General features: G+C 40.9%; 1 protein-coding gene across 4 annotated transcripts; it reads left to right on the top strand.

Moving 5' to 3' along the window:
• Positions 1-81,844: 81,844 nt before the first annotated feature.
• On the top strand, positions 81,845-139,886 carry CACNB4 (calcium voltage-gated channel auxiliary subunit beta 4). Of its 4 annotated transcripts, XM_086353424.1 has the most exons (12): positions 81,853-81,966; positions 84,273-84,395; positions 89,096-89,226; positions 90,868-90,944; positions 92,453-92,472; positions 92,698-92,778; positions 94,064-94,122; positions 106,014-106,123; positions 111,763-111,914; positions 113,936-114,031; positions 135,455-135,640; positions 138,399-139,886. In XM_086353424.1, the coding sequence occupies exons 4-12, from the start codon at positions 90,905-90,907 to the stop codon at positions 138,657-138,659; spliced, it is 1,005 nt and encodes a 334-aa protein (XP_086209550.1). In that variant the 5' UTR covers positions 81,853-81,966; positions 84,273-84,395; positions 89,096-89,226; positions 90,868-90,904; the 3' UTR covers positions 138,660-139,886. The 4 variants fall into 4 exon arrangements, with proteins under 4 accessions (XP_086209558.1, XP_086209550.1, XP_086209577.1 ...); XM_086353432.1 differs by lacking the exon at positions 92,453-92,472 and having other exon boundaries at positions 81,845-81,966; XM_086353451.1 differs by lacking the exons at positions 81,853-81,966; positions 84,273-84,395; positions 89,096-89,226; positions 92,453-92,472; positions 94,064-94,122.
• Positions 139,887-144,179: the final 4,293 nt, after the last annotated feature.

Genomic DNA, 144,179 nt, shown 5'->3' with positions numbered 1-144,179 from the left:
TGATTTAGGTGCCTGTGGTGTGTTTGTATCGGGTCATGCGGACTGTGAACTCAGCAACAACTGCTACAGAAAGTGAGGCCATGTTGAGCAGATGCCTAGGATCTCGTTTATTGAGGATGGGGCACTAGTAGTGTGTAAACTTGAGGGAGTTTACAGTTCACATAAAATAATGGCAAGCAGATGGGAGCTGTAGATTTTTATGCCTTGGACTTTGAACTTTTAGGACTTTGAAGAGTCTAAGATAAAACAGTGTGGCCCAATCAAAAGGAAAGTGGCCCAGATAGTTCACATGACAGTTTTTAAGATCGAAATAGACCAATCCTTATTTTTATTCTACATCTATATAATTTTTTTAAAGCACAAATGTGTGGTTTGGGCAATAAATATTTTTCTCTCTCTTAAATGGTGATGCAGTATCAGTACTTCCTATATCTTATTTTTTTCTCGTGCATCTGTTGTCAGAAATATTGAAAAGTCTTCCATTTAAAGCAGGATGTTTTGAATTTGCTTTAATTCCTTTTTGTTCAAGGGTATTGATCTGAGTACATCTTAATGGGAATACTGGCAGCTGTCAATCATTTAGGAGCTTGATCATATAGTTTGTGAATAACTTAGTCCTCTTATTTTACCTTTTTTGTTTATATAATTCTGTAATCCCTCTTTTCTTTTCAGCTTGAGCATCCTACAGGAAAAAGAATCTGATTGTCATTGTTATGACTGTATTAATCGATTTGTTGAAAAGTTCAGTGAGTGATCAGGTTGTAATTAAAAGTATCTCTCAGTCTTTTTTAACCTCCATAAAACTTAAAAAAAATTTTATCTTCTACTGAACATGTCTATGAGACGGACAATGTCAAGTTTACTTTTTGTATTTTGTGTAATGATTCATGTGTATGTGATGTATTAGTGTGATGTAAAACAGACTCAGTCAGAATTGTCAGGGATTAATTAAGTCCTGGTCCTCTACTTTCTGGCTTGTGGCCCTGGGTACATAAATTTTCTGGGCATCAGTTTCCACATCCCTGAAGTGTCAATGATAATGGAACCTGCATCTGGGGTGGTTTCAAAAATTATGTATAAAGCCCTTGAAACATATACTGTGGTCTTTGTTATTATTATTAAACATATAATGAATATACTTATGCTTTTTGGAACAAAACATATTCATTCCTCGGCAGGTTTTGATATCCCCACCAAATCCTGTGGTCTATTTTCAGAGTGATGGTGTGGCTTTTGACAGTGATTTCCAAAAGTATTGTAGTAGTTGACAGGTGAAAGTACACACTGGTCTCCTAAGGCCTTACAGTTGGTCAACTGGTTTATTGTCTTTTCAGAAGAGTGGGTGAAGGAATGTAATTGAAAAAGTGCTGGAGTTGGAGGTCTTGGACTAGCAGTGACCTTGGACAAGTCATGTAATCACTCTAATCCTCAATATTTCCCCCTGTAAAACAAAGAGGTTTGACTAGATAATTTCTAAGTTTTCTTCAAATCCAAAATCCTGTTCTATTTGCTGATAAGCAGTTTCTTTAGTTGGGATACAGATGCCACCATATGACATTTGCTTTTTGAAATGATCAATTCCTGCAGTGTTTTGTGATAAGGGATTGGGATTTGGACCTTGAGTTTTTTTCAGAATCTTTGAAGGAGAAAGGTGTGTGTGGCACACATCTTTGAAAGGACTAGATATTTTAAAAGGGAGATTTTTTTAAATTTTAGAATTTTAACATTATAAGCCAAAAAAGGATGCTTTTCCTATTGCTCATTTGCTTGCCAAAACCCACATGCACTTCTAGCTCATAGCAATTCGAGCTGGAAACACTTGAGTCTCAGCTCTAAGGTAAAATAAATCAAAGGCAAAAGCTTTCTGAGAAGTAAGTTTCTCCTATCTCTTATTGATGATTGAGGAGAAGTATATTTCTTCTTTAAATTATGTCTGTCTCGGGCTTTCCTGATAGCTCAGTCAGTAAAGAATCTGCCCGCAGTACAGGAGATCCAGGTTCAACCCCTGGGTCAGGAATATCCCCTGGAGAAGGAAATGGCAAACAAATCCAGTATCCTTACCTGGAAAATCCCATGGACAGAGAATCCTGGTGGGCTCCAGGCCATGGATGGAGTCACAAAGAGTCAGGCAGGACTGGGCGACTAACACTTTCACTTTCCTTCTTACTTGTATACTAGGAGAGTATTGACAAAAAAAAAGTTTCAATAATTGTTTTGTGATTTAGTTATCAAGAATGTTTACTGTTTGGTGTTTTCTTGCTTTACAAACTTCTTCAGCTCAGCACTATTATCCTTTGGGGTATACTGAAAACAATAATTGGTCAGTAGGAAAACCCCAGGAATAGAATAAATTCTAGGAGACATTCATTATTTTTTAAAACTTTTTGATTCAATCTGTATGATTTTCCTCTATGATAAAGCAAAAGGCCACTAAGATGAAAGAGTAAAGAATATTTACCTCAGCCCCAAAGCAAATATTCCCTTAAATATTCTTTGAAGTAAGAGTTGGAGGCAAATATTTATCATCAAGCAAGTAAAGTATGATGACCATCATGCTGAAATAGTTAGTGAATAAACAAATTAGTTCCCCAGTTTATTTCCAGAGAGTCATTGCTGCTGCTGCTGCTAAGTTGCTTCAGTCATGTCCGACTCTGAGTGACCCCATGGACGGCAGCCCACCAGGCTCCTGTGTCCCTGAAATTCTCTAGGCAAGAATACTGGAGTGGGTTGCCATTTCCCTCTCCAGAAAGTCATTATTGATAGCTTAATATGCAATTTCAACAGATGTCCCAGAGATTAATGTCTTGGAGTTTATTTGATTCAATGACTTTATTGATCCAAGAGGTAGAATTAACTTATTATTAGATTTTCAAATAATCTCACATTTAATCTCATATTGTTGATGCTTAGAATGTAGGGATGGAATTATATATTTATATTATGTAGGTGACATTGATAAGGTAGAGAAGTGCAGAACATTTCATAGTTACCATGATGATCTGGGCCTGTTGAGAAGTATGAGAATGCTGTGGAGTAAGAGGTAAAACCACACAGGTCCAGAAAGGCTAGGTAGATACTTGATTTTAGAAAGAGAAGATTCTCTTGATGGTCACATTTTATTATTAGCTAACTGAAGACTAAAAATTTGGTATATAAATATGATGTATCTTCCTTGAGTACCAATGTTAGTTTTCTTCTGTATTGTAAATTTCTGAGGTTATATATTGTATTTTATTGACCCTAAGGCCTACCCCCCCCACACACATTTTAATACGTCTGAAAAGGGGCTGCCTCTTAAATTAATGACATCTCATAGTTTTTTAAAGATTATTTATTTATTTTTTGTGTGCTGGGTCTTTGTTGCTGTGTGTGGGCTTTCTCTCATTGTGGTGAGTGGGGGCCGTTCTTCGCTGCAGCGCACAGGCTTCTCATTGCGGGCCCTTTCTTGCTGTGCAGCGTGGGCTCTCGGCACGCGAACTTCAGTAGTCGCGGCACGTGGGCTCTGTAGCTGTGGCTCTCAGGCCCTAGACTCGCAGGTCTAGTAGTTGTGGTGCTCAGGCTTTAGTTGCCCGAAGCATGTGGAATCTTCCCGGACCAGGGATTGAACCTGTGTCCGCTGCATTGGCAGGTGGAGTCCTATCCACTGTTCCACCAAGGAAGTCTGACATCTCATAGTTTTATCAGTAGTTTTTCCCTAAGTGACACATAATCTGATGTTGAGTCTTAAAATCCTTGTCATCTTAAATTCAGTGGAGTGGAGTATTTAGGAAAAAATATTTAAGCAATACAAAGCCATAGAGTGTGAAAAATTTGTCTTCCTTGACTATATCCCACCTAATCCCTTCCTCAAAGGTTGCTGTTCTTAACAGTTTAATGGGTATATCTTCAGACCTTCTTTTCCTATGAAAAGTGAAAGTGAAAGTCATTCAGTCATGTCTGACTCTTTGTGACCCCATGGACTATACAGTCCATGGAATTCTCCAGGCCAGAATACTGGACTGGGTATTCTTTCCTTTCTCCAGGGGATCTTCCCAACCCAGGGAACAAACCCAGGTCTCCCGCATTGCAGGCGAATTCTTTACCAGCTAACACAATACATTGACATTTAGAAAAACATACTTACAACACACACATCCTATTTGTAATTTTAAAAATATAAATGAGACCATAATAAATATTATTCTGTGATTTGCTTTCTTTACCTAAAAATATCCCATGGGTATTTTTCCCTATCAATCTATTCTTTTTAATAACTGAATGACATAATGAGTGTGTAGGGTGGAATTACCATAATGAATTTAGTCCACTGATAGATTTAGTAAGGATGTATTCCATTTTCAATCCTGAATATAAGTGTTATAATAGTTAATTTTCTTACATATGAATCTTTGTTTATACATGGGGCGTTTCCCCAAAATAGTTTCCTAGAACTGCAATCGCTGGGGTTAGTACATTTCAAGATTTATAGATATTGGTGAGTATTGTAAAACATTTTTATATTAAAATAAAATATAAACATTCTTTTCTGATTGAGAATAAGCCAAATTAGCTCAAGGTGTTAATGTGAAATATAAGACTTCAAAGAACTTTCTTGATCAAGGGAAGCAGCTTTGAGCTGTAGCCTCCAGATTTCATAGGAAGAATTTATTTACTCTCTGTTGTAATATTTTTATTTGAAAAATCCCACAGAGATTTGCATTCCCCCCCCCACTGTTTATTTTATTAAAGGAAAAAAAAAACAAAACTGAGGTTCAAAGGGGTGGGGCAACTTGTGCAGAATGACCCAGACAATTTGTGGTGGAATTGTCCCTAGAACCTCCTCATAGTGCTTTCTAGAGCAGTATTCTTTCTACAATGCCAAATTCCAGCATTAATAATATTTTAAAAAATGGAATAAACCAGTGAAGAATGGTATAAGCAAATTATTTTGTATGGTGCTTGCTTGACAGCTAACAAAGCAATTGGGAGTTGGGAGAACCTCCACGATAGAGAATAGATTGCTCTCTGACCCAAATGGTGAGCTCTTTATCTAGGATTGAAATCCAGATTAAAATTGTCATTTCTTTCAAGCTTTTTTTTTTTTTGCTATTGCTTTCTGATATGGTTTGCAATCCCCAGTCATTGATGGATTAAAGTGATAATGCATCCATAAAACTTAAATGAACATTAAAAGCTCGATACTCGAGAATATCAGAAAGAGATCCTGTGTTTTAGGAAAATGTTAGCGTTTTTGTTATTTGTATGCAGGTCTTGATGACATCTGCATGTTGATGGTACATTTGACTCTAACCAAGAGTGACCCAAGTTCCATTTTCATTCTTTCTTATTTTTGAGTCATCTCCATGAGCTTCCTATCCAGGAAAATACTTGAATAATTCAGTAGTGATATTTTTAAAAGGTAAAAGAAAAGGGACAGCAATATTTGTAAAAGGTAAAAGGAAATGACATGTTCTGGGGGGACAGCTTGTATCACTCAGAATCTCCACCAAAAACACTGATAGCATCCTCAAATTAGGACAATTTGAGATGGTTTAATAAATTGAGGAGTTGTTAGGGTGAAAAGAAACCACAGGGCATAGCAGAGTACCCCCATGACTGTAACTGCAGAGTTGTTACCACCCTGAGATTCAGTGGGGCCAGAGAAGGGCATGATTATGGAAACCTAGGAGGACTGAGTCCTGTCAAGAAGGCTAATCAAGAAGGATCCAGCTTTACCTTTGGAGGGATGCAGCCAGTCTAAGGGAGGAAGCTAGGGAATAAATACCCCAGTCTCCTTCTGCCCCCTCACTCTGAACTCTGCTGGGGCTCCCACTGGCCAAACCCAACCAGAAGCCAACAAGTAGGGCTTATAGGCCACTCATGCAGTGTAAGAGCAGAGTGGGAAAGAGTGGAGGCTCATCTGGAGGGGGAAACTGCTTTTATTCGCACTACTAATGGTCCTTGTTTGAATATAGTTGTGTCAACTAAGCATGCATTCTGAAGGCTTTTCTAAAACAACCTCTGAAGATGCCAGCAAAGCTCCAGAGGTGCTGCTGTTGGTCACTGTTCACTGGAGATGTGAGTCGGCTTTCACATGTGTCACTGTTTTCATAGTTCTACTAAAAATGGAGACCTGGATTTTAATACTTTTCTTAAAAATTAAGATTTGGATTACTTCAGCAAGGTCTAGCAATGGAGGAAAATAAGAGATTTACATACTAGTTTAGTGGAGAAAGCTCGAGAAACTAAGCTGTGTGGGCTTCCATGACAATCCACTAAGATCTCTGTAGATAATGAGCAGATATAGAAAAGCAGGGATGAGACCAGTTTGTGGCTCAGCTCTGTTCCACTGTTGTGACCGGACCAGAATTAATTCTTAGGAGCCCTCCTAATGTCATCACATTGTGATTCCTAGCACATAAAACCGTGGGAGGGTTGGTGGGAGTAAGGATTAGCATTGGGAGATTTTACCATTTTGATGACAGGCTCCTTATTAAAAGATGTATTGACTTAGTGGGGTGGGGGTGGGAATGCTGAGAGGAGTGTTCCCTTTATAGTGTTAAAGCACAATTGTGTTTAGCAAGGTTTATAGGAAGCCAATGGAAACTACTAAGTTGGAGGCCAGGCTTTGCCATTTTCAGTAAAGTTAAATAGATCTTCTGTGTCTCTATTAAAAAGTCCATTTTGACTGCTTAGTGGTTATGCTGTGTAAAATTTGTGAAAATCCATTGAGTTGCTTATGTATATGGCATGTTTCAGGGTGTGCATTATACTTAAATTCGAAGTTTTGGAAGTCTCTTTGGGGGAAGCAAGTGAAACTGTTGGGATTCTGGAAGCTGGTAAAGGGATTAGGATAGGATGGGCATAGTGAAGGCCCTTGTTTCCCATCATTAGAGAAATGTACAGGGAGGAGAGTTCTTATACTGATGATGTGCTGGAAGTCCTGAGATCAAAAGAGCACTAATCCTGACTGGTGGACCAGTTGGCCAAGGATGGGACACATGAATTCTTCACTGGGAGATGGTAAGACCATGTCCTTCCAGTGTCTGGAGCTTCAGAAGGGTCTCCTGTTGCTTGGTGCTCATCTTGATCTCTTGCTTCACCACTCTCACTAGAACAGATTAGTTATTACAGTGGTGGTTACCTGCCATGTATGGCAGATGCCTCACCTCTCTAAAAATTATGACTCCTAATGTAAGGAGGACTCTGGGGAGTAGATTTTTCTCTTTGCCTCCAGCAGTGTCTGCAGGGTCAGAGTCAGGCTGTTTTCACTGGTGAGAGCTGGTCCTTATTGCTACAGAACAGTGCCAGTGCATCAGCAGAGAGCCAGTTCAGATGATAAAGAATAAAATGACTGCCCTGTCTCAGCTGAGGTTTATTTGAATAAAATTCTAAGGATCAGAGGCTTCCCTGGTGGCTCAGATGGTAAAGCATCTGTCTGCAAAGCAGGAGACCCAGGTTCAATTCCTGGGTTGGGAAGATCCCCTGGAGAAGGAAATGTCAGCACACTCCAGTACTCTTGCCTGGAAAATCCCATGGACAGAGGAGCCTGGTAGGCTACAGTCCATGGAGTTGCAAAGAGTCAGACACGACTGAGCAACTTCACTTTCACTTTCTAAGGATCAGATGTTTATTCTTGGAAGAGTATGTGCTTGGTCCATGGGTATACTCAGCAGAAAGGTGCTGATTAAGTCTTTAAATACTAAAGCTAAGCTGGGAAACATATTAAATGAACACAATGTTTTCATTTTCAAAATTTGTGTACTTATAAAATAATATATATTATTTTTAGATATTAGTTTCTCATATTAATTTTATAGATCTAATTCTTTAATTATTGCTAGTGCAGAGTGCAGTGTTGAGGCAAGATGAGGTAGGTCTTATAATTGAAGTATACTATTACCTTTTGTTATTATAGATGCTTTCATCAGCTATGTTATTCTGAATTGTGTGTGCGTGTGTGTGTGTGCGTGTGTGTGCATATGTTTGTGTATGTGTTTCAAACCCCTTGGATCAAAGCTACAAAATAAAGAACTATGCAAACTATGCAAGATATTATAACTATCAGGATTTTATTAGGACTGAGTAGTGCATTGATTAGTATGATAGTTTCGCCTAGTTTTGAAATACACACTGGTATAAAAGTAGCTAAAGGAAGTTCTTCATGCCACGTGCCAAACTTAGTGCGGGTGGACCTCTCCAAAAATTTTTAAGAGAAAGGAAAAGAGAGAATACAAAAAAGAAAAATAAAAGAAAATGCATAGCCTAGTTTCTGTGAATGTTTTGATTCATATTCCTTGTAAGTAAAATATGTTCTGACTGTAAGATGTGCAACTGGTTGTTAGACTTTTCGTTTGAGTGTTGCATTTACATAGAGAAGCTGGCTTTCAAAATGCCAGCCAGCAGCCAACTCAAATGCTTAAGATTTGTCTAACTTACTGACTAGTTTAGTAAGAAGATTTCCTGACGATGTTTCAAGGAAACACATATCAGAGATCTTGTTCTGGAAAACTCAACCAGAATTTTGTCAGTTATGATCTATCAGATTCTTAGGGTATTTGATTTTCACTTCCTAATTTAGGGCTTGCCAAGATTCTGTGAACATAAAACCTCATCTCCACATATTCAATTGAAGAGGATACTTTTGAAGTTCAAGATTGCCTTCCTGGAGAAAACTTGGGGATATTCATCAGGCTCTGGCTGTAAACTATACCATTTCTTTTATTAAAAAAATTAAAAATGTTTTTTAGTTGAAGTATAGTTGATTTGCAACGATTCAGGTGTACAGCAAAGTGTTGCAATTATCTACCATTTCTTTATAAGTGTAAGAAGTGTCCTTCATCCCCTACGCATTTTTGTTAAAATAACTTCCGAGATCCCCCAGCCAAGCACATGGATAGATTCTGGAAGCATGTCCTGATTTATTGATTGGGGCTTCTTCTGTGTCCTGACTCTCCAAAAAAATTATTGGACCTTTTGGCAATACTGGGGGACAGATCAGACTCTGATGGGTAGTGCTCTTTATTGTACCAACAGGTAATGACACTGACCTTCAATTTCAAAAGGGCCTTTTGAATGAAGCCCAGATATTACATTAATGTTCTGTAGAACACTCTTTGGGAAAGATTCTTTGCAGCAGGTAATTGGGAGGTATTGAAGTGTTTTTAAATGGAAAGTGGTGTGATCCGATGTGCATAGGTCAGGGTAGAAGATGGATTTGAGGAGAGAGAATTCAGGCAGAGTTCAATTAGGAAGCTCTTGAAATAGTCCAGGTGTGAGATCATGGAGGCCTCAAGTAGGGCAGTAGCAGTGGGAATAGAAGAGGAGGCGGACTGAGAAATATTTAAGTCATAAATGCAGCAGGTTTAATAACTCATTAGCTTAGGAAGGGAGCAGAGTCTGGGATGAACCATTCCACTCTGGCTTGGGTGACTGACTGGTTAGTTGTATGCTACTGAGATTGGAAAACTAGGCCGTTTCTTCTGATGCCTTTTGAATTAACCCCAAGGAGCTCAAGTTAAAAACAGTGTCCAGATTCTGAGGGCTTCAGTCTTCCAGCGCTTGATCTTGATTCCTGGCTAAGAAAATTACTTGGCTTCATCCCAAGGTTGTGAAATAGTTTTGTTCCGGAGATCCAGGATGCCCGGAGACCAGGAGCTGGCTGCACAGTAATTATGTTCTAGCCGTCTCCATCTCGAGCCCAGGAAACACGCCATAGTCTGCTAGCTTTGGTCTTGAGGACCTCCTTAGCAAAGAAATCTTCAAATTGATTTTTAAACATCCTCTTCCTCAGTAAATGAGTATTTTTCCTGGTGACAACCAGACTACCAAGAAGGGCATTTGGGATATTGCTTAAATAGTCATCAGAAGGAAAAACCATTTTTAAAATCTTATTCTGTTATATATGCTTCTTTTTCTGTTAAGCAGTAGAAGATCATAATTTTTTTTTTCCCAGCATATCTCCCTCTCTTAATTTTGTCAGGAGTTTTTACCTATTCATTTAGTATGTCCATTGATATAGAAAGAAAAAGGGGTTGGTCTCTAGTTATCAAGTAAGTTTGGTAATGACCACATTCAGTGCCCTTTCACAGCACACAGTAGGCCTTTCAAATCTCTTGCATTCTGTGATAAATAAACCAGTTACAGCTTATTTAACCCAAAGATATCCCTAAGTCATTTGACCTCAGAACCCATTTTTTGCTCCCCCAGTGAATGCCTGTTAACTATTTGAAGAACTGGTATTCTGCAGAATGTAGCTGGGGAAAGGCTCATCTAGTTATTTACACAGAGTCACATATTTTCTGGGAACAATCTCAGCATCTTAAATTGGTTGCGTTTTGCAGGGTGGGATGCAGTTAACACTAGATGGGTATATATGTTTCCCAGCCTTCCTCTCAGAAACTTCAATTCACTAGTTTGGGATGGGGCTTAGGATTTGTGTTGTTGACATACACTTCCAAGGTAATTTTTTTTTTAATTAAAAAAATTAGTTTGAATTTGTTTACAGTGTTGTGTTTGTTTCTGCTGTGCAGCAATGTGAATCAACTTTAAGTATACGTATATTCCCTCTCTCTTGAGCCTTCCTCCCACCCACCCCCTATCCCACCCCTCTAGGTCATCACAGAGTAGCAAGGTGATTTTTATGTAGCTACTTTGAGAAATAATAGGTGAAATTATTGCCCTGATCAGCCAGTGTTTGTAACAGGGCACCATTTCCCTTTATTAAGTCTCTGTCTTAAAAGAGAGCTTCCCTGGTGGCTCAGACGGTAAAGAATCCACCTGCAATACGGGAGACCTGGGTTCGATCCCTGGGTTGGGAAGATCTCTGGGAGCAGGGCATGGCAACTCACTCCATTATTCTTGCTTGGAGAATCCCCAAGGCCAGAGGAGAAAAGAAAGGTGTACTATCTCTCTCAGGGTGGCAAGTCCTTTGAAGTGGGAATGCCTTTCTTATTCCTCTCCCCACCCTTGCCTAGCCTTTGTAACCTGTGTACTTGCCCCAAGACAGACACTCAATAAACGGTTGCTGGGTGAATTGAAATTCAATAACCCCAGTTCCTCCAGAAATCAAGAGGGACCTGGGGAGTGGTCAGAAATGATTGAACATGGTGTATGTGTCACGGATTCCCCAGGACATGTATACATATATCCATGACCAACCTCACAATTATTTTTTCTTTGAAAAATCAAAGTAAATTTAAAATTAGAGGTTAGCAGGTTTAGGAAATTAAAAGGCCTATATTTGTAAAAAGAGCCAGAGTGTGCTAAGGGAAATTCAGTCTTCTGCCTTTATAGTTCCAACTAGGCTGTATTGATTGTAAACATACTGGTGACACTGTAAGTTTCCCTCCACACCAGACTCTTCGAGCCTACTCCCTGGAGCCTACCTTATTTAATAGTTATTTTTTTTAACTAGAAACTTTATTGAGATATAATTCATGTATCTACCATACAATTTGCAGAGTGGGACACGACTTAGTGAGTAAACAACAACAAATTATACAGTTCACCCATTTACAGTATGTAGTTCTGTGGTTTGAACTATAACTGTCAAACCACAGAGTCGTATAACTGTCACATCACCCCAGGAAGAAATCTCATGCCCATTAGCAGTCTCTCCTCCCTGCACCCAATTTCCCCAGTCTTGTCTCTGTGGATTTACCGGTTCTGGACTTTTCATACCTATGGAACCAGTCTTACAATATGTGGTCTTTTGTGATTGGCTTCTTTCTTTTATTTTTAAAATTATTTTATTTAAAAAGATTTTATTGAAGTGTGGTTGCTTTACAATGTCTTGTTAGTCTCTACTGTACAGCAAAGTGGATCAGCTATATGTATGCACATATCCTTTCTTTTGGGGATTTCTTTCCCATTTAGGTCACCACAAAGCACCGGGCATAGTTTCCTGTGCTATACAGTAGCTTCTCGTTAGTTATCCATTTTATACATGATGTCAGTAGTGAATTTATGTCATTCCCAGCCTCCCAATTCATCCCAACCCTCCTTCCCCCTTGGCATCCATACATTTGTTCTCTCTGTCTGTGTCTCTATTTCTGCTTTGTAAATAAGATTGTCTATACCAGTTTTGTTTTTTTTTCAGATTCCACACATATGCATTAAAATACAGTGTTTGTTTTTCTCTTTCTGACTTACTTTACTCTGTATGACAGTCTCTAGGTCCATCCATGTTTTTCCAGATGACCTAATTTTGTTCCTTTTAATGGCTGAGTAATACTCTGCTGTGTATATGTACAATATCTTCATTCACTGAACATAATGTTTTCAGCCTTCGTATATTTTGCAGCATCTGTCAGCTTTTCATTTTTTCTATTGCCAAATAATATTCCATTGTGTGGATATAAACTGTCCGTTCATCTGTTGATGGACATTTGCATTGTTTCACTGTGTGGCTGTTATAAATAAATGTTGTACAAGTTTTTGGTGTATGTGGAACTTAATCGTTTCTTGACCAGTTACTTTAAAATGTAAGCCGTTTTTAATAATTTGAGATGTACTAAAGATACATATTGAAGATTCAAGGTATTTTAGGATCCTACTCTACTGACCTATGGGCGTACCTCAGCTATTTCCACGTAACCCTGCTCTAGGCAGTGTGGTTCCCTCTCAGCTGCATGAGTAGGCAGTGTTCACTCTTAAATACAAGAGTTGTGAACACCATTCCCTTTCTGGGGGGAAGCCCCACCCCCTTTACAGGTTTCACATTGCACAAGCTCCAACTCTTACTCTTTTTCTTCTATGAGGCTCTTTCCAGAGTTTCCAAACTCCTCTGAACTCGCAGGGTGGCATCTGCCCCACTCATTTAGGTGCTGACCACCTGCAGCTCCATATGGCTTTGTCACCGTTTCACACGTCTCTGTGTTATCTCTGCAAATGAGATGCTGGAGGGTAAGGATCAAATCTTACCATTCTTTTGTGCCTCCCAACCACCACTACACAAGGGTTAGAGAGAAACTGATACTGAATAAATGAATGGATGCTATAGCTCAAAGTCTCCGTGCCATCAGTGTTCTCTGTGCGTAGTGAAATGGGACTGGTTTGCACCAGCCAGTGAGGAAATGACAAGAGTCATCGATTAAACCAGGTGCAGCTCTGAAATTGCGAGGGGCTCATTTAAAGAGCTGCTGACTTGTCACAGAAAATGCTGAAAGGCGTTCTGTTTAGAAATAATCTTGTCTGAACATCGTATATTCTCTTCATTTCTTCTTACTTGTTCTCATTTGCAAGGACATGTTCAGGGACATTGTCTTGAAAATAGGATCCTTGCAACTTCCTCTCTTTTATTTCCAAGTTCAGATCATAATTTAGCAGCTCTATCATTATCAGACCCATTATGTCTGTGATGGCCATAAACTGAATGTCTCGTCCCTTCCGTGACTTCGCAAACAAGGTCAGTTCTTTGAAAGAGCCCCCGTAAACGGTCCTCATGTTTATCTCTAAAGCAAATGGGAACTATAAAGAAAAAAAATATTTAAAAATCAGATAGAAAAGTATAATAATTTGAAACAGAACAAAGATACTTGTTTTTCTGGTATTTGGCAATGAAAATCTGAGCCGTTTTCCTGTAAAACCTTCTCCCCAGATATTTCTCTGTGAATGAAAAGTATAAAACAAATCATCCCAGTTCTTTCTTTATGGTCGAGTTATGAGAAGGTCCTTGGAAATAATTCTTCCTAAATATAATTACTGATTCATAGCCTGAATTTTTGTGTCATGTTGAAAAGAACTACAGACTAGGACAGAGGGCCTTGGTCACTGCTACCCTGGTTTATAATGAGGGGCTGGCTGAGGGCTCTAGAGACAGACTGTACAGACTGTACATTATAATGAAGCTGCAGCTGTTAGTTATTATGTTAGGGCCACGCTGATTTGCTTGCTCACAGCTGTAATGGGTAGAACAGTGGTGGATCCCTTCAGCAGGAATGTGTCTTTAGATCCTCGAGGCCATTCACATAAAGACGGGGTCATCTGGGCGACTTCTTAAGTCCCTACTGTGCAAATACGGTGACATATCTGTTCAACAAACAGGTGGAATTTGTTGTGAGGCATGAGCTTTGTAAATTAATCCTAGGCCTATTTATTGGTTGCAGGGCAAGTTAAAAAATCAGAATGTTACCAAAGAACTGTTTATGGATGTGTTTATTTCTGAGCATCCAGACAAACACTTAGTGAGTACTATGGCATATCCAACACTGTACTAGGGCTGGTAGCCCTTATAAGAGTAGCAGAGATAGAAAGTGTATGAAGATGCTCAGAGTTCCATCGAGAGATACTAGATCTATGAACATGGAACAACTCGGAGGGACCACAGAATTATGAGATGGGGCTTTATTTTTGCAGAAAGACTTGGAGTCACAAACTGCTTGCCATTTACTAACTCTTTGGATTTGGACAAATTATTTATCTCCCCGAGTCTATTTTCTTGTCAGTAAAGTGGGATAATAATATCCTTACAAGTTTATTGAGGTGATGAAATCAAATTAGATATTGTACATAATGAAATAAAGTTCTGACACATTGTTTAATAAAATTTAGATACTATTATTAATTGAAAGGCACATTAGGGTGACTGAAATCAGGTTCAGGAGGTTTGGTATGGAGGACACATAGGCACAAAAGAATTTGGGAATCAAAAAAAGACTTTGGAGATATGGAATTAATCTGTATAATTTTATAAAGGTAATAATATCTAAGCCAGACTACTATAACTGTAGTAATAGTTACCACATGTTATGGGCCAGAGTTGTTGTGATTGCTCTATGTGAATCTTTCCTCAAATTTTCACAATAATCTTATGATGTAGATACTCCTATCTTTCATTTCCTAGGCATAGAAAAATGTTAAATGATTTGTCCAGTGTTACACAACTAGTAAATGATGGAAGCAGGGTTTCAGTCTGCGTGTCTGACTCAGAGCCACTTCCAAAAACAGGGAAGCAAGGGGTTAGAGTAAATAGAAAGGCAGAGATGGTGGATCAGATAAAGAAACAGAACCATGAGAGAAAGACTGGGCAAAGTATTAGCCAACTGGGAAAGATGGAGATCTGCTGGTGACAGGCGTGGCTGTGGAGTGTTTGGACTGATCTGTGGGCAGAGTGGAGCCACTTCCTCTCAAGGGGGAACTTCTTGCATCTGGAGGAATCCTGGAAACGTGGTGGTCTCATCTAAATGCACTTGCTCCATTTTTGAGTTTTCTTGATGATGACTGAGCCACTTCATGTACATTTCCTGTGTCAGGGCAGAATCTTTTATTGCATCCAAGTTGTTCCTTAGAGCAGAGTTGCATTCCAGAACCCCACCTGATATGCACTTTCTTCTTTAAACATACCCTGTCCTCTCTTTTCCATAAGCCATCCATGCAGTCATCCATCTGTTCATTTACTCAGGCCCGAACACTTGAACGCTGTGCTAGCAGAGTGATGAACAAAGTCAGAGATCGGTTTCTGCCTTCTCACACAGTTCCAGGAAGTGTACCCTCTATTATGGGGAATATAAATCTTTCATATATTTTTGAAAACAATGCCAAAACGTGACTCAACTACGTTACTAAACATGCTGTTAGCTTAGCTGACGTCCTTCCCCTGCCCCCACCTCCCCCCATAGCAATCCTATTTTGATGAAAGAATCAGGGCATTGATCTTCATTCCTGTTCATGCTCTTCTTTTTTGAGGTGGGTAGCTCTTTAAGTCCTAGACGTGGTGCTTCTGTAGTCCCTTTATTCAGGGCTTTGTCAGGTTTGTTTTTTTAATAATTTTTTAAAAAGTCTTTATTGAATTTGTTTCAATATTGCTCCTGTTTTCTGTTTTGATTTTTTGGCAACGAGGCATGTGGGATCTTAGCTCTCTGAGCAGGGATCAAACCCATACCCCCTGCATTGGAAGGTGAAATCTTAGCCTACGGACCATCAGGGAAGTCCCTATTAGCCAGTTTCAAATGTACCTTGTGCCTATTTATACTTCCGTCATGCTTTCTTTTTAAGCATCTGGGAAACAGGATCCATTTTGCCACTTTCCTTGGAGATCGCCTGTCTACAGAGGTGGGGATAGGAGAAAGAGGGGGTTTCCAGGCAAGAGGGGCTTTCAGACATCTTTTCCAGCTTGTGCTCACCCTTGTCTGTCATACCCAGAGCTATGTAAGAGTGGTGATCTGTGTTTATAGAAACAAGACACCACCCCCCCCCCAATTCTGTTTCTAGTTGCCTCTTCCAAGCAATAGTTGCTCTCCATTGAAGGCTTCCTGTGAACCATGAGCTATTTCAGGGCAGATCCACGTGGTACTTGTGCACATGAACATGGGTGGGACATGACTGGTGTCCGTCCTGACTGGACTGTTTATTTTGGTCTTTACTCTGATTAGTTGGTAGTGGTATCAGAGCACTTCTCAAACAATTTGAATATTACCTAGCACTTCCTGAATACTCTAATGACATGTATCATTTCTGTCTCATGAGAGCAGATGAGGTAGAGGTAGGTGTAATTATTCCTATTTTATAGATGAGAAAACTGAGGGATAGAGAGGGTACGTGACTTCTCAAGGTCACACAGTTAGTCCATGGCAGTATCCATGTTCATACCCAGAGCCTCCAGGTCTTTCTAGTGTGCGGTGCTACTTTCCAAGCCCTAGAAAGCCCTTGTTCAGTTCTCAGAGCACCTAAGTAATGTCTTGCTGCTTTGTTTACTAGATGTAGGCTCTCAGGATGCCTCCTTCTTGGAGACCAGAGGAGGGAGGTTTAATCAGCATCCTTGTGTACAGTACTCCAGCCTCCTCATTAGTCTTTTCTATTAGGAAGAAACAGAGGCGCAGCCACGGCAGAAGCCAAACACTGCAGTCTACAAGCATCTCTCAAGCTACTTCCCCAGAAGCTTGCTGTGTGTGTTTCTGCGGTGGGACCTAAATGTTCCTCCCAGGCATGGACTTACATTTATGATATATCACATCCTCTTAAACTATCAGATTCCACAACTCAGAGGAGCAAACTGAAATCTGTTCTCGCTGCCCTCCCTGGTTCTGCTGGCGCCTCTACACTGTCAGCATCCTTCAGGGAAACTGAAAAATGAAATGTGGTCATCTGTGGCTGTGTGCCGAAACTGGAGGTCTTGCTCTGGTCCTTAAAACACTTATAACATCCTTATAACACTTCAGTTAATCACATGTTCTGATTATAGGGGGAAGAGGATTGGAGAAAGAGGAGAGTAAAATTGGGTCATAGGCTTTCAGAATTTTTTAATTGAGGTGAAATTTATATACCATAAAATTAACCATAGTACATTCATAATGCTGTACAACTACCACCTCTCTCTTGTTCCAAAGCATCTCATCACTCCAAAATAAAACCCAGCATGCATTAAGCACTCCCAACCCAGGTATCCACTGGTTTGCTTTTTATTTCTGTGGATTGATTAATATTTTTTCAAATATTTCATCCAAATAGAGTCATACAACATGACTTTTTGACTGGCTTCTTTCACTTAGCAGAATGGAGATTCATCCACATGGTAATACGTATCAGTACTTCATTGTTTTTATGGCCGAATAATGTTCTGTTACATGGATATACCCTATTCATCCATTGACAGACATTTGGGCTGTTTTCATCCTTTGCCGTTAGAAACATTTTTAGATAAGTATTTGTTTGAGTACTTGTTTTCATTTCTTTGGGGTATGTACCAAGGAGTGGAATTGCTGGGTCATATGGTAATTCCATGTTTAACTGTTTGAGGAACTGCCAAACTCTTTTCTGCAGGGGCTGAAGCTTGAGTCACTGGTTTTGACAGCAGACATGGTGAGGACAGGAAAGAACATGACTCTTTCTCTGTAGAAGGTCTGCACATTTTAGAACGAGACTGAAAATGTACAGGAGCGTGTCTTCAAGGAACCAATCAGTTCAGTTCAGTCGCTCAGTCATGTCCGACTCTTTGCGACCCCATGAACTGCAGCATGCTGGGCCTCCCTGTCCATCACCAACTCCTGGAGTCCACCTAAACCCATGTCCGTTGAGTCAGTGATGCCATCCAACCATCTCATCCTCTGTCGTCCCCTTCTCCTTCTGCCCTCAATCTTTCCCAACATCAAGGTCTTTTCAAATGAGTCAGCTCTTTGCATCAGGTGGCCAAAGTATTGGAATTTCAGCTTCAAACATTAGTCCTACCAACGAACACCCAGGACTGATCTCCTTTAGAATGGACTGTTGGATCTCCTTGCAGTCCAAGGGACTCTCAAGAGTCTTCTCCAACACCACAGTGCAAAAGCATCAATTCTTCGGCACTCAGCTTTCTTTACAGTCCAACTCTCACATCCATACATGACCACTGGAAAAACCATAGCCTTGACTAGACGGACCTTTGTTGACAAAGTAATATCTCTGCTTTTTAATATGCTGTCTAGCTTGGTCATAACTTTCCTTCCAAGGAGTAAGTGTCTTTTAATTTCATGGCTACAATCACCATTTGCAGTGATTTTGGAGCCCAGAAAAATAAAGTCAGCCACTGTTTCCACTGTTTACTGAGCAATAAAAAATAGAGCTGTCTGTGTACATATAGAAGCAGAAAATTTCTCTCTTTTTTTGCCACTTTATTTTTTAATGAGAGATAATTGCTTTATAGAATCTTGTGGTTTTCTGTCAAACATCAACAAGAATCAGCCATAGGTACACCCATGTCCCCTCTCTCCTGAACCTCCCTCCCATCTCCCTCCCCATCCCACCCTTCTAGATTGTCATAGAGCCCCTGTTTGAGTTTCCTGTGTCATACAGCAAATTCCCATTGGCTATCTGTTTTACATTTGGTAATGTAAGTTTCCATGTTACTCTTAGGAGCAGAGACTTTCTTATGTCTCCCCCAGTCCATCTCCCACTGGGATTATTGAGATCACCTCCTCGCTGGTCACTCTCCTTCAGCCACTGTCCCTTTCCAGTCTTTCCCTTGCAGTGGTTTGCTCTCAGAATTATCTTTTTAAAGACCAAATCTCATCTTGTTACTCTCCTATTGAAAATCCTTAAATGCTTCCCCATGGCCTTCAGAATACATTGCATCCCTCTGCTTGGTACGTCAGAACCTTCATACCTTGGTCTTTGCTGAAGTCTTTAGCTCCAGCTTCTGCTGCTCCCACAGGAATCATCACCTTTGGACCACTTCAGTTCAGTTCAGTTCAGTCGCTCAGTCGTGTCCGACTCTTTGCGACCCCATGAATTGCAGCACGCCAGGCCTCCCTGTCCAACACCAACTCCCGGAGTTCACTGAGACTCAACGTCCATCGAGTCAGTGATGCCATCCAGCCATCTCATCCTCTGTCGTCCCCTTCTCCTCCTGCCTCCAATCCCTCCCAGCATCAGAGTCTTTTCCAATGAGTCAACTCTTCGCATGAGGTGGCCAAAGTACTGGAGTTTCAGCTTTAGCATCATTCCTTCCAAAGAAATCCCAGGGCTGATCTCCTTTAGAATGGACTGTTTGGATCTCCTTGCAGTCCAAGGGACTCTCAAGGGTCTTCTCCAACACCACAGTTCAAAAGCATCAATTCTTTGGTGCTTAGCCTTCTTCACAGTCCAACTCTCACATTCATACATGACCACAGGAAAAACCATAGCCTTGACTAGATGGACCTTCGTTGGACCACTTACCTACCTGTAGATCCCAAAAGGCCCAAGCTTTTATACATTCTTGCCTTTGACAGGTTCCCTCCTCTGCCCACAGAGCTAACTGTTACACTTCCTTCCAGGCTCTGCTGGACTCCCTGGTCTGAACTCTGGTATGCCTCAATGTATTTTCATGGCTTCTTTCCAGCTCTTACTAGGCTCTACAAGGATGGGGACCTGTTTGGTTCATTGTGTGTCTCAAACACCCACAACAGTGTTGGCACACAGGAATTTTCAAAATAGATCCTGAATGAATGGGGTCAGAATGGCATTTTTCATTTTGTTGTCTTACCATCTGATTGGTAGTAGGCATCAAATAATTGGTATTTGAATGAAAGGATGGAAGAAAAGAGGAAGGGGCAAGCGAGGGAGAGTGGGAGCAAGACATTGGAGAGAGATAGAAGAAGAGAGCAGGAGAGGCAAAGAAACGAAAAAAACAGATTAACAAGAGAGTGTATAAAAGAGTGAGAGAATAATTGGAACTGTGGGAGGCAGAGAGGAGCTAGGCCAGTGATGCCTGGATTAAAAAAAACGTAGCCATTTATTCTACAAATGTCAAACATCACATTCAAACACGTGCTTGGGTATTAGAAGGATGGAGAGTTTCAAGTCTTGGGATGAATGTCCCCTGATCTCACCTCATTCCATGTCCATTCTGCATGGGGCCAAATCCCTGAGGGTATAAGACACTTGGCAGGAATAGCTGCTTTCATTAGACCATCATTATTAGTTTTTTGGAGCACCCGCTGGGTCAGAGCACATCAAGGGATGTTTGAGATCAAAGCGGGAGTGGCTGTCTTCTGCTCCGCCAAGGTGGCCAGCCTTTGCTTACATAGCACAGGTTATATAATTTGCACTTTGCAAACAGCTGCTCAGTGATGCTGCTATCTTCTGACTCTGCAGTGACACAGGAAAGGCTCACTTAGGAGATGCTAGCGTGGGGTTAGTCAGGCTTTTTAAATTCACGTCTCTGCCAACACCAGCTTCCTGCCTAGTTTCTCATAAGTGATTTTTAAGCAGCTAATCCAAATGCAATAAGTGCCCTGGTGACTCTATCCTCCCTACCCACATTGCTTCATGCATGCCAAAAAGTGGGGGAGCTCGGAGTGAGTCACTGGTCTCCGAGGGGCCTGAGCTCCTACCTGGAGTGTGAGAATGCTCTCACCTTAATCTGGCAGCCCTAGCCAGGAAAATATACCCTGCAGTGTCCCCCTTCTGCCCTCTTTCATTGGCCCGGCCCCGTTTTAAGGCTACTGCTGCTTGTTTCCATAAACCAAGCACTAGTCAGCCAACAGACTGACATGCTCATAACGGTGATTAAACTCTGATCTCATGTTTCTCCCTACTGGGCTCTGTGGTGGGGCAAGTGTCTGTAGACCGTGCTGGGCTGGTTCAGAGAGTTGAGTGGAGTTGGCAGTACTCACCCCCAACTAGAAGCGTCTGCTGTGAGAGCCAGAAGACCTGATGGCTTTTTCTGCAAAGCAAAGAACCTTTTCCTTACCAAGGGAGCCCTGAAGGAAATGCTTCCAGAAGCACCTTTGGAAAGCACACAGACATTTTCTGGCCACTCAGGCATTGCTCCTAAAGTTGTTTAGTCTCAATGTGATCCTTAACCCCTGCAGGTGGTGGAGGTGGTGGTGGTGGTTTAGTCGCTAAGCCGTGTCCGACTCTTGCGATCCTGTGGACTGTAGCCTGTCAGGCTCCTCTGTCTCGGTTCTCAAAGCTCTGCGGTGGAGTCCTCTGGGAAGCTGGTTAACAATGCAGTTTCTGGAATTCCACTTAGCCTCCACTAGGGGCAGCAAGGAGCCCTATTTTTAAAGCACCACGGATGATTACTTGCGTGCTGGGCGCCAGAACCAGTTTAGCAGGTTTACTGAGCAGCACGTCTTAAAGGCAAGCCCCAGACGTCTCCTGTTGACACAGCTGAAGAGTTTCTTCTCTGTGTCTCACCTGGGTGACCCCCTGGTCCAGGATGACACGACCAAGCACAGCACCTGCTGCTCGCTGTGGAGGGCGCGTCTGGAGCTCTGACTGAAGCCATTCTTTTCAGCTGGGTTGCTTTTACTGACAACTGCTTTTCTTCATATCGGCTGCATACAGAATGTTTTTCATCCGGTGTTTCTCCTTGGGGGACTGAACTGAAATCAGATCTCAGACTGTGAGCACGTGTCACACCAGGATTTGTAGCCCAGGGCACCAGGATTTACTCAGATTTTGATTTTCTAAAGGACTCAGCATCACGACAGTCCTTCAGAGTCCTAATATTCCTTCTCTAAGGATCTATAGAAAAGATCCTTATGGCTGTGGTAGAATACCCTCCACCTAAGGATGGTTTCTGATCAAACGGAGAGGGAGAAACAGCATTTCTCTGGGACTCTCGTTTTCTTTTTCTCTGCTCCTTGTTGGGTGTGCTCAACCCCTTTCCACCTTATTCTACCTGATGCAAAATGCTCAGTGGCAGTGCTTAGCTGGTCAGAACGTACCCTGAAGCTCTGATTTTTTTTTCCTGACTGCCCTCCAGAACTTATCTTGTCAGTTAATGATGTAATTGCAATGTATTAAGGAATATTAATGGTTTAAGCCATCCAAACAACTGTCTGGTAACACCTGCATCTCGGTAACACCTGCATCTCATTAACACCTCAGTGAAGTGAGTGAGGTAGGAATTTGAGGCCCTTAGGGGGACCCCATGGCTTCCCAGGTGGCTCAGTGGTCAAGAATCTGCCAGCCAAGCAGGATACTCAAGGTCCATTCCTTTGGTTGAGAAGATCCCTTGGAGAAGGAAATGGCAACCCACTCCAGTATTCGTGCTTGGAAAATCCCATGGACAGAGGAGTCTGGCCGGCTATAGTCCATGGGCTCGCAGAGTCAGACACGCCTTAGCGACTAAACAGCGACAACAGGGTGACCCCATCCTGACTTGCCAATCTGGGAAGCACCTCCATCCCAGGTAAACCAGGAAGGTTAGTCTCTGAAGTCTCATTGGAGAGCTATTTTATAATAGCAACAACAGCAATAGCATTAACAGCTAATATTTATATGGTGCTTTGTGCCAGATGCTGTTCTCACTTCTTTACACATATTAACTCAAATATTTCTCTCAACAGTCCTATGTCTGTGTACTATCATTAGCCACTGTTTGTAGATGGGAGACACATATGCCCAGGTTCACGCAGGAAAGGAGACTTTCTGAGATTCCTAAGTTACCAGCCATGTTTTTGCCTGTTCTTCATATAAGGCCATCCTGCAAGAGCTGGTCCTAGGATAAAATAGTCTTCAAAACCTGAGTATTTTTCCATATTGCTTGTGACTTTCCTTTCAATGAACTTTTGGTTTAGTGGAAAAGTTGAGAAATTGTTCTAACCAACAAATTCACTGAGGCATCTGCAGAAAATTACTTGGTGCTCAAAGTGTGGGTTTCTCTATTAGTAGAACTTCCAATCAGAGAAGGCAATGGCACCCAAGTCCAGTACTCTGGCCTGGAAAATCCCATGGATGGAGGAGCCTGGTGGGCTGCAGTCCATGGGGTCGCTGAGGGTCGGACACGACTGAGTGACTTCACTTTTACTTTTCACTTTCATGCATTGGAGAAGGAAATGGCAGCCCACTCCAGTGTTCTTGCTTGGAGAATCCCAGGGACGGGGAGCCTGGTGGGCTGCTGTCTATGGGGTCGCACAGAGTTGGACACGACTGAAGTGACTTAGCAGCAGCAGCAGCAGCAGCAGAACTTCCAATAAATATTAAACTTAGTTCCAGTTAGTAATGGAAGTACTGGGTGAAAATATTAAACAGGGCCCAGGTTATTGACCCTGGAGCAGTAGCAAGATCTAAAGGAGGCCCATTGTTTGCATGTTAATCTGCCTCTCATGCCACAGCAAAACATCAGTTAAACAACAGAAAATAAACAGCTATTTTCTCATGGTTCCAGAGGCTGGAAGCGCAGGATCAGAGTGCCAGCAGGCTTGGTTTCTGGTGAGGCCTCTCCTCCTGGGTTATAGATGGCACCGTGTCACGGTGGCCTCACGTGCATTTCCTTTGTGTAGCTGTATCCATGGCGTTTCTTCCTCTTCTTCTAAGAACACCAGTCCTATTGGATTAGGGCTCCTAATGACCCCAGTTAACCTTAATTACCTTGTTATTAACCAAATACGTTAGGCATTAGGGCATCCACATATGAGTTCTGGGGGACACAGTTCAGTCCATAACAATCTGGAAGGCAGAACTTCCTACTTCAGGGCTGGGTTCTGTCACTGGTTTCCCTCATGAATGTAATTCTGAGCCTTGTTAAATGTATCCTTCTGTACAGCAACCTGATACAGTGATTCCACTCGTTGAAGAATGCAGTGTAATCTAACGTGGCTTACTTATGCTTAGGTTTCCTGAATCCATAACTCCAGACTGTTGTTGAGTGTATCTGTGTGTGTCTAACTGGAATTTACAACCGTATAACATAAAGTGTTTGTAGAGGAGGAAAATTCTGTGGGGAGCAGAGCTATTGTAGAGTGACAAAACAGGTGTCTCCTCCACTGTCAACTGTTTGTTCCACTGTTGCTGATCTTAGAATGTTAGATCTTGGACCCTGAGGTCTTTTTTCCATTCTTTCTGCCTAAAAGCTTCCCCTTTTCATCTTTTACTTATATTCATGATGCTCTTTCATGGTGAAGAAACCGGCACTCCCCTCCTCTCCGTTAATTCCAAACATTTTAGTTTTGCTGTCATTTAGTCTCTAACCTTAGGGTGCTTTGCATTGTTTATATACATTGCTTGGTGTTACATTTCTGTTCGGAAAGAAACACAGGTTAAGGAAATATTTGTTGGATGAGTACAAGTAGGCTTGTTATCTTGATCAGATCATAACCATAAACTTCTTGATGGGAGGTGCTAGTCTTACATTTTTTTCCCAATTTTTTAATTCTGGAAAAATTCACATAACAATAATCATTTTGAAGTTAACAATTCACTGTTCTTTGGGGCAGTCAAAATGGACTTCCTAGGAAGGCAGCTGCAGGAGTCTTTCTTTCCCTCGTGGTCTGGCTTGGTTCATTTCTGTGGAGGTACTAAATGGAAATCTACTTTCTAAGTGCTACTTGCTCATCCAGAAGGATTCTTTGTCTCTAAAATAATAGCATGAGAGAATCTAATACTTTCAGAATAAAGCTTCCTTTAGCCCACAACTGAGAGTTTCCAAAAATAAAACACTGGCTATGTTTACAAATTCATTTCAAAGGATCTGGGTAATTAGTCATTAGTCACAGCACGCTTACGGAGGGAACCTATAGATTATTACATCAGGTTATTGTTAGCAAATGCCTATTTGAGAATTTCTGTGCTGAAAGAAGACTGCCGCAGCTATACCTTCACATGTCTCTCAGGATCCTTTAGAATCAGGCCACTGTTAGAAATGCAAGCATTTAACAAAGGCATATTGTCCCACTTGAAACAGCTCATAGCATGTAACTCTCTCTTGTCTTCTTTAATGCTTTCTAGTTGGCAAAGGATTTCTACTTCCAGGAGCCAGTGAGCCAGGTGGTAGTAGTATCGTGCCCATTGAGGTGAATAAGACAAACCCGGATATGACAGATATCTTGCCTGAAGCCCAACAGTTAGTAAATGCTGAATTTGAGACTTCAAATCCAGCCTGCTCTCCCAAGTCTTTGGCTGCCCTCAAGACATTTGCAATTCTCAGATTTGTCCCAAGTCACAGGGAATCAGAGATAAAAAATCTGGCCTTCTCTTCTGGAATCCTGTTTTTTTTTTAATCAAAACCGTATTGGTAACTATGAATTTTACTGTATGGTACTTTCTTGTGGTGTTCACCTGTACAAACCTTTCAGGCAGTGGGCCACAGCTGGGTTATGAATAAAAAGGCGTACGTTTTTCTCTCATTTTATTAAGAAGAAGTTTAACAGTACAGAAAAGTCACATGACCTTGGTGGATCTAGAATCCTGTTTTGGAGAAGCATTTTAGCTGAAAGTTTCCATTCCCTCAACACATCCCTTTCCTGCTTTTTTTTTTACCTTTTTGAAGCCCTTTCTCTCTTCCAGTAACACTTGCACGTTTGCTATCTAAACCCTACTCAATTTCAGAGTTTTCTCTTTGGGAACTCTCTTGAAATTCTAGAAGAGTTCTGGGTCCTGCTGTGTGGGTCAAGGTCAGTACCAAATGCTTCTCTCACGTGTTCAGTGAGGACTCAGAACACTATTTGTTTATAAATGTCACATTAACTAGAAGGAACCGTTCCTCTTAGGAAAAAGTCTGGATTACACTGCTTATTAATTTGCTTTTTACTTGTTCATATATGTATATACATATATACATGTTAACACTGCCAGTCATGTAAATAAACTAGAAATTGTTATTTGGGCAAATTTTATTAGGGTGGAACTTTTTTTTTCTGCATCAATTTCATAACTAACAGGAGTATGATTTATGAGTATCTTTATACAGATTATTTTATATGAAATTTGATATAGTTTATAGCCAATCTTATTTAAGATGCTAGGCTCTTTTACTTTAAGAAATGAAAGGAATGAGACAAATGAAACCATTGTTTTTCTTTGTTTCATAAGTCCTTACATTTGTGTACTGTATTTTTGCTTTTCCAAAAAGCTTTCATATTGTCACAGAATGAGTTTCATCATGTCCAGGTCCATCAGTTTTTCTTTGGTCGTGGAGGGTGCTGGTCGGTGCCCATGGTCATTGAGAAGCATGGTACTCAGATGCAGCAGTTGGAAGTGGGTCAGCAACGTGTTGGGTCATAGAGAGTCACTTTGGTTGGCTGACTCCCCAGTGAGGTGCCCACAGCTGTGAATGGAAAGTTTTCATCTGCCAGAGAGAAGTTGTTCAGCCTAAGGGACCCATAGTGATGATATAAACGATAACTAACCAAGCTTTGTCTGGAGGCTTCCAGACTTTGTCATTTGTTCAGGGAAAGTCCTGGGCCACTTCCACCTATTTCCAGTGGATTCTCAGACCTGTTCCCCTTGTTTGAAACCCTCTGCAAAACCTGCTTTAAGGTCAGGGCCCTGCACCCTCTCTCCATCCCCTCCACCCTCTCTCCATCCCCTCCACCCTCAAAATCCAGGTGACTGTCATCTGGTTTCCCCTGGCTTACAGTTTGAAGATCTTTTCCTTCTCAAAGGCACTTTCTTTTCTCAATACAACCTACTTCAAAATAAGCATTTTTGCTTATTTTATTATTTTGCATGTTTCTTTTGTAAGTATCGCAAAAGGATTAATAGCTTGAGACAATATATACTAGCCTTTTTTGATTCTCTCAGGAGCAGCCTTGGAACATATGTAGAGAAAGCATTATGTCTATTTTTAAGAGAAAGAAATGAGACGTGAGGTGATTTGATGAAGGTCTCAAAGTTAGTACACGGAGCTGAGAAAGCATGTTTAATTTCCTGGCTCCCGATCCAGCTTTTCTGTCACCAGCAAACATTGCCAGTTCTGGTCCCTGACTCCTACTATTGCGTTTACCACATTTTTGGACATCTGAGGCTGTGTTTGCAACTATGTTACCATCCATCCCCCTTGATTCTCCAAACTCTAGAAATTCCAGATTATTCTCATTTTTGTGTGTGGGAGAGAAAGATGGACAGTTTAAGCCCACTCATATTTCATATTGTCTTTTTATAAAAAGTATCTTTTAATCTCACTGACATCCAGATCAAACTCTGAAAGGATAGGAAAGGTCTTGCTTATGGAATTCAACCTAAGGGGAAAGTAAAAATGGGTGAATTGCTGAGCACCAGTGATATCCATCTATACCCAAGAAAGAGGGTCCCATCCCTCTCTAGCGCCACCTCTGCACTCAGCCACAGTGCCACTCTGCGAAGACACAGATGAGAAATACAAACTTTGGTTGCAAAGGGTTTCATATAACCAGTGACAGGCTAGTTGATTAAGTTGGGTCCAGAATTTCGAAATGCTGTATCTCATAGTCCTTCGAAAAAGAAGATGCAAATGTACAGCTATAAAAGAAGAAACAGTTCAGAATGGTTGGAATAACCTCCTGAAACTTTTCATATGGGCAGGTACCTTCTGTGTGTGCATGTCTACTGACAGTCTGCTGACATGGTTTTCCAGGAGGCCATGTTTACACATTAGGAGCCCTCGGAGAAGACTTTTATTCTTCTTATTCACTATTATTTGCTGAAAATATGCTAGGATTATTTTAAATCAAAGGCAGTGTGTTTGTTACTCACCATTTCTGGTACATAAAGGACTCAAAGTATGAGACAACTGTCTTAAGATTTTTCAGTGACTGTCATGCTTGTCTAGCTTATTTTGTGGGAACTCAGGGTACTGGATTAGAACTCCTGGATAGAAGACTCAGGCAGGTGGATTTTTATAAAACATAAGAATAAAATTTGAGAACTTTCTGAAGATTGGATGCTTGAGTTCCCAAGCTCAGCAGGTGTTCAAACAGAGACTGGAAGACCTTTTGGCATTTGTTATCATGATGGAATTCAATTCTTAAACTGGCAAACGAACCACATACTCTCTAAGACGTCCTCCAGCTTTGAAGTGAGGTGATCCTGTGTGTCAGTTGGAAGTTAGACTTTGGAATTTGACCATTGCATCAGTGACCATTTAGCAGCCATCAAATAGGGCACCATGATGTAAGATTCCACTGCAGAGTTACAGGTCACCATATATCCATTGTCTACAGGAAAGGGGACCATGGACAACCCCGGGCATAGCGCTCCTCAGTCTAATAGAGGCAGAGATGGTGCATGGATTCCTTAGAAGACCTTCAGGTTTTTTTCTCTAATTTCTTTGCTGGTACCATTCAGAGTTTCCATTCAGAATATACTGTTCAGAGTATCTTCTCCATACTATACAAAAGCACATTGCAAATAGAAATCAATTGAGAAAGGTTTCCTTCCTTTTGCAGGGCTCTGGCATCTTAGATCCCTCTCTTTACCCTCCTCTTTCACCTCCAGGCTCTGAACTAACTCTTGGGCAGCTGAGAAATGAATTGATAGCTGAAAAAGGCTTAATTTAGTACCCCTTGAGAGGTCTTTGCATTTTCATAGTGAGTTCTGGATGATCAAGGCAAAATGAAACAAACCTCTAACACTTAGTAGAAATTGACCTTGGGACTGGCAGAAAGGTTTTTGGTGGAGGGAGTGGAAGGGAGAAGAGCCTTCCTGGCATATAGATCATGATCCAACCTATCCACTTACAAGGCCTGCTCTGATAGGAATTCACTGAAATGTGTTAATTGGAATGGAATTTACTCACTACTGAAATTGGGTCGAAAGGTAATTTGTGCCTTTTCCATGACTGCCACGTCTCCTCTGACAAAACCTTCTCTGATCCCTACAAAGAAAACCTTATTCAATGAGACATATAAAGATACCAAATTCACTCTCATGAAATGACCTCCATAAATCAACTGAAGCATCTTCAGTGATTTATACTTTGAGAGGCCAGAGAACATTTATAATCTGGAAACACAGGAGGGCTTTTAGAGGGTTTTAGTGGCAGTTCTTCTGGTGCATATTAGACTAAAGCATACTAGTCTTTAGGGGAATTGGCTTTATACCTGATGATTCAGTAGGCATCTTATTTCCCTAATGAAAGGTGGGCCAGGCCCCAAGGTCTTCACAGCCGTATATTACTAAGAGAGGAAGAGGAAAGGGGAAGGGGACTTGTACTTTTGAATGTTGGACCTGCTCCCAAGAAGGCTGCTTTTCATCCCTGAAGGGGGCAGTTGATACACAAATGACCAAGGAATCAAATACCACAGGACATCCCAAGTGTAGTGCACTTGAATTCACAGAGTCTGAGATTACGCAACATGATTCAGTTTCAGCAGTTGTTTTCACAACAGGACCCGGAGCCTTTTACTCTTCTTTGTGGAATGGGAACCACTTAGGCACAACATTTCTTTGGAGGTCTGGCTGCCATTTCATGCTTCTTTGACTGAAATTTTTGGCTCAATTCCCTGAAGAAGTGGGCAGAACCAGAACACATTATGATCTATGAATGTCCATTAGAACCAAAATACAGCTTTTCATTGCAAGAAAGCCACAGTCCTCTGTGTAATAAACAGAGTTGGCTGCTTCCCAGAGTGCTTTAATCAAGGATAACTAACTGCACATTGTCTGAACTTTCACTCCTTGGAAAATTAACGTAGGCTTTCTGGCTCTCTGCAAAAGCTGTTTACATGTCTGTTTCAAATAGTACTAAAAAATTCATGAATTGTACTTTATTCCACAACTTCAATTTATTATGGATCAGATTATATAATTGACCAAATCTTGGGAGTCTTAAGGTAAAGTTGATCTAGTTTTGTTTGTTTTGTCTTTCGGAGCTGGTTTATGAGTTCCTTCATGCATTCGCACTTGTAAATTTGATCCAGTAATAGTTTGGGGGAAAATGAGTAAATTCATTTGCATAAAAATTGTACCAAAAATAATAACAAATCTTTCAGAAAGCAATCCAGGGACTTCCTGGCAATTCAGTGGTTAAGGCTCCATCTGTACTTCAAGTATAGGGGGTACGGCTTTGATCCCTGGTTGAGGAATTAAGACTGCAAGGAGCAGTCAAATAAATAAATAAGAAGCAATCCACATCTCCCTTTTTTAAGCACTTCAAATTCTTTAAAGGGATATCTTTTTGAAAAGTTGATATTTTAGTTGAATAAAAGAACATATTCTACCATGAAGACTAATAGCCTGTTTCTTGAAATAACAATTTTCATGTCCATTTTAACATCACATATTTTGATAATTTGTAATGAAATGTAATGAATACAAGATAATTTGAATTTTCTTCAGTGAGTTCTGCATCTGCAATCAAGTAAAATGGATTTATATCTGCATATGGATTCATCTATAGGGATTGCTGCTGCTGCTAAGTCACTTCAGTCGTGTCCGACTCTGTGCAACCCCATAGATGGCAGCCCACCAGGCTCCCCCATCCCTGGGATTCTCCAGGCAAGAACACTGGAGTGGGTTGCCATTTCCTTCTCCAATGCATGAAAGTGAAAAGTGAAAGTGGGGTCGCTGAGGGTCGGACACTACCTTCTAGGCTCCTCTGTCCATGGGATGTTCCAGGCAAGAGTACTGGAGTGGGGTGCCATTGCCTTCTCCAATAGGGATTGCTACAATTACTGTAATGGTTGTTTCCAAAAGTTTATTGGTATGAACAAAGCCTGCTTCACGAGGTTCTAATAAACAAGTCTTACTTAAGGCATTCTTACATTACAATAGGAAAGTTCATAAAGAAGGAAATGGCAACCCACTTCAGTATTCTTGCATGGAGAATCCTGTGGACAGAGGAGCCTGTCAGGCTACAGTCCATGGGGTTTCAAGAGGCGGACACAACTTAGCGACTAAAGAGGGAGAAGAAAGTTCACATAAACACAAAATCTAAGCACACATTTCAGATGTGCAGAGCTGTTGCTTTAGACTGTGTGATAATTTCCATTGATTCAGCCACAAGCTAAGTCTTACGTTTACTCCAGGAACCCTTTGTGGTATATATAATAGTAGTATAATTACAAATGATGAAACAGAGGCTTTGAAAATTAGTCACCTACCCAAAGGCACAGCTAGTAAGTAGCAGAGCCAAAGATTTAAATCAAGGTCTCTGGTTCTAAAACCTCTCACTTCAATCTCTTCGGTTTAAGAACTTTCTTTCCATCTTCACAAGAAAGTCTTGATTCAAACTGTAAAATACTATGCAAATGAAGGCAATATTTTAAAGTTCTAATGGTTCTAAGAGCTTTACTTTAGTTAATAAGCCCACCAACAGATTTTATTTTTCACCCGTTTGTGATGTTCCAGGTGAGTTCTGGCAAGGTACAGGGATTGCTATTAACTACACAAAGGAGAGTGTGATTGGTATATTTATATCCACATCTGGATTCATCTTTAGGAATATACTCAGTTCAGTTCAGTTCAGCCTCTCAGTCGTGTCCCACTCTTTGCAACCCCATGGACTGCAGCATGCCGTGCTTTCCCTGTCCATCACCAACTCCAAGAGATTACTCAATCTCATGAACTGTGGTGTTGGAGAACATTCTTGAGAGTCCCTTGGACTGCAAGGAGATCCAACCAGTCCACTCTAAAGGAGATCGGTCCTGGGTGTTCTTTGGAAGGAATGATACTAAAGCTGAAACTCCAGTACTTTGGCCACCTCATGCGAAGAGTTGACTCATTGGAAAAGACTCTGATGCTGGGAGGGATTGGGGGCAGGAGGAGAAGGGGACGACAGAGGATGAGATGGCTGGATGGCATCACTGACTCGATGGACGTGAGTCTGGATGAACTCCGGGAGTTGGTGATGGACAGGGAGGCCTGACGTGCTGCGACTCATGGGGTCCCAAAGAGTTGGACACGACTGAGCAACTGAACTGAACTGAACTGATGTTCATCGAGTCAGTGATGTCATCCAACCATCTCATACTCTGTCATTCCCTTCTCCTGCCTTCAATCTTCCCAGAATCAGGGTCTTTTCCAGTGAGTCAGTCAGTTCTGCATATCAGGTACCAAAGTATTGTAGTTTCAGCTTCAGCATCACTCCATCCAGTGAATATTCAGAACTGATTTCCTTTAGGATAGACTGGTTGGATCTCCTTGCAGGGATATGTTACAACTACTATAATAGTTGTTTCCAAAAGTTTATTAATACTAACACAGGTTGCTTCATGAGGTACTAATAATTAGGTTTTCCTTAAGACATTCTTATGCTTAAATAAGAAAGACTATGCAAACACCAAATCAAAGCATAAGTTTCAGATTTGATGCTCTGAAAACATGGAGCAAATATGGGTATATTTGGTATATTCATAGTAGATATGTGTGTTTAGTCATAGCATATTTTCGTCAGTACTCAATCAAATATTATTGAATTCCTATATGTAGTGTGGTATCTTGGGTAAATATGGATTTTGATTGAGTCTTAGATCTACCACTCTGTTACTTATGTCTTTTTACTTTTCGTCAGTCCAAAATTGGGGGATATATTTGGGGATAATAATCCCAGCACATCGTATGAAATGAGACAATGCCTGTTAAGCACCTAACACAGTATCTGGTACATGGTAGACTAAAAAATGAAGCCCTGTGTAATTTGCTCATTTCAGCCTTCCAGAAACCTGTGTATCCAAGTGAATGCATATCTGTGCATACACATAGCCTCTACTGAGCTCTCTCTGGCCCCTAAATCTAACCATGTCCACACTCACTTCCTTGACCATTTTTATGTTCCCCAAATTTAAAAAGTTGACAGGATGGAGGAAGAGAGCAGATGGGTACTGGCCCACATACTGAACATTATTTTTTCTTATGGCCCTATGAATGCACTGGCTGCGGACAATGACCTCTAGTTCCAGTTGTTCAACTCACAAAGCTGCTGCTCTTCCCCTTTCCCTAGAAAGCCGAAGACGTGTTTTTTTTTTCTTTCTACATTTTACAAAATTCATATCGTTTAGCTGTTCCTTCCTTTTCAGTCATATTATAACTCTGTTGAGAGTAAGAGTAGGAAAATCTATACCTCTCAGAGTCTTGCTCTCCTTGGGGTGAAAGTCCCAGATTCACATTCTGTAGCTGTGAGACTATGGGTTTCATATTCCAAATCAATTCCTACTTTATCAGGTTCAGTAACTGAAGTTTCATATATTTGGTACATATCCCTATTAGAGACAACTATCTTAGGCAATCTCCTCCATAAATTAAAAAAATTCATCAATATAGTTATTTTAATGGTGACCCTATTATTTTTAAAAAATCTAAAAATACACAGAACTGGATTTCAAGTCTCACTACAACTTAATCAAAGATTCCAATGTCACAAGCCTGTCCTTTTCTCATCACAGTGCCACACACTGTGGGGGTTCTGAGTAGAGGCCTGGGTTTTAGCAGTTCAAAGTATGGACTTGATGCTGCTCAGATCATGATGTGATGTTTTAATTTTTAACTATGTGATCTTGAGTATGTTGCTCAGTCTTTTTGAGCTGCAGTTTCCTTATCTGTCAAAAGGGGATGGTGATAACAATAAAGGGATTGCCAGGTGGCACTAGTGGTAAAGAACCCACCTGCCAGTGCAGGAGACATATGAGTCAGGAAAATCCCCTTGAGGAGGGCATGGTAACCCACTCCAGTGTTCTTGCCTGGAGAATCGCATGGGCAGAGGAGCCTGGTGGGCTACGGTCCATAGCGTCACAAAGTGTCAGACACGACTGAAGCGACTTTAGCACACACACACGCAATAACAATAAGACTGACAACCTCAAGGGTTGTGGTGGGGTTTATATAAAATAGTGTATGCAGAGCATGATGTTTAATATTTAGAAAGTAACCCAAAGTATCATTACTATCACTATAGAATAAGATATGGTCAAGGTGCTTTCCTGTCTTGTTAAGGAGACAACATGTGTCCACAGGGCAACCTGAGGCTGTAATCCTGTCAAGAGCTTACTGAATTGTGTTAAATATATATGAAGGCTAGCACTGAGACACTAACATTTCTGGTTTACCTTGTTGGATATGATATTAATTTCCTGGGCCTGCCATAGCAAAGTACCACACACGGGGTGGCTTAGAACAACAGAAATTTATTGTGTTTATAGTTCTGCGGGCTGGAAGTTGGTGGAGCTTTTGTGCCAACATTGGTGAGATTTGTAATATCTAGGGCCTGAGAGCGATAGGAAAAAGACAAGGTATATATATTTTCCTCTTACAAAATGACCTCATTTAAACATTGATCACTTCTATAAAGACCATATTGCTGAGAAAGGCCACATTCTGATCTACAAGGGGTTAGGAGCTCAGCATGTCTTTTGGGGAGGACGCAGTTCACCCCATATCCAGACACCTGTTCTCTAGTGTTGTCTGTAACCCTGGGCTCCTCCAGTGAGCAACCTCCCTTGTGATGTTTGTTGACTGCCATGCATTGGCTTTTTCAGAATTTGGGGCTCGTGCCTCGTCCATAACTTTAGATGCGGTAGAAATCTGTCCTTCTTGCACAGATTCTTTCAGGAGATGTAGTTCACCAGTGGCCTACTGCACCTTGTTCTAAATTGTTTTTCCCCCTTTAAAATTACAAAAGTTATGTGTGCTTATTGTAACAATTCAGTGAAATGTAAAAGCACAAGTTAGCCGTCTCCCTAGCTTTCTTTCATTTTTACCTTCTCTAGTATTAACATCAGTCTTAGCAATCTAGTGTCTGTCTTTCCATCATTTATTCATGTTCAATGTTGTGCAAATATACCTTTTCATTCTTTTTCATAACTTATTTTTGCTGAAAGTGGAATTGTACCATATTCGTTATTTTGCTTTCATCCACATCAGAGCTTTTGCTTTTTGATAGTTGCATGGTTTATGGGTATATTGCAATTTTTTTTCTATTTTTAAAACTTACTGATGGAAATTTAGATATCCATTTTCCCATTTGAACTGTAGGAAATGTTAAGGAGGGGTGGAAATCATTTGTTTTTCTACTCTGCAACTTGAAAATTTACTATTTTTAAAGAAAAGCCTCTAAATCTCAGTTCTTACCAATATAGGGATGTCTGGAAGGGTTTCATAGAGGAATTAAACCCTTTGCCACTTCATTGCCCTGTGCCTTCATTCAGGAAAATGGCAAAGGGAGAGCCTGGGACTAAGGGGAGTGTGAAATGTGGTTTGGAACCATTGTTGACCATAACTTAATGATGCTTGAGCTTCTCCAATTCGGTATTGCTGTGTTCCGTTTGTGCCTGAAAATAAACCTTCATGTGTTATGTAGTACATATGTCTTTGCCAGCTAGACTGCACAAGCAGGCTCTTTAGGAGAAAACAATTAGAATACACTAAACGTAATTCGGCTTTTATAGGTAAGCTTAAGTTGACGTCACCCTCCACTTTCAGGTCATTTCAGAACTTAGTTTTTCATAGAAATATCAGTAACAGGCTCTTAGGGATTGTGTTGTAGTCACTAGCTAGCTAACATAAACTGGTTCTGTGCTCAGAGCAAGCACAGTGTACAGGTTCCTTAGCAACTTCTGGTCAGTAGTCAGTTAGTATAGTACAGTGACATAGGATAACCTGAGAATTTACTGCAGGAAGTCAGTTTATGGGCTTATATATATTTAACTGCAGGAACTGAGTTTATAGGCTTATATAGTTTAGCAGAGTATAGCTACAGTGAGGGAGGAGGCAGCATGGCATAGTGGGATGTGGCAGTCATGTGTTCATTCTCTGCTCTTTAAAAGCTCGTGATAAAACAAACTTCAAATAGCACTGAGGGGTATAAAGTGATACGTAAAAAAATCTGGGGTCCCCTAATTCTAATCTCCAGAATTAGCTGCTAACATTTTCTTGCATAATATGTATATTTTCAAGATATATTAAGTGAAAAGAGCAAATTACAGAAGATTATATATAGTATTTTCTGCATATATTACACAATAAACTATAAGTATTACCCACATATGTACTACATGTAAAGATACACACATGTATACCTATGTATGTTTATGTTATATGTATAGAATGTTCTGGAATTTTCCCTTTCACTGAATAAATGCCTTCAACATATTTCCAGGTCAGTACTTCTAGATCCACCCCATTCCTCTCAGTTGTATCAAAATTAGTGTCATTTGTTTTCTAATTCACATCGGTTAATATTTTTAAACTGCAGGTCACAGCCCATTCATGAGTCATTAAATCCATTTAGTAAATTATGACCAGCATTTTTAAAACCTTAAATAAAATAGAATAAAAATAGAATAGAAACTATCAGAGAGTATTACATATAACTAGAGTTATGAATCTGAGATTTCAGGTGTGTGTGTGTGTGCACACACGTGTGTGCATGCACGCATGTGTCTTCACTGGGTCACAAGGTAAAATTAGTGTCTTACTCTCAGTTGTGGTAAAAAAAATCTTTAAAATGCACTCATATAAGTGATATCATTTCTGGAACTTACAGGTGCTTTTTTTCCTTTTCCTCTGGCAGTTAGAGGATACCCTCCTTCCTCGTGGCGCCATTTACCCTTTGCCTCCCCATCAGAAACACTAAGTGGAATTATGTAACCATTGTGGTCTTGACAGCCTCTTGGTGGAACGGCAGTGGGGGCAGAGGCTCTGGGTTGGAAGGTGCTACCTTCAGCAGAATATCCACGATGTGGAGAGTGAGGCCAGGTTGCTTAAAGAAAATGGTGAACAGTGAAAACACTATTTGTTGAATTTAGACAGAATAGTGAATCCATCTGTATTACCTTATTTTGGTTAATTTTTAATTATTTGCCAAATGAAATACAAGAATTGCATACCCATGCTTGATTTTTCAGCTGCCTTTCTGACCACTTAGGCAACTCTGTTTCTCAAGGAGGCAGAAGTAGGAGACAGATAGTGATGGTGTAATTAATCCTTTAAGAGACATCACACCTGTGTGTGGACTGCCTCTCAAGCACATGGGGATGTCCTAAGAGGATGGGACTAGACCAGGTGAGGTCCCAGTTTCACAGAGCTGCTTGGGCTTCTGTTACATTGTATTGATTCAGATACTTACATTTGAATGTCTGCAATTTATGTAGAAAATGCTGTCAAAGGGAGCATTAAGCAGGTCAAAGACTTCCATTTTTAAGTTAAAATAGGAATTTAAAAATTAGGCAATAAATGGCTCCCATTTGCTTTTATACCCTCTTATACAGGTAGTTGTATGTGCTGGAAAGTCCAGAGTAGCTCCAGGGACCAGTTCTGAGCAGGTCCTGCTCTGAGCAGCAGACACTGATGGATCTTCACTCTGACAGTCAACCACTCTCCTGACCAAGTACTCTCCTTGTCCTTGAGGATGCTGCCTCATATTCAATGCTGGTTTCTGCTTACTTAAGGCTTCAGCTTTCTCACAGCCCACCCATGCCTCTCCACCATTCAGCCTTTGCTTCTGCTCCTGCTGCCACCTGCCTGATGATTTTCCTTATTCTCATGTTTGACTCTCAGAAAAGCAGGAGACAGGAAAAGAGAGAAAGAGAAAATGACTCTGGTTGGGCACATGTATCCACGCTCTTCCTTTTCAAGCCTTGGCCACTCTCAGCAGTCTTGCCATTCTCTTGCTTTGTCTTTATTCACACAACCCTAGTTGTGCACAACTCTCCACACACTCAGCATCTGCACCGCTGCAGCTGATTGAGACTAGAGGAAAGCACACAGTCACGTTGACTCACTTGAAATTCATGATCATGAACCTCAAGAGAGTACTCGGTCTTATTCTCCAGTCACTCTGTATTTCACTAGTCCATTCACTCTCCTGCCCTTCAAGATGACCATTTCCTTCATGCCTTCTGCTCTCTTCTCAGACCTCTAGCATTTCCTTCCTATTCCTACTCTCAATGGATGACTTTGCTTTTTGTTTTAATGAGAAGATAGGAGCAATCAGGAGAGAACTCCCATAGGGTCTCATCAGCATCTCTTTTCTCCCTACCTGCTCTTCTGTCCATATTCTCTGCCTTGTCTTCTGTAAGTGCACAAATGACCTAGGTTCATGTCCTAAGCCAACCCCTCCATTTATCCATCCATTCAGTTCAGTTCAGTTCAGTCGCTCAGTTGTGTCCGACTCTGTGACCCCATGAATCGCAGCACGCCAGGCCTCCCTGTCCATCACCAGCTCCCAGAGTTCATTCAGATTCACGTCCATCAAGCCAGTGATGCCATCCAGCCATCTCATCCTCTGTTGTCCCCTTCTCCTCCTGCCCCCAATCCCTCCCAACATCAGAGTCTTTTCCAATGAGTCAACTCCTCGCATGAGGTGGCCAAAGTACTAGAGTTTCAGCTTTAGCATCATTCCTTCCAAAGAACACCCAGGACTTCTCTGCTTTAGGATGGACTGGTTGGATCTCCTTGCAATTCAAGGGACTCTCAAGAGGCTTCATGGATCTAATGGTCCATCTCCTCTTGCCTACTCAATAACATCTCTTTCGTAATTCTCACTATTCTTACATCATCATTTCTTCCCTGTGTAGTGACTCATTCTTATCTGCAATACAGATGCCTTTTTATTTCTCCCATGTTGGGACATTCTTTGTTGCTACTTCCTCCTCCTTCTGTCATCCATTTCTCCCTTCGATTTTCAGCAGGCACTCTTGAATTGTTTGTGTCATGAATACCTTGAACGGTCTGGGAAAGTCTATGGATTCCTCAGAATATTGCTTTTAGATGCCTAAAATAAAATACAGGATTGCAAAAGAAATAAATTACATTGGAATATAGTTATCAAAATGACTTCCCATGGCTGTGATGTGGTAACATGTTTTTCTTCATTAACGTACTAGATAAGACATGGAAAATATAGGCAAGGTGAGTTAAATTTTATTTTTCAAAAGAGAACTGCTACAGAGGTTCTCTTCAATCATGGCTTTTGCATCTTGTAACCTTTGTGTTACAAAAAGTTGTGCTATCTTATGAGGATTAAGAATTCTTATTTGATCTGTCAAGTTCTGTAAAATTTAAGGCATGAAAACCATTCATCTTCTTCCATGTATTGACCCAGCAAGCAATTATGAATAACAAAGGAATATCGATAAGCAACAAAGGCCTAGTTCCCACTGTGAGAATATGTACTCTCACTGTTGGGGGGCTGAACGGCTTTTGGGTACATTTGCCAAGTGTTGGCCAGCCATGTTTGTCTCAGCGCTTGAACAGCATGGGGCCAGTAGTTACTGTACGTTTGAAAGAGTGATGATCATGATGTTTTGAGAGATCTGTAAAAATTATAATGTGATGTGAAAATATCCACAATTTCTAGATTTGGCAGCAGAGAAACAGACATCACTGATTTTACTTTCATAATTGAAGAAAATGGTAGATTAGTTAGAGAGTAGTGTAAATAGAGGTGTAATCCTTTCCCCATCTAAATCCATGAGCTCTCTGAATTCTATCCTTAGATTTTGGGGGGACCCTGATTTAAGAGGCCCTGCTTTTGATAGCAGAATTCACTTCAAGAACTGTCATATCCTCTGCTTTCTATTCTTGTTCCCCTTTCTCAGTTGGAGTCCATGCCGATCAAACATTTGCCCCCATAATCCACTGAAACTGTTTTTCAATCAAGGTCACCAATGACTTCCATATCTTTGTAACCAATGATCTTGCTTGCCTTATTGGCAGTATTTGAGACAATTGATTGTTCTTTCTTTCTGATTTAATTCACTTGGCTTCAAGGATATACACTCTCAATTTTCCTCCTGCCTTTCCGGCCACTAATTCTCAAGTCTCTTTGCTGGTTTCTCACCTCCTGTATGCTGAATCTTGGAGTGGCCCAAGTGGGCTTCGGCATCTTTTTCTTTTATTTGCGTCTATGCATTCTCTTCAGAGAAGGCAATGGCACCCCACTCCAGTACTCTTGCCTGGAAAATCCCATGGATGGTGGAGCCTGGTAGGCTGCAGTCCATGGGGTCACTAAGAGTCGAACACGACTGAGCGACTTCACTTTCACTTTTCACTTTCATGCATTGGAGAAGGAAATGGCAACCCACTCCAGTGTTCTTGCCTGGAGAATCCCAGGGATGGGGGAGCCTGGTGGGCTGCCGTCTATGAGGTCGCACAGAGTCGGACACGACTGAAGTGACTTAGCAGCAGCACCAGCAGCAGCATGCATGCATTCTCTTATTCTCCTTGAGGTTTCACTCATTGTATTCTGATATTCCCACCCAGTATTTATAACTCCAGTCATGACCTATGGGCTGAATTCCACTCTTTTGTATCCAACTGCCTACTCAATATCTCCACCTGGTTGCCCAATGGGCACATTTGTCATGTCCAAATCCAGGCCCCTGATATTCTCCCCAAACCTGCTTTTCTTGCAGGTCTTTCTCAGCAAGTGGCAGCTGTTCTTCTAGATGTTTCAGTCGATCACCTTGGAGTCAGGTTTCATTCTTCTTTCTCTCACATCGTACATCCAACCCATCAACAAATCTTGTCAGTTCTGGCTTCAGAGAGTATCCCAGTGCTGTTGCTTCCCACCTCACTGTGGGCACCTGACACAAGTCTCCAGGGGCTTTTCTCTAGTACATCATAACCCTCTCACCACTCTCCTCACTCCTTTTTTTGTGTCCTTAAAGCTGGAAATTCACAAATCTTATAAGCAACCCATTCACTGAGCTCATCTGTCTTCAGAAGAAATATACACAGATGCCTAAATATATTCAGGTTCTTCTAAGTGCCAGATATTTATTGCTAATGCACACAATTCCAAATGATGGATATTTTCCCATGCATGAGTCATGGAATTCATTCAGCAGCCACATTATTAACCTGATAGGATTTTACATGTATCTCTACAGGTTTGATACCCATATTAAGACAGTTTTAAAAGCTTGGTACCTCAACCCTAGGAGCTTATTTTGAAAGGATGTTCAGAAGTGGTTTCAAATGTTCAAATGTCCCCCAAATATTGGGTTATTACTGTCATGTGACTGCCAAACACACAAAATGTGTTAGCTAATAGCACATTCTTCTACTGTTCATTCTCTGCTCTTGCATCAGAAAAGAATAGAAATGCCTCAAGTACCTTAGAGTGCTGGTAACCTTCTTTAGCTATTAATGTCATTCATTAAGTAAACACTTTGGCTTTTAGGCACCAGGTATTTCAATAGGTGCTAAGCATTCAAAGATGAATAAAATCCAGTGAATATCCTCTAAGAGCTCACAGGCAAATGGGGGAAGCAGAGGAGGAAAGAATTAGGTACAATACAACCTGACATGAGCCATAATAGAGACTGTATGCATTTGATTTAACACTAGGACAAAGAAGAGAATACTCAGTGCTCCTTAAATTGATCTAGAAGTTTAACTCTTAGACATTATCTGAGATTCCTTGAAAAATGATAAGCTCTTGTCACTATGTATACAGAGTCCCTGTCCCTACCATACCTTAACTCTGTACTGGGGCTTGGAATTCTAAAGGATAAAAACAGATATCATAGGTATCTTAACCACCCTAAGTTGGAAAAGTGCCAGTCTGAAAGGTTCAAAGTGTGATCTGTTCTAAAAACCTCCTAAAGTAAATATATTGCAGAACCTTTCTTATTCAGAGACTAAGAAAGCTTCTAGACATTCTTATCTTATAAATAATTTACCTTCATCATGTTATGACTTTTCTCCATAGTGATGTTTTACATATAGGAATGTATACATACATACATAAACATGCAAATACTTTAGGAGGATTTAAATTTTATATAATATATATTTACACAGGCATATATGTTTGTAAATATATATAATATAAGTGTATTTATATAAATAAATGTAAGTATATATTAATTTATAAATATATCAGAACTGCTGCTAAGTCGCTTCAGTCATGTCCGACTCTGTGCGACCCCATAGACGGCAGCCCACCAGGCTCCCCTGTCCCTGGGACTCTCCAGGCAAGAATACTGGAGTGGGTTGCCATTTCCTTCTCCAATGCATGAAAGTGAAAAGTGAAAGTGAAGTCGCTCAGTCGTGTCCGACTCTTAGCGACCCCATGGACTGCAGCCTACCAGGCTCCGCCGTCCATGGGATTTTCCAGGCAAGAGTACCTGGAGTGGGGTGCCATTGCCTTCTCTGTATATCAGAACAGACATATTTTAAAACCAGCCCTGCTTAGTGGAGATGGAAACTCATGGAAAATTATTAGAAATTTTAGAATTGTAAGAGACTGATTGAGTATGTTAAAGTGTCAGTGTTCCCATCTTATTTTCCTAATAATAGGGTGCGTGGAGCCAGGAAGCAATCTTTCAATTCTCTTCATAATACTTATGAGAAAACTGAGACTAATTTGGGGATGAGGAACTTTCCTAGAGTTATCCTATGGGAATAGAAGCCAAGTTTCCTGCCCCAGGCTTGTACTGCTTCTTCCACTCTCTTGATGTGATTTCACTGGCTGGCACACAGAAACTTTTCCATCAGGATTCTGTCAGCCAGTCTGAGCTTATTTAGGCAAGAATAAATAAGCACGCTGTATTTGAAGAATGGAATATCAGCTAGATGCCCACCTTTGGTCTCTGATCAGGTTCTGTCCCACCTAAAAGGCCACAGGAATAGCTCCAGCAGTCCACAAGTGAGGGGCCCCTCTGGACCATGGTTCTGATGCCAACATGGAAGCAAAGCACAGGAGAGGGTCAACATCTGGACAGCAATGCACTGAAAACCAAGCGAGCACATGAGGGATCTCAGTCACAGTCTTTTTAAAAAATTTTATTATTTATTTATTTTTTGGTTGCTCTGGGTCTTCATTGCTACGCGTGGGCTTTCTTTAGTTGAGGCGAGCCGGGGCTACTCTCTGGCTGCGGTACACCAGCTTCTCATTGTGGTAGCCTCTCTTGTTGCAGAGCACAGGCTGTGGGCATGAGGGCTTCAGTAGTTGCAGCTCCTGGGCTCTAGAGCACAGACTCAATTGTTGTGGCTGGTGCTTGGGCTTAGTTGCTCCGAGGCATGTGGAATCTTCCCAGACCAGGGATTGAACTTGTGTCCCTTGCCTTGGCAGGCAGATTCCTATCCACTGTACTGAAGTCCAGGACATCACAGGCTTTAAGGACAGAGTGGAACTGAGAGGGCAAAGTGAGGTGAAGCTCTAATGGCAAAGTAGTTATCTTGGGTCCTCTGGAACTATAGAAATTGGAGCCAGGTTCAGAATGGAAGCAGCTTCCAGTAGGAGTAGCAGACTTACAGCCTGAGGACCAAATCTGACCTGCAGTTGTGTTTGGCTGGGAACAGTTATTATTTTAAAAATTAAACACTTTAGATGGGTCACATGCTCTCCATCTTGTGGCAGTCTTACCTGCTGTCTCACACTGACTCAGACAGTACTTAATGAGCCCAGGCTCAGGGTCCAAGTATTGCACAACAGGTTAGGAGGCAAGCACCATTCCTTAATACAATCTGCCAGTCCTCAGAGATTCACAAATGTGGATAAATTCCAACCTGAAATTATTTCATAGTTGTTCAGTTGCTCAGTTGTGCCTGACTCTTTGTGACACCATGGAATGCAGCATGCCAGGCTTCCCTGTCCTTCACTATCTCCCAGAGTTTGCACAAACTCATGTCCATTTATTCAGTGAAGCCATCCAGCCATCTTGTCCTCTGTCGTCCCTTTCTCCTCCTGCCTTCAATCTTTCCAAGCATCAGGATTTTTTCCAAGGAGTCAGTTCTTCACATCAGGTGGCCAAAGTATTGGAGTTTCAGCTTCAGCATCAGTCCATTCAGTGAATATTCAGGGTTGATTTCCTTTAGGATTGACCAGTTTGATCTCCTTGCAGTCCAGGGGACTCTCAAGAGTCTTCTCCAACACCACAGTTGAAAAACATCATTCTTCGGCGCTCAGCTTTCTTCACAGTCCAACTCTCACATTCATACATGACTACTGGAAAAGCCATAGCTTTGACTAAGTGGATTTTTGTCGGCAAAGTAATGCTTCTGCTTTTTAATGTGCTGTCTAGATTTGTCATAGCTTTTCTTTCAAGGAGTAAGCGTCTTTTATAATTTCATGCTGCAGTCACCATCTGCAGTGATTTTGGAGCCCAAGAAAAGAAAGTCTATCACTATTTCCATTGTTTCTCCATCTGTTTGCCATGAAGTGGTGGGACCAGAGGCCATGATCTTAGTTTTTTGAATGTTGAGTTTTAAGCCAGCTTTTTCACTCTCCTCTTTCACCTTCATCAAGAGTCTCTTTAGTTCCTCTTCACTTTCTGCCATAACGGTGATGTCATCTGCATATCTCAGTGATGCTGTCTAACCATCTCATCCTCTGTGGCCCCTTCTCCTCCTGCTCTCAATCTTTCCCAGCATCAGAATCTTTTCCAGTGAGTCTTCTCTTTGCCTCAGGTGGCCATTGGAGTGTGAAGTCAAGTGGACCGTAGGAAACAATTCATTGTAGGCAAACCCTACTTGGAAATTGTCTAGACCTGGTCCTTTGCAATCAAGTCAGTACTTTATAAAACTGACTTATGAAGTTCAAAAAGTTTAAAAATAATGGTATGAAAATACCGTTTGTGATTAACAACTGCCTTGTAAAATACTTTTTTTAAAAAAATGTTTTGGATGTCAGTAAACTCCAGAATCGGAGAAGGCAATGGCACCCCACTCCAGTACTCTTGCCTGGAAAATCCCATGGATGGAGGAGCCTGGTGGGCCGCAGTCCATGGGGTCTCGAAGAGTTGGACATGACTGAGCGACTTCACTTTCACTTTTCACTTTCATGCATTGGAGAAAGAAATGGCAACCCACTCCAGTGTTCTTGCCTGGAGAGTCCCAGGGATGGGGGGGCCTGGTGGGCTGCCGTCTATGAGGTCGCACAGAGTCAGACACGACTGAAGCGGCTTAGCAGCAGCAGCAGCAAACTCCAGAATGTACATGCCAAAGATCAGACCCTTGAGATGTCATGAATCTTATAAACTTGTGCCTCACACAGAGCAAATTTTATATAAACTCCTTAAGGCAGGCAAAATAATGATCTCCCAAAGATGTCCCCTGGGCTTCTCTGGTGGCTCAAGATGGTAGAAAGTCCGCCTGCAATGCAGGAGACCTGGGTTCAATCCCTGGATTGGGAAGATCCCCTGGAGAAGGGAACAGCTACCCACTCCAGTTTTCTGGCCTGAAGAATTCCATGGACAGAAGAGCTTGGCAGAATACAGTCCACGGGATCACAAAGAGTTGGACACAACTAAATGGCATTCACTGCCCCCAGAGATGTCCACATACTAAGCCCCAGAAGCTGTGAGTATTTTAGGGTACCTGGCAAAGAAGAATAACAGTTGCTTATTAGCTAACTTGGAAATGAGAAGACTATCCTGGATTATCCCTGCAGACTCAGTGTAATCACTGAGGTCTTTAAAAGTAGGAAGGGAAGGCAGAAGAGACAAAACCAGAGTTGACAGCATGAGAAGGACTCAACCAGGCGTTACTTGCTTTGAATATGGAGGAAGGAATCTATGAGACAAGGAATACAAGTGGCCTTTAAAAGCTGGAAAAGGCAAGGGAATGGACTCTCTGCTAAACCCTCTAGAAGGAACACAGCACTGCCAATACCTTGATTTTAGGCCAGTAAGACCCGTTTTGTAATTCTGACCTTACAACTGTAAGATAATAAATTTGTATTGGCTCCAGACACTGTTTTTGTGGCCGTTTGTTACAGCAGGCTTATGAAACTAATACACTCCCAGGTGAGGAGACTGTGAATGAGGCATGTCTGGATCAAGGTGGCTCATCTGCTTCATTCATGTTGTTTTAAACCAAGACTCACCATCTGATATTTGTAATTTGCATTTGCAACCACATCATGAAACTGAGACTTGTTCACAAAGGATGTTTGTGATGCTCTTTGAATTACTAAACCAATCAAGTGAGTTTTAAATGGAAAAAGCCAAAGATTCTCAGGCCAGCTCTCAAAATCTTGAAAACACTTTTATAACTAGTCACTTGGGGACTTCCTTGGTGGTCAGTGGCTAAGACTCTATGCTTCCTAGGCAGGGGATCGAAGTTTGATCCCTGGTCAGGGAACTAGATCTCACATACTGCAACTTAGAGTTGAGCATGCCACAGTGAAGATCCCAAGTGCCATAACTGTGACCTGGTGTGGCTGAATAAATAAATATTAAAAAACAAAGCAAAACAAAACTAGCCACCTAGCACTGTTTACTTTTCAATTGTGATCATAAAACATAAGTTACATGTTTAGATGGAAGTTTTTGTTGGTAAGTGGAGACGCAAATTAGGTTAGACTGATGAATGTCTGAGATTACTGCAAAAACTCTAGTAAAGTAAAAGAGGAATATAAAACAAAGTCTCTTTATAGTTGTTATATTTCTGTTAATTACTATTCACATCATAAAGACATATTCTGACACCTAATAGTTTCTAAATTAGTGTGACACTTAGTGGGTTGTCACAATAGGATTACCAAACATATAGGAGGAGCTAATTACAAGGCATTTAATTTGGAAATCACAACCCTTGCGAAATGGCTTTATCGCTTGGTTTTTTTGTGTGTGTTTGTTATGGTGGGAGGAAAAACGAGTCAGTTGGGAGATTCAGTCTTGTCTTATCTGAACTTTCCAAGGTATATCCTGGTTTTCAGTTGCATGAGGTAAAAATTCCATCTGGGTAGTTCTTTTTTAGACTTTCACTTAAGACGTGCCTCTTTGGTGGTGAATCTGATCTTAATGTTTCCTTTTGGTGTTGCTAGATGCTGGGTCTTCAAAGTGTGCATTAAGGACTGATATACAGATTAAGAGGGCACCAAATTGGAGGAAAGGAGAAGGGAGGAAGTGAGCCGGTGAGGAGCCTAGGGTACAAAGTTTAAGGAGGTGCTCTGTCTCTGGCCTGTGCACATGCCAGTTTACCCTTGTTTGACTCTAACAGTTGATGCCTCCTTAAGAGAGTGGTGCCTCCTTAAGAGGGTGACATCTCCTTAAGAGAGTGGTGCCCAGGGCACAAATGTAACCAGGCACTCATTCTCAGGGTCATGCATGTGCCCATTTGGCACTTGCTCCATCCTGAGGGTGAGTGCCTGTTTAACACTTTGCACCCAAGACACCTCAGTTGCCTCAGTGGTCTTGACCTCAAGATGAGGGCATGGCCAGCAATGGCTGCGAGGATGGCTGTAAGCCTGTTCTAGGTTGGAAAGTCAGGTGTTGTTCTGGAACCCCTTGTGCATCCCAGACCACCTCCTTTAGCCAGAAAATAAATAACTACAGAAGGCCTACCTTAGAATGGCCCCAGATCAATCCAAAACTGAGCACAATCCCTCCTGTGAATCATACCCCCTGAGCCTACCCTGGTCAAGGATCTCCACCTACCCCTCAAGAGAGCTCAATCCTACTGTTGGCTCTGGTCTAAACCACACTTTCCATGTGTTACAGAACTTCAGGGAACAGATTCATTCAGCTCTCCGGTATGCCTTTTGATTTCAGGAAACTCTTTCTAGTCACTGATTATCTGAATCTATTTTGTACAAATAGAAGCAAATCTGTTTTGTACAAAGTTGGAATGGTAAAGTATAGTCATAATTAACATGATATTTCCATCTCTGGGCATGCTTTCATTGCCAGTTCAGCCTTTTTAATGCAAGGGATCACTCTCATGGACTGCTAATGCTACACAGTGCAGTTATAATACGAGTTTTACTTGGGGAGCAATTAATAAGCGGACACGTAGAAGCATGCACACAATCCTTTGAACTCTCCTCCCGTGGCTTAGGCCAAGCATGGAGGTCCATGTCCACTGTAGCCTCAGCTCTAGGAGAGAACGCTCCATGCATTCATAGGGTCACTGGCCTGGGCACATCTATGTGGTTGCACAACAGTAGAAGCTCCCTGGTCATGGAAGTGGCCTTACTAGAAAGGGAAAGCCTCTGAAGCCCAGCGGTTGGTATCAGCTTATTTTCCATTGAGCTCAACCAGCTTTCTTCTCAGCTGGTAAAAGAGGGAAGGAAATGAGTCTCCCACACTGTCCATATTCGTGTGTTGCTAACCACAGCTTTGGCTTCCCTGGTGGCTCAGTGGTAGAGAATCCTCCTGCCAAGCAGGAGATGCGAGTGTGACCCCTGGGTCGGGAAGAATAGGAAATGGCAGCCCTCTCCAGTATTCTTGCCTGGGAAATCCCATGGACAGTCCATGGGGTCACAAACGAGTCAGACATGATGTAGCAACTAAACAAAACAACAACAAATCATAGGTTTACTGTTCCCTTTGCCGGATTGGGGGCAGACGGAGAAGAAAGACAAAGTCATGTGGATCTTTGTACCTCCTGTGATGCTCTGCCTGTGACTGAGTGCTTAATACATACTAGTTTTTTTTCTTTTTTTTAAAAAATTTATTTATTTATTTTTACTTTACAATATTGTATTTGTTTTGCCATACATCAACATGTATCTGCCATGGGTGTACATGTGTTCCCCATCCTGAACCCCCTCCCACCTCCCTCCCCATACCATCCCTCTGGGTCATCCCAGTGCACCAGCCCCAAGCTTCCTGTATCCTGCATCGAACCTGGACTGGCGATTCGTTTCTTATATGATATTATACATGTTTTAATGCCATTCTCCCAAATCATCCCCCCCTCCCTCTCCCACAGAGTCCAAAAGACTGTACTATACATCTGTGTCTCTTTTGCTGTCTCGCATACATGGTTGTCGTTACCATCTTTCTAAATTCCATATATATGCGTTAGTATACTGTATTGGTGTTTTTCTTTCTGGCTTACTTCACTCTGTATAATAGGCTCCAGTTTCACCCACCTTATTAGAACTGATTCAAATGTATTCTTTTTAATGGCTGAGTAATACTCCATTGTATATATGTACCAAAGCTTTCTTATCCATTCATCTGCTGATGGACATCTAGGTTGCTTCCATGTCCTGGCTATTATAAACAGTGCTGCAAGGAACATTGGGGTACACATGTCTCTTTCAATTCTGGTTTCCTCGGTGTGTATGCCCAGCAGTGGGATTGATGGGTTATAAGGCAGTTCTATTTCCAGTTTTTTAAGGAATCTCCACACTGTTCTCCATAGTGGCTGTACTAGTTTGCATTCCCACCAACAGTGTAAGAGGGTTCCCTTTTCTCCACACCCTCTCCAGCATTTATTGCTTGTGGACTTTTGGATCACAGCCATTCTGACTGGCATGAAATGGTACCTCATAGTGGTTTTGATTTGCATTTCTCTGATTGATAGTATGAATGAAATATGATAGACTCCAATCAATGCTAAATGAATCCTATATTTAAAAGTTGCCACTTTGTGGCAACTTGAAAACATGGGCTATGCCTCCATAATGGCAAACCACATATTTTGGCAGGGAGCAAACCAGTACATATGGTTGAGGGTGACTACTGTATGTTCTTAATGTGCAAATTGGCAGCAGTCTTTCTCTGCCTCACCACCTCCCCCCACCACCCTTTGCAATTTTATTTCAAAACATTTGTCTCTGCCATGTTGAGAGGAGGAGTTAAGACAAAAGATTTCCTTTAGTTGTCAATGCATGGAGTTTTCCAGCCAGCTTTCTCTTTAACGCCTTTCTAGGTGTGCATCTACAAAGCATATGAAGGGGAGAAGTTTGGGTAAACAGTAGTGCTCATTTCAGAAATATTCTTCATGTGTTGACTTGGTATTCATGATAAGAATGACAATCATCGCCATTATCTTTATTCTAGCGAATATATTTTTGGACATTTACTCTGTGTTCTGCGATATACTGAGTTCTTTATGTCATGTAGTCCTCAATCCTGTGTGGCAGTCACTCTTTATTAAACACATTATCAGCACATTCCCAGACCTGAGCTCACCTCGGAGTCCTTCCAGGTGTTTGTTTTATAGCTCATATTCCTCATAAACCAGCAGCTGTCTTGTATAGGGATCCAGCTGAGATGCAGGCAAGCAGGTTTTGCTGGGTCTTCCCAAAGCCTTGCAGGTTGGTAGTTCTCTTTTCATCCATGATGGTTCCCTAGCAGGGAGCTCTATCCTACTCTGCTTATTCAAGGGGTGTGAGATCAAAACACCAGCTTGATAAATATTGGCTGATGTATTAGAGTCCCTATATGCTGGATGTCATCTTATTGAAATATTTAAAGTAAAGCTGTGGTTGACTGATAGTGTTCCCGTTCATCAGAAAAAGCACAAATATATTTCTAAACATATTCACTTAATTAAAAATGTATTGAAAGTAGAAAGAAAGTAGCTCAATCGTGTCGGACTCTTTGCAACCCCATGAACTATATAGTCCGTGGAATTCTCCAGGCCAGAATACTGGAGTAGGTATCCTTTCCCTTCTCCAGGGGATCTTCCCAACCCAGGGATCTAACCCAGGTCTCCCGCACTGCAGGTGAACTCTTTACCAGCTGAGCCACAAGGGAAGCCCAGGAATGCTGGAGTGGGTAGCCTATCCCTTCTCCAGAGGATCTTCTGGACCCAGGAGTCGAACCAGGGTCTCCTGCATTGCCGGCGGGTTCTTTACCAACTGAGCTATCAGGGAAGCTCATTACTGGCCCAGTAATGACCAGTAAAAAATATATTAATGGTCATTAATGAGAGCAGATGATTCTAAGCCCGAGTTTCTTCTTTTCCCCTAACGTGTGCAGTTTGTTGAGTTTGGACATAAGCTTGTAACTGTAAAACAATTACCACAATCAAGGCAGTAGACACACCCATCACCTCCAAGTTTCCTGTGTTCTTTTTTGTCACCTTCCCCACCCCTATGGTAAAAACCACTTAACGTATGATCTACCTCTTAACAAAATTTTAAGTGTGCAATACAATATTATTTTAATTATAGGCACTATGTAATTCAGCAGATCTCTGTAACTTATCCATTTAACCTAACTGAAGCTTTACTTACACCCATTGAACAACAACTCCCATTTACCCCTAGCCCCTACACCCACCATTTAATTCTCTGCTTCTTTGAGTTTGACTCTTTTTTAGATACCTCACAAAAGTGGAATCACAGTATTTGCCCTCCTGTGACTGGCTTATTTCACTTAACAAATGTCCTCTAGGTTTATCCATGTTGTTGCAAATAGCAGGATTTCCTTCTTTTTAAAAGGATGAATACTATTCCACTGTGCATACATGACATTTTCTTTATCTGCTTATCTGTTGGTGGACACTTCGGGTTGTTTCTATAGCTTTTTCTTTTAGTTGAGGTATGTAGTCAACGTACAATGTTATGTCGGTGTCACGTGTACAGTATAGTGATTCACAGTTTATAAAGGTTATACTCCATCTGTAGTTAACTATAAAATATTGGTTATATTCCTTATGTTGTACAATATATCCTTGTAGCTTATTTATTTTATATGTAGTAGTTAGTATCTATTAATCCCTTACCTTATCTTGCCTTTCCCCTTTCCCTCTTCCCACTGGTAACCACTAGTTTGTTCTTTGATTCTGAGAGTCTGCTTCTTTTTTGTTATTTTCACTATTTTATTTTTTAGATTCCACACAGAAGATCCCATGCAGTATTTGTCTTTCTCTGTCTGATTTATTTCACTTAGCATAATACCAAGTCCATCCATGTTGTTGCAGATAGCAATTTTCATTCTTTTTTATGGCTGAGTAGTATTCCATTCTGGGTATATCTATCTATGTTGTTGTTCAGTCACTAAGTCATGTCCGATCTTTCAGGCCCCATGAACTGCAGCACATCAAGCTTCCCTGTCCTTCACTATCTCCCAGAGTGTGCACAAAGTCATGTCTACTGAGTCAGTGATGCTATTCAACCATCTCATCCTGTCACCCTGTTCTCCTCTTGCCCTCAATCTTTCCTGGAATCAGGGTCTTTTCCAATGAGTCAGCTGTTCACATTAGGTGGCCAAAGGATTGGAGCTTCAGCTTTAGCACTAGTCCTTCCAATGAATATTCAGGGTTGATTTCCTTTAGGATGGACTGGTTTGATCTCCTTGTAGTCCAAGGGACTCTCAAGAGTCTTCTCCTTCATCATAGTTTGAAAGCATCAATTCTTTGGCACTCAGCCTTCTTTATGGTCCAACTCTCACATCCATACATGACCACTGGAAAAACCGTAGCTTTGACTATAAGGACCTTTGTTGGCAAAGTGATGTCTCTGCCTTTTAATATGCTGTCTAGGTTTGTCATAATTATTCTTCCAAGGAACCAGTGTCATATCTATCTATCTATATAAGTTATATATATATATCTATATTTCACATCTTTATCCATTCATCTATTGATGAACACTTAATTTGCTTTCAGATCTTGGCAATTGTAAATAATGGTGCTATGAATATTGAGGTGCATGTATTTTTTTCAAATTAGTGTTTTGGTTTTTTTTTCCAGATATATACCCAGGAGTGAAATTGGTGGGTCATACAGTAGATCTGTTTTTAGTTTTTTGAGAAACTCCATACTGTTTTTCACAGTGACTGCATCAATGTATATTCCTATCAATGGTTGTATGAGGGTTTCTTTTTCTCCACATTCTCACTATCCTTTGTTATTTGTGATATTTTTGAGGATAACCATTCTGACAGGTGTGAAGTGATATCACATTGTAGTTTTAATTTGCATTTCTCTGATGATTAATGATGTTGAGTATCTTTTCATGTGTCTGTTGACCCTCTGTATGTCTTCTTTGGAGAAATGTCTATTGGAGTCTTATGCCCATTTTTCAGCTGAGTTGTTTGCTTTTTGATGTTGAGGTGTATGAGCTGTTTATATCTTTGGATATTAACTCCTTATTGGTCATATCATTTGGTAATATTTTTTTCCCATTCAGCAGGTTGTCGTTTTGTTTTGTACCCTGGGGGACCTGTTAAGGTGTCTTCATTGGCCTTAAGCTACTGTTCTAACAAAAATATTAATAGAATCCCCTATTTATCATGAAGCAGAACTTCTACTTCCTTTCAGCTTAAAATAGTTCCTGCATAGTCTCTGCTTTCAAACTTTCCAAAGTGCTTCAAGTTCACCATCTATACCTAAATATACTTCTCTCTTATCATATAAAGCCTGGGAACATGGAAATTAGCAGCAAATGAGCTCCTTATTTTCTGCTGTTCCTGGCATATAGACCTTGAAAGGCTCCTTTGCTGAAGACAGGCTCTCCCTGGTGCCTTTGTCCCTTCTCCCACTGTGCCCTTCCTCTCCAGCCTCCCTGACTGGTTTTTGACAGCAGCAAAGGCTCATCCCATCCATATATTCTCCTCTTGCATCTCTTTTTTCTAACCCATCGCACCAAGCTAAGCTTCTGGACAAAAGCCTCTTGAAGAATATTTGAGAACTTTTGATCCATGTGTGATCCCTTTGAAAAACCAACTCCGCATGCTCTTTATTACGAGTTGTCTTCATTGCTATCATCTTTACTCTACCTAAGTTTCTTTTATTTAGAAACTGTGTGCTGACCTGACTGAAACATTCTTAGCCCACATGACCAAACAGCTGTGCCTGGCGTTTGAAGCAGGAGGGCACCTGGTGAGCACTTCCTGGCTGAGACCAGGAAAGGAGGCTGCTGGCCTGTCCATTACACTTGAGATGGAGGAAATGAGGGGCATGGTTGAGATGTCACTCTTTGAAGCAGTTTTTCTTACTGGAAATCAATTAATATTTGATTTAGAAAATCATATTGTCTTTGTTGTTTAGTCACTAAGTCATGTCTGACTCTTTTGCAACCTGATGCACTGTAGCCCACCAGGCTTCTCTGTCCATGGGATTTTCCAGGCAAGAATACTGGAGTAGGTTGCCATTTCCTTCTCCAGGGGATTTTCCTGACACAGGGATCAAGCCCATGTCTCTTGCATTGATTGGCAGGTGGATTCTTTACCACTGAGCCCAGAAAAGTATATACTAAAGATAATGCTGTGAAAGTGCTGCACTCAATATGTCAGCAAATTTGAAAAACTCAGCAGTGGCCACAGGACTGGAAAAGGTCAGTTTTCATTCTAATCCCAAAGAAAGGCAATGCCAAAGAATGCTCAAACTACCGCACAATTGCACTCATCTCACACACTAGTAAAGTAATGCTCAAAATTCTCCAAGCCAGGCTTCAGCAATATGTGAACCGTGAATTTCCAGATGTTCAAACTGGTTTTAGAAAAGGCAGAGGAACCAGAGATCAAATTGCCAACATCCGCTGGATCATTGAAAAAGCAAGAGAGTTCCAGAAAAACATCAATTTCTGCTTTATTGACTATGCCAAAGCCTTTGACTGTGTGGATCACAATAAACTGTGGAAAATTCTGAAAGAGATGGGAATACCAGACCACCTGACCTGCCTCTTGAGAAACCTGTATGCAGGTCAGGAAGCAACAGTGAGAACTGGACATGGAATAACAGACTGGTTCCAAATAGGAAAAGGAGTACGTCAGTCTGTATATTGACACCCTGCTTATTTAACTTATATGCAGAGTACATCATAAGAAATGCTGGGCTGGAAGAAGCACAAGCTGGAAGAAGCACAAGCTGGGCTGGAAGAATCAAGATTGCCGGGAGAAATATCAATAACGTCAGATATGCAGATGACACCACTCTTATGGCAGAAAGCGAAGAAGAACTTAAGAGCCTCTTGAAAAGTGAAAGACTAGAGTGAAAAAGTTGGCTTAAAGCTCAACATTCAGAAAACTAGGATCATGGCATCCAGTCCCATCACTTCATGGGAAATAGATGGGGAAAAAGTGGAAACAGTGTCAGACTTTATTTTTTTTGGCTCCAAAGTCACTGCAGATGGTGATTGCAGCCAATAAATTAAAAGACACTTACTCCTTGGAAGGAAAGTTATGACCAACCTAGATAGCATATTCAAAAGCAGAGACATTACTTTCCCACAAAGGTCCGTCTAGTCAAGGTTATGGTTTTTCCAGCGGTCATGTATGGATGTGAGAGTTGAACTTTAAAGAAAGCTGAATGCCGAAGAATTGAGGCTTTTGAACTGTGGTGTTGGAGAAGACTGTTGAGAGTCCCTTGGACTGCAAGGAGATCCAGCCAGTCCATCCTAAAGGAGATCAGTCCTGGGTGTTCATTGGAAGGACTGATGTTGAAGCTGAAACTCCAATCCTTTGGCAACCTGATGCAAAGAGCTGACTGATTTGAAAAGACCCTGATGCTGGATTGAAGGTGGGAGGAGAAGGGGACGACAGAGGACGAGATGGTTGGATGGCATCACCGACTCAATGGACATGAGTTTGGGTAAACTCTGGGAGCTGGTGATGGACAGGAGGCCTGGTGTGCTGCGAGTTCATGGGGTGGCAAAGAGTCAGCCACGACTGAGCAACTGAACTGAACTGAAATGTAATAAGATATCCTAAGATGAATACTGAAACAGAAAAAAGGGCATAAATGGGAAACTGGTAAAATCTGATCCTGTCTGGAGTTTCTTTAATGGTAATGTACCAATGTTAATTTTTCAGTTTTCACACGTGACTGTGTCTATGTAAGATGCTAACATGAAGGGAAACTGGGTGAGGGCTATGTGGGAACTCTGTACTATTTTTGCAACTTTTCCATAAATCTAAAATTTTTCCAAAATAAAAAGTTTGTTTTAGAGGGCCCCAGCTCACCGTCAGACCCCACTCATCCTGCACAGACATTTGCATACATTCTGGATAGAGTTGGATAAACTGTGGGCAAATAGCCACACTGAACTTGGAATCACAACCATTTCCCTTGGCTTCTGGACATTCCTTCCTTGCCAAGGCCAATTCTATATTTTGAGGCTCCCCATGAGTTAAAAATAAAGAAGTGAAACATGAATGTTTAAAAAGGCTCATTTTTAAAGACAGGATATTTTTCTCTAGAATAATTTGGGCTGCTCACTTCTATTTCTTTAGTGGTCAGTATATTAAGGACCTGATTCAAGGAGAAAATATTAATATAACATACAGCTTTAGCAGGCAGCAAAGGATGGCTAAGGCTGTAGCACATCCACGTCTGTAACGAGAGTGTCTGATCATGTATTAGTGCCCTTGCTTGTGCTGTTGCTTCTACCTTCGGTTCTCTGCTTCTATATAATAATTATTTACTTATTTACATGTTCCCTCATTCAATAAACATTTGTAAAACTCTCTATGAGTTTAACCCTAATGGAATAATACATGGCTCCACCTGTGTAGAGCACACGAGCTAGTGGGAAAGGAACATGCAGAGGGTTGATGAGTAAATAATGTGAGTGCGGTGATAACAATGTACATAGAAGATTTTGTGGAAACTAAGCAAGGATGATGGATTTTTTTATTTTTTTAATCCCAGAAAGCATCCTGAAGGGGACACAGCTTCTTCTTTCAGGATGAGTAGGAATGATGATGAAAGTACTGAAGAGACATAAGGTAGGAGTCTGCATGATGCATTCAGGGAACTAGAGAACTCCATGCTTTCAGCAGAGCAGGAAGGAGGCCACAGGGAAGCGTGGGAGATGAAGCTGGGGAAGTACACTGGAGCCTGGAGCCTGTCTTAGGGCCTACAACATTGAGTGGACCTTCTGTTGTTGGACAAGACTGCAGTTTTCACCCCTTAAATAATAATCAGATGAAAATAATAAGACAACAAAAGATAAAGACCAGAGAATTTCTTCTTCCCTTTATTCCCCATCCATGACAATGGCTCTACCTTTTCCAGAAAATAAGGCTAATCTGAAGGAACTGTTCTTGCCTTAAATGAGTTGATGACTTTATAGATGCAATAGTTAATCTTAGGCTCTTACTCTCTGCCCTAGTAGCTGAAAGCTGGTTTATCTGTAATGTTCATACAGGGTTGATGCAATTATGATTACCACTTAAACAAACAGTAAAACATCAGACAATTGTTTTTACCCCTGCAAAAAGCGGGAAAATAAATCTCCTTTTATTCATTTTTCACCCAATGTATTCAATTAATCCTCTTTTTAAAAACTTATATGATGAAATATGAGACATTCTTATTTAAAGAGGCTGATAAGTCACTTCTTTTTAAGTATTCTCACACTTCTTTTTAAGTGATCATGTTTGAGTTAAGGATTTCTAAAAATAAAAATTCATCTGAGTACTTTTTTGGTACAGGGTCACTAAACTATTTGAGGGGGGGGAGTCAGTTTTTATATTCTGGATCTGCTGCAATTCCTGGAGGCTATTGAGTAGGTAGATGATTGTGTGTGTGTGTGTGTGTGTGTGTGTGTGTGTGTAGAAAGATACCATTCTGTAGCTGGTTATGCAAAGCTGAAAGGAAACCAAGATAGGGTTTGTCTAAATACCCTTTTTTACTTAAAGATATCTGGCTATATCTGGGTTTGCTCCCACTGAGATGAATATGAGCTTGATGTAAGAGGTTTAGTACTATTACTTCAGTTTGTAAACAGTTTCATTAGGAAATTACTTTAGACAATAAGTGGTGTGTTTCTATTTCTAGCCAATGAATGTTTCTTGAGTGCGAGAAAATCCTTTCTGGTTAGTTTCTTCAGATCCCAGTTCTACTTGGTTCTCTTGTCCTTGATGAGCCTTCTGTCAGTGATGTTTCCCTGAGATGTGAAGAAGAATCATTTATTAACTAAAGACCCTACCCTGATATAAGGCAACTGATACTTGAAGGGGGAAGGTGAGCCTGATCCCCATTCTATATTGTCAGATCTAATATACATATCTGTGGCCATTCTGTCATATTTTATTTTCTTTAGGACACTGAATTAAAGAGAGCAAGTCATCTACCCGACACCTGCAAACACTTGGTCTTGACAATCAAACTATCCATTTCTTAAGCCTATGAATTATTCCTCTCTGCTGCAGAGTTGAATTTTTTAGTTTCAAAGTCAAGTGCACATACAGAAAACGTGTTAGGTAGAAGTAAGACACATTTTGCATTATCCGCAGCATATGCAAAACTGTTAATCGATACAGTAGCTAATGGACTGACAATTGGTGACAAGCAATGCCTCACCAATGGCTGGTGAGAACTTCAGTTCAGGAGAAGGAAATGGCTAGGCATGGAGGCTGAGCTTTGGAGACTAGATTGGCTATTTTGGGTTCATCTGCAGGCCTTGATTATATCTAATAGCACAGGATCCTGGCACACACTCAAATGACGCTGAGAGGCTGACAGCCAAAATGAGCTGGATCATGTTTGCACTTCATTATTTGATTGCAGACTGTGAGGGGAAATGAGAGCATTCTAGTTCGTTTTGGAAAAGATTGCAGTACCTTTCAGAATGTTTTCTTGTCAGATGCTGCACAGGCTTCAAGTGTAGTTTCCCTCTTCCCACCCAGCTAATAAACCTGGAAGCCAGGGACTTGTATTTACTTCAATTTCAGTCCTTAGTATGTTGTTAATTGTTGCCTTCTTTATGTTGAATGTTTCAGGGTTTCCCAATTTAAGGAATATAGCTGGATTTTTTGTACCCAGTTAGTGGAAGAAAACAGGAAGATTAAATGGCATCACATTTATTATGACACTAACCCAAGGGGCAACTGGAGGTCACATAGTTACAACCTTTGTAAATTATTCAGTTGTTTGTCAATAATAGAGTTTGTTACTCAATTTTGATTGGCTGAGGAGTAACAGGGGCTCCGTTTTAGCAGATAAATACTGGGGATTTGAATCTTTAGCAAAATTAATGATAGTTGGAAGAATTCCCAGCTGCGCATGTAACTAGACATGCTTAACTACCCAATTAATCATGAATGGATGGATTCAGTGAAACACAAAATTCAATCGACTTTTGCAGGAGTGCTTTTGAAAAATTGGAGGCAAGCATTTTTTTCCATTGAATGCAACTCTGAGTAGCTAGTAAAATGCCATACATTCTTTTCTAAGAGCGATGCAAAGAACTGTTTCTCCCTCCCTCCCTTCCTTCCTACAAATATTAGACACCTACCATGTGCCAAGCTCATGTTGGAGGCACAAAGGTGAAGAAGTGTAGTGCCTGCTCTGAGTAGTTATTGTCAGGAAGGAAAACAGGTACATATACAATTATAACTCAGTGGTTAGATGAAAGAGGGCTTGCCAGATGGGCAAGGAGAAAAGGAGCTTTTCAAACAAGAGTCAACAGCCTATATGAGGGCAGGAAGGTATCAGAGCATCCCCTCTCCTTATTCAATAAGTATGTTTTATTTGCCTACTATGCACCACGCACTGTGAATGAAGCAGATTTGGAAAAATGTGAGCAGCCTATTATGGCCAGAGCATGTTGGAGGAGAAAGATGAAAGATGAGTATAGCTATTGGCAAACACAAACTATCACTTTCATAGTGTTGCTCCAAGTTCTGCTGTTCTTTTCAAAGCAAATGAACAGACATTTTCTTTTTGTTCTAGCTTGATATTGATGAAATAAAGAGTAGTGGGACAAAGATTTTTTTGTCTTGCTTCAGTACATGTTTGTAATCAATCTTAGTAGATATACAAAGAAACATACTGAATTAGTCACAGACTGAGCATTGAAGAGCAGAACTAGGCCAGCCCATGGCATAGTAAACTACTGAATTTATTTGGAAACTTTCAAATGGCTAGTGGAACCCTGGACAGACAGCAGGAGAGAGATTGCAAAACCTCCTGTCTGGAAAGAGAATCTGTTGTTGTTTTTGTTCAGTCGCTCCGTCACGTCTGGCTCTTTGTGACCCCATAGACTGCAGCATGCCACGCTTCCCTGTCCTTCACCATCTCCTGGAGCTTGCTCAAACTCATGTCCATTGCGTGGGTGATGCCATACCACCATCTCATCCTCTGTTGTCTCCTTATCCTCCTGCCTTCTACTTTCACAGCATCAGGGTCTTTTCAAATGAGTCAGCTCTTCACATCAGGTGGCCAAAGGATTGGAGTTTCAGCTTCAGCGTCAGTCCTTCCAATGACCGTTATGGGTTGATGTCCTTTAGGATTGACTGGCTTGATCTCTTTGCAGTCCAAGGGACTCTCAAGAGTCTTCTCCAACACTGTAGTTCAAAAACATCAATTCTTCAATGTTCAGCCTTCTTTATGGTCCAACTCTTACATCCATACATGACTACTGGAAAAACCACAGCTTTGATTAGATGAATCTTTGTCGGTAAAGTAATGTCTCTGTATTTTAACGTGCTGTCTAGTACTCTTGCCTGGAAAATCCCATGGACGGAGGAGCCTGGAAGGCTGCAGTCCATGGGGTTGCTGAGGGTCAGACACGACTGAGCGACTTCACTCTCACTTTTCCCTTTCATGCATTGGAGAAGAAAATAGCAACCCACTCCAGTGTTCTTGCCTGGAGAATCCCAGGGACGGGGGAGCCTGGTGGGCTGCCGTCCATTGGGTCGCACAGAGTCGGACACGACTGAAGCGACTTAGCAGCAGCAGCAGCAGGTTTGTCATAGCTTTTCTTCCAAGGAGCAAGCTTCTTTTAATTTCATGGCTGCAATCACCATTTGCAGTGATTTTGAAGCCCAAGAAAAGAAAGTCTGTCACTATTTCCATTGTTTCCCCATTTCCCATGAAGCGATGGGACCAGATGCCATGATCTTAGTTTTTTGAATGGTGAGTTTTAAGCCAGTTTTTTCTCTCTCCTCTTTTACCTTCATCAAGAGATGTTTAATTCTGCTTCACTTTCTGCCATAAGGGTGGTATCATCTGCATATATAAGGTTATTTATATTTTTCCCAGCAATCTTGATTCCAGCTTATGCTTCATCCAGCCTGGCATTTCAGATGATGTACTCTGCATACAAGTTAAGTAACCAAGGTGACAATATACAGCCTTGACATATTCATTTTCCAATTTTGAACCAGTCCATTGTTCCATGTGCAATTCTAACTTGCTTCTTGACCTGCATATAGGTTTCTCAGGAGACAGGTAAGGTGGTCTGGTACTTCCATCTCTTTGAGAATTTTCCAGTTTGTTGTGATCCACCCTGTCAAAGTGGATCAAAGTGTCAAAGGCTTTAGCGTAGTCAATTAGAGTGTAGTCAAAAAGAGTCTATTAATGGTTGGTTTAATAGTTGTTTGTGGATAGCAGCAACCAAGGGCTCAAAAGAACTATGTGCATACTTCTATAAAGAAAATGGAAAAAAAACTGCACTTACCACAAATAGTAGTTTAAAATTTGGTAAAAACTATTGTGTTTGTTTGTTTGCTTTTAATTCTAGTTGTACCTCATCTACCAGAGAATTTGAGGTGACTAAAAAAACCATATAAAGCCCACCTCCCAAATTAGTAACAAGCAAAAGATTAAGGTCATGGAAAATGTAAATTCGGATTGGAGATGTTCACCAAGAGAAAAGTTAGAAGTTAGCTCTGAGCTTCCTGGTGGCTGAAGTGAAAAAACCAAAATATAATCAATTAAAGGCTTATTATCCATGCAGGCGTGTGTGCTAAGTCACTTCAGTCATGTCTGACTCTTTGCAACTCTATGGACTGTAGCCTGCCAGGCTCCTCTGTCCATGGGATTCTTCAGGCAGGAATACTGGAGTGGATTGCCATGACCTCCTCCAGGGCAATCTTCCCCACCCTGGTATCAAACTCACCTCTCTTGTGTCTCCTGCATTGGCAGGCGGATTGTTTACAACTAGCATCACTTGAGAAGCCCCTATTGTCCACAGGGAGGACGGACATATCTCAGGACAGATGATTGCTTAGTTTTTTGGGGTTTTTTTCTCTTTTGGTGTAGAGCATAAGGGTCTAATATTTGTGAAGAGCCTTTCTTCATATAGTCATTTGAGGCAGAAGGTGATTGTAGACAGCTTGCCATGTTTTGAACAGCCCTTTGCCAGGGCATTTGGGGGCATTTTTGCTGCAGAGGTTTCATGTGAATTTAAATTGGTGTTTTGGTAAAAGACAAGGGATAATGTTATCCACCAAGAAGAGTGTTGCCAACTTCACGACAGCCACTTTGTTCTCATGAGGAGTGCTTTTTGACAAAATGTGTAGAGATTTATTTTCTGGTAAGGTTTGGGTATTCTGCCAACGTGAGCTTCATTTTTTCTTCATATTCAGCATGTTTACAGCCTTTCATGCTAGACCGTGATAGGTTCTATTGTAGTTCCAATTTTGTAAGGGAGTAATACAATTTGCAGTAAAACCAAGCTTCCCTGGGATTTGTTCAGTAAAGCAGTGATTGCTTAAAATGAAAAGGCTTGTTTCTCAAATTCTTACTCTTGAAATTAGTGTAAGCCCCAGCCTCCATGCATTTTGCTTGTCCCTCATGGCTAGTTTTTATGCTCTCTTTGGTTATAAATAACTTCTGCAACAGGTACCAGACCATATTTCAATAGCAACTTTCAAAACTCAATCCACTTTCCTTTTTAAATCCTCTGTGACCTTTTCTTGGAGGAAGGATTATTTACAAATTCTAATTTTGTAGTCTTGTAGATAGTATTGCCTTGAACCTACAGAGTTTAAGTTGCTGAAGAATGTTTTTATAAAATATGAAGTTAATAATGAGGATTTATTGGATTTCTTAGATAAAGGGCATACTTTTACTTTCCCACCTTTACTACATTTTCTTTCTTAGCTTTGATTTTTGTTTCTCCTTGTTTCTGCTGAACAGGAAATAGATTAAATGCTGATAGCTTGTTGATGGATTTAGCACAGTTTTAATAAAAACCAAAACCATGAAAACTCTTGGTCTTCAAGTTGAAAAATGTGAGTTGTTTTCCACCTCCAGTCACCTTTGGCCAGCAGCCCATCCAGTGCCCAGCAGACGCTAAGCAGTCAGTGAAGGGTACATTGTTGTTCAGTTGCTAAGTTGTGTCCCATGGCCTGCAGCACGCCAGGCTTCCCTGTCCTTCACTGTCTCCTGGAGTTTCCTCAAAATCATGTCCATTGAGTCGGTGATGCCATCCAACCATCTCATCCTCTGTCATCCCCTTCTCCTTCTGCCTTCTATCTTTCCCAGCATCAGGGTCTTTTCCAATAAGTTGGTTCTTCGCATTAGGTGGCCAAAGGATTAGAGCTTCAGCTTCAGCATCAGTCCTTCCAATGAATATTCAGGGTTGATTTTCTCTGGATTGACTGATTTGATCACCTTGTAGTCCAAGGGACTCTCAAGAGTCATCTCCAGCACCGTAATTCAAAAGCATTAATTCTTCAGTGCTCAGCTTTCTTTATGGTCCAGTTCTCACATCCATACATGGCTATCCCACATAACCTGTCAATTCATTTTTTATTTTTCAGATTATTTATTTATTTATTGGTTTTGTTTTGGCCTCACTGCATGGCATGGCATGTGGGTCCTTCTTTCCCTAACCAGGGATTGAACCCACGCCCCCTGCAGTGGAAGTTCGGACTCTTAACCACTGGACCACCAGGGAAGTCCCTGTCAACCATTTTTACAATCTGTCCTTTGACATTTGGGTTTGCCTTTGGCTCCTCCCTCGTCCCAGTCCATTTTCCTGTCTGTCTCCCCATCTGTCATTCTGTCTTCTTTCCCACTTCCGGACTAAGCTTCCTAGTGCCCCTGTCCATCTGAAACTCTCCTGCTCAAGTGCAGAGTCAGCCATCGACTTCCCAGCAGAGGGCTGCAAACGCCTCTTCTTGATCTGCGTTTACTCCCCTCTACGACTTCAGGTTTTATTTTCAACCACTCCTCAGCATGAACTTCCAAGGGAGCTGCTTCCTGCCTTTGTTCACATTTTCTTTGCCTTTTTTTTTTGAAATGTCTCAGCTACAGTTTTCTAACCTCAGCCTTCTTTCAGTTCCAAACTAGTAGCTCTCATTGCTTTTCCCCTGCTCTCTCTTCTCTCTTTTATCTTTTATTTTTATTATTTTTATCAAACTATAGTTGATTTTCAATGTTGTGTTAGTTTCAGGTGTACAGCAAAGTGATTCAGTTATACATGTATGTATATATATTCTCTTTCAGATTCTTTTCCCTTGTAGATGATTATAAAATATTGACTATAGTTCCCTATGCTATACAGTTGGTCCTTGTGGGTTATCTATTTTATATACAATAGTGTATGTATATTAATCCCACTACTATATATTAATCCCACTACTATATATTAATCCGAAACTCCTCATTGCTTTTGTTAGATCAGATCAGATCAGTCACTCAGTCGTGTCTGACTCTTTGCGACCCCATGAATTGCAGCACGCCAGGCCTCCCTGTCCATCACCAACTCCCGGAGTTCACTCAGACTCACGTCCATCGAGTCAGTGATGCCATCCAGCCATCTCATCCTTTGTCGTCCCCTTCTCCTCCTGCCCCCAATCCCTCCCAGCATCAGAGTCTTTTCCAATGAGTCAACTCTTCACATGAGGTGACCAAAGTACTGGAGTTTCAGCTTTAGCATCACTCCTTCCAAAGAAATCCCAGGGCTGATCTCCTTCAGAATGGACTGGTTGGATCTCCTTGCAGTCCAAGGGACTCTCAAGAGTCTTCTCCAACACCACAGTTCAAAAGCATCAATTCTTCGGTGCTCAGCCTTCTTCACAGTCCAACTCTCACATCCATACATGACCACAGGAAAAACCATAGCCTCGACTAGACGAACCTTTGTTGGCAAAGTAATGTCTCTGCTTTTGAATATGCTATCTAGGTTGGTCAAAACTTTTCTTCCAAGGAGTAAGCGTCTTTTAATTTCATGGCTGCAGTCACCATCTGTAGTAATCTTGGAGCCCAGAAAAATAAAGTCTGACACTGTTTCCACTGTTTCCCCATCTATTTCCCATGAAGTGGTGGGACCGGATGCCATGATCTTAGTTTTCTGAATGTTGAGCTTTAAGCCAACTTTTTCACTCTCCACTTTCACTTTCATCAAGAGGCTTTTGGGTTCCTCTTCACTTTCTGCCATAAGGGTGGTGTCATCTGCATATCTGAGGTTATTGATATTTCTCCCAGCAATCTTGATTCCAGCTTGTGTTTCTTCCAGTCCAGCGTTTCTCATGATGTACTCTGCATATAAGTTAAATAAACAGGGTGACAATATACAGCCTTGATGAACTCCTTTTCCTATTTGGAACCAGTCTGTTGTTCCATGTCCAGTTCTAACTGTAGTTCTAGCACTGGGTTGCTATGTTTCATGAACGTATCTCTCATCTCCTCAACTTGATTATATACAGCTTAATATCTTTGGTATCTACCACAACTCCCACTTGATACAAAACTCATCATTCTGTAAACATTTCCTTTCTTTTCCTGTTCTTTGGCTTTGCTTTCCTCCCTGCCTGGAACTTTGTATCCTGGTGACACGCTATACTGTCCATTCCTGGCAGCCCTCCTTATTTCAACAGCCTTCATGTTCTCCCAAAGATCTTCTATTCCCACAAACAGAATTAATCTGTGTTCCCTGTATGTGTATTTCTGTTACAGCACTTCTCATGCTCTCCTTCATAATGTAGTTGTTTACAGACCTGTCTGCTCTAGCAGACTATGAGCTCCTGTTATGTAAGGACCGTATCTTATTCACCTTCTTGCTACCATTGCACTTAGCACGGATCTCGTACTTACCAATTTTTCAGCAAGTATGTGTCAGTTTAAGTCTTATACTGGATGGTAGACAACTAGACGTGAACTAGTTGTTAGTTGTTAGTTGTGTCTAACTAGTTGTTAGACACCTACAAATGTGGTTGGTATGTAGAGAGCTACTTACCTGCTCTGTGCTCTTGGGATACCTGGACCCTGGGAATAGTTATCAGTTAGAATCACCTGGTTCACATATAAAACTGTGTCTGTGTTGGGTATGGTTTCACTACTGTGCAGGCAGTAAATGGCACAGGCTCTGCGAGGCTATCCTCATTGAAATGACAGGTCACTCTGTGACCAGTGAGCCCATATTCTGCTTTGGGAAAAGAAAAGAATGTCTTATCTGTTCAAACCAGTTTAGGATTGTAAAAGTTTCTGATGAATTGGCTTATTTTGTTGACAGGCCTGGCCCTGACACCTGGGTCTGGGTGGGTTAGTAGAGGGACATGCCTGTCCTCTGTGACTGGGGACTGCCCCAGCCCTGGGCATCTTGATGAAGGCTCTGGAGACCTAGAGAGGAAGCTCACCACATCAGCCCTGGCTGGCAGGCACATCACTTAGAGCTGCCACATGGTTCAGAGGGGAGAGTGGGTCAAGGACATCATCCCATCCCCCTGTGCAAAGGACAGCAGTGTTCTTTGTGCTGCTGTCTGACCAAAAACCAAAACTGATTGTCTTCAGGTTATTCTCAAAGAAGGAGTGCCTCCTGAGTGAACTCAGCTTTTGCAGGCAGAAAAAAATGTGGAAGGATAAGGCCAACCTGATTCCTCAATTTCATTTTAGCCCATACCTTTAATTGTCCCAATCAAAGTTCTTATTAGACCCTTTAATTCTTCTTCACCTCGACTAATATAAACTTTACATCTCTATCCATTTGGGGGAGAAGCGGGACTTAAGCAACATCAATTTATCTTCTCACGCTTCTGGACATGGAAAAGACAAAGTTAAGTGCTGGTAGTGTTGGTTTCTGGCAAGACCTCTCTTCCCGGCTTGCAGGCAGCTGCCTTCTTGCTGAGTCCTCTTATGGCCTTTCTTCTGTGTTGAGACACTCTTGGGTCTTTTTCTCTTGTAAGGACACCAGTCCTGTTTGATTAAGGTCTCACTATCCACTTTCTTTTCCACTATCCACTCCTTTTAACAGAGGAGTTAAAATAGCAAACATGGGCTCAGTCAAGAAACAAAGGACCAGGATAAATCCGTCAACAGAAGTGTCCTTGCTAACCAGTCCAGAGTGCTAACTCAACTGAGTGCTTGCCTTGGAGGGCATCATCTTCACAGTGGTTCCTTGAGTTAGGTTAATATGTTCCGCTTCAGAAAGGAGACAGCAGAAAAAGATTAGGTGTCTTGTCCAAAGCAAATATCTAGTAAATGGCAGTCTTAGGATTCCAACCTGTCTAGTTTCAAAGCCCAACTCTGAACTGCTTATTTTTCCCAGCTTTCATGAGTAAGCACGGCCTGTCCTTATGTTTCCTGATGAAAAATAAAGGTGATCTGAATAAATTAAATCATAGTATCTCTCCCAAAGTCATTCTAATCCATAATTTTATCTCAAATTTTTGGGGGGTTTGGTCCAAAAGTTTCCAACTAAAAAAAAAAAAAAGCAGACATGAATTTCTTCCCTGACCACTTTGAATATAATAATGCGCTAGTGGATAGGCCTGAAGCAAGGGGGGGAAGCCTGCAAGGTTGGTAGTCCCATCCCATCCATGGGAATAGTTGAGTGCATGTATTTTGATGTCAGTTCAAATGAATATTCTATCACCAAGTGAGTACTTGAAGACCGAATTCCTGGCACTTTGAGAAACAGGCCTAAAGAACATCTTTAAGAACAGAGCTCAGAAGAATCTTAGAGATCATTCAAGAGATGCTTTGACCTGAAATGTAAGTCTTGGCTTCATTATTGATGATGGAGTGACTTAGAGCATGCAGCTTGAGCTCTCTGTGAGGGCTCAAAGTGCTTTGAAGAGAAATCAAGATTGTGTACTGGAGGAAACATAGCATACTTGGTAATTGTTGGTTTGTTCTGAAAGGAGAGAGAGAAAGAGAAAGAGAAAGAGAGGGATTCTACATTTTTTTAAAGCCTCAAGCTTTGGCGACCTCTCATCCAGCAGCACCTGCCAACGCCTCTACTGGGCTTGGTGATTAGCTATTTATTAGAAAGGGCTTCTGAGTCAGTCAGATCAGAGTTCACCACACTTCGCGCACTGCGTGACCTTGGGAATATTCAGTTTCTCTTCAGTCTTGGTTACTTCAGTGTGGATAATGTGCTCCACGTCTCAAAGTTTTTATGGTGACTAATTAGATAACATCTGTTAAAGTGCTGTTTTACTGTGATTAAGGCCTCATTTCTTAGTTCCAAAGGTTGAACCAAGAATTTCCTCTAACCTAATGAGCTCTGACGTACTTATCAGATGGCAGTCAAAAAACAAGACTTGTTTTCATTCCCAACTTCTGAACCCACTGGGGAGGAAGGGCATGGCTCTTGCCATCCCACATACCAAGTGAAGTTGATCGGGGCTTATGGGGGAGGGTGGGCATTGTCTAATCACAATTAAGGCCCCAAAGAGCAAAGGGTGGGTAGCAAGTGTGTGAGGAATAAAGCAGCTTGGAGGACAAGTCCCATGACAGTAAGATGCTGGAGGACTTCTTCTGTAGAGGTAACTAGACGTGGGCGTGGCTCCTGTGCAGAGCAGCATGCATTCTACATATGCATAAGGGACCCACCAGACCACTCACATACCCTCAAACCATCAGTCTTATAATTCAAAAATAGCATTGATACCTATATTTAAACTACTGCACTACGTTGCATCATCTTATTTTTAACATAAGACCTACAGGCTTTGCCAATTTAGGAGACTGGTGGCCAAAGAGAAAAACTCACACTCAGCTACCATTTGTGGGGACCCCAAGCCCTTTCAGAGGGGATAGTCCTTTCCAAAGACCACAGTCAATAAAAGTGCTTAACAGTAAGTGGGACGTAGTAAGTTCTCAATAAATATTGTGGTTATTATAGATTTTTATATTATAATGATTATTAATATTTAATGTTGCCCATCAAAATCATCATTTGAGGTTAACATAGAAAAATTTCAAGCTACATAATTCTATTAAATAAGTACATACTCATTTATATTATATATACAAATGTGAATATCTATATATATAATATTAGCTTAAAGTTCTCAAGGTAAAACTTTCAACTGTACAGAAAGGTATAAAATAACAATAAACAAAAGTTTGTTTTCCTCTTCTTCTGTGTTTGTGTGTGTGTGTGTGGAGAGAGAGACTCTTAAAATATTTATTTTAACACAATTTTAAAACAACATGCCAGATTATTTTGTAGTTTGATCTTATGACTTAATTTTACATATAATTACTTACAGGTCTATATCATGCTTTTTAACATCTACATACTATTCTATGTGTGAATGCACCATACTTTTAAAAACATAGCTTCTATGCCTAACATCTAGGTTTTTATGATTCTTTTGCTATCATATGCAGTGTTATAGTGAAGATTGTTGTTGTTCAGTCACTCAGTCATGTCCAACTCTTTGCAATCCCATGGAGTGCAGCACACCAGGTTTCCCTGTCCTTCACCATATCCCTGAGTTTGCTCACACTCTTGTTCATTGAGTCAATGATGCCATCCAACCATCTTATCATCTGTCACCCCCTTCTCCTGTGCTCAATCTTCCCCAGCATCAGAGTCTTTTCCAGTGAGTCAGCTCTTCCCATCAGGTGGCCAAAGAACTGGAACTTCAGCTTCAGCATCCGTCCTTCTGATGAACATTCAGGGCTGATTTCCTTTAGGATTGATGGTTTGATCTGCTTGCTGTCCAAGGGACTCTGAAGAGTCTTGTCCAGCATCACAGTGTGAAAACATCAAATCTTCAGCGCTCAGCCTTCTTTATGGTCCAACTCTCACATCTGTACATGACTACTGGAAAAACCATAGTTTTGACTAGATGGACCTTTGTTGGCAAAGGGACATCTCTGCTTTTTAATATGCTGTCTATGTTTGTCATAGCTTTTCTTACAAGGAGCAAGCATCTTTTAATTTCATGGCTGCAGTCACCGTCTGCAGTGATTTAGGAGCCTAAGAAAATAAAATCTGTCACTGTTTTCATTGTTTCCCCAATCTATTTGCCATGAAATGATGGGACCAGATGCCATGATCTTAGTTTTTTGAAAGTTGAGTTTTAAGCCAGTGTTTTCACTCTACTCTTTCACCTTTATCAAGAGGCTCTTTAGTTCCTCTTCACTTTCTACCATAAGGGTGGTGTCATCTGCATCTAAGGTTATTGATATTTCTCCCAGCAATCTTGATTCTAGCTTGTGCTTCATCTAACCCAGCATTTTGCATTATGTACTCTGCATAGAAGTTAAATACATAGGGTGACAGTATACAGCCTTTTCCCAGTTTTGAGCCAGTCCATTGTTCTGTGTCCAGTTAGAACTGTTGCTTCTTGATCTGCATATAGGTTTCTCAGGAGATGAGTAAGGTGGTCTGGTAATACAGGAATAGTCTTATATGTACGTTTATACATACATATCTGATATAGGTATATTTCTAGGGTAAATTTCTTCAGATAGAATGGTTTGGTTAAAATTTTTGTCTGTTTTAGTTTTGATTGTTTTTGCCTCATTACCTCCAAAAATATAATGTCAACTTACATTCTTACTAAAGTATATGTCACTTTTACTGCTCCCTCACTAGTAGTGGGTATTATCAAATAGTTTGATCTAATAAGTGAAAATAGTAGCATATTTTAAGTTATATTTCATTATGTAGGAAAGAAGCCAAAGCCCTTTTCAGTGTACATTCTTGTTCGTTTTTCTGTTTCTTAATTTTATTTGCCATGTTGGTGGGTGAAGAGGCAGGTTGTTTATCTCTTTCTTGTTACTTTGTTAGTGCTCTTTGAGTATGAAGAACATTAAGCCCAGGTCACTTATGTGACCATTTTTTTCTATTTTTGTCATTCTCAATTTTGTATTTCTTTCCCAGATAAGTATTTAAAATTTCTATATAGTCAAGTTAATAAATCTTTTCATAGCTTCTGAACATTTTTGCATGCTACATTAAAACTGTAGCCATAGTTTTTGTTAGTGCTAGTATAAATATGTGTGTATATGTAATAAATATGTAACTACGTATCCATAATTTTGCCTTGAAATTTCTTCATCTGCAATTTATTTTTATACAAGAAATCCAGTAGAGATCTACCTTTTTTTCCCTCCAATTGGCCATCTACATTTCCCAACATTACTTATGGAATAATCACTCTCTCCCCATTGATTTGAAATGTTTCCTGTGTTTATATTAATTATCAATATACAGTGGTTGATTTGCAGACTCTTATTTCTTTGTTCTGCACCAATACCAAATTTAAGTTCTGTAGTTTTATAATGTTTTAATATTTATTAAAAAGGTTAATTCGTGTTGGTCTTTTAAAAATATTTTTTTCTGAGAGTTTTTGAATATTAATTTTTCCAAATCAACTTTCATATCATTTTGTCAGGCTGACATCAGTGCTGTTTCCTGTTCTCTCCAACGTGGCTTTCAGCAGCATCTGTAGGCCAGAAGTGTCTGTTCCCTTTGGGTGAAGCCTGGGCCTTACCGAGTGCTCCTTTTACATTTCTCTTCCTCCTCCTGAAACCTCCTCTTTTGGTTTTTCATTCAGTAAATAGTTTTGAGCTCTCCTGTGCGATGCAAAGCTCTGTGCTGGGGGCTCTGAGGACAACAGAAGCTGAGAAGACATGATTCTGCCTGAAGTATTGATAGATGCTCCACTCTGGCTTCTGTCACATCTGTAGGCGTCTCTGAGGAGGCAAATTTCTGTTCTGTTCTTGATGACACACCTGGATTCTTTTAGCAGTCAACATGCATTCCTTTAATGAGAGACGTTGTGAATATTTTCACAGAACTGAAGAGAATTTTTCATCAAACAGTTTCTGAGGCTACAGAATGGTAAGGAGAGGTTCAAATCCTTTTCCTATTTTCTTCTAAACCAACCTATATTATTCTTCCCTTTACATACTAGAAGGAAAAGATTAAAAAAAATTTTTTTTTAAGACACAAGTGATTGCCTATAGCCACTTTTAGGAGAAACATACTTACTGTTGTTAGGTCTCTAATATGACTCTTGAGAAAATAGACCACAGCATAAAAGTAGTGTTTTGCGGGCCACTTTGTAAATCACTGTGGGGGAATGTGAAGTGTCAGTCACTTTTCCAGAAGGGTCGTGTGCATGTGTGTGCTCTGTTGTGTCCAACTCTTTCGACCCCATGAACTGTAGCCCACCAAGCTCCTCTGTCCCTGGAATTTTCCAGGCAAGAATCCTGGAGTGGATTGTCATTTCCTACTCCAGGGCATCTTCCCAATCCAGGGATCGAACCTGTGTCTCCTGCATTGGCAGGTGGATTCTTTACCACCAGCACCACCTGGGCAGCCCCAGGAGGATCATAGATGGCCACATTTATAAGTAGTTGCCTCATCACTATGCAGCTCAGCAGTTACTAGCAGCACATTCAAGATTTTCTGAGCAAATACTGTCATTTCCTTTTGAATATCTCTCCTGAAACTAAATTAGTGCAGCTTGAGCCACTGCCCTTGATTGAAGACTTCATGCTGTGGCTACTGCTTGCAGCCAGTGCTGAGGTCAGCCAGGTGAGCCACCTAGGCACTCACCTGCATCATGTGGATTGGTCAGGTGCTCTCAGTTCTGACCAGGTACGGCTGGTCCCTGGGGTGGCTGCTCAGTGTCCCATGATGTTGTTCTGTGACCTGTACTACGTAAAGCTTGACTGCTTGAGGCCACCTTCTCCAAGCAGGCAGTCCACTTTGCCTTTCCCAGGAGACTGAGCTCCATAATCTCATCATCCATACCATTAAAATAACATTCTTATTGGAAGCAAAGTGTGATCATGACTCTTTTTCAATTTCTGTCACCCTTTAGTCTCACAGAGAGTTTCAATTTATTACTGTGTTCATTGGTGTAGCACTTTTTACATACTTGTATGATGTTATGCATGCATGCATACATGACCAGTCACTCAGTCATGTCTGACTCCTTGTGACTGTAGCCCACCAGGCTCCTCTGTCCATGGGATTTTCCAGGCAAGAATACTTGAGTGGGTTGCCATTTCCTTCTCCAAGTGATCTTCCTGACCCAGGGATTGAACCCAGGTCTCCTGCATTGACAGGTGTGTTCTTTACCAGTGACCCACCAGGAAAGCCCATGATATTATGCACTGATAGTCAAAGCAGTTTTGCCAAGTAGCATTCATGTAAAGTAATCTCTGTCTCTTGTTCTCCCCCCAGTGTATTAGGCTGAACCATATGAAATTGCAGTCTTCCTAATAACCCGAGATAAGAGGAATCTGTCCCCTGTCACCACCATCACCATTGATTTACCTTTCAAATCTATTAGCCCACATTTCAGCTTCTCCTTTCCCACAATCTCCTAAATGGCCATGGCTGATACAGATTTCCTTTTTATCTCTATTGGGGCCTTTTTGTCACCTCCCTCTTTATACTTATGAGGCCAAAAGAAATTTTTCTGCTGTTATTGTTTCATCATTGATGGGTTTCCTTGGACTAGCAATCAAAAGAGATACCTATCAATCATGACATATGTGAGTCAAATCGTTATGCTATATATCCTAAATTTATACAGAACTGTGTATCAGTTATATCTCAATAAAAGTCAAAGAATAAATGCAAAAAAGAGAGAAAAATACCTATCTGAAATCAGGCAATTACAGCAGTTGCCAAATGAGTCAACATAACAAGAAAGATACAGTTGGCTAAGCTTTCTGAATGAATATTATTTACTTTAACTGAAGTTATGTAAAAACAGTTATAGTAGAACCTATTAATTTGGATTCCACTAATCAGATAATTCAGACTAATTATTATATATAATTAATTATGTAATTATAATTCAGTTTTTAACTATATATTGATATGTAATTTTAATTTAGCTACAAGAAATAATTTAAATACATAGTATAAACACAGTTGGAGAAGTTAGCACTTAAGAAAAGAAAACTCTCAAGGGGGCCTTAATATCCTCTACCAATCACTAAAATTCTGAGTAAAAGTCCCATCATTAAAGAGAAACTCAAAGAAATCCACACACTAGAATCTTGATAATCTAGAGATACTACGTGAAGTGAGAAATAGCAAACATGCCTTTTGAAAAAGCAGTCTGAAATTCCCTTTCCATGATCTAAGAGTGTCATTTTTTTACCTGCATCCATCAGTCCTAATTAGTGAGATTTTGGTGTACAGTCTACATTAACAAAATATTTTGCATCAGGTTTTTGTGATAGCTCAGTTGGTAAAGAATCAACCTGCAATGCAGGAGACCCTGGTTTGATTCCTGGGTCGGGAAGGTCCCCTGGAGAAGGGATAGACTACCCACTCCCGTATTCTTGGGCTTCCCTTGTAGCTCAGCTGGTAAAAAATCCATCTGCAATGCAGGAGACCTAGGTTCAATCCCCCGATTCGGAAGGTCCCCTGGAGAAGGGAAAGGCTACCCACTCCAGTACTCTGGCCTGGGGAATCCCATGGACTGTATAGTCCTTGGGGTCACAAAGAGTCGAACACTACTGAGCAATATTCACTTTTGTAGAGGAAATTTAAAAAGAGATTCTGCCCATACTCCTGCACCACGCCCTGTGACAGTGGCATGAAGGGAAGCTCTTTTTGCCTTTCTGAGCCTCAGATGCTTCATCTATAAAGTGGGGATAATCATAACCTATCTTAGGGTTGATGGGCTGATATAAAGTTCATAAGTTAGTGAATCACATAAAGTAAGGGTTGAGTAAGCATTCATTCTCTTCCGTTTCCCTTTATGACCTTTTCTGATCATACTCCTTTGCTGCCCTTGACCAACTGCCCTTTGAAACCTAAAATTGAAGCTTAGTCAGATTAATTGCTGGGCTTCTGTCCAATAAAAGTGGGCTGCAGAGTTTGCCTTATTCTTTCAACCAACATATTCAAAGACCTCTTTACAAGATACAGAGCAAGGTGAAAGTGAAGTGAAAGTGAAGTCACTTCAGTCGTGTCCGACCCTTAGCGACCCCATGGACTGCAGCCTACCAGGCTCCTGCATCCATGGGATTTTCCAGGCAAGAGTACTGGAGTGGGTTGCCATTTCCTTCTCCAATGCATGAAAGTGAAAAGTGAAAGTGAAGTTGCTCAGTCGTCTCCGACTCTTAGTGACCCCATGGACTGCACCCTACAAGGCTCCTCCGTCTGTGGGATTTTCCAGGCAAGAGTACTGGAGTGGGGTGCCATTGAAAGTGCAAGGTACCTAACTCCAAAATTAAGCAGTCATCTCTAAGGAATTTCAAAAGTTAGTTGTTCTGCCAAAGTTCTGGTAATGTACATATTATCCAGTGCTCTGGATTAGGGCACTGAAAACCATAATTCTAAAAAAAAGAAAAAAATATTATGCTCTTGAGGGGTGGGACAGCTAATAATTAACATCACACCCAGTTAGCATAAACCTTGGTCAGTAAACCAACCACCTATCGTGGAACAAAGAAATAGATTCTGATGGGAAGCAGAGTGTCTTTCTTTCAATAAATCTGAGGTTCTACTATGTGGCAGACACTGCCCAGGTGTATCTACTTGGAGATCCAGACTAGACCCTGCTAGGCTGGGTGGGTGCCCTTGCAAAAGGCTCTGGACATGTTTGATGAAGGGGTGGAGAAGAAGAAAGCAGCTGCAACAAAATGAGGGGCTATCCTGTAAAGATAAATGTTACCTAAGAGACATTTTTGCCTAGGGCAGCCTCATGAGGGGATCTTTACCCATCCACCCTGGGAAACCTGGGAAAGTAATCAAGAAAGAGCTCCGTTTCTTCTGAAGTGTGGAAAAGTGCATTGTTAAGTCATTGCAAACTCAGTGGGAAGAAACAAGCTCAAATCCATTGGGATATGCGTCTCTGGACATTTACTATCACTTAGTCCACTTAATGCAACTATTAAAATACCAAATCAACATCAAGTTTATGTAAATTCACTTGTCTCATCTGGAAGGGAAACTGCACAGTCCAGTGTGGTTGCCACTAGTTATATGTGGGTTCAGTTCAGTTCAGTTCACTTGCTCAGTCATGTCCGACTCTTTGCAACCCCATGGACTGCAGCATGCTAGGCCTCCCTGTTCACCACCAACTCCCGGAGTTTACTCAAACTCATGTCCATTGAGTAGGTGATGCCATCCAACCATCTCATCCTCTATCGTCCCCTTCTCCTCCCACCTTCAATCTTTCCCAGCATCAGGGTCTTTTCAATGAATATTCAGGACTGATTTCCTTTAGGATGGACTGGTTTGATCTCCTTGCAGTCCAAGGGACTCTCAAGAGTCTTCTCCAACACCACAGTTCAAAAGCATCAATTCTTCGGCACTCAGCTTTCTTTATAGTCCAACTCTCACATCCATACATGACTACTGGAAAAACCATAGCTTTGATTAGATGGACCTTTGTTGGCAAAGTAATGTCTCTGCTTTTTAATATGCTGTCTAGGTTGGTCATAACTTTTCTTCCAAGGAGCCAGCATCTTTTAATTTCATGGCTGCAGTCACCATCTGCAGTGATTTTGGAGCCCCCCAAAATAAAGTCTGTCACTGTTTCCACCGTCTCCCCATCTACTTGCCATGAAGTGATGGGACCAGATGCCATGATCTTAGTTTTCTGAATGTTGAGTTTTACATGTGGGTATCTACATTTAAATTAATTGAAGTGAAACAAAATTTTTAACCCTTAAAAATTAAATGAACAATGCAGTTCTTCAGTCTTGCTAGGCAGATTTCAAATGTTCCATAACCACATGTAGTTGGTGGCCACCGTAGTGGACAGTGCCCACGCGGAGAATAGCCAGCATTGCAGAAAGTTCTCTTGGACCACACTGGTCTTGTTTGTGCCATTATTATGCTTGTACTCTATGCTGTACTATGGCATCTTAGTAATACTCTAAAATAAGCCTGAAGGGGTCGTTCCTATTTTGCAGATGAAGAAAGAATCTCAGAAAAGATAAGTAGCTCCTCTCACATGGCTCTCACAACAGAACCTGACAGATGGTCAATGTCCAGTGAATGGTAGGAAGTGAGAGGCCCAGGACTGACCACAACGCTCAAAAGTTCCAACAATAACCAGATTCTGGTCCAGTGTTAGTGCATTTTAAAATCAAACATTAATAAACTCTCCCTCTCCTTGCTCTAATTTAATGACGTATTTAAATACTAAAACTACTCAGAAGAAGAAGTATATATTTCAGTTTTAAAAGGACAAGACAAGTAAGTGGATCCCTGGGTCTTGTGGTGGGTTTGGAGAGTGACTGCAAATGGATAGAAGGGTTTTGTTTTGTTTGTTTGTGTGTTTTTTGAGGTGGTAGAAATATTCAAATGTTAGATTTCTGTGTCTGTAAATACTAAAAATGTATGGAGTTGTATATTTAAAACTATGAATTTTGTGGTATGTAAAAATTGATGCTTTTGAACTGTGGTGTTGGAGAAGACTCTTGAGAGTCCCTTGGACTGCAAGGAGATCCAACCAGTCCATTCTAAAGGAGATCAGCCCTGGGTGTTTTTTGGAAGGAATGATGCTAAAGCTGAAACTCCAGTACTTTGGCCACCTCATACGAAGAGTTGACTCATTGGAAAAGACTCTGATGCTGGGAGGGATTGGGGGCAGGAGAAGGGGATGACAGAGGATGAGATGGCTGGATGGCATCACTGACTCAATGGATGTGAGTTTGAGTGATCTCCAGGAGTTGGTGATGGACAGGGAGGCCTGGCGTGCTGCGATTCATGGGGTCACAAAGAGTTGGACACGACTGAGCGACTGAACTGAATTAAACTGAACTGAAAGCAAAAAAGAACAAGATATGAATCCTAAAACTCTAGGCAGCCAAAAATTGAATTTGAAAAGCTGCCAGAAAGTTTAATTAGTGAGTCAAAGATTATTTGTTGGCATTTCAGGAATCATCCTCATGATGGTAAAAGAAATGCTGTTCCATCTCAAATCAAACACTGGGAAACTCTGCGAGGTCTGTGTTATTATTTCCATTCCACAAGGGAGGAAATTGAGACTCAGAAAGTTAAAATAAGTTCCCCAGGACCCAAGGCCAGTAAGAATGGATAGCAGTGTCAAGCCCAATATGGCCTGGCCCAGAGTCCACGGCCACTCTCCCATCTCGCTCATGGCCTCTTTCTCTGAGCAGGAGGAGCCCTTCCACTATTTGACTTGACGTCACTTTCCTTCTTCCAGGACAATAGTAAACTGACTTTTCAGTGCTTCTATAGGGCTTGTGTTTTGTACTCAAGAAGATTTATGAAAGGTGTGAGTCTGTAATCTGTTTTCAATATTGAATAAAAGGGGAAAAAATCTGGGCCTTGTGTTAATAGGAAGATATATGTTTCTTTCTTTTGATATTTACTAGGATGCATTATTTTATGGCTTTTACAATGACTTTTATATATACACATGTACAGAATATTATATATATATTTTTTATTTATATATAGAGAGATACTTGTTTCTTTTCCTCCCAGGTTAGTTGATTCTTTGAGGTTAAAGATGTGACTTGCAATGGTGTCTGCATAGGAACTTTTGAGGTGCTAGCCTCCATCGTGCCTCTTACACATGGGTTAACACCCTAGGTTAGACTTACTCGATAATTTGCATAGCTTGCTCTTTGCCCATTTTATAGAGCAGAATTCTGGAAAATAAAAAGCTGATGGGGCTTCAATTTCTAGCTTTGTCCAGAGCTAGTAACCTGTATATCATTAGTTCTGTTCTCTTAGCATCTAGCATTATTTTCTTCTTGCATTTTGCCTGTTCCAGATCATAAAGATTTAAGTAGACCTCTGGGCAGTTCCTGAGAAGGCAATGGCACCCCACTCCAGTTCTCTTGCCTGGAAAATCCTATGGATGGAGGAGCCTGGAAGGCTGCAGTCCATGGGGTCGCTGAGGGTCGGACACGACTGAGCGACTTCACTTTCACCTTTCACTTTCATGCATCGGAGAAGGAAATGGCAACCCACTCCAGTGTTCTTGCCTGGAGAATCCCAGGGATGGGGGAGCCTGGTGGGCTGCCATCTATGGGGTCGCACAGAGTCGGACATGACTGAAGCGATTTAGCAGCAGCAGCTGGGCAGTTCACCCCACCCTCCGAACCCTCATCCTGACCCTCCAGTCCTACCAAACCCGCTACAGCCCCGTTTTCCTTTCCCACCCTTGATCTAGTCCAGCCAAGGCAGTCTCCTCTTGCTTCTCCGTGGCTCTCTGCTTCTCTCCATGCCATTGTGAACAACCTAGGTTCTTTTTATTTTTCCTTTTTTTCTCTCATCTATACTTTGATAGAAAATCGAGCAGTTGAAACAAAACAAAATAAAACAAGAATAAATAGACGCAAGAAACTAGTCCCCTGCCAAATCAGCAGAACATGTCCATGGGCCAAATTTGGGCTCTTGACATTGGACCTCTGCTATCTCTAGGACCTTGAGAGTCAGCAGCAATGATTTCCACCTTCAAAGAAATGTGGATATCAATGAAGGAAAAAACAAAATCCAGAGTAAATGCTATGAATTGTTGTCACTGTTGTTCAGTTGTGTCTGACTCTTTGTGACCCCATGGACTGCAGCATGCCAGGCTCCTCTGTCCTTCACCGTCTCCTGGAGTTTGCTCAGATTCATGTCCATTTAGCCGGTGATACTATCTAACCATCTCATCCTCTGCCGCCCCGTTCTCCTTCTGCCTTCAATCTTTCCCAGCATCGGGGTCTTTTCCAATGAGTCATCTCTTCACATCAGGTGGCCAAAGTAATGGAGATTCAGCTTTAGCATCAGTCCTTCCATGACACTGTAATTATGAAAGTAAATATCACAGTGCTTTATTTTTCCTTCTACCAATATTCTTAGAATACTATACGCTTTTACATTTTTTGGCAGTAGTAGAATTTATTAAGTAATTTTGAAATTCTTGTTCACATTTCAAAATAAAGTGGACTTGCAGGAGTCTTTGAGTCACTTCTTGTGTGTGCAGATGATTGAATGCCAGGATTTGAAAAGTCATTAACGCAGTTTCAGGAAATTAGCCATTTCCTAGTGTCAACAGTGGATTGTGTATTTTAGCTGTTTGACTCATTGCTCCAGTGGGCAGCCTGCTTTCTTGTGAACTATAATCATTAGCCTTCTCCACAACGTGTTTTCAGAACAAGTGCCTCCTCCCTGACTTCCCACATCGTAATCACTTTATAGTCCAGACATCTAACACCTTAAATTGGTCTACCGCAGACATCACACTTCAGCAAAGCATTGCCTGGAACTAACACAAAACTGGTTACATATATTCTTTAGAAACATTGTTTCCTTTCTCTCTTACTCTGGATTTTGTGCAGGTATACCTAAATTTGGACAAAAGCTTTGTTCTGAGAAACTCTCATTTTAAAGGATTTCAAGGTAGCTCCTTTTAAAGCAATGAATGTATATATAAAATTGTCATCCTGTATTTATTTATTTTGAAGGTCCAGATTTTCCCCCAGTAGATTTGCACAGAGGAATTTGACTATTATTTGGTTAGCAAATGCATTTTCTCTGGAAAGGGCACTTTTAAGTAGCATCAACATATATGTACTACCATGTGTAGGGTGAATGGTTGATGAGAGGTTGCTGTATAGCACAGGGAGTCCACCTTGGCGCTCCTACCTGCGTGGGATGGGGTAGGGGTGCTCAGGAGGGAGGGGATATATATATATATAGTTATGGCTGATTCACATTGTTGTACGGCAGAAACCAGCACAGTATGGTAAAAATTAAAAAGCAAAAAACAAAGCAGTACATAGAGTGCACAGATTTGGACTCACTGCAGTTATCAAACTTACAGTATAATCATTTTCAGTATATAAATGTATCAAATCAACACATTGCACACCTTAAACTTCCACAGTGTTATATGTCAATTATATCTCAATAAAACTGGAGGGAAAACTATGTCTTCTATACAGTAAATACAATAAAACAGATACATTTCAAGATGGGCTATTGTGCATATATATTATAAGTGAATTGAAAATGATTAGAGTCTCTTAACTTTTTTCTTAAGTCATAGTAGAAATATCAGCACTAGGAAACAGGAATGATAATGTCTATTTATTGTGTGACTACTATTTTACAGATGAGAAGACTGAGTCTTGGAGTGGTTTAGTAACTTGCATAAAGTTTTCAAAAGTGGGTTGCAGAGTTAGAATTTAGAACTGGGATTTTCCTCAGCATTCTAATAAAACTCTAAGCAGGAGTTATTGTTCTTGGCTACTGGAAAAATCTGTGCTGGGATTGTTTTTATGGTGGAACAGACTACCCCAGCTAAAATGATACCCCCTGCTGAGACAAAGCTGCCTTTATGGGCAGCAAATTCACAAATAATGTATTAAAAAAACAAACACTAACATTTCTAAGTTTAGAAAAAACTTTTAAAGGGCCCATTTCAGCAGTCAACCATCCTTAGCGTTATTTTTTTGCAGTGGGTAGCAAATTCTCAGCTATATGGATGGATATATGCTTCTGTGCCTGGTTTATGAAACATGCCAAATACACCAGTCCTGTCAATACCTCCTCTGTGTAAATGTCATCATCTACACAAATACCAACTTCTCATGCCAGCTTAAGGAGATTGTAAGGATGGTGTTCTTTTAGCAAGCAGAAGGCAAACTTCTGGGGTGTTTGGTTTTTGTTTTTAGCTGATGTGGTTTTCATTGCCTCCTATGGCACGAGCACCAGGTGACGTTTGCAGGCCCCAATTCCTTGACCATATGAATCAGGCTGGATTTCATCATTGTTCAAACAGCCCTTCTAGGCATGGGCTTCAGTTGAGGACATCCTTATTCAACAGTGTTGATGTTGGAACTGGAAAGTCATTTTACTAATTCAGGTTTCTGCTTTATTGTGTTGAAATCTTAGACAAATTGATCATCTGTAATTTAAGATATGGGCAGGATTTAGCTCTTGCAATAGGCTGAGTCTCTTTTTCTTTCAAATCTATATATAAAAGAGAGAATGGAATGAAACTTCAGTTCCACAAGTAGTATGGGTTTAATATAAAGATAGTACAGAACCAGAAGAACTGGGGCTGGATATCACATAATTTTCATTGCCATTTACTTTCTAGCACTTAATCCAGTCAAAATACTTCCCTTTACAACATTGCTACCTTCCGAATTACTCAGATGCTTAACTGTATTCTGCATCTACATTAATGCAATAAGGCACAGAGCATATGCATCAGATTCTGTGCAAATGAGAAGAACTCATTCCAGGAGGCCGTTATGGAATTGATGACGTAAGACACCCCACATCATCTCATTCAGGCTACTCCGGGTTTTCCTTTCCAGGGTTCAGCGGACTCCTACACAAGCAGGCCGTCTGACTCCGATGTCTCTTTGGAAGAGGATCGGGAAGCGATTCGGCAGGAGAGGGAGCAGCAGGCGGCCATCCAGCTTGAGAGAGCAAAGGTGACGTTCTTGCCCCTCTTGGGTTCCAAAGTGGCATGTTGCTCAGCAGGTATCAGCTGCTCTTCCCCTGCCTCACATTTCTCTGGAATAATCGCTTTATGATTGTCCCGATAAGGCACCAGATTGCCAGGCCCTCGTCTGTTCACCCCTGATAGTAACACTCTCAGGGAGTGGTATCCTGAGACCTGGACCCTTTCAGTTTCCTTTTGCATTTGGTTGGGTGGTGAAAACTCTTGGTCATCTTCGATCTTGGTGATTGTGGACCATACCCAGCTTGCCCTTCCGGGAGTTGGCAGAGAGCCTCTCAAGGGACCAGCTTGCCCGCCCCGTTCTCCATGACAGTAGCCTTCATCACTGGCCGCAGGCGCACAGCTGGTCTCTGCACTGTTGATGTCTCTATCCTTCCCCCCTGGTTTCAGTCTCCCACCTCAAGTTCCTTCCCTGTTCAGAACTTTGAGCAACGATTAGCATTTCAGCAAAATTGAGCAATAAAAGGCTTTGCTTTTATTAAATTATTGATTATTGAATGATTGTTGAATAAGCTTTCAGATTATTGAATATCTGAAAGAGACCTTCAGATATTCCAGAGGAAGAAGACCCCATTAGTTCAGTTCATTCAGTCGCTCAGTCATGTCCGACTCTTTGCGACCCCATGAATTGCAGCACGTCAGGCCTCCCTATAGGAGGCAACAAAGAACAAATTGCATTTTTGAATGCTAGAACTGAATGAGTCACTAGAGATCTCCCGTGCTATGTCTTTCACACATTTTTTTTTTAAGCACAGACCCTTTTTTTGAAATGAAATTTTATTCACAGTAATGGACATAACAGATTGCTGGTCAGCCTCTCCTCTTTGCCCTTCGTGATAGACTCCTAAGGCATATTGATCCAGTCTTTCCAAGTTTTAGGAGGAAAAAAAAAATGGAAGCTCAAATAAAGTGAACTCCTTCCCTTTTCTATTTTGACAGTAAAATATTTAAAAGAGTGGGAAGAGGAGTGTGAGGCAGTCTCAGGAAGTGTCTTCCTTTGCTTTGACACCTGTGATATCTGTGCCAGGTGGTGGAAGCAGGTTGGAGGCAGTGTGGTGTCAGCGGGACCCAAATTCAGGTCCTGCTTCGATCCTCTTGCTCCCCAGGTGTGTTCCCAGCTTGAAGAAATGAGCCCATAGCAGAGCAGCCTGCCAGTGGTACAGAATTCGCCTGCCAGTGCAGGAGACCCAAGCCCGGTCTCTGGAGCTGGGAACTGCAATCCACTCCAGTATTCTTGCCTGGAGAATTCCATGGACAGAGGAGCCTGGTGGGCTGCAGTCCATGGGTTCACGACACGACTGAGAGACTAAGCACCTCTAGAATAGAGCAGCCCAGGATTGCAGGAACCTGGTGTGTTCTCGCGTGGCTAATTCCTGTTTTAGTCTTCTCTCAGGGTCTATCCTGTGGCTGCTGTGGTCACCCGGATGTCAGCAGCAGTGCTGTCAGCTGAAGCTGGAGGTTGGCTGAGCCTCTGCCAAGCTGCAGCCGCCCAGGAGCACTTTGCTGCAGGGCAATTTGTCTAAAAAGAGTTTCAGAAGCAGTTTTGTTAACTAGGGAGAAGGTGACGTGATGAGTAAACGGCTCCGCCCTCCCTGTCTGCCCTGGCCAGGCTGGCCTTTTTTTTCCCTGCCGGGACAAGATATTCTATTGAATGGGATCCTGCAGGTTTTCAGATCTGAGGCTATTTCAACAATATTTATTTTACCCCTCCACCTCTTTTTCCTTTAAGACCCAGCATACATTTCCTGTACCCCAAGATGTGGGTATCTGTTATCATTTAAAATAATAAACATGGGAATTCCTTGGTGGTTCAGGAGTCAGGACTCCATCCTCTCACTGCTGAGGGCCCAGGTTCAATCCCTGGTTGGGGAGCTGGGATCCCTCAGGCCTCATGGTGCAGCCAAAGAGAGGTAAAAAGAATAAAAGGACGCTCATACTTCAGAAAATAAAATAACAAACTTAAGTTTTATGACTAAAGGACAAAGCAGACTGCCCCTTCTGCCTTCTCTCCCCAAGACTCTGGGGCACAATTCTTTGGAATGTTGGAAAGTATGACAGTAGGGGAACAGGGTTGAGTGAGTAGGACAGAATCCTTTTCAGAGTCCTTTCTGCAGATTTCTTAGTGCTGCCTGGAAATGCGAAACCCAATTGAGATCCCTCTTTGGAAAGCGATTTCTCTTACTGCCTGGTACTCTCCGTGATCTGATTCTACATTTCAGTTAGAAAAACCTTCCACGTCTTCCTCCCTTCATCCTTCTTCTATGGTTCTGTTCCTAGTCTAAACCCGTAGCATTTGCTGTGAAGACGAATGTGAGCTACTGTGGTGCCTTGGACGAGGATGTGCCTGTTCCAAGCACGGCCATCTCCTTTGACGCGAAGGATTTTCTACACATAAAAGAGGTAAATGTAGGATGCATGCCTTAACCTGCCACACAATCAAGGGCAGGAATCAGCTCTGAGCCAAACTAAACGGAGAGGAGCCCTGAGGAGCTGCCAGTGTTTTGCCTCATTTAATTGGAAAGGCTTCCAAATCCATCCCTTCTCACTGAGATTTAGAAGACTGAGGTTGTTGCTTGCATTATCACGCATTTAAAATAAAACTAGCTGTTGGAGAGACAGTGGATTGGAGTGGGAGAAGTCTGGAATCAGGGAGACCGTTAGAGCTGTTCTAGATGAGGGATAATGGGATTGAGCCATCCTGGTGCTACTGAGATGGAGAAAACTATTTCTCTCCACATTTGAGGTATACTGTGGGAATTCAATGAAGAGTGCTGGTGATGGACCTTGTGTAGGAGCTAAGATTGAGGGAGACATCAAAGATGATCAAGGAAATCAAGGTTTATGAATTGAGCAGCTGGGATGGATATGACTAGGGTGGGGTGAGGACAGATGGGAAGGGAATTTGGGAGTGGACATATCAAAGGAGAAATGAAGTAGGAAGTTAGATGTGAGAATCTGGAGCTCAAAGGAAGGGGTTGGGCCAAAGATATACATTTGGATCGTTAGTTTATCCAGGTGGCATGTAAAGCTGTGGTAATGAATGAAGTCATCTAAAGACAGAGGGGAAGGAGGAGAGAAGGCAGCCCTGGATCAAATCCAAAGGAATTCCATCCTGCAAAGGTGGGGTGCATGAAAAGACTCAGCAAATAAGGAAGCTGAAAAGGAGAAGCCTGAGATATGGGAGGAGAACTAGGGCAGAGCAATTCATGGACATCAACAGAGAAGAGTGTGTTCAAAAGGAGGAAGCAACCAGCTGCAGCCAATGTTGTGACATGTCACCTAAGGTGAGGAGAAAGGAATGGACGTTGGGTTGGCAACACAGTGGTCAGCAGCGTGGACGTCGCTGGGACCATTGTCTGGAGTTTTGGAGATGAAAGCTGGATGCAGTGTGATAAGGAGAGAAGGGGAGTTAGGAAGTATATTTAGCAAGCACAGACCATGCTTCCAAGGGAGTTGACACTGACCAGGCAGTAGACTGAAGAGGGTATGAAGTCAAAAGAGGTTTTCTTTCAAGATGGGAGCTATCAGAATATGTGTCCATGCCTGTTAACAGAGAGAAAAGGAGAGAGATTGATGGGAAAGGTGGGAAGTTTTTGGTAGTCAGGAAGCCTGGGATCCAGACCCCAAGTGATGGGGCAGACCTTTGATAGGAAGGGGAACACTTAGTCATTATAACAGATAGGGAAAAAGATGAGTTTAGGTACTCATAGCTTTAGTCATGAGAAACTGAGGAAGCATCAAGATGACCTCTTCTGCTTTTTTGATCATGTATAACATGAGGATATTCATATTTGCCCTAAAGACAAGGACTCTCAACCCAAAACATGTGCCCTAACACCTGAGTGGTTAGGTTGACTTTGTGTCATCATTCTCATCAAAAACGACCAAACCATATTCATTAGTTGCTCATTCCCATTGTTTCCAAGGAGAAGCAGCACTTGAAACAGTAAAAGAAGTCCTCAGATATTCCAAGCATACTACTCACACCTGCATCCCCACCTTGATGCATTTTATTGTTTTTCCTCCATTCCATCAATCATCTCCATTTGTCCTGTTGGTTGCTTTTTTGATCTATATGCTCCTCGACCAGTGACTTTCCCTTGCCTTGGCAGTTTGATGTATGATGTTGAGCTTGTAATCCTATATGGATTAGAGCCACTTGTTTTCAGATTTTGAGATCTCAAATAAGGAAACATCTTAGGAAGAGAAAGTGCTCATCATTTTCAGGAAAGCAAAATGAGAAGAATTGGAATAGCACTAACGTGACCTTGCCAGGAAGCTGGCATGTACTCCCAGAACATCAACGCACGTGAACATATTTCTATAATCGAGTTGTAGCCTTTCCTCTCATCCATAACCTCGAAGGCCATTTGGTATGCTCTATTTTCTGTACTTTATCAGTAATGAAAAGCTTAAAAGTAGAGAAAAGCTACAGCAGTCCTTATCACATACACCAAATGACCAGTGATTTAAGCCCTTGAATGTACAATGTAACTTTCCTCTAAGTGGCTCAAAGGACTTTCATTAACATTGAGTCAGATTTTCACTGTGCTTTAGCTATTTCCTAGAAGAAAGTAAATGGCACCCCACTCCAGTATTCTTGCCTGGAAAATCCCATGGACAGAGGAGCCTGGAAGGCTGCAGTCCATGGGGTTGCTAAGAGTCGGACACGACTGAGCGACTTCCCTTTCACTTTTCGCTTTCACGCATTGGAGAAGGAAATGGCAACCCACCCAGTGTTCTTGCCTGGAGAATCCCAGGGACTGGGGAGCCTGGTGGGCTGCCGTCTATGGGGTCGCACAGAGTCGGACACGACTGAAGCAACTCAGCAGCAGCAGCAGCAGCAGAAGAAAGTAAAACATCTTGGGAAGTTACATCAACTATTTCAGGAACCCCTTTAAGATCATTTGGGTAGCAGTTAGTAAGTTAGTGTTCCGGTGGGTTAATTTGATTTCAGGAGGTAACTTAAGCTGTGGGAAACTATGACTCACTGTCTGTTTTGTCCCCACCACAGTAAAACTTAAATTTCAAATCCATGCACCAAACATTCTAACGGGGTCCCATTGCCTTTTGTTAATTCCAAAATAAATAGACCTGTTATTTCAGGAGTGTTATCCTTAAATAAAAGATGGAAAGATGGGAGAAATTGAGGCCTAGACTGTTCAAGATTTTATATTAGGTTGACTCACATTTCTTCAGTGCCAGCTCAGACTGCTTACCATGTGTGCTTTGTGTAGGAGCTGTGTGCAAAACAAAGGCCAAATCTCTAACTTATATCTTTTTGCTTTTGAGTATATAACTGTTACTCAGAATTACTCAGAGCCACCCGAAATTTCGTGCTTTGATGATTCAGTGGAAATATCCATTTCTCCTTCCCAGCATGTCAATGTCATATACAAATTCTACTGTCCTGTGAGCTAAGCAAAATATACCATATAGAGTTACGCTTTGAAAAAATGAGATGCTTCCTGGATCAAAGAGAGAGAGAGTTACCTTGTCCGACATTAATAAAGACAATAAAGAAAGTTTTTGAAATTATCTCTGGAGGATGTAAACAGTAGGACTAATGTCTGTTTTCTGGAAATCACCTAGCTGAAACCTTCCCTTGAGGCAGGTAGCTTGGATTAAACATGCCTTCTGCCCTAAGATTTGTTAACTACAAACTGGTACTTGCCATGGGTACTTTACTGACTGAGCCGCCAGGGAAGCCCAAAAGAGTCGGACACGACTTAGCGACTGAACAACAACAACAACACGGGCGCTTGCCATCTGCCTCTGTCTGGATTAAGTCATGTGCTGCTGCAGCTGCTGATTTTCAACACCCTCTGAAAGTGGAGAGCAGAAATGAGGCACTCTGTGCTCTGGGAAAAACTGCCATAACTGGTCTTCAGATAGTTAAGTATTTTTCAGGAGCCAATTTTATGAGCCCCATTCTTATATCTCCTCATATTTAGAAAAGCACTAAATTCCTTCTTAATGATGACTGCTCCTTATGACTAGCAGAAAGCTTCTGTTTGTGCTTGATTGAATGTATTCTTTCTGACCTTACTCCACTGCCTCTAGGAGCAGTTTCTCAGAACTATCTGAAATGCTGTCTCCTGGGCTATAGTCCTCATTTTGCCCCCAAATAAAACTTAACTTGCAGCTGTCATATTGTGCATTTTTTTTAAAAGTCAGCAAACTCAGCAAATCTGTCATTACAAATGCAGTTGTGCTGGCCCATCAAATAGGACCATGTTCACCCCATATTGACTGAAGCCTTTGTGTGGGTTTGTTTTCCAAAGTTACATGTCTTGGAACTTTATTTAAATGGAAATTCCTTCATTCCTATTGGATTTCAGGTCACTTGGAGATTACTTCAAAAATTCCACTTATGTAAAATATGCTTAGTCTTTGTGAGAGTAGGCTTATTTTTCTTCAGGTAATAAGATGGACCTTGATTTGCAAATCTGTATTTGGAAGATTATATTGTTTTTCCCCAGAGAGAGTAAAATACAGATACTACGGTGGAATTTTTACCTCAAAGCTTTTGATAAATAACAGACTGTTCAGTGTATTTCATCTTAGACTTGTCTGTCTTGTCTTCCAGAGTTCTAATTACAGTGGTGCATTTTTATCCTTATAAAATCTATTCCTGAAGATGTGGCAAGAGCTTCTTGACAAGGACCAAAGGAATCGGAACGTTAAGACCTGACTTTAGCCCAGGGATTAGCAAATGGTGTCCCATGGGCTGAAACCCAGCCTGCTGTCTTTCAGAAAGAAAAGGTTTCTTGAAGCACAGCCATGCTTACATGTTTACATACTGTCTGTGGCTGCTTCCACACTACAGCAGAAGGTTACAGTGGTTGCATCAGAGTCCATATGGCCTGCAGACCCTCAAGTATTAATTATCTTGGCTTTTGGACTAGAAAGCTTGCTTTATTCTTTGGACACCACCCCCCAGATATATATAATATGGTATAATATACTATAAATAGTGTTTGTATATATAACATGGTACAGTATAATGTTATATAACATAGTGCCTCCTCTTTTGGCCCCCTGAAATGAATAAATGTGAAGATAAGTGAATTGATAGCATCGTTGTTTCTGTGTTCCAGAAATATAACAATGATTGGTGGATAGGAAGGCTGGTGAAAGAAGGCTGTGAGATTGGCTTCATCCCAAGTCCGCTGAGATTGGAGAACATACGGATTCAGCAGGAACAGAAAAGGGGCCGTTTTCACGGAGGGTGAGGCTCCTTCTTTTCTCCACATTTTGTTTGCAGGGAGCAGGGAAATTAGGCGATGTTTTCAAGTTTCCTTATTAAGTTAAACTCGTATGCTTTTGAAGTAAAAGCTATTTTTCTATGTGCAAGGCGTTTCTGAAATTGACACAAGGGGGTTTCAGGTAGTTCATGCCCCCTGTTGTGTACTGAACGAAGCCGGGCACTCCTGAAATCAGCATGAATTCCACAGTGGAGACTGTTTTCTGTGACCTCAACAAACCCTCTTGGGAACCTGAGCTTCCCTCTGTGAGAGTTGTATAGGGCATCCTTTTACAGTACTGTAAGTGGGGGCCTGGTCTGACCTGGCATCGTAGCTCTTCTTGGTTATCTTTCAAAGAAGCTCTTTCAAGTGAGTACAGAATGCCGTAGTACATGCAATACCATCCCAGGACTAGTAGCAGCTTCTCCAGGGTTTTCTGTGGCCACTGCTTGGTAATAAAGGGAAGACTCTGTCCAGCTTCAGATGAATTAACCTCTAGTGAACAATGAAGTATCCACAAAGATCAGAGTGCAGGTGTTTAAACGCCCAGGGATACAAGCAAAGCCTGAGAGGACAAATCAACATCATATTAAGCCTGCATGTATTGTGAGCCTACACTGAAGCACTGATTTGCTATGTGTTACTGTTTTTTGAAAGTCCTAAAATAGAATGAGTTCTTTCTCTTAACTCTCAACCTCCTTTTTCTATTAGATCCTTTTCTGTTTCAAAAATGCCTCTGTTCTTCAGGAGCCCTTTTGCCTTTGTCATAATGGGAAGTTCTTAAACAGTGATAGGAGATCACAACAGTACAGTGTGAGCCCCACTTTTAATTATCGACCTTTGTTAGAATATAACATGCCTGTGATGTTATTAATGATTCATCCCTCTTATTACTTCTCTAGACTTTTTGTCTCTCTTGCTGCTCCATGTGAAAGCCTATCTTCCTTTGCAATTGCTCTTTTTTTCTTACCAGACCCTTTCCTTCACTTTTCCACTGAATCACTCCTTCATCTGCTTCAGATCTGTGTTAAATATCATCTTTTCAATGATCCAGTTCCTGCCACCATATCTAAAGTTGAATCCGTTTCTCTCCCCTTGCTTGTCTCTCTCCCATCTCAGTTTTCTTTATTGCACTTACTATCAAACATACTACATTTTTACCTATTCATCTGACTGAAACTGATACCACTAGAATTTGTCTGTATAAGGGAAGGAATTCTGTTTCCCCTCACTGTTGTATCCTTAGTTCCTGTAACAGTGAATACGCTTCTGCTCATTCTGAGCTGTGTTTGACATCCAGCCAGTGCATTGGTGGTCAGTGTTGGTTAAGCAGACGGTTCACAAGAACACCCCTCTTAGTGATTCATTGGCCTCATTTCTGCATTGAATAATTAGGAAAGAGACTTTCACAAAGTATTTCCAGATCTTAGTTAGTTTCCCACTTTCTCTGAGAAAGGAGGTCAAAGAAAACATTTGGGCAGATCCTTGAAGCTCTACTCTAAGAGCAGGACTTGGTGTGTTTTGAATTATTTAGTAGGATTAAGGCCAAAGAAAGCTTTGTACTCTCAAGTTCTATTTTCAAGGAATCTGGGGAATGAGTCCTAAGTTCCTTTTCTGTATCTTAGGAAATCTAGTGGAAATTCTTCTTCAAGTCTCGGAGAAATGGTATCAGGGACATTTCGAGCAACTCCCACATCAACAGGTGAGGGGTTTAGTTAGCCTTTTTTTTTTTTTTAATGGAATGTATTTCTTTCTTAATCTTTGAAAATACATGCAAATATTTTTTTACTAATTTGGAAGCAATTTAAAGATTTTTATGCTTACTATTTCATTGCTTATTTGCTTTTCTCTAGTAATTTAATTTGATTTAAAGGGTACTTGTGTTACTAGAAATTCAGATCATTGTAACAATGACAGAGATTACATGTTTTGATATGGCTCATGATTTTGTACAATCTTATTTGCCCTCTATTGTATAAATCATTCAGAAGCAAGTTCACTATTCCACCCGAGAACCCAGCACACTTTAAGATGGTGAGGGCCAATTATATGAGTTTTAAAAGCATTCTAAAGAAAATGCCAAGTTCCAGTCTTCATGTAAAACTTCAGGGTGGGTTGGTACAACCTGAGCTGTGGAGGTGGGGAGGGTTGAAGCAGAGAATGAGGTTTGGCCCAAAGGGGCTCATTTCTGTTTGAAAAGCAGACAACTGAGTCCTGAATTTAATGGTTATGAAGGGACAGTGATGGCCCAGTCAGAAGTTGTTGTACATTTAGAAATTGTGGAGGTGTTCAAGCAAGAATTTTTCTTCCACCACGTTCCCTGGCTCATTTCATTCTGCCCCAGAACGGATGCTGCATTAATGTATCTGGGGTCATCAATTCAGAATGACAGATCCAATGTCTATCCTGGCATACCATAACTGCAGGAAACTGGGTTGGTTCCAGAGCAGATCTGAGTATCAGAGTCCTTGTATGTGAACCCTGATCTCCAGGGCTCTGAACCAAAGTCTTGTTCTTTAGGTTGTCTGCAAATGGACAGGACTGCATGGGTGGCCACAAAGCCAGAGATATTGAGTATATTTTGCCTCATCCCCATTTGCTGAACATTTAAGTCATTGCAGCTGTTCACTATTACACACAAGAAAGAACAGGGACAACTGATTATAAACTTACTTGAAATTAAAAGCAGTGCACTAGGAAAAATATGTCAGTATTCTGGAAAGTGAGCAGAAAGCCTTAAGAACACAAAAAGAACTGCAAATTCTTCTGCCAGTTTACCAAAATTACACATCCAAAAATAACTAGTGAGTGCAGTGATGGTCATTATTATACAAATTATTGTTCTAAGTCCCTTTTTATCAAATTTGATTTGTCCAAGTTGCTCTCAGCCACGCCACTTGCTGTGTCCAGCACGGGAACAACCCATGGCCTGTGGCTGGCCCAGCCAATGTTATGAAATCTAGCCCCCCACCCATTGTGAAATCAGGGTATGAGGTCATTTGTTCAGGAAGGAAATTGTCTGTTTTTGCATTTGTCTTCCCAATTGGCCCAACCAGAATGAAATAGTAGAGTAGTACTCTGCGGAGTGGGTGATTGGGAAATGATGAGAATGACAGGGACAAATTGGCATATTCTTCCATTTTCTACAATCGTGTGCTGACAATGACAGAGATTACATGTTTTGATATGGCTCTCATTGTTGTCTTTTAGCAAAACAGAAGCAAAAAGTGGTAAGTCATGTTTCCTTTTTAAATCTCCTGTGAAGGTTTCTATCCATAACTGCTTGTAATGCTCCATTTCAGTGACCCAAATGGCTATAAAATGAGGGAGGCGTCTCCTTGGTGGGACCCGTGGTTATCATTTCTCATTTGGCCGGAGGATTGTGAATGTTGTGGCTGTGGAGGAGGGCTGCTGACCCTCACACCTTGTTATGTGTGTCCAATCGTCTCTTTCAGACGGAGCACATCCCCCCCTACGACGTGGTGCCATCCATGCGTCCGGTGGTGCTGGTGGGGCCATCGCTGAAGGGTTATGAGGTACCGATATCAGTCTGTTACCCATTAGTTCTTGATCAAGAATCTAGGAGACAACCACTGGGAGCTTCCTCCACTAGGGCCCTCAGCTTGTGAAGACAGGAGGTACTTTGTGGGGTTCACGTGGCCCTTTGCTATTTCCTCCCTCTCTGGCCCTCTTCTCATCTTTCATGTATTACAGTGTTTAGAAATAGCTCCCTCAAAATAGTTATAATGGGAAGTTCTGGTCAAAGGTTTGCTCTGCTTTCAAGTCAAAGAAAAGGATTTTATCTGTCTCAACGGTTCCTGTTGCTGTTAGAAAAAATAGCAAATGAATGGCACAAGGGAACATAAAAGCAAACTGCCAGCAAACCTCACCTCAGAGCACCAACCAGTCTCGCTTTGCTGGGTGCTCAAGACGATGGCATATTCCACCAAACATTTCCCTGCTTCTTTATTTTAAAGGATGTAAAAAAGGGAAAAAACTCCATTAAAAATATCATTGAACTCCTTCAGAGATGAACTAAGCAATGTAAGGAAGAAGAGAGCACTTAGATGTACTGCATTTCAGATGTTGCCATTTTGACTTTATGCCAGCATGGATAAGAATAAATGGGTAGGACATTATCTGAAGGTGGGCCACCTCCATGGCACCCTTGCCACTGAATCAGCACAAATCTGGCACATAGTCAGCTTTCAGTGCACATTTGTTGACTGAATTAATCAATCTCTTTGACGCAGGTTTAAGAATCCCATCTCCTTCTCCCACTTCCCCTTTCACTCCCTCCCCTCCCCTCCCCCTCTCAATGGGGACTGTCTGAGGAAGAGCAGAGAGGGGTCTACAGAAGTCCAGCCCTGGATGTGGAGAATGTGTCCACCAACTTGCTCGGACTAGCAGGAGGCCGGGCCTGGGGCTGGCCCAAGGAGCTCTAGTTGCTCCTCACTACAGGCAGGCACCACTCAGGTATGGCATGGACAGGCCGTACCTGTGCACAGAGCCAGCTTATCCTGGTCTCCTGGTGGCCATTCAACCCCTAAAAAAGAGATGAGGGTCTGTCTTGGGTCTAGTGAACACCGCTGGTTCACCCCTCAGCACCCTGGAGGAGAACAAATGGGGGAAACTGAGTAAGCGCAAGTAGGTTAAGTGTGAAAAACTCCATTCATGGTAGTTTGCCCTGTCCTGCCCCCAGCAGACAAATAGCTGTGATAAGGTCTTTGGTTGGAGCACCCTTCTTTGCAGCTCTCTCACTCTTGATCTCTCTCTCTCTGCTGTTGTTTGCCTCATTCTTTTTCTCTCACCTCTGCAAAGGTCACAGACATGATGCAGAAAGCCCTCTTTGATTTCCTGAAGCACAGGTTTGATGGGAGGTGAGACATACAGATGCTTTTCCATTTTTATTTTCCTTTAACCACCGTGAATGATAAATTGATTTGTAGGTCTATGTCTCCTGCGATTGCAGATGTTCTCTAATTAAAAGTTAAGTCAGTGTTCAAGGGAGAACACAATGAAAGTGCTCTGAAAATATGAAGTTAGGATGTATAGCATTGAATCTCTTAAAGTAAAAGGACCTTGATAAGGAAAATAATCCATTTGTTTTATTTACATGTATGCGTTAGTCTTTATTTTCTCACTTGTAATTGAATTCATACCAAACATGTTTATGAGAAAATGATGAAAAATATAGAATGTTTCTGACAATATGGTGCATCGCTGGTCACGTTGGGTAGAATCATTTGGGAACTGTGTGTGTGCATGCATATATGCCTGTGTATCATATGAAGATATAAAGTACTAAATTTCCTTAAAAGAAGAGCGCAAGAAATGTTTCCATCATGGTGGAGGTGGTTTAATTGCTAAGTTGTGTTCTACTCTTGCAATCCCATGGACTGCAGCTCGCCAGGCTCCTCCGTCCATAGTATTTTCCAGGCAAGAATACTGGAGTGGGTTACCATTTCCTTCTCCAGGGCATCTTCCTGACCCAGGGATCGAACCTGGGTTCGCATTGCAGGCAGATTCTTTACTGACTGAGCCACCAAGGAATCCTGTTTTCATCATAAGCTTCCCAAAGTGACTATTTTGAAGGGAATAGTAATTCTTTGAATATTCAGTTCTGGGTTTGTTTTACTAGAAATTACCTTGCTATTTTATTGTTTTCTTTTCTATGTATCTTATCCCACTATGACCCATATCAACATGGCACAGTCTTTAACCAATAGAAAATTTTATCATTTCAGTTTTGTGAAAAATATCTGGAAGGAGCTTCTGTATTTTGCAGAGAAATGTTAAAAAGTCCACACTGACTCAATACTAAGAACTAAGCTCTTTCACAATGCAGAATGTATTCCGTGTAAAAATAACCACATGAAATCAATACCTGAAGATTTATTAGAAATGAAGAAAACTTAGCGCTGATGGATAAGTTTGGATAAATGCATCCAGCTTACTAAATTTTTAAGTATTTAAAGATATTTTTTAAAATTTCCACATGGGTTTTAAAAAATATGATATTTTAAGGAAAAAAGCAAACATGATACTGATTTAAGTACAAATTGTATATATTTGTTTAAAAGAAAAACCTTCTGGGTAATTGTGTTTAAAGTATTTGTTAGTTTCTGGGACTATATATAATAGAAAGAAAATAAGCTGGGATGTTAGTTCCAATAGTTGATGTTTTAGTTCAAGAAAGCAGAAAGCTTCAGTGCCATTATGTGAATTGCTAAGTACCTCAGTACAGACTTCAGTTTCAGTTCAGTTGCTCACTTGGGTCCGACTCTTTGCAAGCCCATGGACTGCAGCATGCCAGGCTTCCCTGTCCATTACCAACTCGCAGGTCTTGCTCAAACTCATGTCCATTGAGTTGGTAATGCCATCCAACCATCTCATCCTCTGTCATCCCCTTCACCTCCTACCTTCAATCTTTCTTAGCATCATGGTCTTTTCCAATTAGTCAGTTTTTTGCATTAGGTGGCCAAAGTATTGGAGCTTCATCTTCAGCATCAGTCCTTCCAATGAATATTCAGGACTGATTTCCTTTAGGATTGCCTGGCTGGATCTCCTTGCTGTCCAAGGGACTCTCAAGAGTCTTCTCCAACACCACAGTTCAAAGCATTAGTTCTTCGGTGCTCAGCCTTCTTTATGGTTGGACTCTCACAGTCATTCATGACTACTGGAAAAACCATAGCTTTGACTAGACAGACCTTTGCTGGCAAAGTAATGTCTCTGCTTTTTAATGTGCTGTCTAGGTTGGTCATAGCTTTTCTTCCAAGGAGCAAGTGTCTTTTAATTTCATGCTTCAGTCACCATCTGCAGTGATTTTAGAGCTCAAGAAAATAAAGCTTGTTACTGTTTCCACTGTTTCCCCATCTATATGCCATGAAATGATGGAACCAGATGCCATGATCTTAGTTTTCTGAATGTTGAGTTTTAAGCCAACTTTTTCACTCTCCTCTTTCACTTTCATCAGGAGGCTCTTTAGATCCCTTTTACTTTCTGCCATAAGAATGGTGTCATCTGCCTATCTGAGGTTATTGATATTTCTCCCAGCAATCTTAATTCCAGCTTGTGCTTCATCCAGCCCAGCATTTCTCATGATGTACTGTGCATATAAATTAAATAAGCAAGGTGACAATATACAGCCTTGACATATTCATTTCCCAATTTTCAACCAGTCCATTGTTCCATGTCTGGTCCTAACTGTTGCTTCTTGACTTGCATACAGATTTCTCAGGAGACAGATTTCTCAGGTCAGGTGGTCTGGTATTCCCATCTCTTTCAGAATCTTCCACAGTTTATTGTGATCCACACAGTCAAAGACTTTAGTGTAGTCAGTAAAGCAGACATAGATGTTTTTCTGAAACTCTTTTGCTTTTTTCAATGATCCAACGGATGTTGGCAATTTGATCTCTGGTTCCTCTGCCTTTTCTAAATCCAGCTTCAAAATCTGGAAGTTCTTGGTTCACATACTGTTGAAGCCTCACTTGGAGAATTTTGAGAATTACTTTGCTAGTGTGTGAGATGAGTGCAATTGTTTGGTAGTTTGAGCATTCTTTGGCATTGCCTTTCTTTTGGATTGGAATGAAAACTGACCTTTTCTAATCCTGTGGCCACTGTTGAGTTTTCCAAATTTGCTAGCATTTTGAGTGCAGGACTTTCACAGCATCATCTTTTACGATTTTTAATAGCTCAGCTGGAATCCCATCATCTCCACTAGCTTTGTTCGTAGTGATGCTTCCTAAGGCCCACTTGACTTCGCATTCCAGGATGTCTGACTCTAGGTGAGTGATCACACCTTTGTGGTTATCTGGATCATGGAGATCTTTTTTGTATAGTTCTTTCTGTATTCTAGCCACCTCTTCTTAATATCTTATGCTTCTGTTAGGCCCATACCATTTCTGTCCTTTATTGTGCCCATCTTTGCATGAAATATTACCTTGGTATCTCTGACTTTCTTGAAGAGATTTCTAGTCTTTCCCATCTATTGTTTTCCTTTATCTCTTTGCATTGATCACTGAGGAAGGTTTTCTTATCTGTCTTTGCTATTTTTTGGAACTATGCATTCAAGTGGATATACTTTCCTTCTCTTTTTTGCCTTTTGCTTCTCTTCTTTTCTCAGCTCTGTAAGCCCTCCTCAGACAACCATTTTGCCTTTTTGCATTTCTTTTTCTTGGGGATGGTCTTGATCATCACCTCCTACAATGTCACGAACCTCCATCCATAGTTCTTCAGGCACTCTGTCTATCAGATCTAATCCCTTGAATCTATTTGTCACTTCCACTATATAATTATAAGGGATTTGATTTAGCAGTCTAGTGGTTTTCCCTACTTTCTTCAATTTAAGCCTGAATTTCGCAATAAGGAGTTCATGATTTGAGCCACAGTCAGCTCCCTGTCTTATTTTTGCTGACTGTATAGAGCTTCTCCATCTTTGGATGCAAAGAATATAATCAATTTGATTTCAGTATTGATCATCTGAGGATGTCCATGTATAGAGTCATCTCTTGTGTTGTTGAAAACGAGATGGTGGAATAGAAGGACATGTGCTCATCTTCCCCAGTGAGAATTGCAAAATTTCAACTTACTGCTGAACAATCATTGACAGATTGTTATCTGTCTCACCAAAAAAGACCCCCCCAAAATAGATACCCCACATCCAAGGGCAAAGGAGAAGCCCTAACAAGATGGTAGGAGGGGTGAAATACATTTAGAATAAAACCCCATACCTGCCAGAGATGCTCAGAGGGTTCAAACAGAACTTTATGTGCACCAGGACCCAGAGTCCCCAGAAAGACTGAGCCAGACCTGCCTTTGAGTGTCTGAGTGTCTCCTATGGAGGCACGGGTCAGCAGTGGCCTGCCGCAGCAACAGAGGCTCTGGGTGTAGCTACCTGGGACACACAGCGTATGGCATAAGCCCTCTTGGAGGAGGTTGCCATTAGCCCCACTATAAAGCTGCTGAGCAGACGACCCACAAACTTTAGAACAATATATCAAATAAATTCTCATACTGTTAAGAAAGAAAGTTCTAGGACCCACGACAGATTTCCCAACCTGGGGATCCAGCAAAGAGACTGAGAACCCCCAGGGAATTTGACTTTGGGGGCCAGTGGGATTTGATTACAGAACTCCCACAAGAATGGGGAAACAGACTCTTGGAGGGCACAAACAAACCTTGTGTGCACCAGGAGCCAGGAGAAAGGAGCTTTGTCCCCACAAGAAACTGAGACAGACTTGGCTGTGAGTGTCCAGGAGCCTCCAGCAGAGGCGTGGGTTGACAGTGGCCTGTTGTGGGGTCAGGGGCACTGAATACAACAGTGAGTGCATAAGTCCCTATGAAGGAGGTTTCCATTATGGTCATTACCCCTACCATAGTTTGGCCTCAGACCAAATAACAGGGAGGTAACACAGCCCCACCCATCAACAGAAAAGTGGATTAAAGGTTTACTGAGCAGGGCCCTGACCATCAGAACAAAACCCAGTTTCCCCCACAGTCAGTCTCTCCCATCAGGAAGCTTCCATAAGGCTTTTATCCTTCTCCATCAGAGGGCAGACAGAATGAAAACCACAATCACAGAAAACTAACCACACTGGTCACATGGATCACAGCCTTGGCTAACTCAATGAAACTATGAGCCATGCCATGTAGGGCCACCCAAGACAGATGGGTCATAATGGAGAGTTCTGACAAAACGTGGTCCACTGGAGAAGGGAATGGCAAACCACTTCAGTGTTTTTGCCTTGAGAACCCCATGAATAGTATGAAAAGGCAAAAAAGTATGACACTGAAAGATGAACTCCCCAGGTTGGTAAGTGCCCAATATGCTACTGGAAAAGAGTGGAGAAATAACTCCAGAAACAATGAAGAGATGGAGCCAAAGCAAAAACAATGCCCAGTTGTGGATATAACTGGTGATGAAAGTGAAGTCCGATGCTGTAAAGAAATGAACCTGGAATGTTAGGTCCATGAATCAAGGAAAATTGGAAGTGGTCAAACAGGAGATGGCAAGAGTGAACATTGATCAGTGAACTAAAATGGACGGGAATGGGCAAATTTAATTCAGATGACCATTATATCTACTACTGTGGACAAGAATCCCTTAGAAGAAATGTAGTAGCCCTCATAGTCAACAGAAGAGTCTGAAATGCAGTACTTGGGTGCAATCTCAAAAATGACAGAATGATCTCTGTTCGTTTCCAAGGCAAAGCATTCAATATCACAATAATCCAAGTCTACGCTCCGAACACTAATGCCGAAGAAGCTGAAGTTGAATGGTTCTATGATGACCTACAAGACCTTCTAGAACGAACACCAAAAAAAGATGTCCTTTTCATCATAGGAGACTGGAATGCAAACGTAGGAAGTCAAGAGATACCTGGAGTTAACAGGCAAATTTGGCCTTGGAGTACACAATGAAGCAGGGCAAAGGCTAACATGTTTTGCCAAAAGAATGCACTGGTCAGAGTACAGGCTAGATTGCCTTGATAAATAGAGCCCAAAATGTATAATGAATCAAACTCAGTGGAAACTTATTGTTGCTCATTGCACAGTCTGAGGCAGGTGTTCCTCAGCTGGAAGGTGGGTAGGATGGAGAAGGGAAGGATGGGAAAGAAAGTTTGTCCTGTGCATCATTTGGGACCGCTGGCCTGGGGTTGATCTCTACAATCAGCTGTAGGGAGAGGAGTGAACCAGCTTCTCTAGTTCACATCATTCTCACATTTCATTGGCTAGAACTTAGACATGTGGCCACACCTTCTTGCAAAGGAGGCTAGGAATTACAGTCTAGCTATGTGCCCAGGAGGAAGACAAAATGGATTTTGTTGAACAAATAGCAGTCTGCCATATTTATCTAGTGGACACAAGGGCTTAATAAGAAAGCCATAGATGTATCCTATTCTCTCTCTCTTTTTAAACAAAATAGACAGAGAATGAAGTAATTTCAAAGAAAACAAGTGAAAAGTACTGAATACTAGACTATTGGAGTTGGAAGGAAATGTAAAAAGTCCTTATATTCTAATCTCTTAAGTCAAACAACAGGTAGATGGATACCCTGCTTCTGTTTGTAACTTTTGAGTACCGGGAATCTACTTCTTAAAAAAGGCCTTGCAAAGAAACAGCTGAACTGTGGCTTTTTAACTTAATGTTGGTTTTGATCCTTGCCTCTGATGACAGGGGCCATGACCCTTACCTTCATGCAGCTCTCCCTGGGTTGTTAATAGTTGATATGCCTGGCTCAGTCAAGCAGGCTTCCTTCAGCTGTGCTTGGAGTCATATGGCTTTAACCTGTGGGCCTTTATTTAAGGAAGTTCTGAGCAGTGCTTCATCCTGTGACCCCACAAGAGCTCTTGAGCTGAACAAATGCCATCCCACATGCAGTCTAAGTTTCTGTTTGTTTTGGTCCCCATATAACATTCGTATAAACAGCAGTGTTAGTAAAGTTTTGCACAGTAGGACCTTATGGAAAAGAAGGAAGTAATTATTGTAATTTAGCAAAGAGAAAGTGACTGACTTAATTACTGACTTCAAGAATGAAGAATCTGAGGTTCTTCCTCAATCTTCAGACATAGAGAGAGGAAGTGCATTTAATTGTAACAGCAGAGATTTATCAGCTTGAGTTACCTGATTCATCAAGCATACACTATTGAAGATGATTTTAATAGAAATAGAACTAAAATTCCAATGCCAAGTGATCCAGGGTGTCTGATGGCACAGCAGAGGGTGAAGAGATGTGAGGAGGAATACAGCAGCAGCAGAAGATATGTGTGTAGAGAGACTCTGCCCAAGAGAGATCTGATGTATGGCAGAGTTTGAGAAAGCTAGATAATAAAGGTGGGAGTAGGAGAGAGGGCTTGCTTTCAAATTAGCAGAGGCCACTGCAGCAGAAAAACAATAATACATTCACTGGTGTATATGGAAACTTTGATTAGGAAAAAGAAATGTGCTTGTAGTTTCACTGTGACTCTGACATGTCTGCTGTGTGGGGAATATCCTTACATTTTGAGCCATGACAATCTGCTGCATTGTGTTCCACCAATTAATAAAAGGAGGAAAAACAACAAATAGTCTTTAATTGAAACCAGCCAAGAGAACAATTACACAGCGGGCTTTTGCATAGCAATACAGCATAAACAATATGTTCTAATGGAAACCTCCTCCATGTTTCACTGGCTATGAATGCAGTAGGTTAGACAAAATAGGATAATTTCTTTTTCAGAAAGAGCCAAAAGAGAAAAAGAAACTGCCTAAAAGTCTTTCTTCTTCAGTACTATTTTTCAGATCTTGGTTAAAAAATAATTCAACAAATTGAATTAAACATCAACAGTGTCTCCTACAGAATCATTTACTTACTCTTTTATGATACCTTAGAAATGATTTGAATCAGTTTAAAGCTACTTATTTTACAATTGTATTGTCATTCATTGCTTGATGGATTCATTGCTTAATAAATTCAAGGCTTAACTAGAATGTATGTAAGAAAGAATGAAAAGCACAATACTGAATACTTCCTCAGGGAACCCCTGTACATGTGGCTATCCATGACAGTTCCTATGCACAGGTCATGAACTAAGTGAATGAGTCTAACGAGCTGGTACAATGCACCAGCCTGGCAGGGGCACAGTGCATGCACAATGGCAAGGAGCTTTTCTCTCTTCATTTCACACCACAAACATTCATCAGGGATCATCCTTTCAGATGAGGTTTGTTCAGCTGGTTGAATCTACCATTCACAGGCTGAACAGCAAGCAGTCAAACCAATTGCAATGTGTTGACCTATGCTAATCATTTCAAATCCCAACAAAGTTGTAACTTTAGGCTTTTTGACAGCTGAATCAGATCAGCTCTATAGCAGTTATAGGACACTTTGTAACCAACATGATTATGGCCCCAAATCCTAAATGAACATACAAATAGGATCTGAAGCTACTAGCCAAGGCATGCTTTAAAAAAAGGTTTTAGGAAGAATTTAAAGAAAGGAGGCTAAAAATATAATTGAGGGAGACTCAAAGAAATAGTATTTATTTATGAAAGGAAATGGCAACAGCTGATGCTATCACAAAGCAGCCAAGACATGGAAGAATGAAAACAACTTGTAGGCGACAAATGGAAAAGAACAATACAGTGCCTTCTGTTTCATAACCAATAGCACCCTCTTATCAGCTCCTCCTACTCTCTATTCAAATGCAGACTCATCCGTGGACACTCAAGCACTCGAGATAATTTGAATTATTCAAATATGAATATTTAAATTAACAGATTTTGATTGTAACATGTCTGACCTTATTCTCCCACCCTCCAAGTATATGTAAGTTTCATGGACTCTGGCAATGGGAGAGTTCATGCTATAACTACGAATGAGTATTTAAGAAAACACTTTTAGATATTGCCTCATTTGTTCCTAGTGATTGTCTTGTGAGATAGTCTGGCAGAACTATCATCCTGATGCTCAAAAAAATGGCATGATTTGTCCATGGTCACGAAGCCAGCAGGAAGATCCAGCCAGAGGAAGATCAGAGAGACTCCCCAGGTCCATGAATGCCTTCTCTTCCTTTCCTTCTCCTGACAGTGTGCTCTCTGATCTTTGGAATGTTTTTCCTTTGTGAAGAATAAGAGTTTTGTTTTTTTTTTTAAACTAATATACTAACAGGGTTGCATATTGGATGTGGTAAGGATAGAGTATAAAAGGATCCTTAGCTTTCCATTATCAACCTGGAAATACTAATTATTTTCGAATGAATGTGTCTCACCTGAGAGTAACGTCTTTCCATAAATAAGTAACAGAAAACTAAAACTCATAGCACTGATGGAGTGCAGAAATTATGAAGGATTCCAAATCAGAAGTAAGTAACAACTAGGATTCAGATTTACCAGATTTATATATATCCAGTCTGCTGGGGAACTGAACATCCTTTATCCCTCACGAGTAATTACTGACACTGTGTCACAGAGAAGTATCCAAGGGAACTTTTTAGAGATGTATATCAAAGATACATGGAAGTATTAAAAGTCACTAGAAGATATGAAGGTATATCAAGAAAAGAAGTAGAAAGAGTATCAGTTTAAGTAAAAAAAAAAGTATATAAACTAGGTAGCATTTAATAATGAATGTAATTACTTTACTGGGGAGCCTTTTAAACAACAAAAAGTTTGGATTTGGTGTCTGATTTTGATAATAGTAAGCATCTTTGCATAGAAAATAGAAACTCCTGCTTTGTCTTATTGGAGGGTTTCTGGAGCTGTGTCTGTCTTCTCCTAAGCTCTTTCCTACATACGTATTTTTATTAAGAAATAACATATTAACAAATTAGCTAACAAATTAGTGAAGGACAGAGAAGCCAGGTGTGCTGCAGTCCATGGGGTCACAAAGAGTCAGACACAATTTAGCGACCACCAACAACAAATTGGTATTTTACTGACCAATAAAAGAAGAAAAAGAATCTTTATTGTCCACACCTTTTTTGTGTTCAGAACACATGAAGAAGTTTTCATTTCCTGTTTTTTGTTTGTGTGTTATTATTCTGCCTCTTGGTAAAAACTTTATATATATTTGAAAATGGCTTTATAAAAGTGTGTTATAACCCAGAAAATATAAGAGTACACATCTGCTGATAATCCCTCCAACTTTTAGGAACCAGGGTCACTACTTGGCTAGTATAAAACTAGATTTGATTTTCACCTAAGCCGAACAGAATCTTTGGATCCTCTATCCTCTAAAAATGAATATTCTAGAAGGCTGAATTCTGCCCCTAGAACTTGATAGTATTTTTCTAATCAGCAACTCCATTCTTAAAACTGCAAACAAACAAAGACGCCAGAAACACAAAAATAAACAAGCAAATCCTATTCTGTAGGTAAAATGATCTCTGACCACAACGACTACCTATGAGATTTCATGCCTCAAGTGCGGCAGCCAGCTGAGTAATAGCGACTCAAATATGGGCTCCACGGACTTTAACCTGACTTAGAAAGTGGCCATCACTCCGTGTGGCCCAGATCTGCTCTTGATGGTTTGGCTGGTATCTGGAGATTTGGGGTTGCTAGAGAAGGAAGCTGAAACTGTAAGAGAATTATGAGTCTGGTGACTAAGTGCTGGTCTAGAGCTTGGGAGCCTGTGCTTTAGACCTTCTTAGACGCTAGGGATCCATATGGAACTTCCTCCTCATGTCTCACTTTTTTTCTTGATAAAATGAAGTTGTACAGACCAGTATTTTCCAGTATCTTTTAGCAGTTGAACAAGTGCTTACAATGAAATCACAGGTAAGGCCTCAACAGAAATGCAGAGGCACTTATTTGGTATTAAGCATGGGAAAGATGGGCCCTGCTGGCCAGCTCGGCCCCCATTCGATGTTCTCAGTGACCTGAGATATTTCACAAAATTCTTGGTTTCCACAGAATACAGTCTGAAGATGCCTCAAATAATTTATTAGGGCCTGAAAAATTCTAAGGAATTAAAATTCTTTAAACTTCCTCACCATCTGCAGCTTATATATCCACCACCACCAACAAAGAGTACTTTGCTTTAAAATGGCACCAGAACTTTTTCTGCACAGCCTGTTGCTCTAAAGAAATGATTTCTGACCAAAGAGGACTGTTTTAAATTCTCCCCAAGGATTCAGGTCCCTGAAGTCAAGTGAGGAATCTCCTGAGAGGGCTGACATATCCCTAAATAGGTGTGAGATGACATAGGACTCAATTGTGGCTAACTCTACCCTCTTCTTGCTCCACCCTCTGGAGGAGCTTGAAAGTTGGGGAGAAAGAGTGCATGAGTATAAAAGGGAAGGGGCCTTGTCTGTTTTCTGGAATCTTCTAAGCTCTGAAGATAAGCATGAGGAAGGGCCCATGATGGCAGTAGCTGGCTTAGAGAGGCATTCTTTGCATTCTGCAGATAGATCATAATTTGAAGTTGAGCAAACCCAGCCTAAAATAAAGAACTTGAAAGTTGTAAGTTCCAGAGATTCTCATTTGCTAGATCATATACATAGACAAGATAGACTTCTGTCTCCATTCATTGGCAATGTCTCTGCTTTATTCTTGTCTTGCATGACTGCAGGATACTTTCTAATTTAGGGAAATCCTGGCACAATCCTCACATTGCCCTCAGCAATAGTGTCTTATTTCTGTCCACCATATGCATTCAAAGTAATATGCAAACATGCTAGATAATCTTGTGCCTGTAGAAAAGAAACCATATTTTTCATATTCTTAGAAATGAAGCATTCCTTCGGGCCTGTGGTAAAATGCTTCATGTGTCATGAGTTAACTGTTGAGCACCAGGAATGCAACACAGCTACCAATTGGTTGAGTGTCTTTGATGATTAAAATGAAGAGGATTTTCCCCTTTGACCAGCAGCACTGAGGCACTGTGCAGTTCCTGAAGGTCTTGTTCAAGAGAAAATCAGCTATGAATTGTGGGGAAATTGTATTGCTGCTTGCTAGAAAGAACATAGTTTATTCATATGTTTTGATTCCCTCTTGGTATGGTGTGCACTATAAGGAGAATTCCGCAAGACAGACAATAGTGGAGGAAGAGTCTGCATTCTTCCTGGAGTTTTTTTGTTGTTGAATAGCCAAAAACCTTCCTCCATTCTGCTCTGCTTGTATTTTAATGCTAGCCAAAGCCTATTTAAAATACTTGTGGCCAATGTTTTATTATACTGTGGTTGCACTATAGTATGTAAAGTGGTTATTAAGTACTGTGGTTATAAATCGCTTGGAGAGCCCCACCACATTTTTACTGGTTTGTTCTGTTCTGTGTTCCTATTCATAGGATATCAATAACAAGAGTGACAGCTGACATTTCTCTTGCTAAGAGGTCTGTGCTAAATAATCCCAGCAAGAGAGCAATAATTGAACGTTCGAACACTCGGTCCAGCTTAGGTAAGATGTTCAAATGTGCTACTTCTCCAAGCTGTGCTTTCAGACTGGGGTGACACGTGTCGCCTTTGTGAATGCTTTTCCAGTTTGCTCTGATGCCATTCTTTAAAGTTTTTTTCTTTATTCATTTATGTATGGCTGCTCGGGGTCTTTGTTGCTGTTTGTGGGCTTTCTCTAGTTGTGGTGAGCAGGGCTACTCTTCGTTGTGGTCCTAGGGCTTCTCATGCGGTGGCTTCTCTTGTTGCAGAGCACAGGCTCTAGGTGGACAGGCTTCAGTAGTTATGGTGACTGGCTTTAGAGAACTACCAGCTTTGTTTCTCAGAAGCACGTGGGATCTTCCTGGACCAGGGATCAAACCTGAGTAACCTGCATTGGCAGGTGAAATCTTAACCACTGGACCACCAGGGAAGTCCCTGATCTCCATTCTGAATGGAGAAACACCGATTAACTGACGAGAAGGCCAGTCTTACAAAAGCAGAGAGCAGAGTTGTGCAGCTGATCCTTTTCTGTCTCAGCTCCAGTCAGTTAGCTAATTAGTAGTCTGGTGGGAAGAATCCTCAAGAGGCTGTCTTCATCTGTTACCACCTCGGCAAACGAAGCCACTCATCCCTGCTTTGCCCAAGCTTCTCAATGAGGCTAATGACATATGTCATACCTGAGTTACAACTGACTTGAAAGCAAATGAGATGTCCACCTTTCTCAGATCCTTGGAAGAAAGCTCGATAATGGTGTTCTCAGTGTGGTTTCTGCTGCCAGCTGGTACCCAGAATAGTCACATCCTTAAGTGGATGTAGCAACTATCATTAACATTAAGGAGTTTAAACTTGTCTTTCCTGGTACACCAGTCAGTCAGAAAGCATCATGAGATTCACCATGATGGAGAAGCAAAAACACTAATATATGTGGTTAGCTCCATCAAGCCCTACAGGAACAGGGCTGTGGGGGATGGATTCACCAACCACAGAAGTGGGTCCAGGCTGCCCGAAAAGCACAATACTCATCTCAAAAACCTGTTTGTGGTTTCTGTGATGGCCCAGAGTGGTGCAGTCCACCCGTAACTCTCTTTTGCATTTACATTCTGGTCTGCTTTGTGAAAGAATGCTGAACATACCAAATGGGACCGTTGTCAGTGTCTGTGGGAGCAGGATCCCAAACATCAGTGGTTCCTTCTTTAGTTCTCTATTTAGAGCCTTCGACATTACAGAGTGAAACACTCTTAAAGGCACAGTATTTTGCCCTTCAAGGATGATGAAGGCAGAGCTGGTGATGATGAATCAGATTACTAACTAAAGTAATATATCATGAGTGGCAAGGATGCCAAGTTAGATTGAAGATTTCTCAAATAAGCATCTGTTCTCCTATCTTCCACCCTCCTTTTCACTCCTCAAAGTGCCTTTGACTTTTAACTGTTCCTTCCCTTTGAAGTCATCCCGTATAATCTATGTAGTCACCTATTGTCAGAGCCAGTGGAGTGGGTGGAGGGGGATTAGTGTAAATAGTGAGAAAGAAACAAGGTAGATATCAGTTCATTGGTTTTCCTTTTCACTCTCTAAAGTCTTATACCCACAACCACTGGAGTTAATTTAATGGCAACATCTTATAATAACCACTCTGTGAGCCACTTATGCCCTTTTGTCTGCTTGTTATAATGCATATTTATAGATTCTTTCATTAAATATTTAGTGAACACTTTTTACTGCCATGCATTACACCAGACTTTAGGAAGTACAAATGGGACTAAGACAGACTGTCTTACCCATGGTAAGAAAACAGAAAAAAGGAAGTGATGGTTAAAATACTGTGTAATAATGGAATTATGAGCAAAGTACTAAAAGTGTAAAGAGAAAAACATAGGGAGTAAGAGGTATCTGAGAAAACTTTACAGTTTTGTGTTTTTTGTGTTTTTTTTTTTGAGCTGGTTCTTAAGGCAGTCAAGAATGTACAAAAGCATTGACATAGAAACAATATGTGGTTGAGAAATAAGTGGTTTTTCTTGCAGATCATGCTTAGAAAAAGGAAGTGGAGGGCATGAATTGAGAGCAACGGAAGAGACTGAAAAAATAGGTTTAGGCCAGTGTATTAGGGCTCTAGTATGCTTTGCTAAAGAGACCTCCAAAATAGATCCCACAGAATGTTGATTTTATTCTTTTGGCCTTACCACATGGCATGTGGGATACTAGTTCCTCCATCAGGGATCGAAGCCATGTCCCCTGCATTGGAAGCTCAGAGTCTTAACCACTGGACCACAAGGGAAGTCCCAAAATGCTGATTTTTTAAAAGATACAAATAGTATGTTTTTCATGGTCAAATAAATTTGAAATTTATGGATTAAATAGTTGTCAGGTTTCTTCACTGCAAGACTTCTTAGAGACATGAAGATAAAGAAGGTAATGCATGTTTGAAATTCCTAGAGAAGCTATTAAAAATGGGGTATTTCCCTTGTAGAAAATCCCTTCTTTGTGTTTGCTATCTCATGAGATTAGTGTTCCAAGGTACTCCCCTTGGAAAATGTCATTTGGGGCCGCAAAGAGCCATTGACATAGCTTAAGCATTTAGATATGAGAGAAAGATCACAGGTGACAGAGTTGCTATGAGAGCTGAGTCCAGACCAGCTGCAGCCGAGTTATCAGAGAAGTGTTCTCTCAGGTCTCCCAGGATCCTAGTCCATGACTTAGCAGAGTTCATTTGTCTGGAATAATATTGTTACAAGGCTTTGACTGGAATCAGCATGGTAGTCAAGATATTGTTAGATTTGGTTAAAGTTTTTCTTTAAAACAACAAAAAAAGAAGGATATGAGGGGATTCCCTGGCAGTCCAGTGGTTAGGACTCTGTGATTCCATTTCAGAGGGCCTGAGTTCAATCCCTGGTCAGGGGACTAGGATCCCACAAGCCCTGCGGTGTGGGTAAAAAATGGGCTGTGTAGATAATAACTTTCTTTCTCACATGTATAGTTTAGTTATTGTATTCCTTATACATATTATTCAAGTATTGGACCCACGCCAGTACATAGAGTGGACCTCTGCAGCCTCCTGGCCTGCTCTGCCCCAGCACCTCTCTGTTGATAGCCATGGCCCAGGCTTCGTGTTGGTTAAGCAGTAGGTGTGCCTGCCCTCAGCACTTTCACTTCCAGGGCCTAGGTTCAATCCCTGGTCAGGGAACTAAGACCCTGCAAGCTGAACCTCAAGGATGAGGTCAAGAAAATCTCCCAAACCATTACACTTACCTCATTGCTCGTGCAAAGTAAATGAGGCCCAAGTATCTCTGAATTATTTACACAGAGACTCTGAGTGCCTCAAGGGTTCTTTGCACCAGGGCAATCTAGTTTGCCTCACTGCCTTTTTTGCTACTTCAGAAAACATTGTATTAAAATTTGAAGCTTAAAGCAGTATAACCTTGTTTTAGTACCAGGAGTACTAAAACAGGAGTTACATTCAACGGTGACAGTTTAATGGAAAAACAAACAAACAAACAAAAAAACCTACATCCCAACAGCTAAAACTTACTACAATAAAAACAGACTTTATTTTCCAAACTTTTCCATTGGAAGAAAATCTTTCTGTTTCTGACATATGAGGGAAAAAAGGGATAAGTAGGTTGTTGTTGCTAATAAATGTAGACTGTATTTCAGAATTTTGCAAATAAGCCAAATTGTCCAGATTCTTTACATTGCTATATTGAAAGCTAGGCACCATTCAAAGTAATGTGAAATCTTTCAGGCCATTGGTATTGGATAATATGATGACTTTTTTTTTTTAATGGAAATTTATTGCCTCAGAATTCTGGAGGCTAGAAATTTAAGATCAAGGTATCAACAAGATTGCTTCCTTTTGAGGAATGTGAGAAAGACTGTCTTCCATGCCTCTCTGCTAGTTTCTTGGGGTTTTTCTGGCAATCTCCGGCATTCCTCTCTTTAGAAGCATCTCTCCAGTCTCTGCATCCATCTTCACACAGGTTCTCCTCTGTGTGTGCCTGTCTCCAAATTTCCAATTTTTATAAAGACACCAGTCGTACTGAAGTAACACTCACCCTAATGACCTCGTTTTAACTTGATGATCTCTATAAAGACCCTATCTCAAAAATGAGGTTACATTCTGAGGTACCAGGGGGTTATGACTTCAACATAGGAATCTGGAGGGGGATGCAATTCAACCCATTACAGGAAGGAAATCTGAGAACATGTTGTGAGTCAGAAGTTGAACTAAACAGCTTCTACTAGGTCCTGCTGACTCTTTAAATTAATACTTCTAAAACAGATCATGCATTAAACATCAGTGATTTTGTGGGAAATAAGAATTTTATAAGAATTTTATGCTATTATGCGGAGCCCTAGAAAATAGTTAACATGATAGACTTGAGCGTTCATGATCCCACACACCCTGTCAGTCTATTCGGTTAAAAAGGAGATCTTTTGGTGATTGACATAAATTTGTGTTTATTCTGAATAAGCAAAACAAATCATGAGATTCTGGCACATACCCTTTTCAATGAGGATATTTAGAGTGACATCAACTTTTTCTTAGTCCATCTTTGAAATAATTTAAATTAGATGCCTTTGTCTACTCCGTGTAATTTAGACAAGATTACAATATTGGTAGGTTATACCTGTAGCCAAAAGAAACCAAAAAGCAAAACGAGACCATCTCTCTGAAAATTAAATAGACTAATTCAGATTTTGGACATGCTCAATAAATCAGGTGATTTATAAGAAGATATATTACAACAAGCTTTTATATTTCAGAAATCCATATTATGTTTTGCAGATAATCTGCTTAATTTTTACTTAAACAACAGCCAGATTGCTTTGAACATTGAAAATAACTAGATCTTTCATTTGACCAGATTCATGCACAAATTCAGGTCAGTTGGCTATTAAACCTGGCCCAGTAGATCTGCATCAAAATGCATTGTGACACTTTAATATAATTGGTATTAAGTTGTATTTTTTTAATCCTGAAGATAATCATGCCATAGAATAAGTCCACTGGCCCTAGCACTTAATGAAGGCTTGCTATGCTATGCTAAGTCACTTCAGTCATGTCCGACTCTGTGTGACCCCATAGACGGCAGCCCACCAGGCTCCCCCGTCCCTGGGAAGACTTAGCAGTAAGCTAATTGTAAGAGTAGGTCCAGAACATTTAACAAGGATACAAAAATGTGCATATCAGTCAGAACAGATGAGCCGCAAGACTTTATAAAAACATTTCCATAAACATTAACCTGCAAACTGTTGATTGGTAGACGTATTTCAGTGCCGTTTGTTTTCCATGTGATGTTGCTCTGCACCTGTATTTTGGTTGCTTCCTAAAATGTGGTTTCAGCTTCTAGAGCTAAAATAAAAGTTCTTTAGAACAAAATCACAATCAAAACAACATAGCTATGTAAATAGCTAAATATTAGAGTGAGTGTAAGAAGCAAATCCAGTGCACCATCTCAGTTTTTTCCACCAACTATTTGGTTTTGGGTAAAATTCAAAACCCGTCTCTCTTTGGAAAAGATCTTAAGTTAGATAGAACTATGAAAATTCAAAATATTCGGTTTTGCAATGTAGACTAACATATCTGAAAGAGGTACTATTTTTTAAATATAGGAACTAATTAATAAAAATACCATGACCTGTTATTTGTTATTTATCTTCTTTTAGCGGAAGTACAAAGTGAAATTGAAAGAATCTTTGAGTTGGCAAGATCTTTGCAACTGGTTGTTCTTGATGCAGACACCATCAATCACCCAGCACAACTTATAAAGACCTCCTTAGCACCAATTATTGTTCATGTAAAAGTCTCATCTCCAAAGGTAATTAGCTCATTTCTGTCTTAAGATTTAGAAGGTCAATTTCTTTTGAAACACTCTTCACTCTGCGCATTTTTGTTTGTGGCAAAGAAAATGTCTTTTTAAGACCCTTTTAATGAATACTGTTTTTGATTCACCTGTTCTGTACAGATTCTTGAAGTTTTGAGATAGCAAATAAAGAATAATTTATTCCTTCAAGAAACTCATTGTCTGTGTGGTTCCCAAACCAGGCAGTTATGCAAGAATATAATAAAAAAGCAAAAAAAAAAAAAACAAAGCAGGAAAGATGATGAAAAGTTAAGTCTGGCTTTTCAGAGATTTTAGGTGCTATCTTGGTAAATCTCTTAGGTAAAATTGATTATTATATCACCTATATTATCTCCCCAGTTGAGAGAGAAAATAGTTCAAGAAGTACACAAATATTTACCATAAATCTAAAGCCAAAGATTACTGTATAACATCTCTCGTGGAAACTTTATAGATCCGTGCATTTATGCTTAGGTTGGGTTCTTCAGGGCTTCCCTGATAGCTCAGTTGGTAAAGAATCCGCCTGCAATGCAGGAGACCCCGGTTTGGTTGTCGGGAAGATCTACTAGAGAAGGGATAGGCTACCCACTCCAGTGTTCTTGGGCTTCCCCAGTGGCTCAGCTGGTAAAGAATCTGCCTGCAATGCAGGAGACCTGGATTTGATCCCTGGGTTGGGAAGATCCCCTGGAGAAGGGAAAGGCTAGCCACCCCAGTATTCTGGCCTGGAGAATCCTTCAAGGAATATAATTATTCTATGATGAAGCACAATGGAGTATCTGCCATGTATCTTTATGCCAATGGGGGAGATAAAAATAAAAGTGAGACAGCCTCAAATCGGTCCCTTTTTTCCCTTACAAACTTTTATATATCCATTTATTTATTTATTTTTAAATTGGTCCCTTTTGACTTGGATGTTTTTTAATTTTAAGAAGTGAATATGAAATAGATACCCTTGGGAGGTACTACCTTAACAATCAGTTTCTTTGCAGTGGCTCCAAGAGTTCATTTTCTTGCTTAAATGCATATTCGACTTCAAACTGGACCAGTAGTCTCCTCTCCCAGGGGAAGCATGTGCCCTTCCCAACCCTCCTGACCTCCTCAGCCTTCCATCTCTCTAGGCACTGGTTCTGTGCAGGGTGAGCTTGGAGTCCTGACCAAGCCAGGACCTTTGGGCAATCATTAGAATGGAGTGAAATGGCTTTGACCACTTAGAGTCGCTGACCCAGAACTGAAGGGGAGTCAAGCACCCTTCATTGCAGCGGAACAGAGTTCAACCCTCTGGCCCCAATCGCCAGTGAGTCCATAAGTGCAGGAACGGGTCCCCTCGTGGATATGTGTGCTGTGGTATCATAGAGCCTCATAGATTAGTACTATTTGCAAGGAAGCATCCTATTTCAGCTAAAAAATAATTAAGGGAAAGAGGAGTATATAGAAAAATGCCGTTACAGCAGTGCCCCAAAAGACATAGGTATATCACTGGTTTATAGGTAGCAATATACCAGTGCAAATGTTTTGCCTAGATTTTGAAGATGAAATTGTCCTATTAATGTCAGATTAGACTGGAATGCCTTAATAATTATCAATGACATAAAGAGTCAAATATATAAGTGACTCTGATATTGATCAGACATCAAGATAGTGAACCAAAATGCTACTCAACTGAATTTGGACATAAATGATCTGGTACAGATCAGTGCCTCCACTTTTGCAGGGCTCTTTTTGAAATCTCTGGATAAAATCTAGGAAGCGGACTTAAGAACCCACCAAGACCTCACATGTAGCAAGAATAGGATGGACATATCAAATCCACTATAACTGAAAGCCAATGTAACTGAATGATGTCACTAGAGAGTTTATATGTATACAAAACTTGTCATTTTGTGTTCCCTCCCTATTAAATACTCAGGGTTAAACAGACTCTGAAAAAAAAGTCTTGATTTATTTGGTTTTCTTTCAACTCACTGATAGTATCTCAGATTCATGTCTTCTTCTATCAGGTTTTACAGCGGTTGATTAAATCGAGAGGAAAGTCTCAAAGTAAACACTTAAATGTTCAACTGGTAGCAGCTGATAAACTTGCACAGTGCCCCCCTGTAAGTACAATCATTTTTTTTTGTCTTAATCATTCTTGACTAGTTAGAAGAGGCTAGTGGGTTTTTATCATATTAGCATTGTCATTTTTATTCTAGAATGGTCATGAGAATGGTATGTTGTCATAAACCTAAAGGATTTCTTGGAACAAACTGCTGCTGTCACTTTGGCTACCCAGGCATCCAAAGCTTGGTTATTGTCTGCCACATAATAAGAAATGAACTTCGTGTCTGGGGTCCAATGTCCTTACTGCCACCTTGACTGCCTTGCAGACACTCAGCAAACTACTTAATGCAGTCATGTGGATGCTTTTATGAAAAGAAAACAACAAATAAAACACACCGATTTGACTTTAACTTTTCTGCCAGAAAGTTCTGATAGGCATAAAAGATTATGACACCGAAAATTGAGAATTTATTAGAACCAGAAGAGCCCTGTGGTTACTGCAGATGAAAAGGTCAAGGCTAAGTAAGGTGAAAAACGGTATTATAACAATTTTTCTTCTAAGGCCACTGCCAGAGAACAGCTGCTGAGTTCAAAGCTGAGCAAATAGTGAGGAAGTGGGAGGTTGGGGGATGGTAACTGTCATGTGGGTCAGGAGTGTCTACACCTGCTCGGCTGACTTACTATTTCTGTAAAGGAAATAACTGTTTCTCTAAGGAAATAACTGTTTGTCTACTAATTGAATTCACTGGGTTTTGTTATATACTTGTATAAGGATCATTCCTGCTCTGTGGAGCCATAAAATCTAATTCAGATGTTGAGAGAAGCCACAATGTAGCTGTTAAAAATATAGACTCTGAAGCTGACTGCCTGGGTTCAAATCTATCACATCCCTAGTTATCTCATCTTGAGCAGATATATGGTTGGATTGATATAAAGGTTCAGTGAGTGAATGTATAGTACAGCTCTTAGAACAGTACCTAGCACATAATAAGCAGCATCTAAATGTTTCTGTTATAATTACTGGATGTACTTTGTACTATGATGTGCCAACCTGTCAGACTCTGTGAGGATCTGTGCCTGTCAGTTTCACTGTTATGTCTCAAGTTCCTATCATAGTAGACCTACAATAAATATTGAATGAATGAAATGATGTAGGCACTAAGACTACAGGGTAAGAATCAGGATATACAGGCAACACATTAGACAAGCGTCTAATGGGCCAGACACTGTGCTAGATGCCTTACCTAGATTACCTCTAACCCTCACAGTTAGTAAACTAAGCAGTATTATCCCCATTATATAGTTGAGTCAACTGAAGACAGAGAGGTTAAGTGATTTCCCTAAGGTACACAGCAAATTAAGATTAGATTTAGGTCTTCCTAGCACCCAAGCCAATTTCCTTCCCTCACAATCCAAGCCACCTGTTCACACACCCAAACATGGTTACCTGCCTGCAGATAATCTTGATAGGTCAGAGTCTGGAATGCTATATTAAGAAGTCTAACTCCACATTGCTGACTAATGAAGTTCACTTATACATGGAATCCATGCTTAAAGTACTGAGCAGATATAGAAGTGTGTTACTCAGTCCCTGACCCTGTAATGCATCCCACTTGGAGGAAGCGAACCTTGAACTGAGCAGCTACCAAAAGACAGGAACTATGCTATTGTTTTAAATTTTTAGAACAGTTTTCTAGGGATAGTTATATCAGTTGGGTTTTCTGAGAAGCAGACACTTAAGTGAATTCAAAGTACAGATTTATTAGGGAAAATGCCTATGAGAGTGAAGAACCTGGCTTAAACATCAACATTCAAAAAACTAAGATCATGGCATCTGGTCCCATCACTTCATGGCAAATAGAAGAGAAAAAAATGAAAACAGTGGCAGATTTTATCTTCTTGGGCTATAAAGCCACTGCAGACAGTTCAGTTCAGTTTAGTTCAGTCACTCAGTCATGCCCGACTCTTTGCAACCCCATGAACCACAGCACACCAGGCTTCCCGGTCCATCACCAACTCCCGAAGTCCAGCCAAACCCATGACTATCGAGTCGGTGATGCCATCCAACCATCTCATCCTCTGTCATCCCCTTCTCCTCCTGCCCTCAGTCTTTCCCAACATCAGGGTCTTTTCAAATGAGTCAGCTCTTCACATCAGGTGGCCAAAGTATTGGAGTTTCAGCTTTAGCATCGGTCCTTCCAATGAATATTCAGGACTGATCTCCTTTAGGATGGACTGGTTGGATCTCGTTGCAGTCCAAGGGACTCTCAAGAGTCTTCTCCAACACCACAGTTCAAAAGCATCAATTCTTTGGCACTCAGCTTTCTTTATAGTCCAACTCTCACATCCATACATGACCACTGGAAAAATCATAGCCTTTACTAGACAGACCTTTGTTGACAAAACAATGTCTCTGCTTTTTGATATGCTATCTAGGTTGGTCATAACTTTCCTTCCAAGGAGTAAGCGTCTTTTAATTTCATGGCTGCAGTCACCATCTGCAGTGATTTGGGGGCCCCAAAAAATAAAGTCTGACACTGTTTCCACTGTTTCCCCATCTATTTGCCATGAAGTGATGGGACCGGATGCCATGATCTTTGTTTTCTGAATGTTGAGTTTTAAGCCAACTTTTTCACTCTCCTCTTTCACTTTCATCAAGAGGCTCTTTAGTTCCTCTTCACTTTCTGCCGTAAGGGTGGTGTCATCTGCATATCTGAGGTTATTGATATTTCTCCCGGCAATCTTGATTCCAGCTTGTGCTTCCTCCAGCCCAGTGTTTCTCATGATGTACTCTGCATAGAAGTTAAATAAGCAGGGTGACAATATACAGCTTTGACGTACTCCTTTTCCTATTTGGAACCAGTCTGTTGTTCCATGTCCAGTTCTCACTGTTGCTTCCTGACCTGCATACAGTTTTCTCAAGAGGCAGGTCAGGTGGTCTGGTACTCCCATCTCTTTCAGAATTTTCCACAGTTTATTGTGATCCACACAGTCAAAGGCTTTGGCATAGTCAGTAAAGCAGAAATAGACAGTGACTATAGCCAGAAAATTAAAAGATGCTCTTTGGAAGGAAAGCTATGATGAACCTAGACAGTGTATTAAAAAGCAGAGACATCACTTTCACTATGAACTACAAAGGTCCATATAGTCAAAGCTATGGTTTTTCCAGTAGTCAGGTACAGATGTGAGAGTTGGACCATAAAGAAGGCTGAGCGCCAAAGAATTGATGCTTTTGAATTGTGGTTCTGGAGAAGGCTCTTGAGAGTCCCTTGGACTGCAAGGAGATCAAGCCAGTCAATCCTAAAGAAAGTCAGTCCTGAACATTCATTGGGACTGATGCTGAAGCTGAAACTCCAATACTTTGGCCACCTGATGTGAAGAGCCAACTCTCTGGACAAGACCCTGATGCTGGGAAAGATTGAGAGCAGGAGGAGAAGGGAGCGACAGAGGATGAGATAGGCTCACCAACTCAATGGACATGAGTTTGAACAAACTCAGAGAGATAGTGAAGGACAGGGCAGCCTGGTGTGCTGCAGTCCATGCAGTTGCAAAGATTCGGACATGACAGAGCAACTGAACAACAACAACAAATGCCTATGAGAAAAAAAAAAAAAAGGGTGGAGGGGAACAGAAGTAGAACTGGAAGGAGAGCCTCCAGATCTGATGCAGTTCTGACTCAGAGAAAGGAAAGAAGGAAGGAAAAAGTGGGGAGGAAGACCTTCAGACTTTGAGAAAGTCTCCCCCTAGGAGCTGGGGATTCCCAGAGTACTAGAGGATCCTCCGGAAAAGGCAATGGCACCCCACTCCAGTACTCTTGCCTGGAAAATCCCATGGGCAGAGGAGCCTGGTAGGCTGCAGTCCATGGGGTCACGAAGAGTCAGACACGACTGAAGCAACTTAGCAGCAGTAGCAGCAGAGGATCCTCATTTTGGGCAGAAATGTTCTGGCTCTAGTCGCCATACTCAGGCAGTGTCTAGGAGCAGCCCAGGGAGAGCATGGCCTTGCTTGAATACCTGGTGGATCCTGAAGGCACAGCAACGCAAGGCTATCTGCTGACTGCTCTCATCACAGCAGGTCCTCACTCCAGGGGAATGGGGGCATACACCTCTGTGACACCAGAGTAAATAACACCATTCTTAGTTTCTCCAGGAGAAAGCTAAGTCCCCATTAAGAAATTTATTGGAAGTAACAATTAGTTGTGCTCCAATATAAATAAAAAAATAAGTGAGCCCCAAGACTCAACCCTGGATATGTCTGGCTCCAAAGCTCTGTCCACTGTACCACTCCACTGGACACATAGCTGTGTCGTGTGGATGCATTTCTGGCCCCCAAGTTCGCTGTGTGAGAAACAGCACATTTTCCACTTTGACCCCTAGCCCACTTGGGCAGGCAGGATGCTTAACCATGCTTGCAGCTGCCTTTACCCTAACCAAGAGCAGAACAAGAACCCCCAAATGGTAAGGGTGGGGTTGGCAAGAAAGTTGAGAGAGTGAGGGGAGGAGCTCCAATTCAGAGAACCAATTCATTGACCAAATCCACATGGTCCTTAAAAATGGGTGCTGTGGGACTTACATGGTGGTCCAGTGGCTAAGCTTCTGAGCTTGCGATGCAGGTGGCCGAGGTTCAATCCCTTGTCAGGGAGCTAGATCCCACATGACTTCACTAAAAGTTTCTATGCCTCAACTAAAGATCCTGCATTTCGCAACTAAGACGCAGTGCAGCCAAATAAATATCTTAAAAAAGAAAAAGAATGGATGTTGTGTTGCATCAGACCTTCCTTATTGGGAACAAAGGGTCTTTGGCAAGGCAGGGAGACACATAGCCCCTCCTCTCTGGGGCACTGGCAAGAGAGCTCCCTTCTCTGTCAGTATCTTCCTCTGCCCCGCCCACCCCCCCCATTGCTATTAAAGGAACATCCTCTTTGCTTTTGTTGTATCTAAAAGCGTCCCCACCTTCATTTGTTTCCAGAGGCAGTTAGCACAAAATGTTTCCAACCAGTTTAGGCTTTAAGGACACAAAATCCAGAAGGGGAAATGGAGAGCAGTCAATTTCCTGTAACAAACACCCCTTCTCTCAGCAGACAAGGAAGCACAGACCCTGCCATCTGCTTGAATGGTGGAAATTAAAGAGGGAAATGTACCAAAGGAAAGATGCCAATTAAACATCGCAGATCTCATTGACCATGTCTGAGTTCACACTGTGAGAGCAGCACTGCTTCCAGGAGGTTCCAGATGTGTGGCTAATCTCTGTTGAGTTTGAGGAGCAGATCTGGGTGGACTTGAGAGTAGTTGGGCCTGTCTGATTTCATTTGGCGCAGCAATCAGACTTACCCAAAAGGAGGAAGGCGTTCCATAATGGCTGTCTAAGTAGAGAACTTGTCTCTAGTTGCATTCAGTTGGAGGTAGGGGTGGGAGTGGAGTGGGACCTGGGACCTGATGTCAGGTGTTGTGGAAGGAATCTCATCTGGTGAAGACCAAAGGCTGTGGCCTCTGACATCCCTTCCCTACTTTGACACTCTCATTCTACCTAGAGTTTGGATGTGATCAGCATAGACATGTTATGGAGATCATGAGGGTTGTAGAGCCCAGGGAAGAGAAGAGTATAAAATTAAACAGAAGATACGTCAAATCAAGTAACATGCCTGTTGTTTCAAAACATCGTTAAGATGTTTCAGAGAACATGTGTGCACCTCTGAGGACATGGTATCCATGCCTCTATAAGGTTAAATCAAACAAATTCAAAGATTTATTCATCTCAATTCTGTGTAGCTCACTGTCGACTTAAAAAATATTCACAACCTAAAAGTTGAGGATTACATTTTATTCCGTGGGAATTTTTAGGACTATAAGCCCAAGAGACAGCATCTCAAGTAATCCTTAGAGAACCACTCTGAGGAGGTAAGAGAGGAGCCAGGTTAAACAGAAGTTTTGCAACAAAGGGTAGGTAGTCTTAATGTCGAAAGATTATTGTTAATGAAAAAAAAAAAAAAACCAGATATCTCAAGTTAAGGAATTTAGCACTTTTATATGAATGGGAAGGTGCAAGAGTCTGGGCTCACTGAAATCATTCCTTTCATGTGCATCTCAGCTAACTGGGGCCAGTACGCTGCATTTTTTTACATTTTGAGCTCCCCTGGGGCTCACTGTGGGGAGTGGCTGCAGTCTGTGACTGGTATTCTTTTCCTTCCTAAAGTGCCTTTAAGGCTCACCAGCTCACATTGGAGGGCTGCAATTTCTGATGACTGTGACATCCTTTTTACTGATGCAGTAGGAAATATTTCATTTCTCATCACCTAAAATCAACCCTCTTGGTGAGAACTAAATGCCATTATTTAAGCATTAGACCTGTTACCTTGCTAGATGCTAAGGAGACAAAGACACATTCCTGCCTTCAAGAAGCATGTAGTCTAATAAGATTCCAGTTGGTTGAGTCAGCAGTTGGCAAACAATCTGTGAGGTCATGAATATCCTTGCAGATATTACTTCATAGATCTTTTTTAGATTAAAAGAGCAGTTCATATACACTCAGTTCAGTTCAGTTCAGTCGCTCATTCGTGTCCAACTCTTTGCGACCCCATGAATTGCAGCACGCCAGGCCTCCCTGTCCATCACCAACTCCTGGAGTTCACTCAAACTCATGGCCATTGAGTTGGTGGTTCCATCCAGCCATCTCATCCTCTGTCGTCCCCTTCTCCTCCTGCACCCAATCCCTCCGAGTATCAGGGTCTTTTCCAATGAGTCAACTCTTCACATGAGGTGGCCAAAGTATTGGAGTTTCAGCTTCAGCATAAGTCCTTCCAAAGAACACCCAGGACTGATCTCCTTTATGATAGACTGGTTGGATCTCCTTGCAGTCCAAGGGACTCTCAAGAGTCTTCTCCAACACCACAGTTCAAAAGCATCAATTCTTCGGCGCTAATCTTTCTTCACAGTCCAACTCTCAGATCCATACATGACCACTGGAAAAATCAAAGCCTTGACTAGATGGACCTTTGTTGGCAAAGTAATGTCTCTGCTTTTTAATATGCTATCTAGATTGGTCATAACTTTCCTTCCAAGGAGTAAGGGTCTTCTAATTTCATGGCTACAGTCACCATCTGCAGTGATTTTGGAGTCCAGAAAAATAAAGTCAGCCACTGTTTCCCCAACTATTTGTCATGAACTGATGGGACCAGATGCCATGATCTTCATTTTCTGAATGTTGAACTTTAAGCCAACTTTTTCCACTCTCCTCTTTCACTTTCATCAAGAGGCTTTTTAGTTCCTCTTCACTTTCTGCCATAAGTGTGGTGTCATCTGCAAGTGTACACACTGCTATATTCAAAATGGATAAACAACAAGGACCTATTGTATAGCACGTGGAACTCTACTCAATGTTATGTGCCAGCCTGGATGGGAAGGGGTTTTGAGGAAGAATGGATACATATATGCTGCTGCTGCTAAGTCGCTTCAGTCATGTCCGACTCTGTGCGACCCCATAGATGGCAGCCCACCAGGCTCTGCCGTCCCTTGGATTCTCCAGACAAGAACACTGGAGTGGGTTGCCATTTCTTTCTCCATTTCGTGAAAGTGAAAAGTGTAAGTGAAGTCTCTCAGTCGCGTCTGACTAGTAGCGACCCCATGGACTGCAGCCTACCAGGCTCCTCCATCCATGGGATTTTCTAGGCAAGAGTACTGGAGTTGCCTGCCATTGCCTTCTCCAGATACATGTATATGTATGACTAAGTCCCTTTGCTGTTTACCTGAAACTATCATAACAAGAGTCTTGGAGAAGACTCTTGAGAGTCCCTTGGACTCAAGGAGATCAAACCAGTAAATCCTAAAGGAAATCAACCCTGAATATTCATCGGAAGGACTGATGCTGAAGCTCCAATACTTTGGCCACCTGATGGGAAGAGCCGACTCATTGGAAAAGACCTTGATGCTGGGAAAGATTGAAGACAGGAGGAGAAAGGGATGACAGAGGATGAGATGGTTGGATGGCATCACCAACTCAATGGACATGAGTTTGAGCAAGCTTTGAGAGATGGTGAAGGACAGGGAAGCCTGGCATGCTGCAGTCCATGGGTCGCAAAGGATTGGACACAACTGAGCAACTGAACAACAACAGTCACAATATTATTAATTGGCTATACCCCAATACAAAATAAAAAGTTTAAAGTCTGAAAAAAAGAAAGAACAATTTAGATCAGGGTTGCTCCACGTTGTGTGTTGGATAATTTTTTGTTATAGGGACCTGTCCTGTGCATTGTAGGATGTTTAGCATCATCCCTGGCCAGTAACAACTACTGAGTTGTGGCAACTGAAAATATCTTCGTACATAGGGAAAGCCATCACTCCCTGTTGACTAACACTGGTTTAGAGGAATATCTATACAAGTTTTGGTTAATGATGTTATAAGAAGTCTCAGTATGTGATTCCTTGAGATGCATTTCAGATGAACTAAACTTGTTCCTTATGAATTTGATCTTTTTACAGAATGTGTTTATTAACATTTGTCTCTAATAATTACTAGAGAAAAATAACTTGTCTTATTGATATATTTTAGCTGCTGAGAGGGTTGGTAGTTGAGTAGTTGTATGTGAGTACAACATATTACATCTGAAATAACTGGAACCAAGAGAAGATAGTGGACTTCAATGCAGATGGTACTGTGAGTGGCCTTACTCTGTGTCCTCATGTCAGGAATCTCCAACATCCTGATGCACTGGGAAGGCAGCTTTGCCCTGTTGTTATGTCAGCAGGATAAACACTTTCTTGTTTTGTATAACTGGTTTGATAACCTGGAATCTTAAACAAGTAGTCTGGATAAGCAAGGTTACTTTGTATTTAATATTCTGTATACATTCTGTATTCACATTGTTAGACATGTTCATTTGGTATTGTTTGAATAGCATTGATAATACTAAGAAGAATCTGTATATTCATTTTGGAATTTTTGAGAAAATCTTCAGATTATAAAAACTAGTAGTAATCTCAAAATGTATCTGCATTTCCCCTACTTCAAGACCGTAATTATCATTGTCATCCAAAGATGGCTGATGACTGCGTCATTTTAGTTCCTCTAGGAGAATTTGCAACTTCCTTAATTGGCCACTGCATCTCCAATCTGAAAAGTCAGCAAATTGCACTAGCTGAGTCTCGCATGGCTAAGAAATTACAGGCAGCAGTCCTTAGAAAGGGAAGTCTAAAAAAGTACTGAAAAGATTAACTCTCTGTACCGAGAAAAATGAACTCAGGGACTATTGAAGAAAAAAGGGACCTTGAAAAGCACCTGGTGTAGTATTTCCTGGCGTGTGTTCTTCCCAGTATGCAGTTCAATAGGTAGAAAGCATTTTGGTACCAAAAGTGTTTGAGACAACATTTATGTAAACAAACAGACTATTCTCTTTACTGCAAAAGCTTTAATATGCTAATAGATATTTTATAGCTCCATTAGGATAGTGTACATTGCTTCTCCTAAATTTTGGCTATAGAACCATTTTTCCACAGAGCATCCTGTCGATATAGTGTTTCATGGAACAATTCTAGGGAAAGACTGATCATTTAGCAAATGAGAGAACTGAGACCAAGAGAGATGAACTGACTTTCCAGAGGTCATATATCTTTGCCAAGTCAGCATAAGATCTCTGTCTTCTCATCCGACAGACTTTAGAGACTGAATGGCAACAGATAGGTTACTATATATGATATCAGTTCAGTTCAGTTCAGTGGCTCAGTCATGTCCGACTCTTTGCGACCCCATGAATCGCAGCATGCCAGGCCTCCCTGTCCATCACCAACTCCCGGAGTTCACCCAGACTCACGTCCATCGAGTCAGTGATGCCATCCAGCCATCTCATCCTCTGTTGTCCCCTTCTCCTCCTGCCTCCAACCCCTCCCAGCATCAGAGTCTTTTCTAATGAGTCAACTCTTCACATGAGGTGGCCAAATTACTGGAGTTTCAGCTTTAGCATCATTCCTTCCAGAGAAATCCCAGGGCTGATCTCCTTCAGAATGGACTGGTTGGATCTCCTTGCAGTCCAAGGGACTCTCAAGAGTCTTCTCCAACACCACAGTTCAAAAGCATCAATTCTTTGGCGCTCAGCTTTCTTCACAGTCCAACTCTCAGATCCATACATGACCACTGGAAAAACCATAGCCTTGACTAGATGGATCTTTGTTGGCAAAGTAATGTCTCTGCTTTTCAATATGCTATCTAGGTTGGTCATAACTTTTCTTCCAAGGAGTAAGCGTCTTTTAATTTCATGGCTGCAGTCACCATCTGTAGTGATTTTGGAGCCCCCAAAAATAAAGTCTGACACTGTTTCCACTGTTTCCCCATCTATTTCCCATGAAGTGATGGGACCGGATGCCATGATCTTCGTTTTCTGAATGTTGAGTTTTAAGCCAACTTTTTCACTCTCCTTTTTCACCTTCATCAAGAGGCTTTTTAGTTCCTCTTCACTTTCTGCCATAAGGGTGGTGTCATCTGCATATCTGAGGTTATTGATATTTCTCCTGGCAATCTTGATTCCAGCATTAGATAATGATTATATAATTATATATATATATATATATATATATATATATATATATATATATTCCTGCAGAGAGAATCATGGGTTTCATGAGTGAGGCTTCTTCTAAGAATGGGATCAGCAAACATTTCGAGTAAAGTGCCAAGGAGTAAATATTTTAGGCTTTGTGGACCATGTGGTCTTTACAAAACTACTCAGCTCTGCCTTGGGGGCAGGAAAGTAGCCACACATAGTGTAATTGAATGTGAGTATTCAATTGCTTCCTCTAGATTCACAGAAGAAAAAGCACGATGCAGACAGAAAAGGGTCTTGAGAAACGAGGACCCACAAGCCTGTTTCATATGTGTGTTTTTATATGACCAGCCTGAATTTCCATTTGGGTTATACACTATAGTGCTGGATTTCATTTTGCTTGCACCAGATACCCTTTTCCTTTTCAGAGAAGTTGAAATAGTACATTTAAGAAGTGCAAAGTTCAAGTTGCCTCAGTACTATGGTATTGGGTTACACAATGCATGGTGAGAAAAGCAGATAGGCAGACAATTGAATATATAAATGAAATGTAATCCTTTAATCCTGTTTAGCTTCAAGCTGGCTTGTGTTACCAAAAGCTGACCCTGGCTCTTTGAGCTCTGTAATTTTTCTGTACGTGTAAAATGACAATCATCACTCTCTCTGCAAGAGGGAAGCACGTCTCCTCCACAGAGACTTGCAAACCTCCAACATTACAGTAGCCATGGTCGTTCTCGTCTCTCACCCTTTATTTTCCATTGCTGAATGGACTCAGATTTACTCTATTAAACACAGGACCTCTGAAGTGAATGTTAGTACCCAGGATCCTATGACAGTAGTATTGCTATCACACCACCCTATTCGAGTAATTTTATTTAAATTACTTAGAATCACGTGGATTCTCCTAACTGAAGTGCCAGCCCTGAAGGTGCATTGACTAGTACAGAGCCTCTGGATTCTGTACAAGTACAGAAAGTAATTCACAACATGACGTTTGAAAAAGTGACTAATCAATTTCAGATGTTTCCTTCATGAAACAAGGCCACACAGGATCTAGTTTCTCTCAGTCCCAAAGGGACTACTCTTGTTGCAGGAATTTCAGTCACCCAACTTAGATATACCCAGTTAGGGACAGTTCTCTCCCTTCAGTTCAGTTCAGTTCAGTTCAGTTTAGTCGCTCAGTCGTGTCCGACTCTTTCCGACTGCATGAACCGCAGCATGCCAGGCCTCCCTGTCGATCACCAACTCCCAGAGTTCACCAAACCCATGTCCAGCGAGTCGGTGATGCCATCCAACCATCTCATCCTCTGTCATCCCCTCTCCTCCTGCCCTCAATCTTTCCCAGCATCAGGGTCTTTTCAAATGAGTCAGCTCTTCACATCAGGCGGCCAAAGTTTGGAGTTTCAGCTTCAGCATCAGTCCTTCCAGTGAACACCCAGGACTGATCTCCTTTAGGATGAACTGGTTGGATCTCCTTGCAGTCCAAGGGACTCTCAAGAGTCTTCTCCAACACCACAGTTCAAAAGCATCAATTCTTCGGTGCTCAGCTTTCTTTACAGTCCAACTCTAACATCCATACCTGACCACTGGAAAAATCATAGTCTTGACTAGACAGACCTTTGTTGGCAAAGTAATGTCTCTGCTTTTTAATATGTTGTCTGGATTGGTCATAACTTTCCTTCCAAAGAATAAGTGTCTTTTAATTTCATGGCTGCAGTCACCAGTGACTAGTGATTTTGGAGCCCTGAAAAATAAAGTCTGCCACTGTTTCCATGTTTCCAATCTATCTGTCATGAAGTGATGGGACTGGATGCCATGATCTTAGTTTTCTGAATGTTAAGCATTAAGCCAACTTTTTCACTCTCCTCTTTCACTTTCATCAAGAGGCTCTTTAGTTCCTCTTCACTTTCTGCCATAAGGGTGGTGTCATCTGCATATCTGAGGATATTGATATTTCTCCCGGCAATCTTGATTCCAGCTTGTGCTTCCTCCAGCCCAGCGTTTCTCATGATGTACTCTGCATAGAAGCTAAATAAGCAGGGTGACAATATACAGCTTTGACGTACTCCTTTTCCTATTTGGAACCAGTCTGTTGTTCCATGTCCAGTTCTAACTGTTGCTTCCTGACCTGCATACAGTTTTCTCAAGAGGCAGGTCAGGTGGTCTGGTATTCCCATCTCTTTCAGAATTTTCCAGTTTATTGTGATCCACACAGTCAAAGGCTTTGGCATAGTCAATAAAGCAGAAATAGATGTTTTTCTGGAACTCTCTTGATTTTTCCATGATCCAGCGGATGTTGGCAATTTGATCTCTGGTTCCTCTGCCTTCACGTATTGCTGAAGCCTGGCTTGGAGAATTTTAAGCATTACTTTACTAGTGTGTGAGATGAGTGCAATTGTGCAGTAGTTTGAGCATTCTTTGGCATTGCCTTTCTTTGGGATTGGAATGAAAACTGACCTTTTCCAGTCCTGTGGCCACTGCTAAGTTTTTCAAATTTGCTGACATAGTGAGTGCAGCACTTTCACAGCATCATCTTTCAGGATTTGAAATAGCTCAATTCGAATTCCATCACCTCCACTAGCTTCGTTTGTAGTGACGCTTTCTAAGGCCCACTTGACTTCACATTCCAGGATGTCTGGCTCTAGGTGAGTGATCACACCATCGTGATTATCTGGGTCATGAAGATCTTTTTTGTACAGTTCTTCTGTGTATTCTTGCCACCTCTTCTTAATATCTTCTGCCTCTGTTAGGTCCCTACCATTTCTGTCCTTTATTGTGCCCATCTTTGCCTGAAATGTTCCCTTAGTATCTCTAATTTTCTTGAAGAGATCTCTAGTCTTTCAGATTCTATTGTTTTCCTCTACTTCTTTGCACTGATCACTGAGGAAGGCTTTCTTATCTCTCCTTGCTATTCTTTGGGACTCTGCATTCAAATGGCTATATCTTTCCTTTTCTCCTTTGCTTTTCGCTTCCCTTCTTTACACAGCTATTTGTAAGGCCTCCGCAGACAGCCATTTTGCTTTTTTTGCATTTCTTTTTCTTGGGGATGGTCTTGATTCCTGTCTCCTGTACAGTGTCCATCCATAGTTCATCAGGCACTCTATCAGATCTAGTCCCTTAAATCTATTTCTGACTTCCAGTGTATAGTCATAAGGGATTTGATTTAGGTCATACCTGAATGGTCTAGTGGTTTTCCCTACTTTCTTCAATTTAAGTCTGAATTTGGCAATAAGGAGTTCATGATCTGGGCCACAGTCTGCTCCCGGTCTTGTTTTTGCTGACTGTATAGAGCTTCTCCATCTCTGGCTGCAAAAAATATAACCAATCTGATTTTAGTGTTGACCATCTGGTGATGTCCACGTGTAGAGTCTTCTCTTGTGTTGTTGGAAGAGGGTGTTTGCTATGACCAGTGCATTCTCTTGGCAAAACTCTATTAGCCTTTGCCATGCTTCATTCTGTACTCCAAGGCCAAATTTGCCTGTTACTCCAGGTGTCTCTTGACTCCCTACTTTTACATTCCAGTCCCCTATAATGAAAAGGATATCTTTTTTGGGTGTTAGTTCTAGAAGGTCTTGTAGGTCTTCATAGAACCATTCAACCAGCTTCTTCAGCATTACTGGTCAGGGCATAGACTTGAATTACCGTGATATTGAATGGTTTCCCTTCAGTACTTTGATTTAAAGTATTGGGTTAATATGGACTCAACAAAAACACCAGGTGCCTCTTCTGCAGACAGTAGCACTGATAAATGTTGTTAAAACCTTTGAAGATTAAGAATGGACAGGGTGGGGGGTGGGGGGTGGGAGGGAGTCTCAAGAGGGAAGGGCTGTATATTGTATACCTATGATTGATTCATGTTGATATATTTCAGACACCAACCCAATATTGTAAAGCAATCATCCTCTAATAAAAATAAATAAATTTGAAAAAGAAAAAAGTGAACAGGATGGAGTTCCTTGGCAGTCCAGTTGTTAGGAGTTAGAGTTTTTCCCAGTTGTGGCATTGAATCTAATCCCTTGTCAGGGAACTGGGATCCTGTATCAGTAACCTCAGATACGCAGATGACACTACCCTTATGGCAGAAGCGAAGAAGAACTGAAGAGCCTCTTGATGAAAGTGAAAGAGGAGAGTGAAAAAGTTGGCTTAAAACTCAGCATTCAAAAAACTAACATCATGGCATCTGGTCCCATCACTTCAAGGCAAATAGATGGGGAAACAATGGAAACAGTGAGAGAATTTATTTTCTTGGGCTCCAGAATCACTGCAGACAGTGACTGCAGCCATGAGATTAAAAGACCCTTTCTCCTTAAAAGAAAAGTTATGACCAACCTAGACAGCATATTAAAAAGCAGAGACATTACTTTGCCAACAAAGGTCCATCTAGTCAAAGCTACAGTTTTTCCAGTAGTCATGTTTGGATGTGAGAGTTGGACTGTAAAGAAAGCTGAGCGCCAAAGAATTGATGCTTTTGAACTGTGGTGTTGGAGAAGACTCTTGAGAATCCCTTGGACTGCAAGAAGATCAAACCAGTCAATCCTAAAGGAAATCAGTCCTGAATATTCATTGGAAAGACTGATGCTGAAGCTGATACTCCAATAATTTGGCCACTTGATACAAAGAAGTGACTCATTTGAAAAGACCCTGATGTTGAGAAGGATTGAAGGTGGGAGGAGAAGGGGACGACAGAGGATGAGATGGTTGGATGGCATCACGGACTCAATGGACATGAGTTTGAGCAAGTTCCAGGAGTTGGTGATGAACAGGGAGGCCTGACGTGCTGCAGTCCATGGGGTCACAAAGAGTCGGACACGACTGAGTGGCTGAACTGAACTGAACTGAAGCTGGGCAGCACAGCCAATACATAAATAAATAAAAGCAGAGCCATCTATTTTTTTAAAAAAAAAGAATGAACAGTATGGATGGGTGTGGTGAGGAAAATGTGCTTGGGTTCAGAATGAAAGTCGTAGATCATTAAAAGAGAGGAACTGGAAGGTATCACAGTCACCATATTCTTCACCTTCATGCTTTCCCCACAGGTCAGTGGCAGGAATTATGATGGTCTTTCCCTTTTGGCTCATTAAAGTGGAAACTGTGCCTGAAATTAACTGCTAGAGCCACATGATATTGGTAGGCTTTCCTTTATCCCCCAAAGTACTCCTAAATCTTTCAAAATCCCTTTAACTTAGAGTTTCCTATCACTAGTTGACCAGTGAGTTGAGTACTCAGGAATTCAAAGCTTTAATAATATAAAGAATGCAATTCTGACATGAAAGAAACATTGGCTTGTTATTTTATAATTCAGTCAGTTCAGTTCAGTTCAGTCACTCAGTCGTGTCCGACTCTTTGCGACCCCATGAATCACAGCACGCCAGGCCTCCCTGTCCATCACCAACTCCTGGAGTTCACTGAGACTCACATCCATCGAGTCAGTGATGCTATCCAGCCATCTCATCCTCTGTCGTCCCCTTCTCCTCCTGCCCCCAATCCCTCCCAGCATCAGAGTCTTTTCCAATGAGTCAACTCTTCGCATGAGGTGGCCAAAGTACTGGAGTTTCAGCTTTAGCATCATTCCTTCCAAAGAAATCCCAGGGCTGATCTCCTTCAGAATGGACTGGTTGGATCTCCTTGCAGTCCAAGGGACTCTCAATTAGCATTGCCTATTTGCCATTCAACCATTTCATTTCACTAAATAGTGCTTGCCAGTCGTTTTTTTACATGGTGGCGAATTATAGATCTCTGTGTTCCAGTAATAAAGAGGCAAAACTATGCTCACCCCTATTATTTCTTTTTTCCACTTAGAACTAGGAAAGATGCCCCATGTGAGGTTCTATCTCTGCACAACAAATCAGTGAAAGCAGTGCTATACCCTGGGAGAGTTTATATATATTTAATCCCCTGGCTACTTAGTACTGTACCAATTTAAAAAAAAGTTAGGATTCAACTGAAGCATTCATTTCTAAGTTTTATAAACTTTTTATTTTAAAACATTTAATAACAACTCCTAGATAAAACATGTTGCAGCTGCTGCTGCTAAGTCGCTTCAGTCGTGTCCGACTCTGTGTGACCCCATAGACGGCAGCCCACCAGGCTCCTCCGTCCCTGTGATTCTCCAGGCAAGAACACTGGAGTGGGTTGCCATTTCCTTCTCCAATGCATGAAAGGGAAAAGTGAAAGTGAAGTCGCTCAGTCGTGTCCGACTCTTAGCGACCCCATGGACTGCAGCCTACCAGGCTCCTCTGTCCATGGGATTTTCCAGGCAAGAGTACTGGGGTGGGGTGCCATTGCCTTCTCCATAAAACATGTTAGAAATTTTTGTTTTAATGAGATTCTCCCTCTTTGCTAGAAAGTATGTATTTCACAGTCATAAAGACTTGCCCATTCCCTCTCTATATCCTCCCACCCAGGAGAATGTATTATAAAAGAAAGAAATGGAACCTGTTCCAATCGTCAGTGTAGTAACTGAAAAGTACTCCATCTTTTCTGAACACCAGCATGACCTACCTTCCAATTCTCCCCAGTTTTGCAGATTTGCAGATCTGCACACTCAAAGTACTTCTGGGAGGTACTCAGTCCCAGGCAAACCAGGACGGCTTGCTCTAATTCAGGTTGCTCTAATTCAGATACCTTCCTTGGGCAAGTATGTGATACTCCGTGAATGAAGAACTAGACAAATCTTTACATACTTAAATTTTTTTAAAAAAGCTATTGCAGACTTTCTTCATTCCTATTATATTCAGCTTCAATCTTTCTCCCTTTATTTCCTGCCATTTTTGATTTCTGGACCACTGGATAAGCTAGAGGCATGTTTTTCACTCATTATTTCTCAGGCTTCCGTTTTTTCATTTTTCTGAAAGAGGTTATCCAGAAAAGGGACCTCCTCTGCCTGGTTTTCTGGTGATTTGTTTTGACTTTTCTGTTCACTCCTTATTTACTTTGGCAGCCACATTATTTCTGCCCAGCTCAGCTGAAGAAAATATCTCATCACAGAATGTCAGAGGCGCATGCCATGCCGGTACTTTGAAAACAGTTCAGCGTTACCCCTATCTCCAGCAGTCTCAAGGGCATGGTGTCACCGAGTGGGTAACCCCTCACTGCCTGTAACTGTCCCATTACCCACACCCTCTTCTGATTAGATAGCTCTCTGCATCCATATCCCATACCGGAGGCCTCACATATTACACAGTGAAGAGCTAACTGCACTTGAACCTTTAAACTTATGAAACATTGCCAGAGCTGGTTTGCATAATTCATTCGTCTGCTTTTCTTTGAATTTCTCTTTGTATAATTAAAAAATTTTTTTTCCTGCCTTATCCTCATTTTGTAACACTCTGGTCTAATCAGCTGTGTTATTTCCTAAACAGTTGAAAGGAAAAATTGTCATAGATACCAAGGCTGTGAGATTCCTCTTAGTTGGAAATAAACTGCATATGTCAGTATTCATTCAAAAGCTGAAATTTGCTTTGCTCTGTGCTTTTGAAAGCCTAAAAGCAATTTCAAATCATCTTCCATCGTATAGCTGTCTTTTTAGCAGTGCAAAAGCTTAGTTTCCTAGAAATGAGTGAGACTTTAGCAAACAGCCATGTGCTGATGCATACAAATTCTATCCATTGGCAAAGGAAAGCACTTTATTAAACTACTTGTAATTAAGTGTATGTTTAATTCTGTCTGCAGCCATGACAATGTATTAATAACGTGTGGAATAGCCAGGAAGATAGAAATCTCATTCAAATAATGCTTTGCAATGGGTGCTCCTTACCACATTTTGCCCTCTCTGGGCTTTGCAGTCCTGGCTGTGATAATTAGAACCCCTAATCCAAGTGTCTCTGGATGGTTCATTAACTTGAGACTTTATGAAAACAAGAAAATGACTTGTTGAGACTGCTGCTGCTGCTGCTAAGTCGCTTCAGTCGTGTCTGACTCTGTGTGATCCCATAGACGGCAGCCCACCAGGCTCCCTCGTGCCTGGGATTCTCCAGGCAAGAACACTGGAGTGGATTGCCATTTCCTTCTCTGATGCATGAAAGTGAAAAGTGAAAGTGAAGTCGCTCAGTCGTGTTCGACTCTTAGCGACCCCATGGACTGCAGCCTACCAGGCTCCTCTGTCCATGGGATTTTCCAGGCAAGAGTTACTGAGACTACCCTTTGATTTTTGGAGGTTTTTTGTTTGTTTTTGTTTTGCTTTGTACATTTTTTATTTTAATTTTTTTTGTATTTTTAAAGCTTTTTATTTTATATTGGAGTATAGCCAATTAACAATGTTGTGATAATTTCAAACAGACAGAAAAGTGACTTGGCCATAGGTATATATGTATCCATTCTCCCCCAAACTTCCCTCCCATCTAGACTGCCACATAACATTGAGCACAGTTCCCTGTGCTATATAGTAGGACCTTGGTGGTTATTTATTTTAAATATAGCAGTGTGTACATGAGACTACACGTTGTTGAGATCCCATATTATAGAATGAGATTTATGTAATTGAATTATACAGTGAACATAAATAACACTATATAAATAGCAGACTCCAGATGAAATACAGTCTGGAATTTGTGGCCAATTTTAGCCTGGAGTGGCTGACAGAATGGTCCTTTGTGCCGGCCAGTTTCCTCTTTTCTTCTTCCTGTCTCGTCTAAGTGTGTGCACGCCCTCTGCGATGGGGCTGATCTTGTTCCATTCAAGTTAGCATTGCAAGGCCATCAAAGAATGCAATGTGTATATCGGAGCATTAGGGACATTTCTCAGAGTCTACATTTGTAACCATTGATGGTTTAGGTTAATGAGGGGAGGGAGCTTTTGATTTCAAGAGACAGATACCCTCTTGATTTGCGATAGTGGGAAGAGGATTAATTACAAGGATATATGTTGACCGACACTGTGGACCTGGCTGTTTTCTCATTCTCTCATGGACTGTGTGGTCTCTTCCACTATGTCTTTTGCTCCTCTTTGTTTTATTCTCTTTTCTCTACAGATAGAATTCTTTGACTTACTCATAATTTCCCCTCCCTCATAAATTTGACTTTCACATATCTCTCTGCACCTCCTTCTATATCCATAACTTTAAGCTGCAGTTCTGAACATTCAGTGGCTTAGTCTCTGTTGTTCTGAATTAAAGTCCCAGTGTGGCATAGACTATTATGGATTTTAATACCTGTCTCTTACCCAGAGTGAATGCTTCTTGAGCATAGGGGTGAAGTATGTTTTCTTTGCCACAGTATACTCACAATGCCTAGCACAGAATAGGTATCAAGTAAATATTTTATGAATGAATAAAATATGCAAAAACCCATCTGAAATCCACTAATAAGCATTCTTGTGGGGGAAAGCTTTCTACATGACTTTCAGCTGGCTGTCTTCTCAAACACCAGTTGGCTTAGACTGAAGTCACCTTATTCTTTCCTAGTTGCTAAATACTTCTCACTGCCTTGCAAATTAGGGTCAAAATGTTCAGTAAAGATTGATGTGATGAAAACATTCAAAGAGTAAATGTTGGGAGAGAGATTGTTTCCATGGTGACTTCTGCTTCAGGGAGCCCTCACATTGATGAGAGTGAGTCAGCTGACCCCCCACCAACCCAGAGCCATCCAGTGGCTGTAAACTGACCATCCACCTGCACATCCAGTGCTGGTGGCAGTAACCCTGATTTAATCCAGTCGTGGAAGCTCCGGGTGGCAGTAACCCTGATTTAATCCAGTCCTGGAAGCTCCTTCTTTGGCTAAAACGAGCTTGTAAAAGCAAGTTGGGGCAGTGGAAGTGGTGCAGCAGGCAAGGTATGGATTCAGCTGCAGAAAGTCAAGGGTGTACTCTCACTTACCTGTGTAATGGCTTTTATCTTTATGAGGCTGACCCTTCAGAGGATCGGTGTCCCGGTTATATTCTCTCTGTGTTCCCAACCACACTGCAGTGACAGAAGGGCCACTCTACTCCTGTGGGGCAGAAGAACAACTTCCAGATTATAGAACAGGCATTGGACCACGTCCTTAGTGACAGAAACATGGACACCAGCCACGTCTTGTGTGACCCCTCCCCGACTCCCTAACCACCACCACTGCAATCAGTTATTCCTTGCTCTTATTCCTGTTTAACTATTTCACACAATGATCCTCTTGTAGCAGAAAGACTATGCTGTGGTTTTCTATTATTAATCCTTTACCTTTTGTGTTGTTTTATCATGAGAGAGATTACACCATTTTACAAACATCCTAAAAATTCCCAAGTAGGGACTTCCCTGGTGGACTAGTACTTAAGAATCTGCCTTGCAGTGCAGGGGATGTGAGTTCGATCCCTGGTTGGGCAACTAAGATCCCACATGTTACGGAGCAATTAAGGCAGCATGTGGCAACTAGTGAGCCCACGCACCACAACTAGAGTTTGTGCACTCAAAAAAAGATCCCTCAGGCCACAACTAGGACCCAGTGCAGCCAAAAAGTAAATAAATGTTAAAAAATAAAATTACCCAAGTAAATGTTATTTCCTCCAACATAGTTAATTTGCGAGATGAAATGTTTATTCCTGTGATACATTTGTTACTGAAACATTTTTAGAACTCCTCTTTCAGTGCCATTAACTTGCTTCTCTCATATTCTGAAGTAAGTAAATATTCAGTAAGTATCTATAGGAATATATGGATAAAGATGTAAACACATATGTGTTTTCACTATATTCTACTCAGAACTCTTCTTTATGTACCTCATCTTTTTTCCCCCCTAAATAATGAAAGATCCAGATATCTAATGAGCATTCCCATTTTTATGTCATTGTCCAAATTTGTACATGGTCAACTGTGCCATTCTTCACTTGACTTTAACTTTCGGAACTGCTGATATATCCCCTCAAATTTGATATTTGCTGTTGGACGTTAGAAACAATATTATCTGCATGAAGTAGAATTTCAGGTTTCATGGCCTAACATTTGAAGTATAAATAAAATGGATTTTCTTTTTATCTGCAGGAAATGTTCGATGTTATACTAGATGAGAATCAGCTGGAGGACGCGTGTGAACACCTGGGAGAGTACCTTGAGGCCTACTGGCGAGCCACCCACACAACCAGTAGCACCCCCATGACCCCCCTGCTTGGAAGGAACCTGGGCTCAACAGCACTCTCGCCATATCCCACAGCAATCTCTGGGTTACAGGTAGCGTCACTTCTGCTTTTACAACCTAACATTTAAGCTTCTATAGGAAACTCGATTGAGATGGAGACTGGGATTGTCCTGACTCTGAAGAGAGAACCCTGTACGTTACTATATCAAAAAGTCTAAAGCAGTGACCACTCATATAGACTATTTTACATTTTACACACTCAAATCCCTTTGGTTCATATACTCGCTATAAAGTATTAGCAAAAAACTTCTTCAGATTCGTATCTTTGGGCTGCATTGATTCTAACAGATGTTTTATACTTTTACATATACTATTTTACAGTACACTCAGAAAGCATTGGGCTTCCCTGGTGGCTCAGCTGGTAAAGAATCAGCCTGCAGTGCAGGAGACCTAGGTTCGATCCCTGCGTTGGGAAGATCCCCTGGAGGAGGACATAGCAGCCCACTCCGGTATTCTTGCCTGGAGTATTGCCATGGACAGAGGAGCATGGTGGGCTGCAGTCCATGGGGTTGCAAAGAGTCAGACATGACTGAGTGACTAAGCACACCCAACACACACAGAATGCATTACCTAGTCATGATCTATCCTAGACAGAGTTATCCAGAGAATGGCCTTTTCCTTAGAACTTTGTACTCTGTTCATTTATAATGACTTTTACTTAAATTCATCCCTCCTCTGCTTACACTGGTGGTCCAGTGGTTAAGACTCTGCACTTCCAATGCAAGGGGCAAGGGTTCAATTCCTGGTTCAGGAACTAAGATCCCACAGGTGCTAGTGTTGGCCAAAAATGAACTCACCTTTCCTATGTCTAAACCCTGCTAAGAAACTTACTACCTACTAGTCAGGGGTCCATTCATTACTTCTCCACATCACTTCTTCAGGATTAGACAGTAGTGGCACTGTCAGGCACAGGACCAGCTAAGTGAGGAGGGATAGACGGACATTATGACCAATCTTACCTAACCCCGCCCCACAGGCTGCAGGGCCTGTCTGTGCGCAAACAGAATGCACAGAGTAGAATCATCTCGGTTGGAAATAGTGACAGATCTCTGAGTTTTCTTAGGGGTTAGCAAGGCCCACCTTGGCCATCACCTATGGCCTTTAGGGGAGTGGAGGATGAATGCAGGATCAGGAGGCTCGCTCTCTTGCTGTTCAGGTGCTGTGCTCAGGGCCAGACGTGGGGACCCAGAGGCATTACAATATGAAGTGAATCTGATATGAATATGAATGAATGATATATCATATGAATCTATATGATACCAAGCAGCTGCGGGAATGTGGCCAGACCCCCAGCTGACTGAGGAATGGTTGTCAATCAAGCTGTCTTGCATCATGACTAGTGTTGTATTAATAGGTTATAATAGTCATAATGTAGATCATGTAGAGTTAACTCTAAGATAAATAGCACTCTCTGAAATGTTATTACAACTCTATTACTCTTTTACAAAGCTACATCTTTGTAAGAAAAACAAAAAAAACTACCACATAAATAAATAGCTTTTGTGGCTAGAAATGAACTTGGGAAACATCCTATTATAATATGCAGTGTGTATGTGGGCACTGGACTCTTTCTTTCCTTGTTTTACTGCCTGCATGCTGATCTGACTGTGTCACTTCCACTGACCAGTTAGAGTTGGCTCTGAGCTGTACATTGTGGGAGGAGAAATGGAAAAATGAAGCACTGTGATTCCACCTACACAAGTTGGTAGAGATGAAATGTACTTTGTTTATGAATATAACACTCCTGACTTAGCACCTCTCAGACATCTACCTGAAGTGGTTCCCCCAGTTTCACTTGAGTTAACATGGTGCCCTTGGTCCTGGGGCCAAGTTCTCCTAGTAACCATGGGCACTTAATTGTTAGACCCTAGTTGGGGCTAGAGGCAGAGGCTGTGACTGTTGAATGAGTTTCCTGCTGAAGGTGAGTATCCTTTAGAGAAAATATATCTTGGTCTTTGGTTTCATCAGTATCCTGTTTCTTAACTGAGGCAACCTACTTAAGCAGGTAAGCACAGCTAAGGATACATGTTTTCCTGAGATTTGAAGAAAAATGTTAATAGCATTTACTGAGCACTTAAATAAGTCACTGAAGATATTAATTTCATGTTATCAGAGAAATTTAGTTTATATTCTGAGGATTATTTTTCCAGGACATTTCAGTTGGAGGAAGCAAGAATTGTAAATATATCAGTTAGCTGGCTTCATAATTACTGTACACTTCTTTGAAGAGAATGTTACTGAGTCTTGCATTTATGTAGGATGTAGAAACAAATATTTTATGGGCAGTACAAATCATAATTTTACTAACATTTTTAAAAGTATAAGGAACATTCAACTAGATAAAGATGAAGTGTGTGACTTTAGGAGAAAGCTTTTATCAGTTCAAGAGAGGAAGAAGAAATAGCAGACACTGTTCTGAACTTTAACTTATTTTCCAATAGTAAAATAATCCTCATTTTTGCAATAGAAGTTGAATTATTAGGCTCTCCTAAATATACTAAGTTCCATTCAGCAGCTAACTTTCACTTTTATATTTTTCATAGGAAGCATAAGTATGCAGTGTTATGTAATTAAAATTCACAAACTACCAGCACTTTAAGCCTCTTCACATGTTGTGTCCCAAATACATAAGACCAGATACTTCGAGCAGACCGTTTGTACATCAGAATGTTTTATTAAGTCAAATATTTAGCATCTTATTGTACAGACCCTTCTGTTGTACATGCATTTGCATGTTCTCTGTGAACGAAGCGGATGTGATTTAACCAGTGAACCATCTGATATTTTTAGAGTCAGCGTCTGAGGCACAGCAACCACTCCACAGAGAACTCTCCAGTTGAAAGACGAAGTCTAATGACCTCTGATGAAAATTATCACAATGAAAGGGCTCGGAAGAGCAGGAACCGCTTGTCTTCCAGTTCCCAGCATAGCCGAGATCATTACCCTCTGGTGGAAGAAGATTATCCTGACTCATACCAGGACACTTACAAACCTCATAGGAACCGAGGATCTCCTGGGGGATATAGCCATGATTCTCGACATAGGCTTTGAGTCTGCAGAAACAAACAAAAAGTTCATCTGTTGACGATTTGCCATAGCACTGCTAGGATACAACCGGTCATCTTAACGTGGCAAGTACAGCACAGTACTGACTGTGCTTATGGGCTGCTGTCATTGATGCTAAGAAGGGGCAAAAAAAAAATGTACATTATGCCCTTAAGTCTAGATGGATCTTAGATGCCCAATCATACAGATATTTTTAAGTGCAACATTTACATAGCAGTACCTTTTGTTTTCTTCATTAGATTTAGACACATCAATTTGTAATTTAGGGTACTTATCAAGGCACATATAAAATAATTTCCCATGCCGGAAATTCCAAATGACCAGTTCCAGTTGGAACCAATTTATAAACCAATTCCTGTTGGAATTTGGGTGAATCGACTAGAAAGTCTACTTGAGCATGTTGTAATCAATTTAAAAATCTGAAAAAAAAGACACGAATTAATAAGAAAATCAAAATACCAATAGAAGTCAAAACCAGCTGTTGTATTTATTTGCTGGAAGCTAAATTTACACTTAAAGTTGGAATGTATGAACATTTTAATATACATTAACATTGCCAGAATGGCTTTTCTAACTTACCAAATGTATTGATAGTGCCAAAAAAAATCTCAAATCAATGCAGAAATTCTTTAGTCTCTTCAGATTTTAATATTTTTATTTCTTTTCTGGCACAGCTGTTGTATTCAAAGTATTTTGCTTTTTTGTTTCGTCACAACTGTTACCATGTTTGAAGTTGGCAAAGAAATTCATTTCTTTAGCAGTGAGAGAGGATAGTAAAGAGAAGCCCAATCATAGTTGGTTATGCAAGATGAAAATGGGGTGTTGTTTCCCCTTTCATCAATCTGAGCACAACTACATCTATCCAGGAATCGGAAGTCAGACTCTAAGGATAACACAGATCCTCCTGAGTGCAAGGCTAAACATCTCCAGTTGAGATTTCATCTGCCCCACTTACCACAAATATGTTTGTGCTTCCCACCAGCACAATTGAATATCTTTCCATTGCTTCACTCAGTCTCTGCCTTTGAGTGTCTGAATGTGCTAGCCCTTCACCAAATTCTTTATAATCATGCTATGGGTTTTTTGTTTTACATGAACACATTGAATTTTGATATTGAAAGCTGTGTTTATACAAAATGATTAATTGAAAAACTGTGGAAACGAATTTAAAAGCTTGCAGTAAAAAAAATAAACTTGTAGATTCAGAATAGATTTGTTCACTAAAATTATATCATTTTTATTGAAGAGAATTATAAAGAATTTGAAGATTGAACTGCCTTATTTCTAATGAACACTCTTCTTTACCTATTAAGTCTTCACAGTTTTTCCAGTGAATATAAGTATGGAATCAGTGATCTTATGTCTTATATGATCAAAGAAGCCTTAGATTCACTCTGATCCAAGAAACTATTGAAATTGACTCTTTTATACAATACACAAAAGTCTTTAGGAAAAGACTTTTGTTTCTAAGAGTCTGTTTTTCTAAAGCCCCCATAGGATCAGGCATAAAAATCCTTTTCTACTGCTACGTCATAAAGCCTATTTTTTGGGAAAACAATGATAATTCATTTTCTGTTATCTTATTTCCCCCCATCCAAGCCTTTCAGTGTTTATGCTCTCAAAACATGCACCAGTTGAATAATTTTCTTGACCATGAAAATAGGTTCCCTACTCTTGATTAGTTATATCTTGAACCTCATTATTGACCCCCCGCAATGCCCTCTCCTTCTGTTGTTCACTGTGCATACCCCATTATGAACCTGTTTAGCTGATAATGAGGATATCCATAGTTACGTGAGTTATTGAAATATTTGATAGAATTAAAAAACTGTGGGCTCAGTGAATTCTTGAAGTGAATATGTGATACTGCCTTGTGAGGTTCTTTTGTCATCTAGTGAAGCTTACAAAACTTTCAGTTAAGACTTTTAAAAGAGTTCTATCCACTAGGCACTTTAATAAACATACAACCTACCATTACTGAATACTTTGTTAGAGCACAGAAGAGCATTTTCCAGCAAACAAATATATTTATTACATGTACAGCACATATTTGCATGAAAAAGAAGACATTAGCCAAAACATTTTTCTATATGCTTTCCTGGTTTCTTGTTTGTGTGCATAAAAGTATTTAATTGCAAGGAGTGCACCAAGGTGTTTAAAATTAGACTAGACAGCTGTTCAGCTTTTTCTGTAGTAGCAGTAGCAATCTGGTCATTTAACTACTTTAAGATATTTACATTTTACAGCAGGTAGCTGTTACAGCATTTACATATATTTCCTAGTCAACAAGATTACCGTATTCTTTCAACTTTTAAAAATCTCTTATTTTTGAAGACCTCTCAATGCCTAGTTTCTGTGTCTTCCATGTTATGCTGATAAAAAGAGAGGTCTGTTCAATGTCTGTGCACAAGACCAGTCTTTCCTTTACCATCTAGCATCCACACCTGTTTTGCTTTGTGTTCTTATTCAAAAGATAACAGCCTTGGAAAGGGTATAATGTATATTTTCTTGATGGATATACTTAAATTTTTACTTGGATTTGACACATTCTTTCCCCTTCCTTTTCTAATAAGTTGTCTTTTCCAAATGAATAAGGGATATGCATTTTCCTTTTTTTTTTTCTTAAGGCTTAGAGTTTATTGTGTAACTGATACTAAAATACAGATACATACTAAATGAAAAGTTTTATTTTAGCCAAGCACATCAAGCACCTTTGAAAAATACATTTTCCACAAATACTTTGTTTTTAATGGGTTTCATTTAACAATAGCAAATGATAAGGAGGGGAAACAAGTCTTAAAACATTTTGAGGCTGTATTAACTTGTAGTATAAACCACATATTCTGTACTTTCAGCATATATAATTTCAGAATATGTAAGTCATATTCTGTAATTTCAGTCAGCGAACATGTAACAATGCAGACTCGTGTGACCGTGTGGAAATGTAGTCTTGGGAAAAAAGGAATGCAATTTGTCAATCCTGATGTTAATTCTCAAGGCTGTAATGTGACTCCAGTGTTATTATCAGCAATGTTTACTCCAATATTTAAAGCAGCACTTAGATATGTTTTTAAATGACTGATAATTCTCTCTTATCTTTATACAGTTCTATTGGAAAGAAAATTGACATTCACAATTCAGACCAATAGTCTTTCCTAATAAGAGAGTCTTAATTATGTGACAATATGTCATTGCACTCAGTTCTTAATGAAATGAATTTTTTAAATATAAAACAAATTCTGAGAAAATTATATGTTCCCTTTGAATAATTTGTTAATTACTTTAATTATTATTGTTGTTGTTTGCAAAGTGTATTTTTGGAATGTTAACCTCTTTTCATACCTGCATACTTGAACTTGTCTTTTGTGTGAGGGCCTTAAAATTCATAATAGGAACCTAGGGCAGTGAAAGGGAGGGAGAGAAGGAATCAATGCCAAAAGATGGTTTGCAAATTTAAACTCCTTGAATGAACATATCATAACATGTTGCTGAGGCCCAGGATGTCTGTTAAGAATGTTTCTAGGCAACCTTAATTTGCATGCCAGTGTATTTTCTTAATTACACAATTTTATTTTGGTATTGGGTAAAAAATAAAAATAACATAATGCCACTATAGAAGCTCAGCTGGTAAAGAATCCACCTGCAATGCAGGAGACCCCGGTTCAATCCCTGGGTTGGGAAGATCTGCTGGAGAAGGGATAGGCTACCCACTCCAATATTCTTGGGCTTCCCTGGTGGCTCAGCTAGTAGAGAACCCGCCTGCAATGTGAGGGACCTGGGTTCTATCCCTGGGTTGGGAAGATCCCCTGGAGAAGGGAATGGGCACCCACTCCAGTATTCTGGGCTGGAGAATTCCATGAACTATACAGTCCATGGGTTACAAAGAGTCAGACATGACTGAGCAACTTTCACTTCACTATAGAAATTGCCCTATATATTGATATTGATATACTACCTCTTCTCTAGAGAAGACAAGCTGTCTTTAAAGAGAAAAACACTTTTCAATAAGTAGTGAATTTATTACTCTTACTGCTAACCCTTGCTGCAAAGCTAAATGAATAAATTGTTAAAATATACTTTCCCTTTGGATTTTAAATTGTTGCCAAAATGCTCTTCACCCTTTCATTTCTTCCATGTTAGTGAAATTTTCTTTGTATCGGTTCACAGTTTATCAAGAGGCAAGGTAAACATTCAGTAAGTCAGTAATCATAGGAAATAAGACAGACTGCAAGGAAATTGCTTTTTTATGCAATTTGTTATATCATCAAACTCTAAAAGCAGATTCAGAGACCTGATGTTTAAGTGCAGCTGGTTTGCAAATTCAAATTTTGTTGATCCTTGACTTTTCCTGCATACTCTTGGCCATCTTGGAAGCCCAGGCCATTGGAACAAATTCATATGAATGTTTCAAATAAATGGGAATGTACCCCTATTTCTTTTATATTTTTGCCTATATTTCTGTCTTTCATAACACTGTTGCATGTTCTTTTCTTTATGAATTATATAAAACTCATTCTTTGAATAACTATGAATGAAAACATGATAGAAAATTATATAATTAAATTTGTTTCTTCAATTCCTTATACCTTTAAATATTGTTAATGCCATAATTGTTAAGTTACTTACTAAAGCTATGTCTATAGGACAGAGCACAGAAAAGTCCTCTTCTTTTAAATTATAATCACAACCAAACCACTCAATATTATAGTTGTCAAACACCAAGGATAACTCTTTTGTTGCAGTCAAGTTAGTCAAATAGTAATCGGTTTATATGGACAAACAGCTACAGCATTCAAAAATTACTTTTTAAATGTTTATCCATTTGTTAAAATAAAGTTGCTCAAGTGAAACTCATCCTCATATAGCAACTCTTTCTCTCTGCTTGTGGATGGTTTCATACCAAATGCTTCATGTAATTAAGGGATGATATGAAAGGACTAGATAATATTTCATTGGATAATCTTGACTAAGGGCTGTAACTCCCACTTACCATGAAAACATATAAATAAGAGTGAATAGTCATGAGTTTGGGGGAGTCATAGTTACATATGAAATTTTCCTTTGTTTCTTTTGATGTATTTAAAATGTTTGTAGAAAGATGGTAGAAAATGTTACTAATGTATTTAGAGTGTCTGGGGAATACACTGATGCTTCCTCTTTGAATTACAGCGTAAAAGTGAAGACTATCTAGGAACTAAAAGTGGCTGGCCTCTAGCTTTTCAATACTTTGTAAGTGTTCTTGGTTATGTTCTGAACACTTAAATTTCTCAACAAATGGCTCTGTGTATATGTAGGGGCCACTCTTGCTCCGCTTGCATGCCACTTTCACACATCTTTAACTGAAATCAGTGTGAATTCTGTATGTATAAGGGATGTATTTAAAGATGCAGGATCATTAATGCTATATTGTTGCATACTCTTTTTCATATGCCTTACAATATTTTCTGGGACATTATTAAAATGAAAGCATTTTATTGCCAAAATAAATCTATGTTGTTATTTCTA

This window comes from Bos grunniens, chromosome 2, assembly GCF_055505025.1.
Source record: "Bos grunniens cultivar Pamir isolate PY7600 chromosome 2, Bosgru_T2T1.0, whole genome shotgun sequence".
Taxonomy (NCBI): Eukaryota; Metazoa; Chordata; class Mammalia; order Artiodactyla; family Bovidae; genus Bos; species Bos grunniens.
This window is presented reverse-complemented; position numbering and strand designations above follow the sequence as displayed.

What these genes read in the sequence shown, in the direction of transcription:
- CACNB4 (XM_086353424.1), top strand. Translation starts at nt 90,905, where the DNA reads ATGGTATCAGGGACATTTCGAGCAACTCCCACATCAACAG. An exon ending in AGCAACTCCCACATCAACAG is followed by an intron (nt 90,945 to 92,452) that starts GTGAGGGGTTTA and finishes GTTGTCTTTTAG; the next exon opens with CAAAACAGAAGCAAAAAGTG. An exon ending in TAAAAGTCTCATCTCCAAAG is followed by an intron (nt 111,915 to 113,935) that starts GTAATTAGCTCA and finishes TTCTTCTATCAG; the next exon opens with GTTTTACAGCGGTTGATTAA.